The sequence below is a fragment of the Gigantopelta aegis genome, chromosome 9 (assembly GCF_016097555.1).
Source record: "Gigantopelta aegis isolate Gae_Host chromosome 9, Gae_host_genome, whole genome shotgun sequence".
Classification (NCBI taxonomy): domain Eukaryota; kingdom Metazoa; phylum Mollusca; class Gastropoda; order Neomphalida; family Peltospiridae; genus Gigantopelta; species Gigantopelta aegis.
In genome coordinates, this window is record NC_054707.1 from 55828142 (window position 1) to 55970404 (window position 142263).

At 37.1% G+C, this 142263-nt stretch overlaps 6 protein-coding genes across 8 annotated transcripts; 4 read left to right on the forward strand and 2 right to left on the reverse strand.

Moving 5' to 3' along the window:
- Window positions 1–9179: 9179 nt before the first annotated feature.
- Window positions 9180–30635, reverse strand: LOC121380904 (NSFL1 cofactor p47-like). Its single transcript, XM_041509932.1, has 10 exons — window positions 30461–30635; window positions 20123–20244; window positions 19045–19140; window positions 17973–18047; window positions 16983–17124; window positions 15962–16071; window positions 14789–14926; window positions 14137–14253; window positions 11808–11867; window positions 9180–11133 (listed from the first exon to the last, which is right to left on the reverse strand). The coding sequence occupies exons 1-10, from the start codon at window positions 30563–30565 to the stop codon at window positions 11001–11003; spliced, it is 1098 nt and encodes a 365-aa protein (XP_041365866.1). The 5' UTR covers window positions 30566–30635; the 3' UTR covers window positions 9180–11000.
- A 1253-nt stretch (window positions 30636–31888) lies between these two features.
- Window positions 31889–50146, forward strand: LOC121380691 (peroxisomal membrane protein PEX16-like). Its single transcript, XM_041509642.1, has 10 exons — window positions 31889–32043; window positions 35849–35961; window positions 37219–37352; window positions 37798–37927; window positions 42190–42292; window positions 45421–45564; window positions 45908–45980; window positions 46505–46624; window positions 47556–47620; window positions 49296–50146. The coding sequence occupies exons 1-10, from the start codon at window positions 31929–31931 to the stop codon at window positions 49355–49357; spliced, it is 1059 nt and encodes a 352-aa protein (XP_041365576.1). The 5' UTR covers window positions 31889–31928; the 3' UTR covers window positions 49358–50146.
- Window positions 50147–50232: 86 nt separating this feature from the next.
- Window positions 50233–51546, reverse strand: LOC121380692 (ankyrin repeat and SOCS box protein 7-like). The gene has a single exon (XM_041509643.1). The coding sequence runs from the start codon at window positions 51124–51126 to the stop codon at window positions 50326–50328; it is 801 nt and encodes a 266-aa protein (XP_041365577.1). The 5' UTR covers window positions 51127–51546; the 3' UTR covers window positions 50233–50325.
- A 6483-nt stretch (window positions 51547–58029) lies between these two features.
- Window positions 58030–92172, forward strand: LOC121381377 (coiled-coil domain-containing protein 177-like). Of its 3 annotated transcripts, none has more exons than XM_041510664.1 (17): window positions 58030–58154; window positions 64212–64366; window positions 65563–65677; window positions 66292–66402; window positions 66950–67046; window positions 68548–68631; window positions 70988–71483; window positions 72330–72515; window positions 73548–73667; window positions 74285–74338; window positions 84510–84635; window positions 85016–85089; window positions 86402–86509; window positions 87100–87202; window positions 88358–88467; window positions 89199–89307; window positions 90322–92172. In XM_041510664.1, exons 1-17 carry the CDS (start codon window positions 58139–58141, stop codon window positions 90487–90489), a joined length of 2232 nt encoding a protein of 743 aa, XP_041366598.1. In that variant the 5' UTR covers window positions 58030–58138; the 3' UTR covers window positions 90490–92172. The 3 variants fall into 3 exon arrangements, with proteins under 3 accessions (XP_041366598.1, XP_041366600.1, XP_041366599.1); XM_041510665.1 differs by having other exon boundaries at window positions 58047–58303; XM_041510666.1 differs by lacking the exon at window positions 74285–74338.
- Window positions 92173–95785: 3613 nt separating this feature from the next.
- Window positions 95786–116028, forward strand: LOC121382382. The gene is made up of 10 exons (XM_041511969.1): window positions 95786–95874; window positions 102842–102917; window positions 103465–103771; window positions 104797–104903; window positions 106277–106418; window positions 107665–108977; window positions 109864–110049; window positions 110430–110645; window positions 112134–112264; window positions 114821–116028. The coding sequence occupies exons 2-10, from the start codon at window positions 102852–102854 to the stop codon at window positions 115116–115118; spliced, it is 2766 nt and encodes a 921-aa protein (XP_041367903.1). The 5' UTR covers window positions 95786–95874; window positions 102842–102851; the 3' UTR covers window positions 115119–116028.
- A 7268-nt stretch (window positions 116029–123296) lies between these two features.
- LOC121381251 (glycoprotein-N-acetylgalactosamine 3-beta-galactosyltransferase 1-like) lies at window positions 123297–136579 on the forward strand. The gene is made up of 3 exons (XM_041510488.1): window positions 123297–123967; window positions 134790–135481; window positions 136407–136579. The coding sequence occupies exons 1-3, from the start codon at window positions 123736–123738 to the stop codon at window positions 136512–136514; spliced, it is 1032 nt and encodes a 343-aa protein (XP_041366422.1). The 5' UTR covers window positions 123297–123735; the 3' UTR covers window positions 136515–136579.
- The last annotated feature ends 5684 nt before the right edge of the window (window positions 136580–142263 follow it).

Genomic DNA, 142263 nt, shown 5'->3' on the forward strand with positions numbered 1-142263 from the left:
ACTACCCATGTTCACAAAAAGGTGTAAAATTATGTCTACGACTGGCACTTACATGTATGTTTGTCGTAGATTTACATTTACATGTAAAACTAGATTTACAATGTTTTGTGAATATGGGTCCAGGTACTTATAGTCCATTCCATCCTCCTATAAAGATGTTGCTTGTAAATAATTTCAGCTTGGTTTGACGTAAGAAAAACAGTAAATGTGTTTTGTAAATAACAAAAATATACTATTTTTGTGTGCAATTTAGAAAACAATCAGCTCAGAAATAAGTAACTTGTAGTAGTAAATTCCATAGTATGAAAAAAGGTGTTCCCTGTGGGATGGACTACAGGTTCACATCCTGGTACCAGTTCCCACCCAGAGTCTGTTTTAATGGGTCAAAAGGGAGAAGCATTACACTACTACACCAACTTCTGTCTCACTAACAACTTTTAGTCTATTGTCCAGGGCCCCATTCCAAGAAGCGATCTTAAGGTTAGCTTAGGGCTAAGATCGCTTTGTGGAATGGGGCCCTGGGGCCTAATTCACTAAACTCTCGCAACTTTGCGATCTCGCAGTTCAATGCTAAAAGACTTGCAAAGAGGATGCTTTGTTGTCTAGCAGAGCCTAAGAGACCTTTGTGAATTAGGCCTCTGGGCTCCATTCCAAGAAGCGATCTTAGTGCTAAGATCACATGCATAACTACTACATGTAGTACCTTATGCACTTGAGGTGATCTTAGGGCTAAGATCACCTGCATAACTACTAGTACCTTATGCACTTGAGGTGATCTTATGGCTAAGGTTGCTATATGGAATGGAGCCCTGATCAGACAGCCCAGATAGCTGAGGTGTGTCACTTATCCAGAAGAGGGTGTTTGAACCTTAATTGGATACCAAAACGAACATCAATTTAAATGACTTGAAATGATGTTAGTCCTTGGTATATGTAACCAGGATGCAAACTTGGTACTCTGGATCATCATTGTTAAGCCACTACACTATTAGTGAATGGGACCAGTGTATTTACACCAAATGTAAATCCTTTGTATAGACCATCAACAGCAACAAACGGGTATGAAACTATATTAAAAAAAATTAAGTTCATTCTAGTTTAACCTGTTCATGTGTACACACATACACACATACACACACACACACACACACACCATAAAAAGGGAAATAGTTCCTTAATAGCTGTTGAACATTTTGTTGTACAATCATGTAGTACCAGTCTAGTTCAATACATGGATTTTATTTGAGGTACCATGCCGGAGCTGCTAATAGGCCTGTAAGAACAATATTTGAAGTCGGTGGGTGGGGGGCAAGGGGATGGGGGGAGTGGGATGTAAGCTATTTAGAATGGTGCCGGCCTAGCTACTCCACAAAAAAATTATCTTTGGGTAACCACAGAAATGTTTTGGATGCCAACTTCAGTTGTTTTAAAGATTTTATTTTGGTTAAATTTGAGAATTTTATTTAGCACTTAAATATATTATATATATATATATCATTATTTATCCATTCCAGATGTAACCTGCTGGTTTTCAGCTTATAATATAGCTCATTTCCCAGCTTGTTATCATTATGGATTTATAGCTTGTGTTATGTTTTTAGAGCATTTCATAGAAACCTAAAACCATTTGTTTTCATGTGCTTATTATGTGTTCATTACAAATACTATGTGCTCATCAATTCACATATTGTATGTTATATTTAATAAATGGGAAAGTCTTAAATTATTACATTTGTGTCTATATAAACTGTGATAAATGCATTTTCAATTTTTGTTTGCATTCATTAAATGCTATAAGAAGCAAACTATTAAAATACTTTGTTGTTTGATCAGATTAAAACTTGATGTTACTGCCATTCTGGCTCAGTTTCTGCTAGTAGGTGAGATGCAGCTCTGGTAGAGCATTTGCCTGAGGTATGAAGGAAGGAAATGCTTTATTTAACGACACACTCAACACATTTTTATTTACGGTTATATGGTGTCAGACATGGTTAAGGAAGTAGATCAGGGATAGAATATAGCTTTGGTAGAACACTTGCCGCCCGAGGTACAACGAGGGATTGTAGGATCACACCTCCATTAGTAGATCAGGGATAGAATATAGCTTTGGTAGAACACTTGCCGCCCGAGGTACAACAGATTGTAGGATCACACCTCCATTAGTAGATCAGGGATAGAATATAGCTTTGGTAGAACACTTGCCGCCCGAGGTACAACAGATTGTAGGATCACACCTCCATTAGTAGATCAGGGATAGAATATAGCTTTGGTAGAACACTTGCCGCCCGAGGTACAACGGGTTGTAGGATCACACCTCCATTAGTAGATCAGGGATAGAATATAGCTTTGGTAGAACACTTGCCGCCCGAGGTACAACGGGTTGTAGGATCACACCTCCATTAGTAGATCAGGGATAGAATATAGCTTTGGTAGAACACTTGCCGCCCGAGGTACAACAGATTGTAGGATCACACCTCCATTAGTAGATCAGGGATAGAATATAGCTTTGGTAGAACACTTGCCGCCGAGGTACAACAGATTGTAGGATCACACCTCCATTAGTAGATCAGGGATAGAATATAGCTTTGGTAGAACACTTGCCGCCGAGGTACAACGGGTTGTAGGATCACACCTCCATTAGTAGATCAGGGATAGAATATAGCTTTGGTAGAACACTTGCCGCCGAGGTACAACAGATTGTAGGATCACACCTCCATTAGTAGATCAGGGATAGAATATAGCTTTGGTAGAACACTTGCCGCCGAGGTACAACAGATTGTAGGATCACACCTCCATTAGTAGATCAGGGATAGAATATAGCTTTGGTAGAACACTTGCCGCCGAGGTACAACAGATTGTAGGATCACACCTCCATTAGTAGATCAGGGATAGAATATAGCTTTGGTAGAACACTTGCCGCCGAGGTACAACGGGTTGTAGGATCACACCTCCATTAGTAGATCAGGGATAGAATATAGCTTTGGTAGAACACTTGCCGCCGAGGTACAACGGGTTGTAGGATCACACCTCCATTAGTAGATCAGGGATAGAATATAGCTTTGGTAGAACACTTGCCGCCGAGGTACAACAGATTGTAGGATCACACCTCCATTAGTAGATCAGGGATAGAATATAGCTTTGGTAGAACACTTGCCGCCCGAGGTACAACGGGTTGTAGGATCACACCTCCATTAGTAGATCAGGGATAGAATATAGCTTTGGTAGAACACTTGCCGCCGAGGTACAACAGATTGTAGGATCACCTCCATTAGTAGATCAGGGATAGAATATAGCTTTGGTAGAACACTTGCCGCCGAGGTACAACAGATTGTAGGATCACACCTCCATTAGTAGATCAGGGATAGAATATAGCTTTGGTAGAACACTTGCCGCCGAGGTACAACAGATTGTAGGATCACACCTCCATTAGTAGATCAGGGATAGAATATAGCTTTGGTAGAACACTTGCCGCCGAGGTACAACAGATTGTAGGATCACACCTCCATTAGTAGATCAGGGATAGAATATAGCTTTGGTAGAACACTTGCCGCCGAGGTACAACAGATTGTAGGATCACACCTCCATTAGTAGATCAGGGATAGAATATAGCTTTGGTAGAACACTTGCCGCCGAGGTACAACAGATTGTAGGATCACACCTCCATTAGTAGATCAGGGATAGAATATAGCTTTGGTAGAACACTTGCCGCCGAGGTACAACAGATTGTAGGATCACACCTCCATTAGTAGATCAGGGATAGAATATAGCTTTGGTAGAACACTTGCCGCCGAGGTACAACAGATTGTAGGATCACACCTCCATTAGTAGATCAGGGATAGAATATAGCTTTGGTAGAACACTTGCCGCCGAGGTACAACGGGTTGTAGGATCACACCTCCATTAGTAGATCAGGGATAGAATATAGCTTTGGTAGAACACTTGCCGCCGAGGTACAACAGATTGTAGGATCACACCTCCATTAGTAGATCAGGGATAGAATATAGCTTTGGTAGAACACTTGCCGCCCGAGGTACAACAGATTGTAGGATCACACCTCCATTAGTAGATCAGGGATAGAATATAGCTTTGGTAGAACACTTGCCGCCGAGGTACAACAGATTGTAGGATCACACCTCCATTAGTAGATCAGGGATAGAATATAGCTTTGGTAGAACACTTGCCGCCGAGGTACAACAGATTGTAGGATCACACCTCCATTAGTAGATCAGGGATAGAATATAGCTTTGGTAGAACACTTGCCGCCGAGGTACAACAGATTGTAGGATCACACCTCCATTAGTAGATCAGGGATAGAATATAGCTTTGGTAGAACACTTGCCGCCGAGGTACAACAGATTGTAGGATCACACCTCCATTAGTAGATCAGGGATAGAATATAGCTTTGGTAGAACACTTGCCGCCGAGGTACAACAGATTGTAGGATCACACCTCCATTAGTAGATCAGGGATAGAATATAGCTTTGGTAGAACACTTGCCACACCTCCGAGGTACAACGGGTTGTAGGATCACACCTCCATTAGTAGATCAGGGATAGAATATAGCTTTGGTAGAACACTTGCCGCCGAGGTACAACGGGTTGTAGGATCACACCTCCATTAGTAGATCAGGGATAGAATATAGCTTTGGTAGAACACTTGCCGCCGAGGTACAACAGATTGTAGGATCACACCTCCATTAGTAGATCAGGGATAGAATATAGCTTTGGTAGAACACTTGCCGCCGAGGTACAACAGATTGTAGGATCACACCTCCATTAGTAGATCAGGGATAGAATATAGCTTTGGTAGAACACTTGCCGCCGAGGTACAACAGATTGTAGGATCACACCTCCATTAGTAGATCAGGGATAGAATATAGCTTTGGTAGAACACTTGCCGCCGAGGTACAACAGATTGTAGGATCACACCTCCATTAGTAGATCAGGGATAGAATATAGCTTTGGTAGAACACTTGCCGCCGAGGTACAACAGATTGTAGGATCACACCTCCATTAGTAGATCAGGGATAGAATATAGCTTTGGTAGAACACTTGCCGCCGAGGTACAACAGATTGTAGGATCACACCTCCATTAGTAGATCAGGGATAGAATATAGCTTTGGTAGAACACTTGCCGCCCGAGGTACAACAGATTGTAGGATCACACCTCCATTAGTAGATCAGGGATAGAATATAGCTTTGGTAGAACACTTGCCGCCCGAGGTACAACAGATTGTAGGATCACACCTCCATTAGTAGATCAGGGATAGAATATAGCTTTGGTAGAACACTTGCCGCCGAGGTACAACAGATTGTAGGATCACACCTCCATTAGTAGATCAGGGATAGAATATAGCTTTGGTAGAACACTTGCCGCCCGAGGTACAACGGGTTGTAGGATCACACCTCCATTAGTAGATCAGGGATAGAATATAGCTTTGGTAGAACACTTGCCGCCGAGGTACAACAGATTGTAGGATCACACCTCCATTAGTAGATCAGGGATAGAATATAGCTTTGGTAGAACACTTGCCGCCGAGGTACAACAGATTGTAGGATCACACCTCCATTAGTAGATCAGGGATAGAATATAGCTTTGGTAGAACACTTGCCGCCGAGGTACAACAGATTGTAGGATCACACCTCCATTAGTAGATCAGGGATAGAATATAGCTTTGGTAGAACACTTGCCGCCCGAGGTACAACGGGTTGTAGGATCAAGCCTCCGTTAGTAGACCAGGGATGGAATATATCTCTGGTGGAGCACTTGCTGCCCAAGGTACAACGGGTTGCAGGATCAAGCCTCTGTTAGTAGACCAGGGATGGAATATATCTCTGGTAGAACACTTGCTGCCCGAAGTACAATGGTTGTAGGATCAAGCCTCTGTTAGTAGACCAGGGATGGAATATACATGTATCTCTGGTGGAGCACTTGCTGTGCAAGGTACAACAGGTTGCAGGATCAAGCCTCTGTTAGTAGACCAGGGATGGAATATATCTCTGGGGGAGCACTTGCTGTGCAAGGTACAACGGGTTGCAGGATCAAGCCTCTGTTAGTAGACCAGGGATGGAATATATCTCTGGTGGAGCACTTGCTGTGCAAGGTACAATGGGTTGCAGGATCAAGCCTCTATTAGTAGACCAGGGATGGAATATATCTCTGGTGGAGCACTTGCTGTGCTATCTTCTTAAATCAAGGCTAATATTCGTTCCTCGTATTCAGCCTTGATACACGTAGTCAAGATTACTGATATCCACTACTAGTGCCCTCTATTGGAAGAAAATTTGTAACACCGATTATGTCCCTTACACGATGACATCGCTGACCAATCACAGCATCGGTAACATGTGACAATCTTGAAAGCAATATCAAAATTAACTGCCGAACGCTGATGCTGCCATCTTTGTTTACAATAACAAGGGAATCTATAAGGATCGTTGCGATTCGTTGCAATCAGATCTCATCGCATCCAATGAAATTTAAGCATTTTGTGGCACGATTTCTTGACGACATGTATCAGGCTGAATACGAGGAACGAATATTAGCCTTGATTTATGAAGATGTTGCTGTGCAAGGTACAATGTGTTGCAGGATCAAGCCTCTGTTAATAGACCAGGGATGGAATATATCTCTGGTGGAGCACTTGCTGTGCAAGGTACAACGGGTTACAGGATCAAGTCTCTGTTAGTAGACCAGGGATAGAATATATATCTGGTGGAGCACTTGCTGTGCAAGGTACAACAGGTTGTAGGATCAAGCCTCTGCTAGTAGACCATGGATGGAATATATCTGTGAAAGGTTTATATAAAAGACCCGTTGCTGCTTTTCAGTACGAGTAGCCTATGTGGTGGCAGTGTGTTTTCTGCCTTTTTGTCGACCAAGAGTTAAAATGGGATCATATACTGAACTACATGTAGCAATGACTGAATTATTCAAACCAGATCACATATCCAGATCCAAGACTTTACCAAAAGTCTTCAAACCTTTTAGCTGCCTATGATTTGCCTGGGCTAGACCATACTAAAGTGATGAATATTAACTTCTTTTTGCAAGCCCTAGTTCTGGAGCAAAACCTCAAATTTGGGCAGAAAATATAGATATTCGGGCAAAATATGCTAACCAGACCTTTTTACCATATATTTCCATCATTCTACCCTCAAAATTAGTTGTAATCCATGTAAAAAATATTCATTTTCAACCCATTAACATTTCTATGTTGGGGACTGACATCTCTTCCCGACTTATTTGAAGATCCTTGTGATGTGAAAAAGCAACAGAACACAATTTTTCAATTTAACAATATTTAATGTACATACATTAACATTTGTTCCAAGATGTGCCATTCAACAGGAACCAACTGACATAATACAGCATGTTTTGTTTTTGGTTGGAGGCTACATCTGTCATATGTTCATAATATAGTGTGTGCATGATGCAAACAAGTTAATTTTGGTGAATTGTGATCCTCTGCTAAAAATAATAATAATGAAAAAATAAACCGAGCACTGATACACAAACAAGCAAGTTTTGTTTTGTAGAAATGTCTTGGCCGTCTTAATATAACCGGTGAAGTACATGATATTCCCATCAAAAGTAGGTCGCAGTGACCTAAATGTGGCAATGCAACATACTGCCATCCAAAGTTGTACTTGCATGCAAGGTATAATGATCCTATATGAATTAATAAGGAATATAAGACTCATTAAAGTCAGTCGTGTTGACCTAGTTACGGTACACGACACACCACCATCCCAAGTTGATGTTCCTATATGAATTGATAAGGAAGACACGACCTGGTGAGGATTTCCACTAATGTGTGACGTCATAAAAATAAATAATAATAAGATCCCCACCAACCCCTACTCCCAAGGTTAAAAATTGGATGTCTACATACAGCCGACAATCTCCAGGTTCTGATGTAATAAATATTAAGACTTCAAGTCTGAATAAAGTTAATAATACATTTCCCAACATAATTATATAGGAAATTATATTGTCTACAATGCAACATATTCCCTTATTTTTTCCAACCGGCGTCGTGGCAGGCCATCGGTCTACAGGCTGGTAGGTACTGGGTTCGGATCCCAGTCGAGGCATGGGATTTTTAATCTAGATACCGACTCCAAACCCTGAGTGAGTGCTCCGCAAGGCTCAATGGGTAGGTGTAAACCACTTGCACCGACCAGTGATCCATAACTGGTTCAACAAAGGCCATGGTTTGTGCTATCCTGCCTGTGGGAAGTGCAAATAAAAGATCCCTTGCTGCTAATCGGAAGAGTAGCCCATGTAGTGGCGACAGCGGGTTTCCTCTCAAAATCTGTGTGGTGCTTAACCATATATCTGACGCCATATAACCGTAAATAAAATGTGTTGAGTGCGTCGTTAAATAAAACATTTCTTCTTTCTTTCTTATTTTTCCCATCAATATATATATGTTTGGGTTGGTGGGCTGGGGTAAGCACCCCAGCACCATCCTGAATATAGGGGTGGTGGAGCAGGATTTAGCTCAGTTGGTTGAGTGCTCACTTGAGGTGCTTGTGTCGGTGGATCCATTCAACTGACTGGGTTTTTTCTCATTCCAACCAGTGCAGATAAAAGATCCTTTGCTACTAATGGAAAAATGTAGCAGGTTTCTCCTCTAAGACAATGTCAAAATTACCAAACATTTGACATCTAATAGTCGATGATTAATAAATCGGTGCTCATCACTGGTCTACATGCAGGCAAACAAAAAAAAAGAGCACCACAGGACATTATAGAGTAGAAATCACTGAGGTTAATTTTAACTCGATATTTGTAGATACGTCTGCCAGCTTAGAAACTAAATAATGCAGATCAGGTTATACTGCAATGTCTTTAAATTCCAAATATAAATATGTTATCAAGTGGAACTGATATGGGATATATAAATGTCAAAGTTGAGATTCGTCATCCGTCCAGAATTTTAGTTACAATACATAATAACCTAATGCCACCAGACTACAACGTAATAGATACTGACTAGTTAACAAAACAAAATTAGTTTAAGAACACTGTCATAACATTCGGGCTTGTGGAGTTGCATCATTATTTTAAAAATCAATTATCAAGGTTAATAACCTGGACAATATAAACAGCATGGACAACCCAATTCAACATTTCATTCCTTCACCACCAAAACAAAACAACCAACATTCCAAGACCCATAAACATTCTATATTTTTATGAATGTTTCTTTAATATCTACATATGTAATACATTTATGACAAGTTTAATTCTGGAAATCAGTTTTATGTACTGAGATATAAAAGCACTACAATATATGAATGTATTGCGAGCATATTCATATTTAAAGTAAGTGGTTTATCACAATATAAATCTGGACTCACTTGATACAAGTTGACCTATCCTATCCAAGCTTTCATAAGAAAAGACTAATGACATTTGTATATTTAATGTGTAATGTGTCAATATTTTATTGATAGGTATTAACTTGTCTTCAACCTATGTACTACATATAACTAAAATAATATTAAATAAATCGGATTAATAGGCCTACTCACTGAATATTCTGCCACATACATGGGCAAATCTCTACTGATACTTTCATTCTTTGTCCAGTCAAATAAATTAATGTTATAAATAAGGTACAGCAGATGCCAAGTCATTTCAGTCATCTTACAATAATGTGCCCAATATACTGAAATCCAATAAAAACGCACCACCCAATTTTCAGTTCTTATTGCCATCGCATGTGTGGGTTGCTATAAAACACACAATAACCCTAACCCTTGCATACAATATTGGGGCTATTTATATCTTAAATTAATTACAGTAAAGTACGTTTAGAATGAACACGCTTACAACAAACTACCGGTTAGAACGAACCGATTGTTAAGCCCTGTTTTTTTCCTATATAGTATTAATAAATTTTAATGTATATAACGAACTATGTATAGCGAATTAACTGTTAAAATAAACCAATTTGTTTTGTCAAAATTGTGCATTTCAGTGTAAATTAGTGTATATATATAAACAGCGAACAATCTTAATTTTTATCTAATTCATATCTTATTTGTTTATTTGTTTCTATTGGTTATAATAAATGAAATATTAAAGCCCACCAATTCTTGTTTATAGTGCTTAAATTTGAAAAATCCAAAATAGCCAATTTTCTGAATGATAACGGCCAACTTCCGCAAATGTATACAATGAACTACTGCTATAACAAACCTATGTTCCTGGTCCCTTGTAGTTTGTTATAAGAGTACTATACTGTAATCGTATTATTTTTCTTCTCGTATTCTTTTGACAACTATAAATTTGACTGATGTGTTTTGAATGGAGTTCAGTATATTTTCAAGTCCACGAGCCACTATCAAGTTATAACTCAGTCTTTAGCTTGAGAGTCTCATGTCACAGAAATAAAAACTTTGAATTTTACTATGCTTGAAAAGAAATTGGTTTGTCGGTTTTCTGTCAAACCTGAAATGCTATTTAAACTTGGCTGTTATGTCGATGTTCACCCATATTTTAATAACATGCAGTGTCTCAAATAATAGATACTTTTGATTCACAAGTTTCACTAAATATTATTTCACATCTACTGCCTGGTAAATAAAATCAAGTAGACACAGGGATCGAAATTGGCTGAAATTCTTTTCCGACATTTGGTTCAGCAAGCGACAAATTCTGCCAGACCAAATCAAAACTTGGTGGACCAAACATGACCACAGAGTATAGACACAAAACAATTGACGGTCTGATGAGATGGCAGGCAAAAAGATCTCGTGTCCCGGTCAGGACAGCAGTATATGCCTTCCTGAATTTAAGGCATTTAAAAAAAAAAAAAAAAAAAAAATCTGTAAAAAAAATAAAATAATTAAAAACATCACAAATGTTTAGCATGGATCTGCAACACACATGACAAAATATCAGAACTGAGGTAACATTCATAACATGTCCCAGTCATACTTTAAATAACAAGTCACTGTGCTATTGAAGTGTTCCTAGTGGTTGTTTCACTTTAATCTCTGTACAATGACTGCGTTTAAAAGTTTGGCTTCTTCTAGTGTCTGTGAGTTGTCTGTGAGCTCCTTGCTGGGGAATGTCGTCTGCAGAATGAACTCGGCCGTTGCGTACTGTGGACGGGAGCTGAGATTCGTTAAGGTCGAGAAAACCAATTCAAGATAAATCTATCACCATCCATAATATGTAGTTACAGAGAAACCCCTCTAAAATGGTCACCCATAGGTTCTGTTTAGTATTAATGTTTAAAAAGGGATGTGCAAAATGTGTAATTTTGGGTCTAGTTTTCAGAACTTTCACTGTATATAGTCCAGACTTTCATTTTTGATGGACGTAGTGCAATAACTTTCAGGTACCCATATAAATTTAATTTGAGGGGTGCAAAAGAGAACTTGTCTTTAATTGTGAGAAAACCAACTGGCATAGTTTTATTATTTTGAAAAGAAATGAAATTAAACTAAAGAAATTGCATATTATATAGCCTATATCATAGGTGATACATCAATATCACTTGAGACAGTTAATCATCTTCATGGGTGCTATTCCTACACAATTATTTTGTGGAGTGCAATTTTCCTGTTAAAAATATTTTGGGGGGTGATGACAATTTTTCACTTTTAGGATTCTCAAAAACCAAAGTGAGAGTCTAGAAATTCTTATTAATGTCTAAAAATTTCTAATTAAATATCAGTGTTACAGTGCAAATTTGTATTAAAGTCATAACAAAATACAAATTAACATGTAATAATAAATTAGAGAAACAATTTACACTAATTATTCGATACACTCAGAAAGGATACGATGTGATGAAGTTCCTGATATCACTAACTCTGTGTGTGTGATTAAACTTGGCAACCAGCCTGAAACGAAAACACAACACTGAGAATAACATCTGCACAACAATTAGTAATATACAGTAACTGTTATGCAGTAACTATAAACTTTAATAACAATAACTGAATATTTCAAATCTGTTCCCCAAAACACCACCAACTAAGTTCTGGAAACCAAATTCTAATGCTTAGAAAAGTGTTTGGAATTGGTAGGAATGTCATGATCGATCAATCATCAGTTATAAACAGTTGGCACCAACCGATCAACTTTTGATAACACAATCAGCAACCCCTGCAACTGCCCACGGCAATCGGCAATGTAGTGGAGATTGCCATGGAGTTTTTAATTCTCCGCGGCAATCGGCAATGTCGTGGAGATTGCCATGGAGTTTTTAATTCTCCACAGCAATAGGCAATGTCGTGTAGATTGCCATGGAGTTTTTAATTCTCCACGGCAATCGGCAATGTCGTGGAGATTGCCATGGAGTTTTTAATTCTCCACGGCAATCGGCAATGTCGTGGAGATTGCCATGGAGTTTTTAATTCTCCACGGCACATTTTTGCCTTGAACTATATTCAGGGCTTTTACTTTGGCATGGGTTTTTCTGCCGTGGACATTTTCTTAACGGCAGGGGTTGATCGGTTAGAATTATATGACTACAAGAAGGAATTAAATTATAAGGACCATGCACTTATTGTCGTGTTCACTGGAATAAACCTTACAAATAACTAAATGTTCATTCAAAAACCATTTAATGTCCTTTTTCTTTATGTACATATGAAAACAAACAACAATTCCAACCACTTTTACATTAATACCATAATCTAAACTGGAGAAACAAATTTTAAAAAAATACCTGTAGCCAAAATATTAGCCAAATGGAATTACTATTAGCCATATTGAAAATGCTTTAGCCAAAATTGTTTTACCTAGTACTGTATAGAGTATTTATATATGAATCTGAAAATGCATCTTTTTCAGCTAATTGTGTACAAATTGGAAAAAATCTGAATTACAAAACCGTATTACCTGATCAAAATCAAAGACAGCAATGAGGGTAGAGGCAGTTAATATATTACTTTGATTTTTCAGCGGGGGAGGGGGGGGGGGAATGGGGGTGATGCATTATGCTTTTTTTTTAAATATAGAGCTCATTATTTCTTGAAATAGCTATCTTTATGTTACTTGGAATTGCATCTCTTTTTTTTTGTCTTTTTTTTAAAGTAACCCATCAATTCCCCACCCCCAACAATTTCATAATTTGTGGAATGTTGTTGCTGTTGATTTCTGCATCGTGTTAAATGCTTGTGATTTCTGCTTGTAAAATACCTAGGCTACAGTATATTCCATTTATATATATATTTAAAATCCAGTTAACTTATTAAATTTCACCTCACAGTCTTACAAATCTATATCTAACAAATATGATTATTATAAACTAATTTTATTCAATTTACGTGTAACTGCAATTTGCATTTCCCGCGATTGCGATATGCATGCATGCTCTCGACCATGGGTACAAAATTAACAAAGACAAAGAAATAATCAAAACTGCAGTTAGGTATTCATTGATGCCACCAGCCTCGGTGGCGTTGTGGTTAGCCATCAGTCTACAGGCTGGTAGGTACTGGGTTCGGATCCCAGTCGAGGCATGGGTTTTTTAATCCAGATACTCACTCCAAACCCCGAGTGAGTGCTCCGCAAGGCTCAATGGGTAGGTGTAAACCACTTGCACCGACCAGTGATCCATAACTGGTTCAACAAAGGCCATGGTTTGTGCTATCCTGCCTGTGGGAAGCGCAAATAAAAGATTCCTTGCTGCCTGTCGTAAGAGAGTAGCATATGTGGCAACAGCGGGTTTCCTCTCAAAATCTGTGTGGTCCTTAACCATATGTCTGACGCCATATAACTGTAAATAAAATGTGTTGAGTGCATCGTTAAATAAAACATTTCTTTCTTTCAATGATGCCAACAACTACTGTTTTTCTACAAATTTACATCAAGATTTACTCCGTAATTACTTCATATTGTTTAATGTTCGCAATGTCTCTTGACAACGCGAGCCCTGACACCTCCAAAACAAAAGTCTGTTATAGGTGTTACCTTACCACCAGCTACTACAACAGCTTAGAAGTTAAACAAAACAAACAAACTTTTGTTTAAGATTTGATGGACCTGAAATTTCCGCAAAGCGTGATTGACCCTATGACCCATGGCACAGAAGACGAGCACTCTACCACATGCCAGCTCCAAAGTGTGTCAGATTTAACATGTAAAAAACACATATCTGTTTACCTTGTACCATCTGCCAGTCTGATCTGAATACTGGTACTTGGTTTCGAACTGTCCACATCGGGACTGACGTCTTTGGTTGCCGTGGCACTAGGTGTAGACACAACCGTAGGAGCAGGGCTGAAATATAAATGTTGAGGTCAAATTTCAGATATATTAAATAGTCGTACGTACTAAAAAAAGAAAAATATTAGGTGGCTACTCTTGATAAAAATATTTATATATTATCTTAATTCGGCAGACAGCTGATATTTACAAAAAATAATAAATGCAGCAATTCTACATTGCTGTCTGTAAAAATACAGTGGTTGCTTATTGGTTAATTTCATGAATTTTTTTTTTTTAAATATGTATAATTAAAAAAAACCCCACTGGATTTAAAAATCACATCCTTTATAACACTATCATGCCAGTGTAATAATGCCCTGATTTACACACCAAGCACCTCACCAACATGACTTGAGCATGTCATTCCCACCACTCATAAAATACTGATGAAAATATTATGTGAAATGATACCAGTGTTCATCAAATGATTTCTTTCTAAATACAACACTTGCATCAACTTGTCTTTTGCGTCATTTTTGCTATTTCGAAATACTTTTAATCACTGGTATATTTTTAGACACAATCCTATGTAATATGCTACACTGACCTTCCCAGCATATGACCTTCTCCAGAGAAGGCTTTCGTTGAACCTTTGGGTTTGACGTATTGTTCATTGCGATGGTCTTCCATATTGAGATTCACTTCTCTCCCGCGTGCTTGCCGCACCAGTTCTCTCGGAACCTCTCTGTCAAGTGAACATTAGACGTGAAATATAGTTAGGTATGATGATGATTGTCCTGTTATTCTTGATTATAAATTACAAGACAAAAGTAAACTGAAAATAAAATAGCTTTATGCAGTTTCTAAATTGGGGGGTGGGGGGGGGGGGGGGGGTGGGGGTTGTGGTTTTTGTAATGTACAGGTAGAGAGCTCTTGTAAGATGTGATGGGTCATGGGATTCATCTTCCTCAGTGGATCTGTGCATATAAAACATCCATTGCTACTATTTGGTAAGAAGAGCCTATGTAAAAGCTGTGGGTTTCTCCACTCATCATCTGGCGTCCAAGTGTGCTGTAATGCAATGACTCTATGTTAGATATCAAATAGCCATACCAGGCTTTGAATTTGGTGGGTTTTTTTTTTTTTTTAAAGAATTCCACTAGAATCATAAAATCTTTGTAATGTAGATCTTTTTAATAAAGTTAATTACCCTTTCATCTGATAAAACTTCTAACCACCTACCACCATATTTCACACAAAAAAATCCATACGTTGTTAACAAGGAATAAACTGAGACAAAACACAACAAAACAAACACTCAGAGATGACATTAGATGTTTTCAGTCTTAAAAAGTAGGGTGTGGGGAGAAATATGCTGAGCCTCACAGAACGAAGGAAGAAAATGTTCGATTTAATGACGCACTCTCATTTTATTTATGGTTATATGGCATCGGACATATGGCGAAGGACCATACAGATATTAAGGGAGGAAACCCACTGTCGCCACTTCACGGGCTACTGTTTTCAATTAGCAGCAAGGGATCTTTTATAAGCACTGTCATACAGACAGGATAGCACATACCACGGTCTTTGATGTACCAGTTGTGGTGCATTGGCTGGAGTGAGAAACAGCCTAATCGGCCCACCGACGGGGATCAATCCCAAACCGACCGCACATCAAGCGAGTGCTTTACCACTGGGCTACGTCTCACCCCCTCTCAAAGAAAGACAGAGATGTTTTATATGCGTACACTGAACAGTAGTTGACAACAAACCTTACCCTTTTTTTATGGATTCCAGGAACTCCTGGTTGATAGCATCACTGAAGTCCCGGACAGGCCCATCATCAATACTAAACCCATCCTTCCACAATTTAAGCACCATGTCAACCTAAAATATAAAGAACACCAAGCGTGGTGCTTATAAAACTTTTCGAGTTGACTCTAAAAAAGAGAGTCTGAGACAGTAATGTCATGACAACGCTAAATACAAATTGTATACATGTGATGTCATTAGAGATTGAGTGTGGCCTCTGAAAATTGTCAGAACGATAATTTTGTTCTCTTGGCACTCGTGCATGTCCAGATTGTCTTTAACGAACATGTTTTTGCAAAATCCAGAAATGGTTTACACAAACTTCTAATTCTCAGAGGTTTGCGTTACAAACAACATTGCACATCAGAGTATATTCACATTCTTTTATTTTTTATCTTTACATTATGTAGACTGCAATAATCACATCTCATTAATAATTAAAGATTCAATCACTGGTCACCAGCTTAAAATATTACGGGGGTAGGAAGGTGTGTGTGTGTGTGCGTTGGGGGGGGGGGGGGGGGGGGCGGCGGCACGCATATGTATATAAATACATGTATAAATATATAAAAAGCATCACTGCTGCCCCTTGACACCCCCAACCTGCTTCCACCGCCAGTGAATATTGTTTACTAATAATGAAAAACACCAACATCTTTTCAAATGTAAGAAGAAATTCTAGTAGAAGACAAGAAGCAAGACAGGATTTTATTCTTAATGGGCCCAGTTTTACAAAGCAATCTTAGGACTAAGATCACCATAACTGCATAAGATAGCTATGCACTTAAGGTGACCTTAGTGCTAAGATCGCTTCGTAAAATGGGGCCCTGATTACATTGCAACAATATACTGTTTATATACGCTCTGCATCATTTATCAGTGAACGTAAGCAGTTTTCTATTTTATAAGATTTTCAAAACACCCACTATTTAACCAAAGAGTAGCATCCCTCAGTTGAATGGGCTGCTAGTTTATGCTGTAACTACCTGTCTGGGTTGGGAAGGTCCTGACCGTCCGGGGATAACCACAGAATCAGCCTCTGTCTCACCCAACCGGTATCCCGTCCCGACAAATGAACTAGTCGGCTTCTTCTTTGTGTTGGTGTCATCCAGCACTTCTGCACCATGTCTAAAGAAAAATTACGAGATGAACTTTTAATCTATTATCTTAAGTGTTGGGTTTTTCCCTTTTTTCCAGTCCAGGTTGTGGTATACAGTGCTAGCTCTGATTGAGCAGAAAATATTGCCAAATTATCTATTAAAACTTCAAAATTTGCAACAACCAAAAAAAGTTATTAAAAAAAAATATATATCTATCATTACGTGAAATTATTTCCACAACAGTCGGCAATGCTGTTGAGTTTTGAATTCTCCACAGCACTTTTTTTTTCATGAGGACTACATTGATTTTTTTTCTTTCCATGGCACGTTTTTGTAGTAGACATTTTCTTAATTGCAGGGGTAGCCAAAACTTTTTTTTACAAATTGTTTTTAATTTTGCATTTGGCAAAATTGGCAAACACCATTCTCTGAAAGCATTTTTCCCATTCCAACCAGTGCCATATAATTTACACATCAAAGGATGTGGTATGCACTGTCCTGTCAGTGGGAAAGTGCATATAAAACACCTCTTGCTGCTAATGGAAAAATGTAGCAGATTTCCTCAGAATTGTCAAATGTTTGACATCCCGATCATTAATAAATCATTGTGCTCTATTGGTGTTGTTACAAAAAACAAACTTTAAACATTTTTAACTTTCTGGCTGCGGTAAAAAGAAATATTACCAAATGTTTCTTACAACTTATCCTTTCATACCTGTGTTGTTTACAAAACAAAGTTAATACACCTGTTGAAAGATTTTATAATTTCTAACAATTTACTCCTTTGTAACTGTGTTGTTTACTCTATTGTAACTGTGCTGTTTACAGAACACCATTACTAGACCCGCTGAAAGATTATCATTTCTAACAACTTACTCTTTTGCTGACTGAAAGAGACTGTCTACAACTTTGCTGCCTTTTTTTCGTGGTGGACCCAAAATTTGCTGACCACTGCAAAACAAAAACATCCACATTATTTAGAATATTTCTGATTCCTAAACATTCAGTTACATATTATAACAAATTAAGATTATAATCAATGACTGGCTGTTAGGATGTTAGCACAAAAAAAGGAGAAAAAGAATTGAATTTAAATAAGATCACACAAAATATCTCTATCTATACATTGATATATATTGTAGATCCTGAAATTAATGTGATCATAATATTAATGAGAAAAATGTGAGTTTGTTTTATTCGCATTAATAATATGATGCATTTATTTGTATGTTTTGTCTACGTGTCCCACATAGACAAAACAAAGATTAAAATTCTAATATATTTATAAAACACAACTGTCCACAATAGTCCAGCCAGATGCCAGCCATGTGTGAGAATTGCAGGGTCTCTGGCTACTCTATCAAAAGCTGACACAATCCATCGCGTGTGATTTATTGTGAATGGGTTTTAGCATGCTAATCATGAGGCCGACCATTTCTGTGTTCTGATCTCATGAAAAACACTAGGGACTAAACAGGATGTTAACTGATGTGTACACAGACAGGTTAGTGAATTGATCTCATTGAAGACTCTTGTAACTTTGATTTAATCGAAAAGTACAGAGACGTGTGTTGTTAGGAAAGTAATATTTCCAAGGGAGGCCACTCGCATTAATTTCATGTCACATTTTAGTCACTCGCATTAATTTAGGGACGCATTAATTTCATGATCTACAGTAAACAATGACAAGCAATATTATTTCTAACCTAATCACATACTCCGGGCTCACCCTGTCCATTGCCAAATTAGCCAATTGCTACTTTTTATACATAGTGTCCACAACATTAAGTCTTTAGCTAATAAAATGTTCTTTAAATTAACCACTTTTTAACAATTTTCAAGTTATCATTCAACATATGTGAAAACTGGCTAAACTCAAATTTGTTCCAGTGTGAATTCTGGTACTACTCTAATATTACATAAATTAACATGATTATGAATTAATAACCTTCTTTCTGAGCCACCAGCATAAAATGCTTGTCCTTCTTCTTCAGAATCACTATCGTTTGCTTCATCAGATTTTAAACTTCCAATTGTAGCAAACCTAAAACAAACACACAACCACAAGTTAGGTTTCTTACTACAAGCAGATTTAGGAGGGTACCTGACACTAGGGCTTCTAGAATTTTTACAAAATCTACTAGCCATGGGATCAATGATTTAAAAAATGTACCAGCCCTACTTTACTTCAAATAAATACAATTTTACTAACAGTAATAATCGGATATGTCACCTAAATAGAGAGATAGAGCTTAAAAACACTAAGATGGGGGTGGGAGCAGGATATTCATATGTAAATAAAATAGACTTAAATGCAGCATTTGACAACTTTTTTCACTAGACGTCGGGTAAGGCAACAATAGTTATTTACTAGCCCAACACTGAATATCATTAGCCATGGGAGTGGGGCTATTATAATCTAGAAGACCTGCAGTCTACACATAAAATTCTGTCTGTCTGATTTATTTAAAATTGATATAAGTGTGTAAAACAACCATTATGCTAGTCATTTTGGTGTTTACTTAATGTAACTTACAAAAGAAAAATATATAATTTTCTAAACATTATTTATTATTTATGCCCCTTGTTATATAAAAAACACATAATTATTTGTATATTTAATAAAATAATGAACATTTATTACATTTATTAGACAAACCTTAAAACGTTTTGTGTCTGATGCAGTCTGACCTACAGATTAGTAAATTGGGAAGTCTAAATTTGCATTAAAAAGAAAAGAAACATTTACAAGTTAATTAGTTCAGGTTTATAACAAGAATTCTGCAGAATTAAATGTCTCACCTACTATAATATTTTTGGTGCACTGGGATGAACATCCATACATGTAGGTGCAATTATAAACCACGTTTCATTGACCTAGGATTTTATAGTTTACTTCATAAATGCAGGACAACAACAAAAATTATATAATTGTTTGTTAGGTTACAGCAAATAATATATCTTATGGTTGACCTAACAAAAGACAAAAAGTAGAAATTGGTTGAACATTCTGTAACAAGCTTAACCTCGAAGTAGCCGACTGCTGATCTTGTGAGGCCCCATCGGGTGTGGGAATATCGACATCAAGGATATCTCCGGAGTCAGCACCGCCCTCTCCATCATTGTCATAGAAACTAGCCATGGCAAGCTGGAAAGAAAATTATTTATATATAGATCAGTATATTCATAAATGTGTGCAAATGAAATTATCAAACAAATATGAGATTTGCATTAAGTATACTTTTGTACCTGTAGGCTCAAGATCAGTGCTCTACGAGTCAAACTGTTTTACATTATATCAAAAGCTGCAGTTCTTATACATTTCTGTGGGAAAAGCTTATAGATGTACATAAGACTCAGTGCTCAGGCACTGACATAAGCTGAGAAGGATTGTTTATTTTACCAGGAAGTTACAATACGTCAATACAATTTCGTTCAGACAAAATCTTTGAACAAATGGTATGTACATAACACCCTTTCTCACCAATGTTGCCCAATTTAAGAAAATTATTGTCGCCATCGACTAGCCATTCTAAATATTGTTTTAGGATAACAAGTTATCATTTACTAAAAGCTATAAACCAGTACTAACGTCGACAATCAGAAACAGATTGGGTTCTTTAAAAAAACAAATCCCAATTTATCTATCGAAAGGAGTAATTTCGCGAATTTTACGTTGTCGCTTGGACAACATGCAAAATTAATACAGTCGTAACATAATATTTGCAACAGCTATTGCAATACATATGCGTTGCTAAGATTCTGTAATATTCAATAGTATTCATGTGAAAATTTTAAATAAATGTATTTTCACACAAAAAAGTTCTAGTATTTTGAACATTGTCGCCCAAATTCGAGTAATCTACGTTACATTTTCATTTGTTAATTCACTATGCTAATATAACGACGGAAAAACGTGACACATTCATACTTCAGAGCTCTAACATCACCGAATCGATGACAAATACACTTGTTACATTTAATTCAAATTATTGTCTCCATATTGCAAAACAGTGTGTAATTTTGAAGAGTTGTGTTAAGCATGTAATCTACGTGACCGCCTATATCGTACAAATGTATAGCGCCAACCACCCACAGGTTTGTGTACGCAATGCAGTGATACCAAGTAATCTAAATGCACCATATATCTACATGTTACATTATTTTAATGTATTACTGGGAGTGTAGAAGCACTTGAAGTAATTTACGTGATGTAATCAACGTTACCAGTAAATGTTAACATTTTTATTAACATGACAGTTTGCCGTTTAATATGAAAGCTGGTATTTGGATGTACGACTATATTGAATCACACTAAACGTAGTAGTCTCCCTTGCCAAAAACACGTGTTTCCTGTGGAGAAAATATTTGCAAGTGACGAAATTTGAAAGCTGATATTAATCAGATGCATCGCACAAATTGTTCAAGATCTTGGACCAAATAAGGTAAGTCAGTGAATAAATGTAATCTTTCTTAATAATTTAATATATTTATTTTAACACAACCGTACGTTTGTGTGAAATTGTACTATAATGGTTCAACATAGGCTATCGTTTCCGAGTTTGTTCTTTTTTCTATTCATGATTATAACCGATTAGTCGTAAATAACAGACCAAAGACATTACCTTCGAAATTTTGACTTGATGATTTGAAAATAGTGTCAGACATAATTGCAGGCAGACAATTACTTTGAATATTACTAAATATGTGTGCAATGTATAGGTAACGTAGATTACATATATATTCTAAGTGTACTAAAATAATGTAGTCTTGGAATAAAATGTAATTGTTAGTTGACAAAAATCATATTACTAACAGTTGGCCTTAAGAACCAATGTATAGATATTAACTAACTGTTGAATTTGTCAGTGTGTAGTACTTGTTTCAATGGTAACGTAGATTACATATGTTGGTAACGTAGATTACTGTAAAGGACTTTTTTATTTTCAGGATGGGAAAATCAAGGGCAGAGATTCAGAGAGACTATAGACAGAGAAAATTGGAAAAGGAAGGTGACGGTTATCTAAAAAAGGAAAGAGAGAGAGTACAAACGTATTATGTACCTATAACGGAAAGAACAACAAAAGATGCAAGAGAGAGGAGAGAGAAGGTCAGAACATGGGTAACAAAACACAGGAAACGATTAAAGGATGCTGAAAAGAACATTTCTGAAGGTGGTTCTAGTCCGTATATCAATGTGGATGTTATTCAGGAGGACGAGATCTCTTCAAGTACAGACCCAGCAAAGGCCAGACCATCCTTAATTGTTAAACTGCCATTTTCTGATAAAAAGCAGAGGACAAGGAAAAGAATAAGTCGTGCCACAGCCAAATCAAGAAGGCGCATCAATGTTCTTACATCACTTAACAATAACTTGATTAAAAAATATAAATGCGTATTGAAGAGATACGAGAGACTAGTTAAAAAGCAAAAAAATGCATCTGCCATTGTAAGTGTAAATTCCCACCCAAATGAACCAGAAATGCAAACTCCTAAAAAAAGAGTTGTGGCAGAACTTCGTAAACATGGGATGAGTCCAAGGACTGTCCCAAAAAGCATCACCAAGAAGTTGATTTTAGCAAATGTTATTGGTGAAGAAATTAAACAAGCTCGAATATCAAATGGATATAAAGGAAATCAACTGGTTAAAAGGGTTGTATGTGGTGCAATAATAAAGAAATATCGTTTGCAAAATTATCTTGGAAACATGACAGGTTTTAGCCGTAAACGATTTTCAAAACAAAGCAAGGAGTGTAAAAGAATTCCCCATATCACAAGATTACTTCAGCAACGCCAATGCCTTCAGAAAACGTTGACAACTTTTCTGGAAAGAGATGACAATAGTAGAGTGATGCCAGGAAAGAATGACACGAAAACAGTACATAAGGAAAAGAAACAGAAAAGAGTTTTGAATGACAACTGTTCATATCTGTACCTTAAATTTATGTCAGAGAATACAGTGAAGATGTCACTAGCAACCTTCTGCAGGATGCGACCGAAACATATCATCCTAACACAATACATTTCTCGAAACAAATGTCTTTGTCAAAGACACCAAAACATGGCATTATTATTGAAATCTATGAAATCTTCAGGTTGTAATGTGCCTCTCAGTCCTGATGAATATGGACACAAGCTGAAGGATCAATCACCTGTAGATTTTCTGAAAGAACTGAACAGGGAGAAGATTGTTTATGGAAAATGGAAGAAGGTGGATATGCCAGATGGAAGGAAGAGGACAAGAATTGTAGAAGAAGAAATAGAGAAAGAACAATTTAGTAAACTTGTCTCAGAACAATCATGCGAGTTCTTGGCACATGCATCAAGGGTCAAGGACCAATATAAAGCCATTTCAGATCTGAAAAACAATTTGCCGAAAAACCACGTTCTTGTTCAAATGGATTTTGCCGAAAATTATAGCTGTAGCTCTCCAGATGAAGTGCAAAGTGCATACTGGAATAGTGTTGCTGTAACTTTGCATCCCGTGGTTGTCTATTTCAAGACAACTCCTGAAGATGGCCTGAAACACAAAAGCTACGTGTTTACCTCGGATGACTTGGGACACAATATAGGGACAGTGTATGCTATCCTGAAGAAGCTAGTTCCTAATATACAAGCGGATTTCGGGCCAATAGATTGGATACATTACTGGACGGACAGCCCATCCTCTCAGTATAGAAATAAAACAGCATTTTATATTGTCTCAGATCATAAATGCTTGATGGGTGTCCCTGCAACATGGAATTATTTTGAAAGTGGACATGGGAAGGGACCATGCGATGGTGTCGGGGGCACTGCCAAACGCATGGCTGATTTATCAGTAAAGCAAGGCAAAATGAGAATTGAAAGTGCAAGAGAGTTTTACACATGGGGACAGAAGTATCACCATAGTGCTAAGTACATCTTCGTCAGTGCAGAAGAATGTGAAAAAGCTCGTTCAGAAATTACAGAATTCAATAAAATCCTAGTTCCTGTTAAAGGTACACTCCTACTGCATGCTGTGGTGCCTGTCAGTCGTGGAGTTGTAAAAACTCGAGTTGTTTCCTGCTATTGTGCACAATGTTTGGAAGGAAAGTATCATGCTGATTGGACTGTCACAACTGTACATGGTAAACACCAACTGCCTCCACCGGTTAATCCCGAGAAGACAGACCAACTGCCTGCAGATCTTACTCCTGAATGCTCTATTACAGCTGACGTTCCTCCACCCGGTACGTCCTCTGAAAATTCAATTGGAGCCGGTGATCTCTCTGAGGATATGTGGATTGCCTCAATATATAACAACGATTGGCACATTGGATGCGTGAAACAGATTGATGCAGATGATAAAGATTGTCTGGTTACCTTCATGAGACGTGAATCTTCGAGGCTAACCCAAAAACCAACTTTCAAATGGCCTAGTTCCTCGGATGAATTATGGATAAAGTTTGAAGACATCATCTGCGAAATAAATACACCAGAGCCGAAAGGGCGCAGCAAAAGAAGTTTCGAGATCACAGTTGATGAGGCTACGCGAATTTCTGAAGCGTTCAAAATTAGGATGAAAAAAAAATGAAATGAAATGAAATCTACGTTACTGTTGCTTTCTTACAAGCATTACCGTTCAATTAACGTTACATTCAAAGTTAGTTTAGTATTTTGTTCGATATATTGTGCTTCATATTATTTTAATAAGAATCCAATGATACATTGCAGTGCACATTTTAAAAGTTCATATTTCTGATGACAACATTCTACTTTATACCTTTTATGTACAGATTATTAAAAAACCCTAAGTTATTTAACTACTCTGAACATGTGACTACATGACAATAGAAAAAACAAACAAATAACTGAATGGTTTAATTAATGAAATATGTTCATGTTCATTGTTTACTATTCACATTGTGTGTTTTGTAATCTATTTTATTTTTATGTATTTTTTGTAATTTACGTTACATAATTATCAATCAGACTTGGTTACACAATTGGACAATGATCTTTTTGGTCTTTGGCTGTGATTGAGTACTTTTTCTAGCAAATACGATGATACACCAAATGCAGTTTCCAAGTAATCAAGTTTTTTGGCATGAGATACATTAAAGATGTATCATTGTAATTAGTAGTGAACAGACTTTAAAATTATCTTTAACACATAGATAGTTTATGTTACTTGATCAAATGCCTTATTGTGTTTAACTAATCAAAATCTATGAAATAACAATAAACAAGTGGAGTATGTCTGATTATATTGTGAATGACTGGGGATAACAGTTACATCAGATAATACCATTGACTGAGGTCACGTAGCTTACCTATAACAGTTTGTAGTGTTGTCGTAGAAGATGTAGAACTTTGAACTTTTTTAGTTCCGAGTTCTGAAATTTCAGATTTTTACCCTCTCAGTATTGCTCTTTTAATAAAATATGTTTTTATAAACATTCTAATGTTTTCCATTTTCATAATTTTGAGCTGTCAATTTGGGCAATATTGGTGAGAAATGGTGATATATGTTTTTGGCAAATTGTTCTGGACTTCTGCGTTGCTTATTCAATGCCTGCATGTCAAAACTAAAAACCATGTTTTTCATATGTCACCCAGTAATGTCATCTGCTCACTGAGTTTAAAATTATATTTTCTTGATTAGTAGGATTTGATTCTCTTTTTTTGTTAATCTATCTCTACTAATAATTAAATTGGAGATCCATTTTGCATGTAGACCTACATGTAGGTAGAACAAGAATTTTGAGAGTACTGCTAAATTCAAGGGCCATAACTCTGAAAAGTGGGTAAATCACCAGGAAACTTCAACTTGATCTGTAAAGCTATATACAAATGATAAAGCTATATACATTGCAAAAATCCGGGAAAAATTTTTTCACATCGCCTAAGTTCAAGGGCCATAACTGCGTCAAAAAAGGGTAAATTGCCATAAAAGTCAAACTTGATTTGTAACAGTAAGTGATAAACCTATAAACAAGGGCTTCTGAAAAAAAAAGTCTAAAAAAAATGTTCTTCACATTTCCTAAGTTCAAGGGCCATAACTGCGTAAAAAATGGGTAAATCGTCATTAAAGTCAAACTTGATCTGTAACAATACATGATGAAACCATACACAAAATTTCAGCTCAGTATCTCAAAGCCGTATGCAAAAAACATCCGGAAAACATGTGGGAGTCCCCTCCAGCTGGACCGGTAGGGGACTAACAAAAATAGTAAATCTAGAAAATATAACTTCAAACTGAAAGGACGACACTGTTTACATGGAGGTTGGGATTGCAATTGGTTGACAGGCATAAGTCTATATTAGGACCTTTCCCCACAAATTTAGAACAGATACATTCATGTCAAAAAGATGATGGTCAATAGTAGCATATATATATATAACTGGTAGAAGTAGTAACAACATCTCTGGATGTACAATGCTGTCCTGTGTATTGGCGCACCAAAGCATTCAAAGACCATTTTCTATGTGAACACTGTGAAATACTTAATAAAATGTGTTTCTCACCAATGAAACAGTGCATAATCTGAGATACACTACAAATTGTTTTTTGTCTGTAGTAAATAAATATTTAAAAATTGTGCATAAATGCAGACACCCCCTTGTATCCAAACGGACTTGCATGTCTGGTGATTCGGCACAGTAAATGTGGATCGGTGATCCCGCTATTCATAGACTGCCCATGACCTTACTTTGTAACCCATAAACGCTACACTATTGTCCCAGGATTATTTTAGTACTTTTTTGTTTTGTCTTGTTGAAAATATTACTATAAAAATGAAGGATCACACATGACCCATCTCATGATCAGTTTTGGAATCATTTTCTTGAGTGGCACAGTACTGCAGATGCATACATGTTCATTGCACACACGTGGATCTTATTTCGCTTTAATTTTTTTTAACAATGTGACAATTGTCAACTGAAATCAATCTGATTAAAATTGCGTGGACTTTCATGTCCAGGTGACATTTCATCTATAAATAACAATTTAAATATCAACCAATTACACTTCGCCTTTTATAGCGTTATTCAGGATCATACAAATTCTGAAAGTATTGGGCGAGACTATTTATGAAATAGGCGAACTTGTTGGTCTATTTCAACAGTGAAAAAACAGGGGGAAAAGTGCAGTAATAAACTCTGGATTGTATACTAGTATAAACAGATTTTATGGCTGTGCCATCACGGGTTTAATAATTGTATATGTTATATTGTAATTAGTTTCCGGCATACTTCATAATTCACCCGAATCATTTCGTATACCCTTGGTATAATCCAGAATGTTTTCAAATCACTGGCATGATTTTGCAAGTAAACATTGGTCAAATGAAAGGTCAACTGGACATGAGCTCGAATGGACTGCTGTTATATCCACATGTAATAGTGGAGCTAATTTTAATTAGATTGAACTGGAATGACTGTCAATTAAGGTGTAAAACTTTTGTTTTGTCTGCATTTGTCTGTGTTTTCCTTTTCAGTTTAAATAAAAAAAAAAAAAAATTAATTATACCGTTTAATTATTATAATTTTTAAAATGTGGGAAAGGTGTTTTTAGACTGGTTTTAACATTCTTAACATCAATAAGGCTGACCTACTTCGCATTTATATACATGAAAGCAGGTGAATGATTTATTTTGAAATTATGATATAATTATTGTTAATTCTAATCATTTTTAATTGTACCCTTAACAATAAATATGTTGATACTTGATTAACCATTGGAAAAAGGCATTTAACTTCAATTCCTAAGCATCCTTAAGCAAAATACCAAGTACGCCAAATCACCAGACACGCCGATACATCAGACACGGCTGTATATAAAGTAATCAGTTATGACACAGAATTGAATGCAGATTAAAGAGAAATAGAATGGATGACATTCTTCACATGGTCGAATATTGGTTATATCATAATCATAAAAGTAAAACGCTTGTTATTTCCAAAACTGCTTTTCCTTTCTTTAAAATAAAAACCCTCTCCTCCCCCACCCACCCCCTCAAAAAGCACAAAAAAAATTAATAAAAATTTCTGGTAAGAGATTATAAATTGAAGCCTTTGCAGTTCAAGTTGTTTGGAATCTCGATCAGTTGATGTTCATTCATTTTATGAATAGCAACTTTAGACATGACAAGGATTGGGAGGAGGAAATGACGCACTCAACACATTATTTATGGTTATATGAGGTCAGACATATGGTTAAGGACCACACAGGTATTGAGAGAGGTAACCCGCTGTCGCCACTTCATGGGCTACTCTTTTCGATTAGCAGCAAGGGATCTTTTATATGTACTATCCCATAGACAGAATAGCACATACCACGGCCTTTGATGTATCAGTTGTGGTGCACTGGATGGAAGAAGAAACAGCCCATCGATCGATCGGTTGCTAGTCATTTCGTACCTAATTTGGCTGTTTCGTATCCTGGTCATTTCGTACCATTGCAAAAAGTTATTTCGTACCTTGGTCATTTCGTACCATTGCAAAAAGTCATTTCGTACTGTAAGTCATATCATACCATGGCATAACAATTTGTAACAATCACCCTTTTTCATTATGCCAAATTGTAACTTGTCAAAAATGATAAAGATACATGTCAAAATTTTGAAAAGAAGACCTAATAAATAAATATTATTTTGTTGGTCCATTATGTTGTTTTGTTGTTTTTGAAAGTTAGACTAATAATCTGGAGCCATTTCACAAAACATCGAAGTTGGCAGTTAGTAGTAAATACCAAATACGGCTCTTGTCAGGCAAAATGGAAATAACAGTTGACAGGTATTATGGGTATCAATAATGATATGCTGCACAACAATGTGTTCTGAATTTCAAACTGTCCAAATAAAGTTTTAAAAAAACTAAGAAAAACACTGCTTTTATGCTACGGTCGATTCATTTTCTATATACTGGTATGTAATGACGGATCCATGACCCCCCCCCCCCCCCCCCCCCCCCGCCAGTTCGCCCCCAAATAATCTGTCAGTTCGCCCCCACGATATGCCAGTTCGCCCCCAAATCGTTTCCAGCATATATTTTTCAAAACACTTTTACTTTTGTTTTTAAGTTTAACCACGTTTTTTTGAGGGGGCTGGAACAGACTATAGGTAAAAAAAACCATAATGCAATAATATCAATATAAATAAATTTTCTTTATTAAAATAATTGCACCTTTCTTTCCTTTCAGCACTAACTGGAATCTGTCAATTTCTATTTGTTTCGTTTGGTTCCATAATCTATAATTTGGAACGTTAGCGTAGATGGCTCCTCATGGTGATTGCATCTGTTGCAAGTGTCACATTGAAGAGCTTCCTGGCGTGGGCAACAGTGCAAGGGCATGTGATGCAAGATACCGCCATTTTGCAATAAAATTCACTAGTGCTAATGAATTACATTCGCCAGGGATACGGGTTTTATGCCATTTCGCATCGTTAAGAAACTTAATCTCAATTACTCAACTGGCTTGGGTTTGTTTAAATATAACCTAAGTTCATCCTTGTTTTTGAAGGATTAAGTAATTAATGCACTATTACGGTTCACTTGACCGCAGGTGTGTGTGTGTGTTTCAAACTTGTTATAACAATTACAGGTAGAACAAAGGCTACAGTGAATATCAAGATGAGGCCACGTTGTCATTACGAATCAAAGCGACAAACACCTTCAACCGACATCAAAGTACCATGATTATGCCGATATATGTATAGCGCGATAACTTGTGAATACCGTTCCTTCTTCTCTTACGTATTTACTGATTGGGTTTATTTTAAATCCTGCCCACCTCAAACTCACCTCCCCCACGTAAGTTAAATTAAGTTTCACCTTTCATTTTAAGAACGTCTTTAAACCAATTATACTTACCTGATTTAGTTTTTTTATTTGTCTTTGCGAAATCTGTCATAGCTGTTGTTCCTCTTTAAAAAATATCAGTTTCGATTTCCTGTCATATCTAAATATATCTATGCATTTGGGGTGGGGGCGAACTGGCGTAAGACTTGGGGCGAACTGGCATATGGGGCGAACTGACTGGGGCGCGAAACGTCTGGTTCCCTGTAATGACTAGGGTACGAAATGACTGGGGTATGAAATGACCAGGCAGCATGGTACGAAATGGATGGTACGATATGACTAGGGTATGAAGTGACTATGATTCGATCGAGGTATAATATCCGCCCGGTCCCCTCCATTATTATTTTTAGTTAAGGGTTAAGGGTTAAGGGTTAAGGCTTAAGGTTGGGGTTGGGGTTGGGGTTAGGGTTAGGGTTAGGGTTAGGGAAGGGGGGGACCGGGCGGATATTTTTCCTACAAAGGTAACAAAAGGCTACATTATCATTATGACAATTCGTCAATTTGCATTTCCCTTCTAACACTGTAACAGTTTAATTTACCTCTAAATTCCATGATGCAGATTCAAGGTAAAACCTTGCTCTGTCATTGTCTATTCCAGTAACACTAACAAACTCTTGAACAACATTTTCGTTTTGGTCTGCCATTTTCACAAAGTGATAAAGCAATTTCCACTTGTCAAAGATCCCCTCTTTCCACACAGAGTGATTTCCCTTAACCGGAAAATTTCAAAAATGATCGATCTTATTTGAACGCAATGTATTTGTAATTCCAGTAGTATACTCCTTGCTCACGATATCTTGGGTTCCACGATATCGCGACATTAACATTTTATCCGGTTTAGCACGCACAGCGTCCCCTGGTGGCACGTTTATTATTAGAAATGTGATAACACAACACAATGTTTTGCCAGTTAACAAATTTAAAGAAATGTCAAAATTTCGGGTAAGTATTCATAGTTTTACTGTTTGGTCATAAAATAACAGAGATTGTGATTTTACTGACAGCCCCATGCTTATAAATAGCCCCAGTACTTACAATACACGCATACGTTTCTGCTCTCGACTGTCGTCTGGTTGTTGACAATCAAAACGAGGCTGTGTATACACGGTCACAGTGTTACTATCTTTAGAACGCGCGACCTCTAGAAAAGTATGGAAACATCTATGGGCCATGCCTATATTTATTGACAATTTAAACAAAGCACATAACTTTTAATATGTTCAAGTCTTGGTTTTACTCGATAAATATTGATTATATAACTGTTGAATCTTACTAATATAATGAATAATTAAAAAAATTCAACTATAATAACAGTATGAAATATTTTTTTACCATATATTTTACTATTGAAAGCATAAAATGAAATATGTTACTACAAACGAAACGTTTTAAGTTGACTTTTCTTAGTTCTTGTGTTGAAGTTTGTTTACTAGACATTACTACAAATGATGTGTACAAAAAAGAGCCATTTTTGACCCGTGCGGTCCACCGTATTGTAACGTTTGAGATTTACCGCGATATCGTGATAACCTCCCTTTGAACGGAAGCGAGTGCTATAGTGTACTTCCATCAACTTTTTTAATGTTAAAACTGCATTTATTTGTTAACACAATGGCATGGACATGATGCAGATATAGCAAAAATTGAAACCCAAGTATATTTACCTTCATACATGTAAGTACCTTTCTTCATTTCTTCCAAATAGTTAAGTACCGCGATATCGTAGTACCCGTTTACGTTTTTCCACGCCGTCGTACACTCGAATTACAAAAGTGAGGAACTCGAATTTGACCCAAATCTTAACGTAAACTAACGAGAACATCCGATGTTTGTCGAGAAGCTGGAGTACGTTCAGCTAGCTGACGCTTGCGAAACTGGTTTTTACGCTATTCATTAAACCGAATTTCCACACCGGGAACCAGTCAAAATTTTGTTTGCAAACGTTTAGCGAAAAACGGCTGGCTGAACGTAGTATTTTCAAAGAGGAAAACCCCATAACAAGCCAACATGGCTGATACATTAAAAAATGTTTATGAAAAATACAAACAGTCTGTCAGAGATCATCCTGACAAAGTAGGCCAGGTGGAGACGACTGTTCGTTTGTTGTCATATCTTGTTGCAGGTACATTTCCGTGTTGATATTTGCGACCCGTTATTTAGTAACGTCAAACGTGGATCAGATGGACTTCGATCTAACATGACACCCCCCCACCCCCCCCCACCCCCCCAATCACATATCTGACAAATTGCGTAATTATCTTTACAGTGAACACTAGAAGTAGTATAAGACTTCTTACCCTCACCCACGGACGTGTTTTTGTTTTACATCTGAATAAGATAACTATTCCAAATCCTATCTTTGCACTAGATGGAGTCAGAAGTGGAGAAAGGGAATGCTTGTTAACAACACATCGGCAGATTTTTAACTACGGTTTTATGGCTATTCCAACAAATGGTCAGAATAAAGAGAGAAAAGCTGTTGCTGGCACATGCCATCGACGTCCCAAACTGCGTTCATCTAATGACAAAAACACGAATAAGATATTTACGGAAATACTATCCTACATTTTTGAGCTACGATATGTGAAACAAAATAGATTGCAATCAATTAACGTGAAAAATCAACAATGTGGACGTAAAGCAAATGTATTCTAGTAAAGAAAAGTGAAACACCCTCCGGTAAACAGGAAAGAGTGCGACGTTTCTAACTGCGTTCAGGCACATGCATTTGCAAAAAGTGTCGTAGCGTACATGTGCAATTCGTCATTTTCCATTTTTAATGCCACTATATGAACAAAAATATGTGTCTTAACTATGCATAGTTGTCGAACACTTAGTTTAATATGTTTTTAAAAGGAAAAATTCAATTTGTCAGGCGTTGTGGTTCGGTCCGCGTTTTATCAAGACACATCGCTAACACTTGATGTCATTACTGATGGGCATTACGTTTATAAATACCAGTGACTAGTTGAAAAATATAAATTTTTTAACGAATTGATTCTTAATTAACACAATTTATACTCAAAATTATTTACAATTGTTATGAATGGATTGTAAAAACTATTTACTACAACAGAGGCACACAAATGTAGCATACCTTTTGCAGATCGAATATAATAATTGAAAACAAATTCTAACAGGGGTCTGGCGACCAGCCTCAGTGGCGTCGTGGTTAGGCCATCGGTCTACAGGCTGGTAGGTACTGGGTTCGGATCCCAGTCGAGGCATGGGATTTTTAATCCAGATACCGACTCCAGACCCTGAGTGAGTGCTCCGCAAGGCTTAATGGGTAGGTGTAAACAACTCGCACCGACCAGTGATCCATAACTGGTTCAACAAAGGCCATGGTTTGTGCTATCCTGCCTGTGGGAAGCGCAAATAAAAGATCCCTTACTGCCTGTCGTAAAAGAGTAGCCTATGTGGCGACAGCAGGTTTCCTCTAAAAACAGTGTCAGAATGACCATATGTTTGACGTCCAATAGCCGATGATAAGATAAAAAATCAATGTGCTCTAGTGGCGTCGTTAAATAAAAGAAACAAACTTTACTTTTGTTGATCTGGCACGTGTGAGATCATGTGATATGCACCGAATGTTAATTCATCTGTCTCCAGTTTAAGTCGATTTCTATGAGTCATGTGAACCCGATATCGGTAGAATAAACAAAAACGACTTAGTAAAATAAATGGTGTTAGGGGTTTGTAAAGTTTTGTATTTAGATACTTACTTTTCTGAACTTTATTGTTAATGAAAGTGTTCCTGAACTGTGAAGAAAAACCTCTGAAATGAACGACATGCTGATGAAAACAAATCGGATGTTGATTGCGCGAACTGTGCACAAGAAAACAAAGTGAACGGAGTTGGAAGCATAACACAGTTGGGGACGTTGACGATATATATAGACTACTCCTGTTCCCTGGTACTTTGCCGTTCAAGAGCTAGACGGACATTTGGACGGTTATGATCACTCTCTCAGCCAGAGATAACTCTGTAGCAAAAACATGGAACTGGTGCCTACCACCGGGTAGGCAAAAATCTGTACCAGACGTATCTCCCCCAGGTCTGTTCGCCCCCAGTCAGTTCGCACCCAAATAGGATGTCAGTTCGTCCCCACGTGCATAACCAGTTCATCCCCACACAGGTACCAGTTCGCCGATAAAGATACCACTGTGTCGATGTGAATGTGTGGTCTGGACCCATCTGTGTGTGCCAAGCTTCCTCTAGTGCAACTCTATATGTGTAAATGTGCTCTTTTTAATTTTATATATTAATTAAACTGGTGATTATATCATCGGTGCCTGGACTGACTCATGATCCCTCCAAATCGTGGAAAGATAACAATCCCTTTCCTCAAAAAAAAGAAACACACACACACACACACTTTAACATGCCTCTAAAGGAACAATACAATAATTGTTTAAAAGTAACAAATAATTGGGAGTTGGGGGCACACTGACCAAAAGTTTGGGGCAAACTGACAAATAGTTGTGGGCAAACAGGCAAACAGTTAGGGGCGAACTGGTACATTGGGCGAACAGATCAAACTGGGGGCAAACTGACTGGAGGCGAACTGCCTTGGGGGCGAAACATCATTGATCCACTCAACAATTACCCTGTGAACTTGACGTTAAATACCATTACATTGATTATTTTCGAGTTCATCAAAAACAAATATTTCACATACATGTATATTATAACCACTAATATACACACTATAGGAAAAAACCTGACAGCACCCCCTTTCAACAATGTATGGGTTAAATATTATGTAGGGCTCATAAATCATAACTATAGCTTTGTCCATTTTGTTACTCCGTAGGCTAGCCTGTGTTCGCCATGAGTGAAATCAAGGCGAGCTGAAGACCATTCACCTGAAATGGTGCTAGGCGAGCAGTCCATACGGCAATTAGCCTCAAAACCATAGTGTGCTGCAGAACGTTGTGTGAGGGATTCAACTAAAGCACCCAGCATAATGTGTTATTATACTAAACATGCATAAACACCACTAAGGCGTCTGAGGTTTATTTCTCTTTGTTTAGACTTAAGGTACTTGGGAAATTTCTCCAAGACACTTGGGACATTAATATATGGTAAACACTGTCATTGGGGTTATCTTAAGGAACCCAGGACAGTAATGGTCTGCCAGTATTGGTCAGGTGTGTGTGATGTTATCAGAGTGACTGGGTTGAAAGATAGTTGACGGAGAGAGAGAGACAGAGAGAGAATATCTGGCAAGAAAGAAAGACGTTTTGGGGCCAATTCTCCTTTTCATATACATTGTCTATATGTTACTTACGATCATGAATTAAAGAATATAATCGAGATCAAACTTGTGTAGTTTTTGTGTGAGGGTGCTTTATGCACTCGGCCACATTTGTATTTTTAGTTTTCACTAGCAAATGATTATATACATGTATGTGATGGGTGGGTTATTTTTTTGCTTTAAATATGAAATGTGATATACATAACCTGTAGTCATTGTCATAGATAATCGGGGAACTTTTTTTTCTTCACAATCTTGATTAGTGATATTTCTAGTCAATTGAAAATTGATTAGCAACTAATGTTTAATGTTTTAAAATTGGGTAGCGATCTCTGAAACTTGTGCAGTGAATAGCAATGCGATACTGAATAAAATGTTCCCTGATAATGTGTGTGAGTAAATTTTAATGTTCATATAATGATTTAATAGGTGTCGGAAGCAGGGAGCCAATCTCCTCGCAACTCTTATGATTAAATGCATTCCCCCCACCCCCATTTGAAAGCCAAATCAATTTATTACTGGACACTACAGTTGTTGGTAACCTATTTTCATGCTGGGGTGTTGTTAAACATTCATTAATTCATATTCCTATGGATTTTACTGCATTGTTTTTTAAAAATATATATAATTCTGTATATAATATATAATGTTGTATTGTTATTACAGGAAGATTTGGAAATTCCCAAGTGTTATCCGAATTGATGTATACTGCTTCAAACCTGCTAGTTCTTCTCAATGACGCTATACTCAAACAGAAGTCCAAGATTGTACCTAAAGTTGTAAGTTCAGTTAAAGTAAAGATGTGTTCAAAGTCATGCATGTGTTATTCGTCTCATATATTGCTGGTATGATTGTAGTTAATGGCAGTTACAAATAAATGATGGTGTTGAAACGAACATTATATAAGATTAGTGTCACATGTTGTACCAGGGGCTGTTTAACAATTACGTAGTGCACATAGGGAGAGGAGGGAGAGGGATATCATCAGATGCATTACAAAATATGGGAAAGGGAAGGGGTATTTGTAAAGAGTTACAAAACAATTTTCTCATTTTTATTTATAAAGTACACATAGTGATTGCTATTTTGTTCTTTAACATGATTTTCTATGTTGTAATAAAAGTACTAGCATTTATTAATAAACCAAATGTAAATACAAACTGGAATTTTAATAATTTAGTAACATTTTGTGATGGGTGAAGTTTTTCATTCTAGTACTGGTTCCATCTCAGAGTGAGTGCACTGCTATTTTCAATGGGGAGGCCACATATACCGAGTTATATCCACTTTACTCTGTTATGCGTGTGCAAATTGTAGTTAATTCCATAAAATCAAAGCAAGTTCTAACTGTCGTTTTGCTTGGTTATACTAACACAAAGTAATAAATTAATTTTGCAGTGTCTAACATGGATAACTGTTTGTTATATTTTGTTTCATGCAAAATTATAGCCAAATGTAAAGTTTGTTTTGTTTAACAATGCCACTAGAGTACATTGATTTATTAATCATCGGCTATTGGATGTCTAGCAATAGGTAATTTTGACATATAGTCAAAAACCCGCTACATTTTTCAGTTAACAGCAGGGGATCTTTTATATGCAGGATCCCACAGACAGGATAGCACATACAACAGCCTTTGATATACCAGTCATGGTGCACTGACTGGAAAAAAAAATAGCCCAATGGGCCACCAACGGGGATCTATTCCAAACTGACCATGCATCTGTGATTAAGCGAGCACTTTACCACTGGGCTACGTCCTGCCGTTTAAATTATAACGGGTCACGAACACTCCTGAATGTGGCCGAATGCATGGAATGTATATATATTTGTGATATCCTCAAAAAACTCTGTGTTTGTCTTTGAGTTAAATGTTTGTGATGGTGGTGTTTTTTGGTGGGTGTTTTTTTACACCCCCCTGCCAAAAAAAAACAAAAACAACAAAACTCCCGCAAAAAACCCAACCCAGCCCCAAAATCAGTTGGGTTTTTTTGTTAGTTTATTTCTAATTATTATTATTATTTTAAATCTTTCAGCCTGTGTCTCAGGAACGCTTGTGTCAGCTGCTGACTGTACTGGAGTATGTGGAAGTGTTTGTCGAGATCACTGCAATGCGACTGTGGACGCCCCTGGGAAGATGGCTTGTAATCGCAGCCATCCAGATAGCAAAGTATGACTAGTGTTATTCTACTGATAAAAAAAAAAGTCTAGGCACATTGAACATGGATGGTAAAGCGTTCTCTTCATTGGTTAATTGGCCATTGTTATCTGATGCTTATGTCACTCGATACAACATAATTTATTAAACACCCACTGGTGAAAACACCAACATTATTTATGATAACACACACCAATAACACATTGTTATCAATTAAATACACACAACTGGCTGCTCCGAGGTGATGACTGAGTCGTCAGTCATAGCATCCAGTAAAAGAAAGCATCATCAAAATTATAAGTTTCTGCAAGCGCAATGTCTAAATAAATTTTATTTGGAAATGTTATTTAACTTATCTTAGAGCTGCTCTTCAATCCTGTCCCTTCAGTGATATTTATTATGCAATATGTTTGAAAATCAATGCATGTTTTACAGACTACTTCAATGTTTTTCTCAGGGCAGCTCTTCGATTCTTCCTCCTGGTGAAATACAAGTCTGGTATTCAGCCAACTCCACCTATTGCTCCTATTGACAGAGGAAGTCTTAGCATGTCAGGTGCAGAGGAGGAAGATAAAGAAATTTCACAGGTGATGGAGATTCTGTATCTATTTCAGGGCTAGCTCTGGGTGATCAGAAAATTTCGCCAAATTATCCACAAAAAAAGCAAAACTATAGTTATTTTCCAACAAAATATATATTATTACACAATTTGTTTTCGCCAAATTAAAATAAAATTCGCCAGTTGTTCTGAAAATTCGCAATTGGCGACTTTGGCAAGTGGCAGAGCTAGTCTTGTATTTTATTTAAACAGTCAAGCTAAGTTTATGCATTTTATTATTCTTGTGCTTGAGGTTGGAGATGTAAACACACTTGTCATACCGTATATTGCTGGTGTAGTAGCTGACTGTGGATAAGCTGACCCCTTATTTAGTTTGCTCCTCAATACCTGGTACAAAATGGTTGATATGATGTATAAGCCGACAAAACTTTTATGTAGTTGAAATAGGCAAAAATATAGATATATCCGATCGAGATAATGTCGGTCTCGCGCAACAGTCAATTGCAGGAAAAGAAAGAAGTGTTTTATTTAACGACGCACTCAACACATTTTATTTACGGTTATATGGCGTCAGACATATGGTTAAGGACCACACCTATTTTATTTTTTTAGAGGAAACCCGCTGTCGCCACATAGGCTACTCTTTTACGACAGGCAGCAAGGGATCTTTTATTTGCGCTTCCCACAGGCAGGATAGCACAAACCATGGCCTTTGTTGAACCAGTTATGGATCACTGGTCGGTGCAAGTGGTTTACACCTACCCATTGAGCCTTGCGGAGCACTCACCCAGGGTTTGGAGTCGGTATCTGGATTAAAAATCCCATGCCTCGACTGGGATCCGAACCCAGTACCTACCAGCCTGTAGACCGATGTCCTGCCACGACGCCACCGAGGCCGGTCAATTGCAAGAACTAGTTGTGGTGAACCGAATAAAGTACAATGTACAAAAACTATTTAAATAAAAATTTCAAGATGGCTAAAAAAAAGTAAAGGTTTATTTTTAAAAACTCCCTTAATATGGGATAACATTGTTCTATTCTATTATTTCTCGATTGAATCAATCACATGGACATCGCTGGCTGATAAATGTAGTTTCACTTTTATACGGCAGTGTAACTATTATTAAACACCCATGATGGATAATTGCAATGATGAACACTACCTCTTTCACGGTCAGTAAAAATTATAAGTTCTGTCCAATTAAATCTGCAGTTAAGGACAAGATATCAGTGATCATAAAAAGATTTAATGACCATTCCGATCATGTGACACATTTGGTGCCAAATACTTATACTACTTGCCAGTGACTTTTGCCGGAAATTGTGGACACAATAAAAATAAAATAAATTTCATTTCATTTCACTTCACTTCACTTCTTAAGTAAAATATAACTTTTATTGGTATGGGACTTAATAGAAGCTGTTAAAAAATACTGGTTAAATAACGCAAAAGGTTTTGAAGCCTAGACTGACTGACAAGTTTTCATTAGTATTATATTTCTGTACATGCTAATATTTTATTGTATTTTCTTGGACATTTTTTGTTCACTCCATGTATTGGCCAACCCCTCTTCTCATGATAGTATTTACAGACTTGAAAAGTCGGGTAATACACAGTGATATACGGTAGCACTTTTCTCAGCAGAGTGTTCTCTGTTAATAACGCTGGTTAATGGTTAGTGAGAGAGAAGTCTGTATAGTGAACTAACACCTCTGTTATTGACACAGGTTAATGGTTAATGAGAGAGAAGTCTGTGTGGTGAACTAACACCTCTCAGTTAATAACACTGGTTAATGGTTAGTGAGAGAGAAATCGGTGTGGTGGACTAACACCTCTGTTAACACTGGTTAATGGTTAGTGAGAGAGAAGTCGGTGTGGTGGACTGACATCTCTCTGTTAATGGTTAGTGTGAGATAAGACGGTGTGGTGGACTTACACCTGTCTGTTAATGGTTAGTGAGAGAGAAGTCAATGTGGTGGATTGACATCTCTCTGTTAATGGTTAGTGAGAGAAAAGTCTGTGGTGGACTAACACCTCTCTGTTAACTCTGGTTTATGGTTAGTGAGAGAGAAGTCGATGTGGTGGACTGACATCTCTCTGTTAATGGTTAGTGTGAGATAAGTCGGTGTGGTGGACTAACACCTGTCTGTTAATGGTTAGTGAGAGAGAAGTCGATGTGGTAGACTGACATCTCTCTGTTAATGGTTAGTGTGAGAAAAGTCGTTGTGGTGGACTAACACTTGTCTGTTAATGGTTAGTGAGAGAGAAGTCGGTGTGGTGGACTGACATCTCTGTTAATGGTTAGTGTGAGATAAGTCGGTGTGGTGGACTAACATCTCTGTTAATAACACTGGTTAATGGTTAGTGAGAGAAGTTGGTGTGGTGGACTAACACCTATCAGTTAATGGTTAGTGAGAGAGACATCAGTGTGGTGGACTGCCATCTCTCTGTTAATGGTTAGTAGAAAGAAGTTGGTGTGGTGGACTGAGACCTCTGTTAATGGTTAGTGAGAGAGAAGTTAGTGTGGTGGACTAACACCTCTGTTAAAGGTTAGTGAGAGAAGTTGGTGTGGTGAACTAACACCTTTGTTAATAAAACTGGTTAATGGTTAGTGAGAGATACGTCAGTGTGGTGGACTGCCATCTCTCTGTTAATGGTTAGTGAGAGAAGTTGGTGTGGTGGACTGCCATCTCTCTGTTAATGGTTAATGAGAGAGAAGTTGGTGTGATGAACTAACACCCTTCTTTCAATGGTTAGTGAGAGAAGTTGGTATGGTGGACTAACACTTATCTGTTAATGGTTAGTGAGAGAGAAGTCAATGTGGTGGACTGCCATCTCTCTGTTAATGGTTAGTAGAGAGAAGTTGGTGTGGTGGACTGACACCTCTGTTAATGGTTAGTGAGAGAAGTTGGTGTGGTGGACTAACACCTTTGTTAATAAAATTGGTTAATGGTTAGTGAGAGATAAGTCGGTGTGGTGGAGTAACGTCTCTGTTGATACCACTGGTTAATGGTTAGTGAGAGAGAAGTTGGTGTGGTGGACTAAGACCTGTTAATAGTTAGTGAGAAAAGTTGGTGTGATGGACTAACACCTTTGTTAATAAAACTGGTTTATGGTTAGTAAGAGAGAAGTCAGTGTGGTGGACTAACATCTCACTGTTATTGTTAATGGTTAGTGAGAGAGAAGTTGGTGTGGTGGACTAACACATCTGTCAATAACACTGTTTAATGGTTAGTGAAGGAGAAGTCAGTTTGGTGGACCGACACCTCTCTGTTAATGCACGGTCTGTCTGGGATCAATCCCCGCTGGTGGGCCCATTGGGCTATTTCTTATTCCAGCCAGTGCACCACGACTGGTATATCAAAGGCTGTGGTATGTACTACCCTGTCTGGGATGGTGCATATAAAAGAACCCTTGCTGCTAATCGAAAAGAGTAGCCCATGAAGTGGCAACAGCGGGTTTCCTCTCTCCATATCTGTGTGGTCCTTAACCATATGTCCGACACCATATAACCATAAATAAAATGTGTTGAGAGCGTCGTTAAATAAAACATTTCTTTCTTTCTTTCCTCTCTGTTAATAGTTGAAATTTGTTTTGTGTTACATTGGTTAATTAATCATTGGCTGTTGGATGTCAAACATTTGGTAATTCTGACTCGTAGTCATCAGAGGAAACCCGCTACATTTTTCATTTCTTTTAATTTATTTGTGTTAACAGGAAAATATTGTACTATTTAATTCAAGAAAAATTGTATAATTATGTGTTTTTGACCTCAGAGGTGTTGTGGTTGAGCCATCGGACATAAGGCTGGTAGGTACAGAGTTCGCAGCCCAGTAGTTTCCCACCCAGAGCGAGTTTTAACAACTCAATGGGTAGGTGTAAGACCACTATACCCTCTTTCTCTCACTAACCAACTAACAACTAACCCATTGTCCTGGACAGACAGTCCAAATAGCTGAGGTGTGTGACCAGGACAGTGTGCTTGAACCTTAATTGGATATAAGCACGAAAATAAGTTGAAATGAAATGTATATGTGTTGTATGAATTCGGGGGTAAATATAGGACTTTACATTGGTTTAAAACAAGCCTGCTTTGAATTAATGATTTCATATAAATGTATCAGCTTAAGTGAGGATCATCTTGTACGCATAAAATGCAAACCACACGCATGTTCAGAGGGATTTCCCTGACCTAAATACATGTCAGACGTATGAGGCGTGTTATGCAGGAGCTCACATAGTAAAATCTTAAACTCTCTGATGACACAGTTCTGTATATTATCCCGCAGGCTGAAGAAATTATTGCTGGCATTGAACAACACACTGAAACGAAAAGTCCAGTGACGTTTACGCTAAAAAGATCAGGAAAAACTGTGAGGACTATATCCGCAGGTCAGTTATGCTTTCCTCTCCATATAGCCTTGTTTGTGTGATAAGACCAGTAGTGATATACTCAACGAGTTAGATGCAATATTGTGGTTATCATTAATGAAAATTTGCTTTATCCGATTAATAATACTGAATGTGCATATTTAATAATTAATGTGATATTAATCTTAAACAGTTTAAAAAAAATTAAATTGCATGTTGTAAGGAGTTATATAAAAGTTAATTAAATTTATTCTGCTTGGCATAAACTTTACATTAAATATAAATGAAATCATAATATCTAATTTTGAGAACCTGATAAACATTTGGTCATTTAGAAAGCTTACAGCATTGGGAAGAATTACAATTCTCAAAACTTAAATCACATACTTATTAATATCATTACCAAATCCACCAAAATACATTATAGAAGATTTAAATAAAATGTTTTTCAAATTTATTTGGCTAAATAAACCCGAAAAAATTAAGCGAGATATATTAACACAAGATTACAAATATGGTGGTTTAAAAATGCCAAATATACATCATATTATGACCTCTTTAAAATCGTCTTGGATGAGAAGACTTTTTCTAAACAACACAAAATGGGTAAATTTATTTAAGTCAACCACCGGTCTGACTACAAAAGATCTTATTATTCATGAAGATTATTTCATTACATTAAAGCAGAAAAATATCCAAAATAGGTTTTGGAAAGATGTACTTATCAGCTGGCTGTTAATACAGAAAAACCAAAATCTTAAAAATACAGAAGATATACAAGGACTGAATATTTGGTACAATACAAAAATACTAAAAGACAATAAACCATTTGTGTATATTAATTATATAAACAAAGGGATTTTGTTCATAAATGACTTACTTGATGATGAAGGAAACATTTTTGATTATATTACTTTTAAAGGAAGATATAACCTAAAGACAAACTTTTGAAATTACGCATCGCTAGTGAATGCTGTAAAATCTTTCTTACACTCATTACAAAACATTAGCAATACAACATTCACCCCTACAAAAAGACCTATATTACCTTTTAAAATGAAAATTATGCTAAATGAAAATACGAGAAGTAAAGATTTGTACAATATTTTAAATAATAAATATGTAATACCAAAGTCACAAACAAAATATGCATCTAAGGGTTTAACATATGATTGTTGTATGTGGGAAAAGTTTTATGCTCTACCCTTCAAATGTGTAAAAGATACAACCCTGTTATGGTTTCAGTATCGATTGCTCCCATCGGATTTTAGCTACAAATTGTTTCTTACAGATCATACACTATGTAGATTCAAATAAGTGTAGTTTTTGTAAAAATGTCCCTGAAACCTTACAACACTTGTTTTATGATTGTGATGAAATAAAATATATATGGAAGGCATTGGAGGAATGGATATTTGAAAAAATGGACGTTAGAATTTCTCTGAATAAGCATACAGTTATGTTTGGTATGATAAACAGTGATATGAACCAAGTAATTAACTGGCTAATAATCATATAAAACATCACATTTATAGTATGAAAATTCTGAACAACAGTCTTAATTTTAATGTTATAAAAAAGAAATTGCAAAACAAATTTCAAATTGAAAGATATATTTATTTTAAAAATTGTGAGTATCAAAAATTAGACGAACATTGGGGAAAGTGACTTAACCTTTTTAGTGCTGATGGGCCTACATAAAATCCTAAATATTTCTTTTTATAAGGCTGGTAACCTTTTTTTTCTTTATAGTATTTGCTTTAAAAATATAACAGAAAAAAAACAATAAACAAAAACCCCAACAACGTTGTAACTTGTTTGGAAAAAAATAAAAAAAATAAAAAAACAAAACAAAAAAACAACAACTGTTTTCCATACTTCTTTTTGAACCTCGCCTATTTTTACCATACTTCATTCATATTTCTAGGATACCAAGTGATGTTCTTACTACATTAGACACCCACTTAAAGCAGTTATTTAAAACAAAAACAAAAAAACATTTGAGTGTTGACAGACAACCCTTTCCTTTCTATTCTTTCTTTCCCTTTTCCCTTTCTTTTCTCCCCTCTATGCTCGTTTTATCTATCCATTTTGACCCTCAGATCATTAAAAACCCCACCAAATATGGATATGCTTGTGCAATATAGACGACAAATGAAATGAATGTAACTACCATATGTATCTCATATGTATGTATGTGTGTATGTATGTATGTGTGTATATGCCTGTATATGTATGTATATGTGTACACGTATATGTATGTGTGTGTGTGTGTGTGTGTGTGTGTGTGTGTATGCATATATGTATATAGGAAATAAGTTATAATTTTATTATTATTGTACATTTGTAAGATGACGACTCAAGGCACCCCAACCTTGACATTGCCAGTGATCTGGGGTAATAAAGTTTAAAAAAAAAAATATATATATATATATATATATATATATATATATTACTAGATTCATTAGTTTTATACATTAAATTCAGCTATTTCAATTCTGTTATCACGGTTCGAACTTAATGGCAGCACCCACAGCAATTTCTTTCTTTTTTTATCGCTCCACTTGCTGGTTTCTTCTTTTGTTTATTTCATAGTTTTATTTTAGATATTTACTTTAAACATATTCATTACTGCCCATGCAGTTTTGAAATTACCAACAGGTTGAAATGTATTGAGGCCTCGCCCAGCAATTTATAGTACATTAAAGGGACATTTCTGAGTTTGCTGCAATTTTTAAGATGTTGTCGATATCAAATACATAGTTTTGCATAAATTAATGGATGTATATTGAACGTGTTTCGGATCATTTTAATATTTGTACTAGGTTTAATTTCATTAGATTTCTTTCTTTTTTTAATTTTTCGTACATACGAAATTATTTGAAAACAAAATCCAGTTTGGGCTTCTTACAAATAGTAAGAAAACCAGAAACACCTTGAATATACAAGCAGTGTCAGGCACTGATATTCTAAACAAGAAAATTTATTTAATATGCAAGTTTAATCGTAGAAATATTTTATTAGTCAGAAACATCTTACAATGCAACAAACTCAATAATGTCTCTTTAATTGTAAAGTCAATTCAACATTGTATATTGCATTCGGGTTCATATACAGAATACTGGAAGTGTAATTGTCTTGTTTTGAAGCTCCTGCTATGAACATGAGGACGTGGTCCCTGTCAAACCTGCAGACAGGTGTGAAGAACCAAAGACAACAGCTGACTCCCACTGTACTTAACAGACAGAGAGTGTGGGCCGAGAGCATCCACATCGCAAAGCCTCTCATTCACTGTATCCTTCGATTTTTTTTTTATATGTAAAATGGGCCATGAAAAAGATGTTAAAAATTATTTGTAGTGTATCTTGTAATCATAAGAATGTTGTTTTTGTATAAATTTAGTTTAAAATCACTTCATTAGTCTACATAATTTTATTCAATGTGCGACTGTTATATATGAATTGATAAATTCATAACAAAATGTCTTTGGAATTATGCATATTAAAAATATTTTTTTTATTCATTCAAGTGTGATAACTATGTTTGTTCTCCCATTACCATAAGTTTGGTACCTGATGTGATTATGCTGGTGTGCAATTGAGAGAAAAAGGTGGTTACTTCTTAACTTTGTTAAAGTGGCTAGCTTGTATGCTTGTGGCTTCTCATCATGGAAACCTTGGCTTTTATCCTGCGGCTTGGATGTGACGAGGTAACGCGCTGTTAATAGTATATGACAATAGCATGACCTCACGAAGATTTTCAGTATATATATATTTATATATTAGGTTAACAGACTTTAGGGGTATTTAAGACTATGGGGAGGGGTTGTGGGGTGTGATATCTACTCTTTAGATCCAGGCTTAGTGGTGACAGCATTATTGTCCATTTATGGAAAATATATGGCTAGATAACAGTATATATATATATATATATATATTCCAAAATTGGATTTGTTGAATGTTTTCGGTTTTCAACTTTGATCACTCTTTACCAGGAAAAGTAATTAGTAAACTCAATTTTGGTTACAAAAATACTTTAGTAGCAAAATTGGCATTTTCCTAGTGCCGCTTGCTTTTTTGGAGACCGTGGACCATCTGGATAAATCCCTTGGTAAATTATGGTGCAACACTTTTTGTTCTATAGACTCTGATGATAGATAATTTTGTATTGAAGTAAGTGACTTGTAAAGACATAAGTGGCATGTATACAGTTATTTATGTTTTTTGTTTTCAGTCTGTGTATGATGGGAGAACCTGACGACCTGAATGTCAATGAGAAAGCCGAGTTGAGACGTCGGACATTTATGCTTCTCTTCTACCTGTTGCGGTCGCCATTCTATGACAGATACTCACAGTAAGAAACATTTAACAGTCATTTTCTTGAAATTAAAAAAATAATAATTGTATTTTAAATACCTAAAAAAATATATCCACACATACTATATTCTTTTAAAAACTAACCATACATAAATAATAATAAATATGAAAAGTTTATTGACAGATGGAATGTGTGGCTAAATATATTCTTGCGATCAGAACCAATCCTGACTGATCAAAATGTAAATTAATCTCTAGTTTGTTGTGGTGTATGATTGCGTAAGATGTGTTAACTTTTCTGTGATTGTGTGAGCTGGCAGGCATTCATATTGAAAATCGTGAATAAAATATAAATTTAAAAAAAAGAAGTAATCTTATTGTGTTCATTTTAAATTTGTTTGTTCTGATTTAAGGATGCAATTTTATGGACATTTTTATTACTGGTCAACTGTTCTCAGTTGATCAGGGACAATAATTTTCTTTCTGGGACATACCATTCTTTTACATTCTTTTAGTTTTAACAGTAGTTGTTAATATGGGTCAAATAGAAATGTATCATTTGCCATTTCCATCTTCAGAAATCTGTGACTGTTTTTTATTTTTGTACTAAAACTGGCAAAGATGTGTATGTTGCATGGAATGAAAGGTACCGTAGTTTGCAATGTTTAGAATAAAACGTGAGGTTTTTTAAAATTGTAATTGGTGTTAATATTTTGTTAAGAATGGTGTTATCAGATAAAGTGTGCAAAATTAAATTATCAACACACACAGAGAGAGAGAGAGAGAGAGAGAGAGAGAGAGAGAGAGAGAGAGAGAGAGAGAGAGAGAGAGAGAGAGAGAGAGAGAGAGAGAGAGAGAGAGAGAGAGAGAGAGAGAGAGAGAGAGAGAGAGAGAGAGAGAGAGAGAGAGAGAGTTGTAATGGAAAGAATAAATTGTTTATGTAATCAATATATGTTTCTATTTTTCAGAGCCAAGATTATTTTTCTTCTAAAAATCTTTGCAGACAATATTCCTGGCATGTCTCTTTTCATCAGTAAGTAAATAAGTAATAATGATTAAATTAATGTATATTACAATGGCATTGAGTGTAATATATGTAACAAAAAAAACCCACAAATATTATAATTAGGCCTACATATTTTTATGATATAATTAATTCTGTAAATAGACTGCTAAATGGATGTAAAATGGTTCACAAGACATTAATCATTTTAATAGACACAAAAACTAATAGAATTAATTTTAATTAAGTTTGAAAAAAAACCCACTTAAATATCTGCATTTCTTTTGTTGTTCAGTACAGAATACATAACTCGGCAAAGCTGATTATTTTGAACTTGTGACCTGATGTTTGTCCACTAGCCAAAACACTTTTGAAGGATAATATCAGTTCACGTGCATGCAAGATAAACAGTATTGCCAATAGGTTGCTGATCATTTTCCAAATACAGTCAAACTTCAATAACTTGATCTTGAAGGGAACAAGGAAATAGTTTGAGTTTAGGGAGTGCGAGTTTTCGAAATTAATATATAAGAGTTCAAATTTGAAACTGCATTGCAGCTGGTTTATTTAGCTTAATATTGTAAGAAGCGTGCGCTTCGCTGCCTACATCTGAACTTTAAAACTATGCATCCCCAGTTGAAATGCGAATTAATATATCAGTCACCTCACCCCGTCTCATCCCACCCCACTCCAGCTGTTGGCATCTTCGAAGCCTGTCGTACATTCATTTTGCGTATATTGTAAAAGTAAGTAAATAAAATAAAAAGGCTCACCCAGATGAATTTGAAATATATGCTTGGGCATATAGGCTACATGTATTTATTGACTTAAAAAAAAAAACAGAAAAAAAAAAAGACGGCACCTCTACTTTCTTTCCAATGTGGCCACCCACCATCCATTTCTGGGCTCTACGCAAGATGACAAGAAAGCAGAACTTTTTAAAAACCGATCTGGCAAACCCCATATTACCGGGTCCTTCCCCAGATTTCTCAATCTGTGATGTATCAATTTTTAACATCACTAAATGACTGGTAATTGATAAACATTAACTGATACAGAAATAGAAAAGCTAAAGTTTGACACGATTCACGCCTTTGAGAGCAAAAACAAACCGCTAACAATTATTACAAATGCTCTTTGAAGTTAACTAGACTGTGTCCGTAATTAAGTATTACGTAGTGAGGCTCTCCACCACGTACGAACACCGACAACCAAACATAGGATCATTTCATTCCGCTTAGTCGGCGATCTATTATTCTGTAATTATCACCCTAATCCTCGACAGCCAAGACCACCCGAGTCAGGCGCTCTTCACTTGTTTGACATGATTGACAATACATATTCAAATACTATCGGCAACGGCAGTTTGATCAATCCACACGCGTCGAGTTTTAGAGGGGGATACTCCATTAAATCTTTATGGCGGGAACAAAGAATTAGGTCGAGAGATCGAGGTTTTCGAGTTTTCGAAGGTCGTTATTACTAGTTTGTATAGCAACTCGGCCGGGACCGTCGCTTCAGATCGAGATATCGAAGTTTGACTGTATATTATAAACATTATTACCTGTGTATTTCCTGTTTCATAACTTTTGTTTATGTGTAACTAATGTTAACTCATTGAATGGCTACAGATTGCAAATTCAACAGTCATTTGCACCTAGTCATAATTAAATATTTAATAACGCACATATTACATTTCTTGCAGAACCATTCATGGAGTATCTTCCAGCATGGCAGAAGGTGTATTTCTACATTTGGTCAACGTAGCTTGCTGCTGGTTGTGATTCACCTTCATATCCCTATCGGACACTCTAACGGACACTCCAGTGTGCTTTTGTTTATCATTTACATTTACACCAACCAATCATATTGCATGAGGGAACAAAATTATGTTTTCCTATGGAAATTGCACACTAATCGAATCATGTATTAATTATTGATTAGTCCAGTGTTTTTAACATTGGCCTGTACTTAATGTATTCAGAAATAATTGTTTGCCATTTGCTTTAAATTTGTATTTTCTTTTATGTTTTTAATTTTGAGACATCTAAAACAATGTGTGACACCAGATCTCCCCATTAAAAAAAAAATTGAGGGGAGTGATCAACTGCTCCCCCGACTTAGATTATAGGGAGCCATTAAAGATATCAACATATTGAGCATTGATATTTTAATTCTTTTGAGGTACTTTTTTTTTTTTCAATTTACATGCTAAGAGATGCTAAAAATTGCTCTCGTTGAGCTAATACCAGGGGAGTAATAGGGAGCCTGAGTGATTGTTCCCCTTTAACAGTGAGATCTGGTGTGTGTGAGGGGGAGGGAGAGAGTGCGTGTGTGTGAGTAACTGAGACAGAGAGATGGACACTACGGTTATAGAGTTTGCAAGTGAGACCAATAGATGGACATTACTGTCAAAAAAGTTATAAAATTTAAATATTACAAAAATCATAAACATTATACATGTGTAATTTAGTTAAGAATTGTCATTGTGAATATTGTTTGTTTTTTTCACAACTGGCTGCATATGATAATAAAGATATATACTATTACTAACCACTCAATTTGTTGTTATTTCTTTAATGTTACAATTTAGGCAATACTGATGCTTAAGAATATATATATATAACTTTAAGCAATACAAGTCACATTAATAAAAATTTAATTAATATTTGATTATTAAAAGCAAGGCAATATGATCCATCAATGGGTTAAATTATAAGAAGTTCTGGCAATTGTTATAAACTAAGTTCCGATAAAGCAATATAATCCTTCAGTGGTTTCGGTAAAGGCAGCATTTTTAACTTTTCCACAAAGTGAGGTTTGAGAATGTGTCTGAGACAAACACGACACTGCTGCTGCAGGTGTACTGGTCTCACATCGATGTTAAGGTTTCTCTCCACCGTCTGGTAATACTGGGAAATATTGTACATCTGATACGTGCACAGATTTTCAAACCTGGCCCCAGCAAAGATGAGCATTTTGGTCATCTCGAGATCATTCTGGACTAGTGCGAAAATGAGAGGAGTTGTGAGTTGTCCATTGACTAGCCCACTGATATCAACGTCACAGTTGTGCTGTAGGAGGATTTTGATGCAGGCCACGTGACATCGCTGGACCGCATACAGGAGTGGGGTTTTGTGAAGGTGATCTACCATGTCTGGGTTAGCCCCCACCTCCAACAACACAGAAACCATGTCATGTCGACCTCTGATGGCTGCAGCGTGGAGCGCGGTCTGTCGACGTTTCGAGGATTTGTGGTTTACGTCACTCCCGTACTGAATCAACAAGCTCACCGCACCGACATCGGGTGAAAATATTGCTGCCCACAAGAGTGGGCTGATTCCTCCCCATGAATCGTATCGAACGTCTGCTCCATGCTCCAGGAGGAGAGACAAGATACGAACATGTCCTAAACGTGCAGCCCAGCACAATGCTGCATTCAGCTCATTTTGCTGAAATGGATTTTTGAGACACTCGAAAACTTCCTCAACACTGCCAGATTTAACAGCATCCAACAACGAAATTAGATCCTGCATTATAATTATCAACTATTTCATAATCAGCTTAAAATTTGCATGATAGCTTTGTTGATAAATATACATACAGTGATACAGTGATGTATTTAACACATTTATATCACATAACATGTCAGATTTTATGATAAATATTTTAAAAAGTGATGTATTGAAAAATGTATCAGATGGCATAAAAGGAATATTAGTCAACAGTGATATACAAGTTTGTTCTCTTTTCCTGTGAACCTGGTATTGGTAAAAACTGAATATTGGGTAAGAAAAATGTACAAATCTATTTTCTCCTGTTTTGATTGATTAAGATCTGGCCATTTTGTTTAAATAGAAGACGATCTTTGCTTCTCTCTGGCCTATATTTGCACGACTGTCTTCACAATCGGGACTGTATCTCACTTTCAGTTTCTGCAAGTGTATATAATTGCCAGTTATTTCAGAGCACCTCTTTGCAAAAAGGCTTGTCCCTTCTGGAAAACAAAATCAATGGAATTATTGCTACATTTCACAAAATCTGAATAAATACAAATGGTGATATTTTGATACTGTTTCTCTGTGTGTGTATTTAGAAAATCCTTACTGCTAATAGAATAAGTACTGGTGGCGTATGTGACAACAAAGGTTTTCTCAAATACAGTAGGCCTACTTTAGACTATAAGATAAGTAGGTATACTGGTGTTAATTTTGTCATTTACATGAAAATGTAGCAGAAGATTCAATTACTTCAAAATAATGGGTTTTTCCCACATAGTATAGTACGGTATCTTAAAAGCTTGACAGCCTAACAATGAATGGGATTTTTCAACAAAAAATAATATTAACAAATTAAACTGCACATGAATTTGAGAAAAACTGCCTACATTTAACTAGGGTACAGAGCTTTCAGCTTTTTAAAACTTTACCTTTGTTTAAATGAGCATCACATCCAGTCTAAAAGAATGAAAGCTTAGTTTTATTAAAGAGATACTAGTAATCAAAAAATCCTTTTAAGAAAAGTTACCTCAATACATCTCTGAATTTCTGATTTGTCAGTTAAATGTTTGTTTTTATGAAATTCTTCTCGGATTCGTTTGAGGTAAAAATCCTTATTTGTGTATGTTAGACCTCTTCCGTATTTAAGCAGTACACGGTACAGTGCCAGTGGAGACATCTTTTCCACAGTCATTGCTTATTGCTACAGAAAGCTGAAAAGAGAAAATACCCAGTTTTATAATTAAAGACCACTTAAAAACAACGTGTAGGCCTATATGTTAATTTGCAAAATGTTCAGAATCTGTTAAAATACAATTATTTGTGAATTATTGTAGTAATTTGTATGCAGATGTGTAGTAGTGTTCATATAAAGTGCTCCTACTGGCAATAGCTAGTGGGAATTTCCCAATTAGCTCAGTTGCTAGAGCGCTGGATTCTCGTACTGAGTCTGTGGTTTGAATCCCCTCAGTAGAGATTGATGATTACAGATGTATCATGAAACTGTGGATGGAATTGGAAAAACTAAAAATGAGTAAACAAAATAGGATTAGACCACTTCAATTTAAATGTTAATTTAATATAAATACTGGGTACACATATCAAAGGTGGTTGTAACGTGCTATCCTGTCTTGAAAAGTAAAAACCAAAAATAAACCCTTCCTGTCTGTATTCAGAAGAAGCCAGAGTGGAAGCTGTAGGTTTCGTCTCGCAAGCTTTGGCCAAGTATTGTAGTAATCCTAATATTACATTATAGAGAACAGTTCCTCAAAATTAACCTTGAGTGTAGCACAAATTTAAAATGTGCTGAACTTTATTAAAGATAGTCTCAGTCCCCCATCCTCACCTCACCCCCATCTAATAGCACCATTATCTAATCAGGAAATGGTTTATTTAAAGATGCACTCAACACATTTTGTTCACGGTTATATGGCGTCAGACATATGGTTAAGGACCACACAGATATTGAGAGAGGAATCCCACTGTCGCCACTTTATGAGCTACTCTTTTCAATTAGCAGCAAGGGATCTTTTATATGCACCATCCCACAGACAGGGTAGTACATACCAGCCTTTGTTATACCAGTCATGGTGCACTGGCTGGAACGAGAAATAGCACAATGGGCCCACCGACGGGATCGATCCCAGACCGCCTGCATATCGAGCGAGCGCTTCACCACTGGGCTACATCCTGCTTCCTAATCAAAATACAGTTATAAACACGTGAGCAATTCTTGTTATCAACAAATAGTCAAATGCTACCAATAAAACACAGATTTAATAATCATCAGCTATTAGCTGGCAATTTTGACTCGTAGCCTGCTGAGAAAACCCACTATATTTTTGCATTAGCAAGGGATCTTTTATATGCCCTCTCCAATATGCAGGACAGCACATACCACAGCCTTTGATATACCACTGCCTGGGGTTCAATTTTAAAAAATAATAATGCGTCCACCTAGCAGGTTCGATACTGCAAGAGGGCTAGCTGGGTGATCAGAATATTTCGCCAAATTATCTCAAAAATCCAAAACCGCAAATCCATAAAATATCAATTATTACACAAATTATTTTTGCCAAATTAAAATAAAATTTGCCAATTACTCCTAAAATTCGCAATTGGTGCTGTCCTGAAAATTAATTCAAGTAACCCATTTTCTTTTTGCGTAACCCGTTATGTCCATGTAAATAATGTCTTAAATTTAATGCGTGAACGGAAAATAGGTTACCCTAACTTATTTAATTCCAGTTATTTGATCAGCAACTAATGTTTAATGTTTTAAAATTGTGTAGCGATATGTGAAACTTGTGTAGAATTTCTTTTCCCATGGATTGATCTTCTAGTATTCCAAATGTTTAAATAATATAAATATTCTCGAGATGGCACTTTTAACAACATGGGGTGGCACATAGGGCCTCAGATTACAGTTATCTTCCCATTTGGTTGTCGAAAATCCGGAAGTTTCACCGCGCAAGTAGTCTGCTGTTTGACTGTGATTATTTCATGGCAGACAGCTATGAAGTGGCAACTGTTTGACTGAAGTGACAGGGGATAGCATGTAGTTTGTAAACATGTGTAACTTGCTGACATTGAAGACTTGTTTGTGGTAATTCCGGCCCATGCAAAAGTAGTGCTTTTTGTGTAAAATGGGTGTACTCCGGCCTGGTTTAGAGGGTGTGTCTGTTTAAACCAATATGCTGGGAGAAAGAGCTGGACAACAGGGGTTGTCCTTTTCAGGGTATGTGTCCCCCATGCAGGCAAAGGTACATACAAAACTTCACGGGCCTGCTGATATTAATAAAAATGTTATAGCCACTAAGGCTATATAGAAACATATAGCGAAATTAATTGTGGTCTGAGGCCTGATATAGTTCACACATTACACCGGTTAAATGCTTGATTCTGATGAAAGTATTATAACCAGAGAGGTGAAATTACACAGACTGATTGTGAATACCACAAGGAATATGAAAACTAATTTATTTATTTTCTAAATATTTTATTAAATTAAAAAACATTTTTTTTGAATTTATTAAAAATTAAAATTAAAATTTTCAACTTTTAAATTTCAATATCCTCCAAAATAGCATAAAATGACCTCCGATGTTACTACAGGTTGTTGCAATATTTTTTAACAGTTTTGAGCTAATAATTTGGTAAAAAAAAAGCAAAAGTTGGATTTTGTTAGTCAATATTGAGATTTTAATTCTTTTTTACATATTGAATTTTAATGAGTTTCTCAATTATTGCAATTGGACAGAAGATCTAAATATAATGAATATATCACTACTAAATGTAATTAAACACTTTAAATAAATAGTATACAGTTTTTAACAAGATTAAGTACTCTAATAATACATTTCACCTACATTTATGTAAATTACACACTTCAGTCATTTTTCAAAAATGGTCTTTCATCCTTAGAAAATCTAATAGGCTAATATTCTATGCTGTCTGAATGTATTTATTGTGTTCAGTAATCAGATACTGGTATACTTGTCAAGTTTATTGCAGAAAATGTGCCAAAAAGGTTAACATTTGGCTTGTAATACATATGGCAAAATAATCCATAATGCATATTCAGTGGTCATTACTACAAACATCCTTCCAATCAAGAAATACTACACTGAGGTAACCAAGACACTGGCACATGACTACACTTGTTGACAGTTATCACTGGAAACTGAAAAATATGGTGCAAGTATCTCTTGGTAGGATTTATATCAGCATTTTGTGACAAAATCTTCATTTTCAAAGTTGTCGTCAACAAAAAACATATTATGGTGTATACCTAAGTAATATCTGTAGGGCATATTCATATTAATATGCATTTATATGGACTGTTTTGGCTTTTACAAAGTGGCTACATGTCTAATACAGTAAATGAAGTAGATCAAGTAAATACAGCAGGTCAAAATTTAATCTGAGGCCTATCGTGTCTAATTTTCCCTGAAATTAATGTGTAAAAATTTGTTGCAAATGGCCCCAATTTTGTGACTTTCACCATCCCTCTGACACATTTCTAATAATGTATCATGAATTCAGTCACCATATCTTTACTAAGCCTCCACTTATCATATCTAAAATGCAAAATTTTACAGTTTTAGATTTATTTATTTTTCAAAAATTTAAATTTAAGTTTAATATTTCATTAAAAATGAAGTAAAATCTAATGATTGATTTTTTTTCCTTTAAATATTTCAAAATCTTTCCAAGACAACACTGTGCAGATAGAACATATGTAGAAGAAAAAATAGCTGCTCACTGTATGAAGAAATTCCAAAATTTGATAAAGTTATTACATTTTGAAGTTGGTGTCCCTCAAGTTTCCATTGCTAAAATTGGCCATGGCAAGGCACTGTGGTAGGTGTTTTAACACAGCCTCTATATACTCTCAGTTTAAAGGTGACATCCCGATACTTACTGAGCATTGCTTTAATATGTATATCATTGGAATGCATTAGTGTGGGCCAGTTTTTAGGGGGAAAAATGGACTGATAGGCCTCAGATTACAGTTATCTTCCCATTTGGTTGTCGAAAATCCGGAAGTTTCACTGTGCAAGTAGTCTGCTGTTTGACTGTGATTATTTCATGGCAGACAGCTATGAAGTGGCAACTGTTTGACTGAAGTGACAGGGGATAGCATGTAGTTTGTAAACATGTGTAACTTGCTGACATTGAAGACTTGTTTGTGGTAATTCCGGCCCATGCAAAAGTAGTGCTTTTTGTGTAAAATGGGTGTACTCTGGCCTTGTTTGAGAGTGTGTCTGTTTAAACCAATATGCTGGGAGAAAAAGCTGGACAACAGGGGTTGTCCTTTTCAGGGTATGTGTCCCCCATGCAGGCAAAGGTACATACAAAACTTCACGGGCCTGCTGATATTAATAAAAATGTTATAGCCACTAAGGCTATATAGAAACATATAGCGAAATTAATTGTGGTCTGAGGCCATAGCCCAGTGGTAAAGCGCTCACTTGATGTGCAGTTGGTATGGGACTGACCCTTGTCGGTATACCCATTGGCTGATTGGACTATTTAAATACTTGTTCCTGCCAGTGCACTACGACTGGTGTACATCCTGTCTGTGGGAAGGTGCATATAAAACAGCTCTTGCTACTGATGAAAAAAGTGTCCTGTCTTGGACAGAGAGGCCGGCCAAGGCCGGCAACTGTGCCCACGACAGGCGTGCGCTACAACAGCTTGCTCTGAACGTGCACGTAAAACCCTTTGACCTTGACCTTGATGAAAAAAGTTAGCATGTTTCCTCTCTTGGACAATATGTCAAAATTACCAAATATATGACATTCAATGGCCAACTGGCCCAATGATTAACTAATTAATGTGCTCTAGCGATGTCGCAAAATAAAACAACCTTTTTAAACTATAACGATACTGTATTGAATAGTGTATAGTGTCTTTCAACAGAACTAAAACTTTATTCATAACAAAAATAAATGAATTAATTAATGACCTCTTTCCCTGTTATTTCTTTTTTAACGTGAGACTGATCAACATCAAATGCGTACCTGTCGAAAACTTGACTAAAGTGGATTTAGCATATCCAAGGTTACACGTTATCGCCGCCTTATTGTCACGTGATCAAAACATTACCATGTGTTTTCTTTTCCTCAAATGTCCGATTTGTAATTGTTTATGTCTGTGTTTTAAATATACCAAATTACAGTTTTGTTAGGTGAAATACCTGTCCATTCGATGTTCTTTCCAGTATATACATTACGTTGGTAAGAATAACAACACTAAAAATCCTTGTAGATTGCACTTTTTGTTGTTGTTGTGTATTGTAATGTATGGTCACATGACTATAATAATTATGCAATACTACTATCCTGCCAGTAATTATATTCGTCAGTTGTGGAAGGACATGTAAACGGTACCTCAACAATAAAATTATATGATAGTAAATTGTTTTACTCTATATTACATAGACCTAGTACTAGTGTAGTAGAAATATAAGAACAAGAACAAGCATGCTATATATTTGTTTAAATATGGGTTATTGCCCTGTATTTTTATTTTATATATTTATTTAAAAAAATAAATATTTATGCACATTTATTTTTATTTATATTTATGTAATATGTAGGCAAAAGCATTATTTTTATTGGTTTGCTGTGCAGATCTAGACTTCATTAAGCACCCCCACTACCCCACCACCTCCCCCCCACCCTCCCCCCTACACACATATCGTTTCAATTTCATTATTGCAATTCAAACCAGTATTGTAAGTTGATATTCATGAATAAATTAAATTATTATTATTATTATTTTGTTATTTGTAATTTAATGCGGGCGAGGGTGGGGGCACCCGCAGTAAAAGCTATTTTCGGAACTCGTGAATAGATTGGCAACACGGTCGTTTTCATTTTAATGTGGTGTGATACAGTTTTTCATCGTATCAATTTACGAATATTTGTTTTGGTTGTTAAGGCTGATGGAGGGAAGCTTTGAACGATATTTCATCAACGTTTTATTTATTTCGATGATTTTGTACATTATTGCTTTACAGTGTCGATATTGACATAGAAAAGAGATGTCAGAAATACTTGGTATGCTAGTGCTAATTATTAATGCTTCGCATTTGCAATATTTAAAACCGGTTAAACTTGGGCATGTTGATACATGAAATCATGGTGAATGAACACTCAGTTACACTGTCGGTCACTGAACAGATTAGACCAGCATCAATATTAATTAGGTAAAACCAGAAAGCTAGTGCAATTTCCACATGATTTGCCAAAAGTTTTAGAATAAAATATAATCTGTTTGTTTTTATTTAAATGTGTTGTGTAAATCATGCTGAAATATTCCATAAATGTTCATTTTAGTGCATCTGTGTCATTATTATTTTTTTCCCCCTAAAACAAGAAAACCACTAAATATTTTTCCCTATTATTCTTTCACACAGTAATATATATTTTCATTTTGAAAACTATACTACAATGGTCGACGACTGTCATTTTGTGTAACCATGTTTTGGCTTCATATAAAATAAATAAATATAACATATCTAACCATAATTTCACTGAGGCGTGTGCTACAACAGCTTACTCTGAATGTTCATGTTAAACTCACTGACCATAATTTCACTTGAAATCTATATTTTGTAAATAGTACAATTTTTTAATCACAAGATTTTATTCAGAATCATTCAGGTGCAGGGTTTCTGCCAGAGGGTAAAATGGGTATGGTGCCATACCCAAATTTTAATTTTTTAAAGTTAACATTTTAACAAAATTAATGACTCTTAGGCCAAACAAAAAAATAGGTGTGTTTCCGATTGCATCCCCCCCAAAATTAGGGTAGGTAGGTAGGTATTTTTTTTTTTTTTTTTTTACATTTAAATTTAAATTGAATACTATCATAATAATAATATCGTTATTGTTGTCATTGTAGTAGTAGTAGTAGTATTGGTATGCACTGTTTGTGTATTTCCTTAAATTAATGGGACATTTGTATTAATTTCGTTGTTCTTAATTTAAATACTTTATGCAAACATTTGAGATGCATTAATAATAAGACCTCTTGATTTAAGTGAAGACGAGAATTAAGCTGAATTGAGGCTATGTTCGTACATTCGGTTACTTCCGTGACCGACTAAGCTGTTCAGTGGTAGCTAATCAGGGGAAGGAACTCTATTACAAAAGCTTTTCCATAATTTCTCGATGTTTTTCGGAAGGGAATTACATGTGCAAAATGTATCGTATAATAGTACGTAAACAATGTGCAAGGAAGGAAATACTCTTGTTTGGTGATGTTGTCCTCTTTTATTTTTACTTCTTTTTTAAATTTTATTATTATTATTTATTTTTTCAGTTTAAGAAAAACAAACTTAGGGTCGGGGGGGTAAAACTAGGGACGGTCGGTCGACCGGAAACACACCTATTTTTTTGTTTGGCCTTATCATTATTGTATGATTTTCTTAAGCCTAACCCTAAATGTAACCCATTTTCTTTGTGGAGGAGGCCCCCCATAGCCCCTGTTGACTGTGGTTACATTCAATAACATAGCGCTATACCCAAAACTTTCTCTCTGGCAGCAACACTGAGGTGCATTAGTAATGTTCAAATAAAAACATTTCAATAGCAACTTTGCATTGGAATTTTTTCATCATTCTTAAAATGGAAAAGTCAGGAGATGCAAAGTGACATCATTGGAATGCTCATGTCATTCAAATTCAAATTTAATTGTATTATTAAAATGCTTTGCTACATTAAAATAAAAGCTGGTATATTAATCTTGTGTCCCCTGTCAAAATTCTATAACGAGCAGACAACACTGTTTATAGGTTGGTATGTTTTTATTTTTCATAATTCTGGACAAAATATTCAGTTTAAATTTTAAAAGATGAAAGAAATAAGCACCTTTTGTCAAATATAGCATATCAAAAAATTACCATTGGATATGTTACATTTATTGAATACAAAGTCAAAACAAGGGCATGAAAAGTCGTCGACCTTAGACTATAGTACTAACAGGAATGAGCTGATGTGTATGCACAGTGTTTGCATACAAACCTGTTGCCCATAGTAATGTTTACCTTGTCAGATGTAAAGATTTGTAAAAAAAACACACACGCACACACACATTCATATATATATAGCTACCATTAATTTATTACGAATAAAACTCTGCCTACACCAGATGCTGTCTATTCCAAACTTCAGATGCAAATTCAAGAACAAAAGAATGGTTTATGTAGTAATTAGCTCTGTCTACACTGGCACATGATCTTACCTTGACTGCCAGTGGTCACCTTTTAAACAATGACGGCAGTTCCCCACCAGGACACCAAAGAAAGTGTTATGAAATAATTGTGCCTCTGTGAAGGCTTAATAAACAATGAATCACATTTGTTGTACATAACGGGTGTAGGTAGCACGATAAATTAGATTATTATTTCTATGTGTTCATACCCAGGCATCGAAATAAGTCGAGAACGGTCATTCAGGTTACCGGGAGGTTACCACATGTAAGAAAAGTCGAGAACGGTGTTTCGTTCTCAACACAATTTTCAATGTAGTTTCGTTTCCGAACTTAAACCAGGCAATGCATTCCGGACTTTCGCATTTCATTTTCTCGTAAGGAATTGCATCAATGTTCGTGCACACATGTGCAATTGCAAGCAATTATAGTAATTCCATGTTTAAGCAGCGTCCACTAGATGAATTTACTTTCGCTTTTTGTTTTCTCGTACGAAATTCGCTTGTTATCCGCAATACCGGATTTCGTTTCTCGGACCAATGTGGTAACCTATAGGTTACCAGGCTATATTTTGTGGTAACCTGTAAATGGGTTATGAGACACAATGCTTATTTCGATACATGCATTTTATTATCCATATGGTTCAACATAACCGAGTTATTAATAATCATACGAAAGAAAGAAATGTTTTATTTAACGACGCACTCAACACATTTTATTTACGGTTATATGGCGTCCGACATATAGCTAAGGACCACACAGATTTTGAGAGGAAACCCGCTGTCGCCTCTACATACGAAGCACACATGTAATAACAAACTGTAATGACGTAATTGTGGGAAGTGACGTCATAACATGACGTTGCTTCTCCAGTCCTAACTCAGACTGCGCGTGCTGTAACCTTTCACCGTGGTGCAGGGGTGTAACATTCTCTTTGAGAATGGTCAGTACAGCATAAATTGAAGTTTTGAGTAAAAGTCAGTATCTGTCATTTATATTTGTATTTTTGCACAGTTCTTTACACTGTTTTTAATTATATCTTGAATTTTTATATTGATGTTGATCATCACCTTATTTTTTTTGCATTACTATAGTTTGACACCCAATGGCCGATGTGTTTTTCATGCTGGGGTGTCGTTAAACATTCATTCATACATTGAAATATGACGTCATTTTGTCGTCTCCTTCTAGTTGTGGCTGAAACATTTAGAGTTGGGTCTTGTTATTCATAAAGAAAACAACAATAATAATATGGATAATAAAGAAATTATTACACTCGCATGTGAGTCGTACTGATTTTACAAAACTCGTGTCAGAATTCATGTATTACCCTCGCTCTTGCTCGGGCAATACAAAAATCCTGACACTCGTTTCATAAAATCAGTACGACACACAAGCTCGTATAATAATCTCTATGTATCATACCGATCTGCTATTTTGTCAAAACTAGAACTTGCATAAATGCAAATGACTCTTTCATTTTGCATTGTCTTAGGCCTACTGAATTTACAATGGCGGAGTGACCAAAACACCAGACCGAACTTGTGTCCGAGTCCAACCCCAGCAATTGCCCACAGCAATTGGCAGTGCCGTGGAGTTTTTAATTCTCCACTATATTCAGATTTTTTTGTCAGTGGCATGTTTTTTTGTCGTGGACATTTTCTTAATTGCAGGGGTTGATGACCCATCACATTTTGTTTATCTTGATTTTGATTGGTTTCATAGATATCTTTCAGGTTTATACCAATTGCTTAGCCTTGCTTTCACACATGTCTTGCTTTCACAGATGTCAAACGTTTGGTTAAAATGAAGTTTTATTTATGTTAGTATTTTCGGATCACTATATCACAAGAACCGTAACTCTGGATGAACTCTGTCTACACCGACACATTGTCTAAACTGGCATATTTTATTGGTCCCAGGTATATATAGGGATGTGAGAGCTACGCAGAAGCGTGTAAATGAGCTTTTCCATTTCGTCTAAGAAAACAAAAACATGATGTTCAATACTATTGACCACACAAAGTTCATTTGCATGTTTTCACGGTTTCAAGTTTATGATGTGTGCCTTATATTATAAGTTATAACCAGTTTAGATTTGTTAGCATTGAATGTAATTTTTGGCAGTTCCAGGGGTTACAAACAACAATGGACCCTGGCCACAGTGAGCTTTTTTGTTCCAGCCCCTCTCACATCCCTGTGTATGTGTGTGTATATATATATATATCCTATAATTTACCCATGATATCCATGTCATAAACCCATGTGATAATTTACTTTATTAACCCGGTTAATAATGGTATGCAAATCTGCAAGGTCTCTAGGTAATGTGTTGCTGTGGATGGGTCATTTGCTTACAAGTCAACAAGACCTGTGTACCTGAACGTAACATTTTCAAAGATTTGTTTAAAATGCGTGACGTCAAACTAATCTGTGCTAATCGTGATGACATCATATTATCAATGGCGGCGACTTTAGTACTGTGATTTACTTAAAAAGTAATTAGAATGTTATTTTAGAAGTGTTATAGGATAAATAGAATTCACTACTCGTGTTTTTTAGTATGTAAAATATCAACCTCGTCTAGTTAATCGGTATTTGTCGAATAACCGATTAACATAGACGAGGTTGATATTTTCCATATTAAAAAATAGGCGTGACGAATCCTCTCTCTCTCTCTCTCTCTCTCTCTCTCTCTCTCTATATATATATATATATATATATATATATATATATATATATATATAAAAACAGCGAACAAATTATGAAATAAGCTGGCAAATTATCAAACAGTCGAACACGTACAAACGAAACTCCGGCCAATGTAACCTGTGCATTGAGGAAAAGTTCGCCATCCTACAAACAAAAGACAAAAACAATCTCAACAAAAGGACTGAGCTCATCTCAAAATGCCGTCACACCAGTAAGCTCAAACCACGCAACCGCACTACATAAAAATAAAAACCCTGCAATCTTTTCACCAGTGTCAGCTATCTGAAGATCGTCGAAGGGCGTGAAACTCGGAGTAATAGCGTAGGACAAAAGTGCAATATATATTTTATATATATATATATATATATATATATATATATATATATATATATATATATATATATAATATAATCACTTGTTCTTTGTTTAAACAGACATTAGAATGGGTAGGAAGAATCTGTAATTTTTTCTACCTTGTCCCGAAAACCACACTATGCAGTTATTAAAGCGAATTAGGTATGCAATGAAGTGGTATTCAATATGGAAGTAGAATGCAGCATACACATGTAACTAATGATTCATTGTATTGTGCTCAAAAATAATTAGAACCTATTATTTGTTCAAATATAAATTTTATTATTTATTAAAAAAGTGCTCCCTAAACAAGTGTGTTGTTTCATCTACAGGACGCATCTGTTCTCGACTTATTTCGATGTCTGTTATGGTTACACAAACTGGCCTTCATTAATTTTAGACAATATATTTGAATACTTGTATAATTGAACTCATTTTGTGTAGATCATTTGCCACAACCATATAGAGATTGGTATTGTACAAAAATTATTGTTTCATATATATTAAAACTAATGGTGACAAACCATATTGTCTAAAAGTATACCAATCATTTATTATTTTTTCCTATTTGGTGTGCTTTAGTCTAATGTAATCTATATCGTTTTAATGGTAGCTGTCTGTATCACAGTGTAGAACACCTCAGTCGGAGTTTAATGAAACACAATTAGCAAATTAATTCAATAACAAAGAGGATGTTTTGAAAAATATATATAGGTGAACATACATTTACGTGTTTGTTTATACAGAAACAAATCTGGTATTTGGTAGAGATTACTAATTACCAATTATTTGACTTAATTATTTGATCCTTATTTCTGAACACAACTTATTTTCAGACAGCATGGTTAAAGATACGGGTGGCAGTGTTTCTCTTACTCATACTCCGCTGAAGCTGGATCTGTACAACTTTGAGGAACCCCAGTATGAAGGCAGCAAGTTCGTACTGACGAGTCCGCGGTCACTTGAAGCATGTTCACGGCTGGGAATAAAGGTACGTTATTTGTAAACAAGTTGAACAATTTTGACAAGCTTAACAAAATAAGCTGGTGGCTGGTTCATTTCATCAGCCGTTATGATATCTAATTCATCTACTTCTGTTTTTAAATCTGTTAATATTTTAGTTTTTACAATATAGTGGTCTAATTACACTACAAAGTAATTACATTCCATTTTAGGAAAGTGCTCAATGTTGGCACCTAGTACTTCAATCAAGTAGCATACCTGCTTTGGTGGAAATAGTAGTGAAATCAGGAGAGCACTTGCCTCAAGCCTGTGAGTTATAAGATCAACACCCCCTCCCTGATAGAACCATTAATTTTTCCATAATTGGTGGTATGTGTTGTTTTGTCTGTGCATGTAAGATTCCTTAATGTGTTAAAGGAAAAACTGACTGGAGACTACATGTATGTCATAATTTTCAAATTTGTGACAGCGATTAGTTGATAAAGTAATTAATTAATACGTTCTGGTGGTGTCTTTAACTCTTATCCACCCAGCTTTCCAACATGAAATATGTAATTTTGAACCTACATTATTCAACCTCAAATGGTAAAATAACAACTAATTTAACACTATTTTGATGTGTGTCATAGTTTTTTTTTTTTTAAACCCTACGATCATGATCCATATGATGTCGTTGTTTATGACAGTTTATTTTCACTTTCAATCGATGACAAATAATCCATCCATCATCTACTTCAAAGTCTGTGTTATCAGTTATTTTCGGGGAATACATCCTTTACAACTCTTCAGTTTTCATTAAATAATAATGTACAACATGTTTTAAAAGAAATAAATATACAAATAGCAAGAAATCGAACACATGTGCGTGTTATGTCATTAATAACGTTTTACACAAATTTAGACAATTTTTGTTTTCCTTTCGATATTGCGATAACAACTTAAATACGAATGCCAGTCAACAAAATACACTCAACGTGTTCGATTGTCAGTCTACTATGTGCTAGCATTTAGATAACTCCTGTGAATGTTGACAGCTGTGTTTACGAAGACCGGTCGCATCTTGACTGCAGTCGAGAATGGGAGGAAAAGAGTTAAATGAAACAAATGAACTTTTCCTATTTTGAAACATTTCATCTTATATTAGTCTGATGAATTTGCATTTTTATTTTTTTCTCTTGTTTTCTTTGTCACACTGTTGACTATTTTAGCACTGTTCTCTTTCAGCCTGTGGATCTCTTGTACAAACCTTTGGCAGAGTTTCAGGAGGAATTGCTGCCTCAAGATGTTCCTCTGAGAACCATCTATAACATTTACGATGAGCAAGAACAAACCAGACTGAGTCAGTTCAATTTAGTTTGATAATTTTACATTGATGGACTCTTTACTTTACCTTACTGGAAACACAAATCATTCATTTCCTTTTGTTTTTACAATAAGTAAAAGTTCATTTTAAAAATATGTTTATATACCTTTTGCCATTTCAATGTGGTTCTGTGTAGAAAAGAAAAGTATTCAGAATCAACAGAGTAAGAATATAATAAATTTTATTGTAAATACCAGTATATGTATTGGATTGCAGTGATTAATTTTTAGGTGAAACCAGTGATTAATTTTTATACAAGAAATAAACAGAACGAGTCGGTGAGGAAAAGTGGGTGTTTCACAGTTTGAGATGGACCAGGAAGGCATAAAACCCAGTTTAACATTTTAGTCAGTCTGTGTTTATGTTAGACTATTCAAAGTTAATTATTTTGTACCACTTTGTTCCATTGCAATGTCTTTTAGTCATGTTCCCTTGGACAAAGAAGTTGGTTTATAACATTTTAATTGCCAAATTTTTGTCTGCTCATTTGAATTTCATTTTTTTGTTGTGGTAAAATGCTGTTGTCAGTTATCAGCAGTGCTTTCATGTTGAATTAAACATCACTGTTAAAATCAGTATTTGTCTTTTAGGAAATTTGCAGCTGTGCAGGGAAGAAAGAAACAATCTCATTGATAAGGAACTCTCTAAACAACATGGCCACAGTAATAAACCTAGTGTCGTGATCAGTAAGGTTTTGTTAGGTAAAGATAATAATATCTTTTAAACATTTTCATACTTTGTTCATGAAATACAAAACTTAAATATTGTTATGTATCTTAGTCAGTAAATACAAACAACAAAATACATTCCATTTGATATTAATGGGAATTATTACACTTTGCGAATCTTCAGCTAATGAAGAGACTTGCAGATGGCACAGATGACATTTTTACAGCTGTTTTTTGTTGGGGTGACATACTAAGAACAATATGATATGCACTTATGATTAAGTGTGTTTGTAGGTGCAATGATTTCTGGCATTTCCTCTTTGGTTAATGCATGGTTTGTTGTTCTTTTTTAATTTTGATGTGGGTTAGGGGTGGGCTGCAGTAGAATGATTTAAACATTATTTTGTGACTTCGAGCTGCCAAGTATACTCGTATGTCTAGTGAGCAGATACTGCCACTACACATGTACATAAATAGAAATATTTATATGTTGTTGTATTGCAAATAGATAAATATAGATTTCATATGCCTATCTACAGCCTACTAGCATTAGAACATTTCAAACACAATGCCATTGCAGATAATGAAATGGACCAAGGCAGCATGCAGAGAAGGCGGACAGCATGGTCAACATCAGTGGGACACCAGCGCCTCACTAACGATGAAATCAATCAGAGGTTTGTCTCATCTCCTCCAGTCTTGATTACATTGGTGGTGGTGGTGGTGGTGGTGGGGGGGGGGGGGGGGGGTGTTCAACATCAGTGGGTCACCAGCACCTCACTAATGATGAAATCAGTCAGAGGTTTGTCTCATGTCCTCCAGTGTTAATTACATTGGGTGGGGTGTCAACATCATTGGGACACCAGCACCTCACAAATGATGAAATCAATCAGAGGTTTGTCTCACCTCCTCGAATTTTGATTACATTGGGTGGGAGGGGGGGTCAACATCATTGGGTCACCAGCGCCTCACTAACTATGAAATCAGTCAGAGGTTTGTCTCATCTCCTCCGGTCTTAATTACATTAGGTGGGGTGTCAACATCAGTGGGTCACCAGCACCTCACAAATGATAAAATCTTTCAACGGTTGGTCTCATCTCCTCCAATCTTGATTACATTGGGGGGAGGGGAGTGTCAACATTATTGGGACACCAGAAACCTCACAAATTATGAAATTAATCAGCAGTGTGTCTCATCATTGGAACAATAGCGCCTCACTAACGATGAAATCAATCGTAGGTTTGTCTCATCTCCTCCAGTCTTGATTACACTGGGGGAGGAGGGGGTCAACATCAGTGGGACACCAGCATCTTACTAATGATGAAATCAATCAGGTTTGTTTCATCTCCTCCAGTCTAGATTATATTGGGTGGCATGTTCAAACAATCTTTTGTACAAAATATATATACGCCAAAACATTCATGATCAGCTTCATGAATATTAATCAGCTTTCACTAAAAATAGCTTAGACTGATTCTAACAGGAATTAAGCCATTATTTTCACGAAAACCAGTATATTTTACACAACAGTTATTTTTCTTTACACTATTGCTGGTGTATTCAAGTTTCACCCGTTCTGATCTGTTGATAAATAAATTCTAGACTTCTAGAATTTTTATAAAATCTACTAGCCATGGGATCAGTGATTTTATAAATTTACTAGCCACAATTAAAAATTCACTAGCCCTAATTTACTTTAAGTTAATACAACTGTACTAAATAATAGTAATAATCGGATATGTTACCTACAGAGGGAGATAGAGCTTAAAAATAGTAATATTGGGGTGGGGGGTGGGAGCAGGATATTCATATTTACAAAATAAATAACTGCAACATTTGACAATTTTATTTCACTAGCTGTCGGGCATGGCAGTAGTAGTTATTGACTTGCCCAACATTGAATATCACTAGCCATGGGAGTGGGGCTACCATAATCTAGAAGCCCTGGTTTATGATTGCGTCTATAAATGTTCATCTTATTGGTGGTTAAAAAACCTAATATTTATTAAATTAAATTTATTATAATTCTTAATTTAATTGTTTCAAATTGTTTAATTTATCTAAAAACATTTTCATGCATTGATGCATCTTTGAGCGACATCCAAGTTTATGGTAGGCAAGACCATTTAATTCAGTGGAATTCTTACTTTTATTTTTGGCATGTTACTTTCCATTCAGAGCTAAAGAATTGCATGAAGAAAGTTTAAAACTCAAGAGAGAACTACTTTCACGCAAAGAAGAAAGACTGACGAAGGGTGCTGGGTATGTAACTCTGTTAAATATTTAATTATAACTAGGGGCGCCGAGTACTGTTTTCAGTAATGGTAAAATAATAAACATTTTTATGTCAGTATTTAATCCTTATGTAGCTGAAAGTAAAGTTTGTTTTATTTAACGACACCACTAGAGCACATTGATTTTTTAAATTATCATCAGCTATTGGACGTCAAACATACGGTCATTTTGACACTTTTTTAGAGGAAACCTGCTGTCGCCACATAAGCTACTCTTTTATGACAGGCAGCAAGGGATCTTTTATTTGCGCTTCCCACAGGCAGGATAGCACAAACCATGGCCTTTGTTGAACCAGTTATGGATCACTGGTCGGTGCAAGTGGTTTACACCTACCCATTGAGCCTTGCGGAGCACTCACTCAGGGTTTGGAGTCTGTATCTGGATTAAAAATTCCATGCCTCAACTGGGATCCAAACCCAGTACCTACCAGCCTGTAGACCGATGGCTTAACCATGATGCCACCGAGGCTGGTTTATGTAGCTGAATGGTGTGCAGTTATGTTGTGGATGTGATGGTGTGTTGTGTGCCGATGTTAGTATCACATCATGGAAAAGCTCACTCCAGAACATAATTCTAGCACAGATACAAAAAAGATAAACCCCTATTTAAAGTTTTAATGGTTTGATATGACCCAGTTTGGGTAAACTTAACAATCATTGGTTTTAATTTTCTATCTAGTATTATTTTTAATTTCTATGTAGAAAATTGTGCAGTTGAATTTGAAGTTTATTATGTTGATGTAGATGTGTTGATGTCATCTGTTCTTCTTTTCCCCCCCCATTTTTGTGTTACCTGTATTGCTAAAAAGCTGCAATTTTGTTGTGTTCAACATGTGTTGCTAATTATCTTGTATAGATCTGTTTGTTATCATTACAAACATAGTTCAGACCATAGGATTTAAAATTTCATGGGAAACACTTTTCCTGTTCCGTGCCTTGTGATCATGGGAACCCATTGGAAACTATTTAAAAAATATATATATGTATATTATATATATTATTTTCGTTGAATAGTCGTATTCAGTATAATAATAATGGGAGCTGAAATTTGGGTTCCATGATTTTACCCACCTGTAAAGGGAAATATAATTTCCTGAAGGCCTGATATTTTTCTGCCGATGGCAAATATTTCAGTTCTCCAATCAGTTTTACTACCGTATTTGACCGGAAATAAGCCCAGGGGGCCAAGACAACTCATTGTGAGCTTAGCATGGGGTGGGCTTATTCCCAGACAATAAATAATAATTAAAATAAATAACAATACTTAAATGAACTAGGAAGAAAACAAAAAACATTCAGTAGCACATCTATTAATTAGTGTTCCATTTGTTATTAATAAATAATAATTGTTTATTAATTATTTTTTTTTTTTTTTTTTACTAGTATCTAATTATCAGAAACACACCTTCTATGTTACAATTACTTACCAGTGCTGTTTATTTACATCCAAAATTTAATGCTGAGAAGACTTAAAACAACAGCAATTGCATATACACACATTTCTGACACAGGCAGCCAGCTTACACTACAAAGAATTGTCAATCTAAGATCATTGTTCTTAGCCAATCAGAATAAGGTATTTGCTTAATTAGCATTAACTGCGGACCCAGTGTGGTGGTAAAAATAGACATTGGTTTTTAGTTCATACTTGGGCTTGGATACTTCAGAGAAATACTGCAGGCATGAAAGTGAAAACAATGTTACACACTGTTATTGTTAGACTGCTAAATCTCACTGGTGGTAAAATATTGTGTTACATTTGTGTTTAATTATCTGCAGGAGGTATGACCTTATAAATGAACTTTGAGCAAACTTGCAATTTCATGTTATTTATAAGGTGACGAAGTTGGGGGTGGGCTTATTTACGAATGAGGGCCTAATTTCTTAAATGCTATCAAAACGGAGGGGGGCTTATTCAAAGACATGGGCTTATTTCCGGTCAAATACGGTATCTGTGTAATCTGCTGTTAATACTTCTTTTGATTTGATTTTAATTTTAATATGAAAAATAGAATTTTAGTACTCCGTAAGTAAAAAAAATTAACATCAGATCTGCTGTTTACATTAGCATTCTATGCTGAAGTAAACCTGACACATTATTGTGAGAAGATATTTGTATAGACATTTATATTTTACAAATGCTAAGGCAAAGTGTATTTTAGCTGAAACAAACTGCTTTTGCCTCTGCTTTTATTTTTGCTGATGTAATTTTCGGAATTGCAAGAGTCGAAAACTGTTATTTAATTACTGCCATAAAGTTGTCTCATTCTCACCGATTAACAACTTTGACAAAAATAAATATTGTTTAATTCATTTCTGTGTAGAAAGAAGACGTCAAAAGACTTTTCTGGTGCTGGTCGATCTTGTCCCATAGCCTTCAGAAGTCCAACATCAGCACCATCTATGAAAGTCAGAGCTACAGGCCACGAACAGAGAAGACCTGTTTCTTCACAAACTAGAATGTTTCAAAGACCAAGCAAAGAAGACAAAAGATCAGTTTCGTCACAAAGCAGGATCTCGGTGGCATCACGCCAAGAGCAGAAAGGACCTGTTAAGTCACGCACTAGAACTTTGTTGACCTCAAATGGGGAACAGAAAAATCCTCTTTCATCAAGAACAAGAACATTACTGACAGATGAAGAACAAAAAAGACCGTGTTCGTCACGTACCAGAACTCTAGTGATGTTGAGCGATGAAGACCAGAAAAGACCCATTTCATCAAAGACCAGAACGGTTTTAGTGTCAAGACCTGGCAGTGCACCAGTCATAATGGGCAGTAAATCTGTTACCGTCAAAACGAACATGAGCATACCATCAAGGGTGAGAGAAATGTTTATTTAGCAGTGTTCTTTATTTTCATTTAAAAAAATTCAGTTTAGATACAAGATTATCATAATGTACAGGTGTACCAATTAAGAATTGTTTTTAACTGCAATCGTACTTACTCATTTTACAGCATTGTCTCTTAAAGCAGAATACAAATACAACTGCAGGTTTAATAAAATTTCATGTTTTTGCAATGAATATGTATTGTCATTCACCTTCCAACGACAAAGAATTCTTGTCAACGTGCTTTTCTTATACTTGCAAGTGGAAAATGTTAACGGTGACTTGATACATATCTGTGTGACCTAGTTTAACACCCTCTGCCTAACATTCTCATCTTTACAATTTCTCCCTGGATTTCTGTCTGTTTCAACTTAGTTCATTTAGTTTCTCTGATTATGTTGTCTGATCTGTCCACACCATCAGGTAGCTGTCTCATCTTCCACCACAGTGTTGATTTAGTGGTTAAAAAAAAAGAGTATTTATGTTGTACTTTATTTGAAGGAATGGAGCGGGACATAGCCTAGTGGTAAAGCGCTTGCATCGTGCACGATCAATCTAGACTCAGTCCCAGTCAGTGGGCCCCCTAGGGGTATTTCTTGCTCCAGCCAGTGCTCCACAACTGGTGTAACAAAGGTCATCATATGTACTATCCTGTCTGTAGAATGGTGCATATAAAAGATCCCTTGTTGCTAATCAAAAAGAGTAACCACGGAGTGGCTGCATCAGATTTCCTTTAACTACATGTGGATGTGTGTTTGAGACACTATAAAACCACAGTTAAAATGTGATGAGAGTGATGTCTAATATAGCATTTCTGTTTTTCATTCTAATTGGCAGGATATGAAAATAATTCAGTTAATGAAGGACAGGCGTCTTGAGGAAATAGTTTCCAAAAGGATAAGTCGTAACGCCCATTTAGCCTGGGATGAAGAACGCAGAAAAGAACAAGTGCTTAAGGACCAGTCTGAAATGAGGCGGAGGCAGCTGTTAGCAGAAGAAAATAGAAACTGGAACAGAGCTAAGGTACAAACTGTAGAAAATAGAAACTGGAACAAAGCAAAGGTACAAACAGTAGAAAATAGAAACTGGAACAAAGCTAAAGTACAAACTAGAAAATAGAAACTGGAACACAGCTAAGTTACAAACTGTAGAAAATAGAAAAAGGAACACAGCTAATGTACAAACAGTAGAAAATAGAAACTGGAACAAAGCAAAGGTACAAACTGTAGAGAATAGAAACTTGAACAAAGCTAAAGTACAAACTGTAGAAAATAGAAACTGGAACAAAGCAAAGGTACAAACAGTAGAAAATAGAAACTGGAACAAAGCTAAAGTACAAACTAGAAAATAGAAACTGGAACACAGCTAAGTTACAAACTGTAGAAAATAGAAAAAGGAACACAGCTAATGTACAAACAGTAGAAAATAGAAACTGGAACACAGCTAAGTTACAAACTGTAGAAAATAGAAAAAGGAACACAGCTAATGTACAAACAGTAGAAAATAGAAACTGGAACAAAGCAAAGGTACAAACTGTAGAGAATAGAAACTTGAACAAAGCTAAAGTACAAACTGTAGAAAATAGAAACTGGAACACAGCTAATGTACAAACAGTAGAAAATAGAAACTAGAACAAAGCTAAGGTACAAACTATAGGAAATAGAAACTGGAACAGAGATGTGGTACATGCTGTAAAAAATAGAACCAAAACACATTGAAGCTGAGTTAGGGTCTGGTGAGTATGGTATCAGTCGAAAAACAAATGTACTAAATCAGATGTGAAAAAACACACTGTGTCTGTGCTGGCATGACCTGTGCTGGCATGACCTACAGATATGGCAAAAGACAACATAGACCAAGCGCTATATTTTCGCACTGGCACATAGTTAATATATATTGATGACACTAAACAATTACAGACACAGATATTAGAATAAACCATACATGACGTCTTTGTCACATTTGCCAGACCCAGCTTCAGTGTGTTTTGGCCCTTTTGACTGTGTGATATGTAGTTTTATTGTACTCATTCTATGCACATTTTTGTTTGTGCAGCAAAACAGTGATCTGGAGAAGAGACAAGAAGAAGAGGCATTAATGGAGTTAAAGGCACAAGCTATCAAGAACAAGACAGACAAATGGGAAACCTCGTTCTCCAAACAACTCATGGTGAAGGTATCATTTTGTTGGTTTCTTTCTGTTTTCCTCAAAACAAAAAACAAAAATTATAATAATATTTTTTAAAGGATATCACAAAACATAATTATATAGATGACGATAATGAAGTGAATTATGAAGCAGCAGAAATACTTTTTATAAAGGACTTCACAAACATATTTAGATAATGATTTGAAAGGTGAAACACCACTTTTTAAAGGATATTACAAGACATAATTTATATAGATGATGATAATGAGTTGAATGGTAAAACAACACAAAGACTTTTTATAAAGGACATTACAAACATATATAGATTTAAGAAATATGATAATAATGAGAAGTGTGAAACAATACAAAAACTTCTTTTAAAGGACATCACAAGCATAGAATTATATAGATTATGATAATCGCAGCACTTGCTATATTTCCCAATTTCAAGTATGTGGATAGAAAAAGAAGGGAATTTTTCAATAATGCTTAAAACTGCACATTCAAACTTTTGCTATTTGATTATTACTGGGAAGAGAAGAAAACTCAGCATGAGATAAATCGTTCTCTACATATGTTTATCACCCTTTTGAAGTATGAAGTATGTGATTCTTGGTGAAAGCACTAGATTTTGTTTTAAACAGGAAAATAAGCTTGCTGATAAAATAGAGATGGAGAATTTGAGAAAATGTATACAGGTATGTTTTCTGCAGTAAGGGGCTGTGATTTGGCTTTGGTTTGCAAGCTTAAGCAGAGGATTATATAACAGAGTGCAAGTGTGATTACTTCTCACCTAAGCCTAATGCACCTACATCTGCTGCTACCTGCCCAAATAATCTTCACTGCTGAAATAATAGTATAATAATTTATATATTCATTAGGTGCATGCTTTTCCTGATAATTTTAACTGCAACAGTTCCGGATATCTATGTCTTTACTTTACAGGGTATAATCTACCATACATTTTGGGGCCCCATTCCCCTAACGTAAATTCCCAATCCAATACCAAACTTTTTCCCAATTACGACCCAACATTTTCCCAATTAAGGTTCCCAAAGTTGCTCTTATGGTGGTCACTTGGAACTGGTAATCCCACTTGGCGAGCAATTCTTTTGTCTTGTAATTTGGTGTCGTTTCCACAATGCCCAACGATGGTATCAACCCTTTGTTGTTATGCATGGTTGGGTACTGTGTGTCGATGTGCTATTGGCAGAATAGAATTCTGCTTGGGAAGAGGGTACAGTGTTTTGTTTACAAATTTAGCTAATTGTTTATTTGAGGAAAAAAAAATGACATCAAAAAAAAAATTGTTTCGGTTTTCCAATCAATTACGAACAAGTGACGAATAAGACTGACCTGGATATGCAAATTAGGTGTATCCTGTTTTAATACAGTCTGTTGTATCATAGTTTTTAGTAATAATGCCTACATTGTCTGATATATATATATATATACATTTTTGGTAGAAGAATAAAACTCATAATTCATCCATTTGCGTTAACACATATTTGGGATCTATCGCAACACATCCAATCCACTATTTGCTTAGTTCGAACGGACGTAGAAAGTAAAGTATTGGCACCCTGCACTACCATTTGCAGTGCTATTTTAAGCAGACGATCTTATTTTGTAAAAAGGTGTGTACTTATGTTTCGTACTTTTTTTTAAAATATTTTTTTATTATTATTTTTGTTTTTTTAATAATTATTTTTGGTATGGTTTTTGTAATTAAAAAACCCTCGTTACTACAGTAGTTGTAAATTAAGAGAAAAAAAACCCTTTAATTTAAATATGCTACTCACTCCCCATTGAAGTAATGGCCATAACCGATGTCACATCATGTGGTGAACAGCACGTGCGAGTTTGTACACGGTTACAATGTAATAGTTCTGCTGGGAGATTATTAGATTGCGTATTATAGATATTGCAACTTAATAAAGTTGATCTGGTCAAAAATTAACATTTACCTACCAATTTTTTTTTTTTTTTTCCCCCCCCCCCCCCCCCCCATTTCAGGCAGGTCCCGAACATGCCGGGTGCCCCATTTATTTCAAAAACCTCCCTATTTACAATGAACCATGTTCTCCTTGAATGTGGCCAATAAAGATATACATATAAGTGTCAGTGCTTGTTTCACAAATAATATACATTTTAGTTAGTGCATGTTTGTATTTTTGTTTTCTTTACTGTGGTTAGTGTATATGGCTTAAGTGATGTGTATTTACAATATTTAAACCTGGTTTGCGGACCTGGCCCCCAAAGCTTCAAGCCGGGGGGTCCACGTCTATTTTTCTACATATTGTGCAAATTGCCATTTTTTATCATAGTTTATATGTAATGTCAAAGGCATCATTGCACGAGGCAATGACCCCCTTGAAACACCAGTGTCTTAAGAATTTTTCTTTTTTGTTGGGACGCTCTAAGGCGGCAAAAAATTCTATTTCAACCCTTGAATAAACTAATTGTTTGAAAAGTGCCATTTCATTACATGGCTTATCGCCCTCTAATAATTTTCTAGTTGTCCATATTACCCGTATCGCTTTACTCCAAAGAAAAATTCCTAACTGCGATGCATAATCTCCAGGCTTATGTTTTATGCCAAAAATCATGGCGTACGGGTTTAAACGAAATTTATTACCGAGAAGTTTTTTGAAGATTGGTTCAATTTGCTTTATAAATAGTTATGTTTTGTTGCAGTGAAAAAAGGCATGGAGGACTGAGTCCACTCTGTTGCACACAAGGCACTCCTGAGTGGTCGCAATCTTCCAGTCATATATACTCTTCAAAAGAAGAAACGCAAAACCACATTGTCGTAACATTTGGAGAATTGATTTAATTATTGAATGGTGAGTCCGATAATTACCAAATGTTGCAGGATTGTTCACAATTCACTCTAGTCCATTGTGAGTAAGTGATAGGACACACCACCAAGGTCAAGGTCATCTGGAGTCAATACCGGGTGTGGCCTCCGCGTGTGTTGACAACTGCCTGGCACCGCCTGCCCATTGAAGCAACCAGAGTACGGATGACGTCCCGGGGGATGGTGGCCCACTCGGCCTGCAAGGCTGCTGCCAGCTCGGACAGGGTCTGGGGCTGTGGTTGTCGCTGTCGGAGGCGTCGGTCCAACTCGTCCCATAGATGCTCAATTGGGTTCAAATCCGGTGATTTCGATGGCCAAGGAAGGACATTAATGTTGTTGTTCTGTAGGAAAGCCGTTGTGAGACGTGCTGTGTGAGGCCTGGCGTTGTCATGTTGGAACACTGCGTTGGCATTGGCCATAACTGGAACGATGTGTGGCCGGAGGATCTGGTCAATGTAGCCCTGTGCATTCAGGTTGCCCTGCACGTGGACCAGGTCAGTTCTGCCAGTGTGTGAGATGGCTGCCCACACCATGACACTACCCCCGCCGAATCTGTCCACTTCCTGCACGCAGTTTGCCGCATAACGTTCACCACGACGCCTATACACGCGACATCTTCCATCATGACGTCGGAGCAGAAATCGGGACTCGTCACTGAACCACACCTGTCTCCATCGCAGTTGAGGCCATTGTCGATGAATCTGGCACCACTGCAGTCGGAGTCGACGGTGTTGTGGTGTTAAGATGACACCTCGAACTGGACGTCTGGCACGAATTCTTACCCCACGTAGGCGGTTCCGTACGGTCTGGTCGGATATCCTGCGCAAACCTGGTATTGCTGCGGCTGTGGAGGTGGCAGTAGTCAATCGTTCTCGAAGGTGGCGTACCCGGATGTAGCGGTCCTGCCCGGGGGTAGTGACCCGTGGTCGACCGGATCTAGGGAGGTCAGGTGTTGATCCATGTTGCTGGTAACGGTCCCACAGTCTGGAGATGGTGCTTGGGGACACATGGAATGCCCTGGCAACGGCCGTTCTGGATTCGCCTGCGTCTAGTCGGCCGATGGCATTGTTTCTCTGCGGTTCACTGAGACGTGGCATGTCCTGGATTGTCAACTGTCGGCCAGATACAGAGGCCAGGCAAGCGAACACCCTGCACTTTAATACTGTCGGTGTTCATGTTGCACGTGCAGACAACGCACGTGCAGTGGTGACATGGTTTGCACGTGGCTGCGTTTTTGCGAATATTCACATTTTGGAACTTTATTGTACAGTAGCTGCGTTTTATCGAATGTAACCGTGGGAATGTGTTTGGGACATGCAATGACCTTATATTCACAAAGCATGAACCGGTAGGAAACATAAAATCGGAGTTATAACCCATTTGTACCCTTTTGCGTTTCTTTTTTTGAAGAGTATAGATGTTTTCTGACTGCAATTATGTTTCTAATCATTTTATAAATTAAATCATAGTCGGGATTTTCAATGAAACCTGAATTTAATGTTTTCCATATATTTTGCCAGTTTATGGTTTCATTAAAGGCTATATTCCACCTGGTCAATGATGCATCTTTGTAAGTTCTTAATAACATGACTGCGTATATGTCTTTAGTTTTCGCGTCTGTCACGTCTTTTTTCGTGTCACCTACGTTGATACGAAAGATGGCGTCTAAGTCACCATCAAAGGGGTCTTCATTTTGTAGCGTCCATAGTAATGTCTGCAAAAAGTTGTCCCGTAGGTCTTTTAATTGGCGATAAAATACCACGCTAGTTGAGCAACCAGCGAAGTCCAAAAAATCGTTCGTCCCAAATGTCTTTGACTAAATTTAGTCTTTCTCTACGTATACTTGTGTATGTTTTGTTGGATATAAAAGGGTTTTCGTGTAACGGTTCATAAATTATCTGTTGGTAGCTGTTAGTGTCTCTAGTAGTGTCAAGGTCCTTCCATGTTAAGAGTATTTCCCTGTAGATATTCGGCATTGAGATGAAATTAGCTTTTTTATTTATAATTTTACATTTTAGAACATGTCTTTCAATATTTAAGTTTTTGTATTGGCCTAAAAAGTGATCCGCTAAAGATTTCCAGTGGCCATCGCCCTCTAGGCGTAAAAATCTACTTACAAATTTAATTCTTTGTGCTTTAATTTTTAGCCGAATATTTACAACACCCAACCCGCCTAACTCCTTAGGTAGTTGAAGTTACTCTTTTGATATAAAATGTTTTTTGTAACTCCAAATAAAGTCAAAGATAATTTTGTCGATTTGTTTAGCGTATTTTTCCGGAAATTCCAAAACGTTAGATAGGTACCAAATGCCGCTAGTGGCAAGCGAATTTACTGCTACTACTTTACCATGTAAGGTTAATTTACGATTACTCCAAATGTTTAAAATAGTTTTGATTTTTTGAATTTTTGGTTCCCAATTATCTGCTGAAACATCTACGTTACCAAAATAGAAACCTAAAATTTTGATTTTTTCGTTTGTCCATCTTATATCAATAGGCATATCTTTCTCATACCTAAGTCTCCCCATTAGGAAACCAGTGGTTTTCTGAAGGTTGACTTTGGCTCCAGAAGCACGTTCGTATATATTTAAAACTTTAAACAATCGTTTAACTGAGTCTAGGTCTGATAAGGTCGCGTTGCCGTCGTCTGAGTAGCCCACCACTTGCTAACGAAGCCATCAGGTAGATTTATTCCATTAATTTTTGTATCTTCCCGAACAGCTTCCGCCAAAGTTTCTGCTACTAAAATATATAAAACTGTGCTGATCGGGCATCCCTGTCTAATACCCCGAGATAAGTTAAAATAATTTGAAATATGTCCATTGACTTTTACCGCAGATGAAATATCTGTGTAACAAGTCTTAATAATTTTTATGAAATTTGGTCCAAAGTTAAATTGTTTGAGCACTTTAAATAAAAAATCCCACTCTACTCTATCATAAGCTTTAGTTTGGTCTAGAGAAAGAATTAACCCCGGTAAATTTTCACGATTAACGTATTCTATTACTCGGTAGTCCCTTATCAATGTGTCTGCCTTTTACTGAACATTTTTGGTTTGGGTGAATAATTTTTGGTAAGAAATCTCGAATTCTACTGGCCAGAACTTTTGTGATGATTTTGTAGACGCAATTTAGTAACGAAATCGGGCGCCAATTTTTTAGAAGTTGTTTTTCATTGCCTTTCCAAATTAGAACGATTACACCGCGCCTCATGGTGAAAGTTAATTTTTCTTTACTAAAGGCATCATTAATTACTTCTACCAGGTCACTACCAATAAGGCCGAAAAAATTCCGGTAGAATTCTGCAGACAATCCATCACAGCCAGGCGATTTATCATTGGCAAAAGATTTAATAGCTGATGAGACTTCGTCAAGAGTTATTTCCCCTTCACATGCATCTCTGTCTTCATTGTTTAATGTCTTTGTCATTTTGTTTAATAAATAATTTTGTGCCGAAACGTCTGTCTTTCTGAAGTGTATAAAGTTTCATAAAATTTAGTAGTTTCTTTTAAAATTTCTTGTTGTGTGTTAATTAAATTACCGTCTTCAGTTATTAAAGAGTCCATGCATTTGTTATTGGCTTTTTGTTTTTCAAGGTTTACAAAGTACGCTGTGCATCTTTCACCTTGTTCTATTTCGTCGACCTTGGCCCTAATTCTAGCACCCTGTAATTGTATTTGTTCGTAGCTTTTGATTTTATTTTGTACATTTAATAATTCAGAATAATCGTCCAAGTGTCCTAACTCGTCTAGTTGTGTTACGAAAATTTCGTCTTGTTTTAAATTATATATGTACGTCCTTTCAATCCTGCGTTTTTGTTTACAATAGTCCTTGGTCAGAGTTTTTATTTTTACTTTACCCAAATCCCACCATAACAAAAGATCCTCATAATCCCCTTTTTTTGTTTTCCAAGTCTGCCAAAAATCATTTATTAAATTAGCGTAGTTTTTGTCTTTCAGAATGCTATTGTTAAAGGCCCATAGTCCAGGTCCGTTGTTGTTTTTGTCAAAGGTGAAGTCAGCCCAAACAAGCTTGTGATCAGTATATACGCACTGAGTTACACCAGCTTCTTTCAGGCCAGCAATAAACTGCCCTGAGATTAAGATTCGGTCGATGCGAGAGTATATTTTATAAGCTTTACTGTGGTATGTGTAAGAGGTTCTGTTTGGGTATAAAATTCTGTATGCGTCTGTTAGTGCATGTTCGTTTATAATGTTATTTAATTCTTTAACCCCTATAGTGCCCCTAAGCTCCTGCTTCTTAGAGCCTGTCCGGTCGAGCTTTACATTGTCCACACAATTAAAGTCGCCGCAAAGAATGCGGCTAGTCACGGTACGTTGGTCATCTGTCGTAATAAAGTAATTTACACAGCTTGCAATGAACTCAGCCCTTTGGCATGGGTTCACTGGACAATACAGATTAACTACGTTAAATACCTGGCTTTTAAATTGGCAAAGTAAACTTAGAACGTGCCCTTCTGCATCTTTAAGAGAATTAATTACTTTTATTACTAGCCCTGGCCTAACAGGTCGCAGGGTGGGGTGGTGGCCGGGGTAGTCTCCATGGTGACACAAAAAACACACATGAACACAAAATGAACACAAAACACACAACACTAGAACAAGCACGGTTAACATGGGTACACTTAGGAACAACACATTTCCACATGAAAACACAAAAGCACAATTCAACTCCAACGATGAAAACGAACACACAACACAATTCACGAATGATCACAGAAACAGAACAAAACACTGAATAAACACAGAATCAAAACACATATCTTTACCTCTGGTCGCATAGCGAAAAGGATGTCCGGGGACTGGTCCATATCGTTACCGTAGGCTAGGTTAAAGAGCATTGTTCAAAAATCGGAGTCCTTGGTCAGTCCGGGTCAAGTATGGGGGAGAAAATGGGGGGAGTGAAAGCCTCTAAGACCTAGGTCTTGGCAGCTTTCTGTCCCTTCTTCCTGGAGGGGGCCGGGGTGGGGAGCGTGTGGCACGCTTTCTCCGGGGTGCTATCCTCAGATAGGTCCCTCTTTCTATCCTTTTTCTCCTTCTTCTCTCTTTTCTTTCTTTCTTTCCTGCTCTCGTCTGATTCTTCTCCTTCGCTATCTTTCTCTTCTCCCTCAGGGGCAGTCTCCGGGGTGACTCCCGTGTCTATGATTAACGCCTCGTCTGGGTCTCCCACGGCGGGTGGGGGGGAGGTGCTGTCCTCTTGGGCCTGTCCCTCCTGCCCTTCCTGGTCAGTGCCAAGGAGGTTGACCTGACGTTTGGGACAATCCCACTGGTGGTGGCCCAGAAGCCCACACCCAAAACACAACTCAGGCTGGTTGCGGTACCTAATCGTGAACCACTGGTGGTCGCACGCTTTGAGTCGCCCTGGAATGTCCCTTTTTATATCAATCTTTACTGTCCTCTCACCTGTCTTGACTTTGGTGTTTCTCCACGTAGAGAAGTCAGTGCCTACTATGATAGACCTGTATGCTATCATCACCGCATTAAGGTACTGGTTGGTAACCGTGAGGGGAAGTCCGCTCAGTCTCACCCATGTACACCCTGGGAAGCGTGGCGCTACTTGGCAAGCTCTGCCCCTGACAGCTACTCCCGTGAGCTCTAGTTGATCTCGAAGCTCTTTCGAGTCGACATGCAGTTCCCAGGTGTTTTTTCCTTTTGGGATGGCGGCTAAAAGGTGGTCTACAATAGAGCCCAGGGCCCGGCAGATCTCCTCTCCCGTGAGGGGTGGGGTGTATCCTGGGGCGTGGAGGTAAAGAGGGTGATCGTACTCACCACCTTGATCCTCGACTGGAGTCGACGTAGTCTGGGCAGAGTTGTTGTCCTCCGTCATTCTTGTTCGGTTGGAAACAGGAAAAAAAAGGCAAAAACTAGATTTAAGTTAAACAGATTGAAAGATTTACAATTGCCAGGCAAATGAAAATCAGCACTCTGCGGCGGTATTGCCACTGTATGTTACTTTTTTTATTATTTATGATTGAATAATGGGGCCATTCGAGAATTACACAACATGCACTCGGGAGAGGGGTAATTATGGGATGTGTGACAAAACGTCATTGGGGGGTGGGGTGGGGGTGGGGGAAGTGGTGGTTGTTATTGTGCAACGTAATTTTAATTTATAAAGTAATATGCAACCAGTCATGGCTATTTTGTTTTAACATATATGTATTACTAAAGACCCCAAAGTAAAATATGAAAAAAAAATCTCGCAGTCATCATGACATTGAATCGATTGACAGGGACATGAGGGCGGGGAATGTTGACAAGCATTATACAATATATTTGCAGGAGTGGGGGTGGTCTCACGGTCACAAAACATTACACAAAGGAGAGGGGTATTAAAACTGCAAGATATTGCGTTACGTATTGTTAAAGGATTATTGAACATTAGTGTAATGCAGTATTAGACATTTGCTTTTACCCTAATTTTTAACGACCCCTTCCCCCTCCCATAATGAATGTGCAATAACATAAGGGTGACCCGATGTAAATATATTTGAATATTTTATTTGCCGTCCATTAGCTGGTGGTCAAGCCTAAATAAATAATACCAGGTAATAATGCAAACTTTAAAAAATGTCCATAGCTTATGAATGAACACCCCAGCAAATGTCAGCCTAATAGGACTATTTTCATTAACATAGGTTCACTGCAGGACCCATCAAATTAATGTTTTTGTCCAATAAAAAAAATAGCATGGGAGAAAAACATGTTTAAACTGGACTACAATTGTCATATAAAACATTACCATTTTGCATGGTGATATACTCATGACACTGACATCAAGCTCTGACATTTGATACAACTTTGAGATGAACAATGTTTTAGGTGTCAAATAATTATAACTTTGTGTATACACCACTGATTTATTTGCATCAACCATACAAAGGTAAGAAGATTTATCCCTTATGGCATAACCACTTTTAACAATACATCACACCTGTATATATTAAGCAGCATCATACAGTGGTTATTCTCTCCCCCCCACCACCACCACCTCAAACACTCCATCTTTAATAAAGTATTATAATTAAACTTATTGATGTCATTACCTGTAATAAATATTAGGAATACAACTGAAAAAGACATTCAGAAACTTGTTAAAATAAATAAAACAGTTGTTTTTGTATAGTTTTTAATGCTTTATATGATGAAGATATATATAAAATGAGAACACCAATTTGATCAATGTATTGGTACTGATTATTCTTGAAAATCCCCTTTTTTGTATTTGAAATGTTATTTTTTTCCCAATTGACCAAAAAGGGACCCTTAAAAAATGGTCTAGATTATACCCTGCTTTAAACTTGGATTATTTATTTAAATATTTTTTTTTTTTTTTTTATGACCTATCTGTACAGCATGTTTATTAGTATGCATGATATAGCAGCTGAAACTTCAAGCTTTTTCTGCCATTTCCACAAGTAACTGCAAACACTATCTGTTTCATATCTCAAAAATTATAAAAAGTAATGTTAGGAATTATATATATATCTTCTATTTTTTGGGGGTTCTATTTTTGTACAAACCAGAGGACTAAAAGATAACATGTTTGTGCTAGTTAATAATAAATTTGTCTTACAATGCAGTACTAACAATTGTTTTAGAGTGATATTTTAAATTATTTTAGATGGCTCCATACAAATTCTTCAACCATACAATTTTAAAGCTCTATGATACTGCCAGAATGTTGATTTTTTTTTTTTTCATAATAGAAGGCTGCTTATTTAAAGTAGGTGGCTATGTGAAACATCTCCCTAAATGTTATAATTAATCTGTAATGTAGTCAGACATTCTACTGTAAAAGGTAGTGAACATGGAAATTACATCACCAAATGAAACATACTGATAGCCACATTAGTTGGATTCCCAAAAGTGAAATATCTTGACTGCACATGTAACTGCCTTCTTTAGCCAGGCATGCATACTTTCAAAGAATGTTTGCTTCTCTGCATATTGATGCCATTAATTTAGTGGGTTGGGGTTTTTTCTTCAGGAAAGAAATTTGCAGGGTGTAGAAAAAGACGAACAAGAGATGAATACACGCGTCTATGAAAAGATTTTACAAGACCTCAAGACAGCTGCATTGAAAAAGGAAGTAAGACTTCAGATAGAAAGCATGGTATGTACCTATGTCTACCTTGAATCGGTTTTAGGGGTCAAAATTATGGAATATATCATTTAAGCTGATGTATTTTCAGTTAAACACATACATGTATACATCAGAATGCACAACTGCAAAAATAATAGGCATTAAACCATTATTTGTCACGATTTGCATTACAAACCTATATATGAATTGGTCAGTGTGTTTGTTTTCTAATTTATTAATTATATTATAATAATGTTATTTTTTTAATTAAAAAAACCCTGTGAATTAGATACTGTTTTATTTTATGATCATAATGGTATTTTTTTTTTTTTTTTTTTTTTTAAACCTGTCAGTTAGTTACTGTGTTGTTTTCTAGTTTATTATTTTATGATAATGTTTTGTCTTTATAGAAAAAACAAAGAGCCAACAAGCAAGAGCGTGAATCATTTGAGCGAAGGAAGAAATATTATGAACAGTTAATGAGGTTAGTATTGGAGTGTTTCATATTCAACTTTAATGTTAATGTAAAGTTTAAAATATTCATTAAAACATTTTTTAAATAATAACCTCTCAGGGGTGGCAATAATTACTACTCAGGGGCGGCATAGTGTGAAAAATAGTGGTATGGCTCAAGGTTGCCAGATTCTCCTTTCAAATTATCTGTGAAGGACATTTTCACAGATACAACAAATATAGCCCCTCCCTCCCCCCCCCCCCCCCCCCCCCCCCCCCCCCCCCCCCCCCCCCCAAAAAAAAAAAAAAGAGAGAGAGAGAGAAGTTATATGGTCTGCACCGACCATGCCACTCTTCTGGTTAAGTTTCACCTACCATATGTTTTCTGAATATTATACATTCTGGAATATAATACATATCCCTTAAAAAACATATCATTCTATAATAGCTGTCTATTTAGTGAACATGTGAGAGATTCTCAATTATGTCTTACATCGTGCAGTGAAATGCTGGATTCTGGTTTGGAATTCTGAAGTTATCGCCATGTCATACGCCATAAGGGCCATGCGCAAAATATTCAATGTCCTTCAAGCAATGCTATAGCAAGTCGCATGATCACTTCATTTTGAAATAATGATTAAGGACATCTTGAATGCACACTGATGTATTTTGTTGGTGAATTGAGCTGTATCATTTTCTCCACCAAAATTAGCAACAAATTGACAAATTGTCTTATTTGTATGAGAATGATTGATGAACTCGAAATGTTTTCCACATAACAGTTGAATACCTTTCTCCTGTGTTCACCACCATTTTTGTTTAATTTCCCCTAAAATCCAGAAAATCTTTTTATTGTGCATATTATACGTAGCCACAAACGGAAAATTTGGAGGAATGTCTTCTAGCATTGTTAACCATGAACTGATCTTGAAGCACATACAAAGTTTAAATCTATTTTACTGTGCACTTTTTATTTTCAATAAAAAGTGTTATTCCTACTTTTGCATTCACGTAAGCACAGCAAAGTATCTTACAAAATATCTACACTGAATGTTCCAAAATTTATTTGGAAACAAGGATTTACATCGATATTCATCATGTGACAATATTTTTCAATATGTCACAACACAGTTGCAGTCTAGGAAAATCTGACCAATTATGTCACTATTTAATGGTCCAAAAAGGAAGTTAATGCAAAATTTTCACAAATTTTTATAAAACTGTAATAGCTTTTATTTGAAATGAAAGGATATGTAATATCATCTCCTGATATTGATTACAACTTTTTTTTCTGGTTTTAACTTGATTATAAAGTTAATGTTTTAAATGTTTGATCATGACAGGAAAGAAGAAGATATGCTAAGGACATCAGTGGATTCGAAGCACAACAAAGCTGCTTCTAAATTTGAACGCATCTTGAACTCAAAGCTTAACAGCCTTTCACTTATGCAGTAAGTGTTTGTTTAATTTTCTCACATTGAATATGTGTACATGCATTATTTATATGATGTGTGGTAACCTATATAGTAGTTTCCAGGCACCATACTTCTTTTAATGCCTTTTTGAATCTGGATCATGATAGGGCTGTAACATGAATATGTCCGGTTTTAGTTCAGCATGCTTTTCCATTATCTTAGAAGTCTTGTGATTTACATTTTAAGGTAGACATTCTGAGATAAACAAAGGATTATAAGACTCCCCATCTTTTTGTTTAATCAGTGGGCTAATATTGTAGTGCCTTTAGTCTTTTTGACTGGTTCAGTAGGTAGACAATTCTTTCAAATTTAAGTTTAGATTTAATTATTATGAGGACTTCCCCAAAATATGTAAGACATTTTGCATGGCAATTTTTGTTTATTCTTGTGCAATTAATAACTATCAAAGCAACAACAAAAAATAATTTGTATGACTAATATCCAAAACATTTTTAGTAAATGTGACAAATGTTTTTTAGCTATATATTGTTTTTAAAAGATAGATCTGCTTATGATAAACAAAATATTTGTCCTAGCTATTTTACATTGAAAGTATTTATGTTTAGCCAACAGAGAGAGAAGAGACTACAGAAGGCGAGGTTAGCACAGAAAAGAATGGATGACCAGATGGCCGCATGGCGTGAAGGTTTACTGGAACAGAGGAGAAAGGCGAGTGTGTGATCAACCTCAAATGTAAACCTGGGGACTAATTCACTAAACTCTCACCACCTTGCCATCTCACAGTGCAATGCAAACAGACTTCCAAGAATGATGCAATGTTGCTTAAAAGAGTTTTGTGAATTAGTCCCCTAGTTAATGAACAATCTTTGAGTTGCATGTTGACAGTGATGATATAAAGACTATTCTGTGAAATCAAAATATGAATTAATTACTTACTTACTTAATCTAGAGATCGCCACTGCTGCCTGTCTTTTGCCAGCTTCTCCAGCAGCCCCCAGCTCAGACTGCCCTCTCGGATTTCCTTCTCTACTCTCCTCCTCCATGTTTCTTTTGGTCTTCCTCGTTTCCTTTTTCCAGGAGGGTCCATCGGAGTGCCACTCTTGATAGGGCTGTTTGAGGCATTCTGATAACATGGCCAATCCAGCGCCATCTTCGGCACTTGATCTCCGGTACCAGTGACTCGGTGGAGGTTTGTTTATGGAGTTCTTCATTGGTTATGATGTTGGGCCAGAAGATATTCAGAATCCTGCGAAGGCACCGATTTTGAATGAACTCCAAATATGAATTACCCAGAACTATCTTTTAAGTTTACTTTCAAATATCAATATCTTCAGAAGTGTCGACAGTGTGAACAGTCTTTTTAAACTGTACCCATTCAGGACTATAGCCAGACTAAAAAAACTGGGGTAGTGGGGTACAGTAAACAAAAGAATCATGACATACATAGTGACATGTAGTAATATAGGGTACTCTCCAGGGTATCTTTAAAACTAAAAAATACTTTTTATATATTTATATATATAAAGAATAGTAAACGAGTTTCAAGTTATTATCAAATTTATGTCCCAAGTGAAATCATTTTCAGTTGTCATGAGCTTTAGTGAGTGACAAATCAAAATTATTTGGGGTTTTTAAGGGGGAGGGGTGCAACTGCCTGCTGTCTCCACACCACTAATTATTTTTAAAATTATTTTATGCTAAACTAGGTATTAGGTGAATGGTAGTTTAAAACAATCACAATCTTGTACAATGAATTAGGCATTTCCTACCTACCCACATACCCACCCACCCTGATTGCAGTCAGTTTGGGACAGTCTTGTTTCTAATGAAAATATCTGAATATATGATCTAATGTTTACCCAGGCTGAAGAACACGCAGTGGAAACTGTGGTTAGAACCAATGAGATGAAAGCAGAGAGAGCCCATAGAGAACGAGTTGAACGACAAAAGGAACACAAGGCAAACATCAAGAAGTGAGCATTATTACTTTGTCAGTTCATTAGTTAATTTAATGTGGAACATTTATCAGACTCCAGGCTCCGTATTCAAAAACGTACTTATGTCAATGTATGATACTTAACTACATGCTTAAAGTACAATTTTTATTTTTTTAAATTAATGTTTGCCTTTAATAAGTACTAACAATAAGAAACAAGTCAAGACTGGTTAGTCAGGTTACTACATGTAACATGTCAGTAATGTTAACATTTTTAGGTTCCTTTCATGTTGTTGTTTGTTATTTTGTTGTTTTCTTGGGGGGGGGGGGGGGGGGGGGGTGTTGTGTTATTTCTTAATTATTTTATTTGTTAATTTCATTGCTGAACAATTTTAACAGATTTATTTCACTTTGGTACAAGGATTTTTGTAATAATAACTTTAAATTGTACATAGATTTGGGGCAATATTCAATACAATTTAAATTCAATTTATTGCCCAATACCAAACAATCTGGTGTCAGCAAAGAATTATTTAACATCAATAATAACATATATTAATTTATCATACAATTAGAAAACTCAATTTATTTTTGAAATGCATGTGTATTTTTATTTATCATAATTTTTAACGTCACAAAATTAATCATCTTTGTTTTTTTGTTTTTTAGAATTCACATGGTGTTGTTACTTTTAATTTAGTACTTCTTATTATTAAGGATATTATAGATCACACTATATTTTGTCCTAACAATTCTGTTTAACATCAGGGTTCAACAGGAGTTGATGTTATGGCATAAGAATCTGGAAAAATCTGTCAACGCCAAATTAAAGAAAGCCGACTTGATGCAAGAAGAGAAAAATATAGCAGCCATGCAGGTATTGACAACTTTTGATTTCTGTTAACAAAGTTACATTCTTCTGTTCCATGCCAGACTTATTTGTAGTTGTTTTTCTTGGGAGTCTGTATTTATACCATCAGAAGTAACTGGACCGTAGTTATACAGTTATGTCAGACATTTACCTATTACAAACACAGTTACGTATGTAGATCTTTTGATTCTTCTCATTTTGTTTTAATGGCAATAGTGAGGGTTTTTTTTTATGTCTGTCTCTGTCTCTCTCTCTGTCTCTGTCTGTCTGTCTCTCTCTCTCTCTCGTTTTTAAAATGGTTTATTTTTTGGTGGGGAAGAGGGCATTTTTGAAATAGAAAATACAGAGTATTCTAAAAACAAGCTTAGTACTTGTCAAACAGGTATGTTCACATCATCTTCCAAACAGATTTATGTTAATCCATGTATTATCAAAGTATTAAATCCTATAATTTGAAGTAAACATGGTGGCAGGATGTAGCCCTGTGACCGAGTTCCAGCCTGAGGTATGATCAGTCAGTGGATCAATGCATTGTGGAACCTAGTGGGGGGTTTTCCACTTCTAGTCTGAGGTTAATGCTTAGTAGTTAGTAAGAGAGAAGTCAATGTAATGACCTTACCCCATCCCCATATAGATATTGAAACCTATTGTGGGTGAGAGCCTGTACTTAGATGTGAACCTAGTACCTACCAGGCTTAAATTGGAATGGCTTAACCACAAAACTCTGGAGAACAGGCTACAGATTTTTAGAGCTATCTTCATGCTATGATATTGTAAAACCATTAAGCTATGAAGTCACTACGACACATGCCATAGCCTTCACCGGTCTTACGATATCGTAGTGATAGGATAGCTTTGAAAATTTGTATCCAGTTCACAAACTCAGCAAAGTCTGAACCTTTTGTTGTGACAATTAACCAACACCAGTTTTCACATTAGGTTATAAAATATACTTATTGCTGACTTGTATTTTCAATTGTTTGTGCAAACTTGAATTTTTAAAAAATGTTTTTACTACAGACTAGAGCCATCGCACAAGAAAGCCAGCGACTGAGAGACGAGGTGCGGAACCGGTACAACACGGACACCTTTGACAAGAAGGCGTTACAGGCAGACTGCTACGCCAAAATGGGTGGAGGAATATACTCATCAACTAAAAATCTGTCTTCCATCAAGCTCGCAGAGTGAAGATGACAAGAGATGATAACTGTGTCTCGAATCAAGAATCATCTCCCCTTATTATACATTGTAGCATACAAAGTTAACATTGTATCATACAGTTACTTTCATCATACAAAGTTATACTTTGATCATACAGTTATATATATATATATATATATATATATATATATATATATAAATGTATATATGTATATATTTGGTATTGAACAGTTATGCATTGTATCATACAGAATTACTTTCATCACACAATCTAATCATCATTCAGATTGATTATGGCATCAAACATAAATCATGCTGATGGTTCAACATGATCATATAGGGTTGTGACTTTTCAGGGATTTTAAAATCTGATTTTAGCTTGTTTTGTATAAAATAAAATTCATAAAGTAGACTGGATTGGATCCAAAATGTTGAAAACAATTATGTTTAAGTATGATATAGAATTTTCAACATGATTATCACATGCTTCATAATGAGTCATCTGTGAAAGTCACAAGTGAAGTGTGCACATTACTTTGGTTAATAATCCATCAGGTTAGACAAACTCTGTTATTGATGTGTACAAAACTAGTGATAAAGAAACAATGTTTTGAGCCAGGATTGGCTCCAGGTGGTGTCGACAGAAAGCGTAATACTTTCCCGAAGGTTTGGAATTGGTCCAACTCCTGATTAGATTATTAATTGTTTTATATGTCTTAGACCTCATTACATTAGTTTCTAGACGTAGTGTGTCCATAAAATAGCACTGACCATGGGAATCTGAGGTTCACCTTGTACAGACATCTATATCATTTTACCAAATTACAATACGTACACCATTGTGGCTTAAAATGAAAATGCAGTCACAACGTATTTATTGGATGAATACTGATATTATGTTGTGGGGTTGGAGAGGGGGGGTTGGTTTCTTTTTCTTTCTTTCTTTCTTTCGGTGTTATTTTTTAATTTATTAGTCCAGTAAATATTCAACGTGGTTTTAGCTAAATTCTTTATTGGTGAAGTTATGTTGGAAAACGATCAAGTGCATTTATGGTGGTTTTGTTTTCATTTCAGTTCTTGTGTCACTGAATAAGTTATTGTATTTTCTATTTGCCTCACATTCAGAATCATTGTTAAATGTACATCCATCAGTTCCAATTGATAATGTATCCACAAACCTACTTTTAACATTTATTTCTTACACACCAGTTGGTGAGAACATCATACGTTAATTTTTATAACACATGTGTTGTTTAAACATGTACGTGTGTTAACAATTTCAAGACATACGACTGGCTGCTCCTAGGTGATGACCAAGTCACCAGTGCCATACATCCAATAAAAAAGAACACCGTGGAAATAGATTGCACCATGATGTATAGTTAACCTGACAATTATGTGTCTGTGACATGTAAGTTAGCTACAAGTGCAACGGCTGTAAATAACTTTTAGTCAAAAAAGATGTTAAAATCTGGTTTTGGGGGATATGTAAGATTTGGGATAATACATTCGCTTTCACTTGTTAGATACATTTTAAAACAGCTTGTTGTGAGATAAATGGTATCTAACGGCCACTCATGTATTCTATTTTATTGTCATACCAGTAATAGATATTTTATGCTATAGTCTGTGATATTTTCATCTACATGTATTATAATTAGTAATTTAGTTACTTTTCACAATGAAAATAAATGCTGTAGAAATTTGAAATTATAGTTCAGGTTTTTTCTAGCACTTAGTTCCTTGCTTTGAAATAGTAAGTTTTATATCGTGTCACGTGGATTTTATTTTCGGGTATATAAGCACCTTCAAATTTGTCCAGCACTTAATAGCCCATCAATGTCAAATCCTGTCAGGAGATAAGTAAATGGTTATTTTATGTGTTCTAAATTTATTACACATCTTCAGGAGAGCAGGCCCAAAGCCAGCTGGTGTTAGTTTTGGGGGCCCATTCAATTCTGGAGTGTAGCCATTTTAAAAGATTTTCGGCAAATAAAATGTTTTTACATTATTAAAATAGCAATTTACATACATTTTCTTGCTTAGAATATGAATATCTCTATAAGCAATGTATTTATGGAAATCATAATGTTTTGTACTTTTTGTCTAAAATAATTTGGTACATATGAATTTGTTATTTCTTCCATTGGCCAAACAAAATTTGAAATAATTCAGCCAAAGGTCATTCCAAATGTATTTATCTGTATAGTGATTTATATTTCAAACATGTCACAACGACAGGTTGTATGTTTATTTAGAAAACTCAAGACAGTCTCTTTAAGACGCACATAATAGTAGATTTTAAGGGTGATACACACACACACCCCCATGCCAACCTGAGTACATGAGTAAGTTCTTATACTTGTCATCATTCAGATGTGTTTCTTCAAGTACTTACAAAGTTCTAGTATCCATTTAAAATTTAGGCATGCATCAAATGATACCACGAAAACACTGTATTGAACATCTAGAGGAATTAGGACAACCAAGAACACCATGGATGTACAGAAAGGAGTATTCTTAGCGAGAAACTACATTTGAAGTGGAAGTACAATGTTTTCTAGAGGGCTGTATACCTTTAAGTGTGCTTGCATACATAACCAAACCCATCCATCCATCACATGGGTACAGAAACTAATTGAATAGAACACCTGACATGTTCTGTCTAGTTAAAACATCCACCACCACTATTCATTTGCTTTTTGGGTTTTTTAAAAAGTATATGGCTCAGTGGTATGGTTCAAACTCCTCTTACTAACTATTCACCCATTGTGCTGGACCCCAATTCCAAATAGCCATGGTTCACTGGCGTAGCCTTCATGCCTGCCCCCAATCGCACATTTTATATTTGCCTGTCGCCCTATAACACGCCTCGCAGAAAGTGTACGTGTCCCCAAATATAAAATCAGAGATGAGAACCAATACCTAGAAACATAATTTATAACTATGTCACTTTTTCATTTTATTACATTTCCTTGGCTCATATCTTGCTACGCAATAGTGATGTCATAGCGTACGATGTTTTTACGATTTCGTAGCGCTTAGATCGCTTTGAAAATATTGACGTAGCAAGTTAGGTGTGTGCCAAGGAAATGTAATAAAAGGGGAAAACTGACATAGTTGTAAATTATATAATGTTTCTAGGTATCGGTTCTTATTTTTATTTGCAATTTGTTCAGTTAATTTCTTCCACGAAAAACAACATGGTATCATCAGCAACGTCAAAAATATGACCTCTGTGCAAGTCAGCAAATAGTGTCGATCTCTTTAAGTGTTTTAATATGCTGAATAACAACTCAACTGTTTAATGACACCCCAGCACAAATAATACATCAACTATTGAGTGTCATTTCATAGCAATCGATATGATATTCGTAGCAACTGGAGAAATATACTGAAAATATTTTTCATCACAATGGTGCCACTATATAAAAATGCTTGGGCTATTTGGTGTTGATAGTTAAATGACAGACTGGGCCATTATTCACGAAACATTTATGTTGTGTGGACATTACGTGGTCTTTGCTGAACAATTTATAGTTCACGCACCCCCCCCCCCCCCCCAAAAAAAAAAAAAAAAAAAAAAACCCACACAAACAAAACAAACACAAAAACACGCAAAAAAACCCCAACACACACACAAAAATGCAAAAGACAAACAAAAAACAACAACCCAACAACAACCATGAAATAGCGTGATTGTGTGCGTACCCGCTAAAAAGCGCTATCTTCGGGAAATGTTTAACAACAGTTCGTTGGTGTCAGCGTGCGTTTTGTGAATTGTATTGTATTGTATTGTTTATTAGCCAAAAACCTCTGTTTATAGGCGTACACAATGTTTGTACAGTTGAAACATGGTGGCAATAATTATAGCGTTACATAATATAATAATTTGGCAGGAAAAATACAGAGCACAAAAACTTTAATATGGATGGACAGAGTTGGTATTTGTTATTACTAAATATTGTAAAATACAGTGAATAAAGCCTCGGCTGTATTCGTCAAATGTATGTCCACTTGAGAGATCTGATATGGTGTGGTGGATTTATGAGCAAGTAGACAGACGGTTGAGGGAAAACTGGCTATAACTGGTTCCAACTACAGTTCGTCCCATCCTACAGAAATGGGTTTTTTTTTTGTTGTTGGGTTTTTTTGTTTTTGTATTTTTTTTGTAAATAATATCACTTTGGTTTGACATAAAAAGAAAAGTAAATGTGTTTTATAGATAACACATTAAAAAAAAAAAAAAAAAAAAAAAACACATTTAAAAAACAGTCTGTTCAAAAATAAATAACGTGTAGTAAATTCCATAGTATGAAAAAAAGGCGTTCCCTGTGAAAAGGACTAGATTTGTACGAGTATATGTCATCCATTTAGAGTGTATAAAAGGGTTGATTTTGGCTTATTGGCAATATGTTTAAAATTGTCCTTATCATTATTCCCATCTGCTCGGGATCCAATCACTGGCTTTCCAGAGGTTTGAACCATGTTTGAATATAGACACGTAAATTATACAGTTTTGGACTTGGACTTGATGACAATGTCAGAGTTGAGCTGTCGTAAGATGAACAGCTAATACTAGTATCTATATAGCCTGGTTTACAGGCATATTTTGTTCCCCTGGGGCAACTTTACCATATGGTCCAAACATATCCCTAGGGATAAACACATTTTCCCCTGATTGGCAATCACTGGCTTTCCAGAGGTTTGAACCATGTTTGAATATAGACACGTAATGCTTATCCTAGAAGTCAGAAGAACATGCTACTGTATACATGCCTATTATTTGGCTGTATGGAATGAGCTTTCAACGAAACATACTGGGTGTAGGGAATCCACTGTGCTACGTTGATGCGACCTACACAGCCAGTTCTTTCAGGTGGGCACATGCTGCTCTTGGTGGATGCATATGAGTTCAATGTTTTCTTCCTCCGCACCCTCCATCATAGCTGACTATAATCTTATATATACATCGTTTCCCCTGATGGTCGTGCCAGAATCAACATATGTGAGGCGTCAACTAGTAGCTTACTTTTGCACCCCACTTCTGTTTATTATGTATGTGACTAGCCCCAGGACCTGTTTTAATCAGAGAAGTTCCCTTGACACAATAACTCCTGGTAGGGGAGGGTTATAGGGTCGACCCTAACCCACTGCACACCCGCCTGGACTGCTTTAAGTTAAGGAAGCCATGACCGACTCCACTTAGCTACTTCACACGCGTGATTACCGCGAAATACGTAACCACAAGTTGTGCACCCCTTTATTCTTATGTAGGCCAATGAGCAATAACCGGTTGTCAGTCTATAAACGGGTAGAAGACCAGGAAGGTAAAGTCGGGAATTCCCATACAGCCATTATATCATAAGACAAATTTAGAGCTTTCGTCGCATTGCGAACTGATTTTAGCAGGTAATTCGCTTTTCTAAATTAGCATTTACTCACGCGAGTGGGGCTACCATTTTCTAGAAACCCTGTAATATGTATGTATATATGTAATATTTTTGTATGTATATGTACATGTATGTCCCAAATTCAAGTATATTTATTATGAATGTGCATGTAGATATTTAATTCCATTCTTGGATTTATGCACCATTGAATATGGGTGCCAGAAGAACGATTGATATTTCAATTTATTTGGTTTAAATTAAGTTTGGATTCCTTCTGGTTACAGAACCTATCAAACATTCTGGTTTTGGGGGAGTTATATCCCCATGATAATACCTTTGTTTTCTATTGTAGTGTAGTGTGAATGTGTGTGTTTGTATTCACTGCTGTGTTCTATATTTGTCGATGTTTGCAAGGGTGTGGATTAGTTTAATACTTTTTTGTATTCAACACTCCTTCCTTTCCACTTCTATCTGTTCTTCACGTAGTTTTACAAACTTCTATTTATCTTTGTCAAAGGCACATCAAGCTTTATAGCCAATCCTCGAATTTTGCATACAGTAGTAGTATTATCTGGATAGGGAATGGTGCCACATATCAGATTCAGTATAACCAAATTCGAAATATAGATAATTCCTCCTATAAAAGAGTAAATTTAATCATTTAAGATGGCGTGTGTAAAAATAATGACGGTAAACTGTCAGGCACTAGGAGATCCTAAAAAACGTCGACGTACTTAATTACTTAAAATGTAAAAATTATAATATTTATTGTCTGCAAGATACCCACTTCAGAGTAGAACTAGAACCATACATAAAAACATAATGGGGATATAAATGTGTGTTTAATTCTTACGTTGGAAATGCAAGAGGAGTAGCCATTATGTTTAATAATAACTTTGCATACGAAATACACAAAATAGAAAAAGACAATTCGGATAGATATCACTATAGAAGGAGAGAGAATTATTCTTACGACCGTATATGGACCAAATAGAGATAATCCTAATTTTTATGAAAATATTTTAATAATTTAGAAGATTTCCAAACTGATAAATATATAATGTGTGGCGATTTTAATTTAGTACTGAATCAGAATCTAGATACCAAACACTATAAACATATTAATAATCCCAATTCACGTAATACAATTATAGAAACGGCAGAAATTTTAGATTTAAAAAATCTAGCAAATCAAGCCAGACTAGACTTCTTTTTACTTTCAAATAATTTAATACCATACGTGCTAAAAATATTGTGATCGAAAATAGCTACCGATCTGACCATTCTGGTGTTGTTACCCACTTGAAAATAAGTGATGTTGAAAAAGGAAGTGGACTTTGGAAATTTAACAATGCATTGTTAAGAGATAAAGAATATGTAAAAGTTGTTAAAAATACAATTGAAAATGTGAAAACGCAATACGCAGTTTCTGTCTATTTAAGAGAAAGTATAAGTACAATACCCAAATGAAGCGATACAATTCGTAATAAATGACAAACCTTTTATGAAACTTTATTAATGGAAATAAGAGGCAAAACGATTTCATATTCTGCTTACAGAAAAAAGAAACAAAATGAATTAGAAAAACAAATATGTGACGAAATTAAATTATTAGAATGCAACGAAGAAATGACTGATTTAAATATAATAGAAGAAAAAAACTACAACTATAGAAATTAAGAGAAGAAAAATTAAAGGGACATTATATAAGATCAAGAGCGAAATGGGTTGAAGAGGGAGAAAAGCCAACGAGATACTTCTACAATATGGAATCGAGAAATTATTACAGCAAGTTAATATCAAGACTAGACTTAGAAAGTGGTGAAGAAATAACAAATCAGAAACAAATTATTTTAGAAACCCAAACATTTTATATATATATATATATATATATATATATATATATATATATATATATATATATATATATATATATATATAAAACTATTCTTCGCTGAAGTAAGTGAGAGATTACAGATAAATTAAACTGACGAGGAAACAGATGTACTGGAAGGAGAAATAAAATATTCAGAAGTGCTATCATTTTTTAAAAATATGAAAAATTAAAAAAGCCCTGGGTCTGATGGATTCACTGCTGAATTCTTTAAGTTCTTTTGGATTGATTTAGATTATTTTATCATTAGATTATAGTTATATTGTCAAAGAAATGTCTGAAGTCCAAAAGTTGGGTATCATTACCTGTATTCCCAAACCAAATAAACCAAAACAGGTTTTTTTTTAAATTGGAGGCCTTTAACGTTGCTTAACTGTACTCATAAACTTGGTTCAGGCTGTATTACCAATAGAATAAAAATAGTGCTTGATAAAATAATTAGTAAAGACCAAACTGGTTTCAGTAAAAGTAGATATATTGGTGAAATCATTCAGTTAATATATATCATGCACTACACGGACGTCCACGATATACCAGGTCTCTTGCTTTTGGTAGATTTTGAAAAAGCTTTCGACTCTGTATCATGGGCATTTATTGAAAAATCATTACATATTTTTAATTTCAAAATCTCAATTAAAAAACTGGATTAAAACTATTTAATAATTCAATGTCGAGAGTGATTTAAAATGGCTTTCTGCCAGGAACATTTAAATTAGAGGATGTAGACAAGGCGATCCACTTTCTTCGTATATTTTTATTATTTACGCTGAAATTCTAGCTATATTAATAAAAAATAACAAAAACATAAATGGATAACAATTGATGGTGAACACTATTTAATATCCCAATATGCAGAAAATACACTTTGTATACTGGATGGAACTCCTGGATCTCTGTTTAATACTTTAACAATATTAGAATATTATCTGGATTAAAAATAAATTATACAAAATCAAAAGCTACTTGGATAGGCAGTAAAACAAAACTCAAAAGAAGTCACCATTCAAGATGGAAATTGGAATGGAATACACAGAATTTAAGATGCTCGGAATAACGTTTACAGTAAATTTACCATTGATTGTTAAAGCGAATTACCCCCCACAAAAATAATGAAATTAAACTATTGATAAAACTATGGTTAATTAGGAAGTAAACGGTCTTAGGAAGAATAACCGTTTTAAAACACTAATAATACCCAAAGTTACGTATTTACTAACTGCACTGCCAAACCCATCCAAAAAAGTAGTTGACAATTTGAATAGATTATTTCATAAATTCATTTGGCAAAATAAACCCGATAAAATAAAACGAGTCTTATTAGCTCAAGAATTCAAAGATGGTGAATTACAAATGTTAAATATATATAATTTCATGATGGCTTTAAAATCATCATGGCTTAGGAGACTATTTTTAGGTAACCCGAAATGGACTAAACTGTTTGAAGCTACTACTAACTTATCCAATAGAGACCTTGTAATAAATGGAGATTATTATTTGAATATAAAAAGAAAGAAATTAAAAAACATGTTTTAGAGAGATGTTTTATACAGTTGGGAGTTAATTCAACAAAATAAAATTTTGGAAAAAAATAAAGACATTTTAAGCTCAAATATCTGGTATAACAGCAATATAACAATAAATACAAAACCATTCTGTTATAAAATTATTTAGACAAGGGAATAATAATCTTCTTAGTGAAGATGGAAATTTCTTTACATTTGAGAAATATATATATATATATATATATATATATATATATATATATATATATATATATATATATATATATATATATATATATAACGTAAACTTACACTTTTTAGAATATTCATCGCTTATAAACAGCATTAAGACATTTATAAATAAAGCAGACAATGTTAGAAATGGCCACTTTACATTTTTAACTAATCCGGTATTTCCGGTAAAATTTATTATTATACTTAAAAGTCAAAGAAATGTATAAATTATTAAATCACGAAATTATTACACCAACATCACAAATAACATGTAGAAACCAAGGTTTTGCTTTTGACTATTATAAATTGCCTTTTATAAGTGTCAAAGATACAACTTTGATGTCGTTTCAATACTGAATTATAGACCCGATACTGACAACTATCTTTTTTTACATAAAATTAAATACATAGATACTAACGAATGTACGTTCTGGGGAAGTTCACCAGAAACATTAACACATTTAGTTTACTATTGTAATAAAGTGACTAATCTGTGGCATGCTGTTGTAAATTGGATTTTAAACAAAAAAGCAATTCGAATAAAATTAAATAAAACAATTATTTTTTATTTGGACAAATAGGCGATACAAAAGACATATTTATAAACTGGCTGTTAATAAATATTAAATAGTATATATACAAGACAGAAATGGAAAAAAATGAAATAAATATAATAGCTGCTCAAAACGTTTTACAAAATAAATAGAAATAGAAAAATATATTCTTTTTAAAAACCGTAGATATGAAGAGTATAATACAATCTGGGCACCATGGAAACGACTTTTCAGTTCAAGAAAGTAATTTGATGGAAGAAAAGAGTAACAATTATCAAGCGAGCACTTGACGTGAATTTTGACATTATTAATTCACTATAATTACTATAACAGCTTTTCTTTTTAACAGTCCTTTCTAAACATATTTATTTTATGTCCCCATTACATCAACCAGCTTATTTAAATATATTTCTATTATCTAGCCATTTATAATGTGTTATTAATATTACTATCTACATGTACATATGCATTAGTATTAAATATATCATCATCAACATTATTTGTATAAGTATTACTACTTACTATAATCAGCATACTGCCACAATGTGTATGTACTCCTAGTATTTAGCGTGTATAATTTAATTCATCTTCTGTGAGGCGATGATTCAGGGCACCAATAAAATATTAAAAACACACACACACACACACACACACACACACACACACACACACACACACATATATATATATATATATAACTGTTAAAAAATCATTTACTAGGAATTTTTAAAACTAAGGAACAGTTTAAATAGTGTAACACCCGATTAAAAAAAATAAAACTCCAATAACTGGGCACACACACACACACACACACACACACACACACACACACACACACACACACACACACACACACACAGGGAATTCCCATAAACGGATAAATCATGGTTGACTTACAGAGTTTTTCTTATTTATGGATTATCATTGTTAACGGCAAATTGTAAACAACCCTATGTTCGATAAAAAAAAACCCCCAAAAACTGTCGTAAAATATAAGACTTGTCAAAATGCTGTTGATCAGACGTCTGAAGAACTCTTGGGGAATGGCCTGCCACTCTGCCATAAGAAGTTGACCCAGATCATGAAGGTTGGCCGGAGGGGCATGGTTATCCCGAACTCTCCTGCCTAATTCGTCCCAGGCGTGCTCTATTTGGGCCAAGTCAGACGAATATGCTGGCCAATCCATCCTGGCGATACCTTGTTGTCTGAGAAAGTCCGTTACCACCCTGGCGCGGTGGGGTCTGGCATTGTCATCCTGCAGAACTGCCCCGCCGCCAATCTGCTGAAGGCCTGGGAGAACCAACGGCCGGATAATCTCATTCAGATAGCGGATTCCATTCAGATTGCCATCCACCACATAGAGGGGGGTCCTGTGGTGGATAGAGATTCCGCCCCACACCATGACGCTGCCACCACCGAACCGGTGACGTTGTCTAACGTTAACGTCAGCGAAGCGCTCCCCAAGACGTCTGTAGACACGAACCCGACCGTCGTTGAACTGGAGACTAAACCTGGACTCGTCAGTGAACATCACTCGACCCCACTGAACACGTTGCCACCGCAGATGAAGTGTGCACCAGTGACGTCTGGCCGTTCTGTGACGTGGTAGAAGTGGTGGTCGAACAGCCTGGCGACGGCAGCGTAGATTATTGGCTCTCAGACGATTGCGTATGGTTTGATCAGACACTCGAGTTCCAGTCGCCGTCCGCAGATTGTCACGTAATCGGCGTGCAGTGGTTGTGCGTTGACGTAGAGCCATATTGGTGATGTAGCGGTCCTCTCTATTTGTAGTGCTTCGGGGTCTTCCCGAACGTGGACGATTTCGAACAGAATTCGTTGCTTGGTACCGTTGCCACAGTCGGCCAACGACACTCTGACTGACACCAAGTCTCAGAGCAACATTTCTTTGCGTATTGCCATCCTGAAGCCAAGCAATAGCCCTTCCTCGATCTTCGATAGTCAGTTGACGTCGTACCATTGTCGAATTTGGAGTGTGCACCGTATACGAACGCAGGCTCCAATTATACGGAAATTCAGCATTGGGAACATGGAATACACATGCAAAGCGTGCAAATGAAGCGCTTTGTGAAAAAGCAAGTTATGGGCACTTAGCAGACCTTTCGCTTTCGCCCTAATTTACGTGCAAATGTAAGCATGTTTTCGCCATTAGAACTAGTCGACAGTGTCAATGACAGTGGATTTTAATTCATTTATGGGTTGCTTAGACCCACTTTCGTCAAAATGGAACAATACCACGCGTGACATTATGGTCTAGCTAATATAATTGACATTCAGAAAATAATGTCGAAAATATCGTCTGACCCTTAAATTCTTTTGAGTAGTATATACATGTTGTGTACTTAGTATCTAACTGAGTGATATACATGTTATGTACTCATTATTTAATTGCGATATGCATGTTATATACTTGTTATTTAACTGGATGATATGCATGTTATGTGTTTGTTAATTACCTGAGTGATATATATGTTATGTATGTGTGCTCTAGTGGTGTCGTTAAACAAAACAAACTTTAACATGTACTCTTTATTTAATTGGTCGATATACATATTATGTATTCGTTATTTAACTGATTATATAATCATCTAACAGGGTGATATACATGTTATATATTCGTTATTTAACTGGTTATGTAATCATCTAACAGGGTGATATACATGTTATATATTCGTTATTTAACTGGTTATGTAATCATCTAACAGGGTGATATACATGTTATATATTCGTTATTGAACAGGGTAACAATCCTCTTATGTGCTTTGTTATTTCATTTACTTGCAGAAAGAAGAGCATGAAAGAGACATATATAATTTGTTGTGGCATCTTGAGTATCGCAATGACCGTTGCCGTTGCTAAGGTGAAGATGTTAACTTAAAAGAAATACTGGGCCGTACAAAGCCTACAATAACTAGGAGGGTAATAAAACAAATAAATCGGGGCACAGAAATATATACGATCTTCTTCAGGCCATTCTTAACTACTGCTACAAATCAAGTTTGACTTGTATGGCGATTTACCCATTTTTGATAGAGATATGGCCCTTGACCTTTTTACAGATCAAGTTATTTTATTGAGATATCCCCGTCGAACATAAGGCTGGTAGGTACAGGGTTCGCAGCCTGGTATCGGCTCTCACCCAGTGCGAGTTTTAACGACTCAATGGGTAGGTGTAAGACCACTACACCCTCTTCTCTCTCACTAACAATTATATAACAACCAACTCACTATCCTGGACAGACAGTCCAGATAGCTGAGGTATGTGTCCAGGACAGCGTGCTTGAACCTTAATTAGATATAAGCACGAAAATAAGTTGAAATGAAATGGAAGCTAGGAAACTTTGTTGGGTCCGGTAGGGGACTGGTATTGCTTGAACAATGCTCCCAGAATGCTTATTTCATTTTAGCTTGCAGACAACGAAGTGTACCTCAATCTTCCAGTTAAAAATAGATGTTCGAAGGATAAAATACACCGCATGGACGTGGCATCGAGGTTTCTAGTTTGTGGAATATGCGCGAAAGGTAATGAGAGACATATCGACAAGCACACAAAAAGGATCATATGTCGTCCGTGTCACCGTGGTTACTACAACAACGGGACGATGGACATCTGTAAGAAATGCAAGAGGTGTCGGGGAGCAACCAAAATTAAATGTACCCACAAAGATGACACCGTGTGCCAAAGTGACATCAGGAAGCTGAGAAAACAAAAAGGTTAGATTGTCAATTCAGTTATTCACTGGTCGTAGTAAATACACGGTACTTCTTCCTCTTACAATGTTTAAAGGTATTTCTGGCTAAAACATATTTTCTTGGTTAAAATATAAATTTCGGCACATCAGATAGTGTGGACTTTGTTTTCTGGGTGCCTAATAATCTTCAAGTTTGTTCCCAGCCCAAAATTGTGACATTTGTCTTCTTTCTGGTTTTTTTCTTTCTTTTTTTACTTTGTTTTTTTTTGGGGGCAGGGACTAATGAATAGAGTATATTTATATTTATGATTAGTCAAAGATTTCTGAATATTCAAATATCTGACATTTCAGTAGAATGTATTTATAAAACTTGCTCCTAAACTCCTTAAACACCAGGGGAGGCAAGCATGCACAAAAACATTGTAACCTTTAGCCTAAAGTTCACCACATGTATATGGATATTTAAGACTAAAGACAATTTAGGACAGATGCGCCAGCTTTTCTTCTTGTTTTTCATGGGTGGGTGGGGGGGGGGGGGACTTCGAATGTCGGTGAGGTGCAGACAAAAAAAAACCCCCCCCCCCCCCCCCCACACCATATGGGCGATTACGTCTGCCAATCCGTGGGTGTCGGTAGAGTTAAGGAAGGTGGTCGATGCCACTGTTAAGGCTTGCTACATCTCACCCTCATTACAAAATCCTCATTACTCTGGTAAACATGGCCTAGAGCCTGCCCCCCCCCCCCCCCTCTCGCTCTCTCTCTCTCTCTCTCTCTCTCTCTCTCTCTCTCTCTCTCTCTCTCTCTCTCTCTCTCTATATATATATATATATATATATATATATATATACACATACACATACACATACATATATATATATATATATATATATATATATACACGCACACACACAGACAGACACACACACACACACACACACACACACACACACACACACACACAGACAGACACACGCGCATGTACATATACACATTTATTTTGTACTTTGCTCCTTACTAAATAAGTACGTTCTTATTTTCTTATTTCAGGAAAAATGTTAAAACAACAAGGTTTAGTCCCTGCTAAAAAGAAACCAATTAGACAACATAGAAACCTAAAAACAGGAACAATATGTGAGACCAGCTTGTATGGTAAGGTACGTAGGCTACATATTCCAAGATAACTGCAACACCAGCGTCTTGGACTAAATGCACAATCTGACCAAATATGACATTGTATGTATATTTCTTTTTCTCGCATAGCCTATTACAAAATGTGTAAATGAATCACGTGTAATATACTTACCCTCAAAAGAAACGCAAATCATGGTTATATTTAGTTTGTAATAGAACAGGTTTACTCAGAGCCAGTTTAAGGATCCTCGGGGCCTGTAGGTTAAATAACAGCGGTTCTCCTTCCCAGGAGATATATATTTTGAGAGGAAAAATGACCTGGGGAAAATAAATGTACACATCACCGCGGCGCCCCCTGAAGCGCTAGGCCCGTAGCACGTGCTACATGTGCTACTAGGATAAACCGGCTCTGGGTTTTCTTGATTACAAAAAAGAAGTGTTTTATTTAACGACGCACTCAACACATTTTATTTACGGTTATATGGCGTCAGACATATGGTTAAGGACCACACAGATTTTTTTTTTTTTAGAGGAAACCCGCTGTCGCCACATAGGCTACTCTTTTACGACAGGCAGCAAGGGATCTTATATTTGCGCTTCCCACAGGCAGGATAGCACAAACCATGGCCTTTGTTGAACCAGTTATGGATCACTGGTCGGTGCAAGTGGTTTACACCTACCCATTGAGCCTTGCGGAGCACTCACTCAGGGTTTGGAGTCGGTATCTGGATTAACAATCCCATGCCTCGACTGGGATCCGAACCCAGTACCTACCAGCCTGTAGACCGATGGCCTGCCACGACGCCACCGAGGCCGGTACTCCTTGATTACAAATGCTCAAGTTGGGGAAATGTTAAACAGTATCAACATGTAATTCCGGTGAATCTCTTCTTTAAAAGCAAACCATGTGTGTTAATCTCTTCTTAAAAACAAATCATGTGTGTTAATCTCTTCTTTAAAAACAAATCATGTGTGTTAATCTCTTCTTTAAAAACAAATCATGTGTTAATCTCTTCTTTAAAAACAAATCATGTGTGTTAATATCTTCTTTAAAAACAAATCATGTGTGTTAATATCTTCTTTAAAAGCAAATCATGTGTGTTAATCTCTTCTTTAAAAACAAATCATGTGTGTTAATCTCTTCTTTAAAAACAAATCATGTGTGTTAATCTCTTCTTAAAAAAACAAATCATGTGTGTTAATCTCTTCTTTAAAAACAAATCTCTTCTTTAAAAACAAATCATGTGTGTTAATCTCTTCTTTAAAAACAAATCATGTGTGTTAATCTCTTCTTTCAAAACCCCCCCAAAAAACCCACCCATAATTTTTAGTGTTACAGTTGAAAAATATATTCGCCTTCCTTTTGATGTTCAGTATACATTAATATCTATTCCAGATGTGTCACTATGTCGTACCTGAAACCACGTCGTCGTCCACGTTTCGCCCAGTTACCGCTGATCCCGGAGATGAGGAATCCATTGATTTGGAAGAAGACGAACCACCAACCAAACAAACACACAATACATTTGTGATAGTTGGTAGGCATATCTCAAAGTCGCAGACCCTAGTTTTAATTCGTTAAAAAATGGACAGTTTAATTAGTATACAAACCCGTAACACGTTTGAATAAAGTTACTATAGAGTGAAGCAAGAATATGTGACATTGAAGCGTAGAGATACCCTTAAAAATAGACTAGGGCTCGCCTCCATAACCGTTACTTCTCAAAGATACGTACGTTTATAAACATATTTTTAAAATCCATGTCGTGGTATTGGAAACACCAGGCTGACCAGATATTCTTCGAATGTACGGAGATGGATAATCAAAATAACACATTCTAAGTAATGTCCGATTTCATTTAGTATTTAAAACACGTCTCTAACTGAAAAATACGCAGTAAAGTTTAAAAACTATGGCTTGTCACTTTAAGTATTTTACTCGGACTAACGCTGCTTTGGGGTTAGGAAGTACAATAATGCAAATGGATAGGACTATTTTCGGTGAATTGATAATAAATTCCTTGAGCGCTAAAACAGGAATCTAGGGCGCCCAGTGTGCACCCGACAAAAGGCAGATGTCTATGACGCAGACATCCCTAGACTACCATGCATTTATGATCAGTCAATACTGAACCCGATTGCAATATTAAAAATGTATAAATATACATATTCAGTATAGACAGGTCCCAGCCAACGAAAAACTGCAATTTTTTCCTGTCAACGTTTTCTCAGTGGATTCATCATCATGAACCATTGTACTTTGAAATTGGCTTCTGGGCCGCCTAGTAAGAACGTAAGAAACTGCCCTCCCACAAATGTAAAAAAAAAAAAAAAAAAATGTTGTAGGGAAAATCCACTTGTTCCTCAGCTAAGAATTTCGCGCATTCAGAGTTATACCCCGTACCACCCTGTTCCTGTTAGTAATTTAGTTAGTATATATATTTAAAATGTTTGGAAATAATAAAAAAAGTAAAAAATATTTCTTCTGCAAATTGTAAATGAGTAAAGATGTAAATAATTACTCATAGTGAAAAATGGTGTCTGCCCCATGCAGTTTGAAATGATATTTTCTCGACGTTTTAATCTACATGCATAGAATACAGATCTTCATCTAGTAGAGACAGATGATCAAACTAATAAACAAATATAGAGTTTAGTAGAATAAAAATAAATCGAGAAAGTATATTTCAAAATTCTCGAAACAGACGACATTCAGTTAGTTGACGTCTTGATGCGATTCCATGGCTTTTTTTTAATAATCTGACATTGTTCTTTTTATTTCAGTCATTGTAGCGACCTGTTTTGTGATAGCTATATCTGTAGCCGGTCTGATACATTGGTATGTGAAAAAGAGAAAACTCAAAACGAAGAATCTGAAGGACAACCTACTGTCTTCAAGTAGATCCACCAAGTTATCATCAGTAACTGAGTTAAGATTACACGGTTGTAGTTACCACGAGTCTAACACTGGGAGTGAAATCGAAATGGCTTCATCTGTACACACAGCGTTAACACCAGTTGCATGTTCATCAATGAATGCATTCGAATTAAAATCGTATGGTTCTAGGTTTTCCAAGTGCATGCATATGATCGATGAGGATAGATATGTAAGATTTCCAAGATGTTGTTCAGTGGACCTTCACACCAGTCGACGATTACAACGCCATTCCACGTCCTCCTTGACCAGCTTCCGAGCTGTAATATCGTTACAATTAGCCAACCCATCACCATCTGTTTCCTCCAGTGACAGCTGTGTGAACCTTTTCAACAGCAGGGACATGTCACTTTACGACCTTGAATATGATGAGACGGTGCAGAAACGAAGTGACATTCCCATCATTATCAACACCCTAGCAATGCCCAAAATCATCAATGGGGAAATCGGCTCCGAATGCTTTCAAAAATCAACGGACCCAGACAGCCAAAACATATTTAGTAACTACTACAAGGACAAAATGACCCAAACCCGAGTACTTCTTACTCCCAAAAACATCTTCAACGGACAGTGGGATATGTATGGAACTTTCAGTGAGGATGGTGGACGTCTAATGAAAGACAATTCCAGCGCTGAACTAATACTACCTAGAGGCGCGGTAGCTAAAGGTGACAGCGTGGAAATTCACGGTTCAGTATTCACAGACCTGGAACAGATGAAGGAGGCGTTCCAGCTAAAGCAGGACGAATGGATGACGTCTGTCGCCGTGGAGTATTACAAACAAGACGGTTCAAGGCCATTTGAGAAGGACGTGGTAGTACGACTTCAGCACTGTTTGTCGTCGGGTTTCAACCCGTCTTTCTTCAACGTATCGTGGTTCAAGAAGGATGACGACGGACGAATCGTTAAAGAAAAGGTGCCGCTAAAAGACGGACGCGATGACGATCTGGAGCAAGCGACCCCCTGGTTCGAGTTTGGCCCTGGAAGCACAGTCGTGATACACACGAGGCACTTCAGCGGGTTCTGCTGCTCGTACTGTGGACACGAGGGTATTCCTGTCTCGCTGACTGCCATGGTGTTTGGTTCATTTGAAGCAGCTCGTCACGAAGTTAGGGTCCTGCTGTATCTGTGGGATACAAAATGCTTCATAAAAGACTTTAACGTAAGTACCTTAAATGTGAGTGCTAACAACAAAAGGAATATTGTAGTGCGAGGGATTCATCTAGACAACCCAGCATAATGTTTTATTGAACCAAACATGCATAAACACCACTCCGGTGTCAGAGGTTTATTTCTCTTTATTTAGACTTAAGGTACTTGGGGAAATTCCTCCAAGACACTTGTGACATTAATATATGGTAAACACCGTCACTGAAGCTATCTTAAGGAATTCAGGTTTGTCATGGTAATGGTCTGCTAGTATTGGCCAAGCTTGTGTGATCGTATCAATGTGACTGGAATAAAATATAGTTCACTGAGATAGAGAGAGAGAGAGAGAGAGAGAGAGAGAGAGAGAGAGAGAGAGAGAGAGAGAGAGAGAGAGAGAGAGAGAGAGAGAGATATAGAGAGAGTGAGAGTCAGTCATTCAGTCAGTCAGTCAGACAGAGACAGAGAAACATAACAGAGAGGGAATATCTGGCATTAGAGAAAGACATGGTCAACTCTCCAACATATTATATGTGTGTATATATAACCATAATGGATTCAAGAATATGATCTAGAACGAACTTGTGTAGTTTTATGTTAGGGTGCTTTATGCCACATAAGTAAAAATGTCATGATTTACAATTAATGTCTATATGCATTGACCCCTAGTTGACAAGGGAAGGACATTTGGAATCCAGTGGATTTGAATGAATATTTTGTTTTCTACCTACCAATTCACCTTTTCTCTGTAAAGTTCACCAAAGAAAAATGTAGCTCATACTTCGCCCCAATGTTATCAAGACATTGTTCTTAACATACCGAACTTTATTATTATTATTTAATGATTGCACCCAGACCCCACCTGGCTATGAAATATTCAGGGGGTTTTCTTGCAAAAACAGGATTATATGATGAACGACGTCTGCCAGGGGATGACGAGGTTTTCGAAGCAGGAGGTACAGCTGCTGGACGACACGCCAGGACAGAGCCTGTTGATTTGCTCTCTACAGCCATGCGGGGATGGCGCCAGTAGGTGGCAGCACATTCTTAGACCAGACGGGGAAAAGCTTGTTTTCAAAAAGAAACAGGTATTTTAATGCTGTTTTGTTTTGTTCTGTTTATGTTTATGTTTATGTTTATGTTTATTTTTTTATTGTTTGTTTGTTTGTTTGTTTGTTTGTTTGGGTTTTGTTTTTCTTTCTTTCTTTTTGTTTGTTAGTTGTTTTGTTGTTTGGTTGTGGGGTTGTTGTTTTTTTGTTTGCTTGTTGTGGGGTTTTTGGGGAGAGAATTAATGATATTTTTGTCGAAGAAACTGAATTTTCCAAAGAGTAACCTATTTGCTTGGTTTGCATTTCTAGAAAATGTCAAAAATAGTGGGGTTGGGGAATTACATTTTTTATATGTATATATAAAAAAAAACACCTGAATTTTCCAAGCAGTATCTTGTTAGCTTGGTTTGTATTTGTAGATTCGAAAACTGAACAAAATAGTGAAATGCTGTCGAGAGTCAGGACCGCAGCTAATACAGTGGGCACTGAGAGGCGAGGACACCGCAGATGACGTGTTTCAGTGTATAGTCGACATACATCACGTGATTGACGAAGACAGTCACGCATCGGACAACGAAGATGGTCAGACAACTGTGTACATCTCAGACTTAATAAGTCCTTCGTCATCACGTATGGTAAGTGAATGTGTGTGTGTGTGTGTGTGTGTGTGTGTGTGTGTGTGTGTGTGTGTGTCTGTCTGTCGGTCTCTCTTTGTGTGTCTGTGTCTCTGTATGTATGTACCGGCCTAGGTGGCGTCGTGGTTAGGCCATCGGTCTACAGGCTGGTAGGTACTGGGTTCGGATCCCAGTCGAGGCATGGGATTTTTAATCCAGATACCGACTCCAAACCCTGAGCGAGTGCTCCGCAAGGCTCAATGGTACCACTTGCACCGACGATTGATCCATAACTGGTTCAACAAAGGCCATGGTTTGTGCTATCCTGCCTGTGGGAAGCGCAAATAAAAGATCCCTTGCTGCTAATCGGAAAGAGTAGCCCATGTAGTGGCGACAGCGGGTTTCCTCTCAAAATCTGTGTGGTCCTTAACCATATGTCTGACGCCATATAACCGTAAATAAAATGTGTTGAGTGCGTCGTTAAATAAAAAAAAGAAATGTTTTATTTATCTGGTTAAATAAAACATTTCTTCTTCTGTATGTATATATTTGTGTGGTATGTCTCTCTCTGTCCATGTGTGTGTGTGTGTGTGTGTGTACATTTCAGTGCTTCGTCATAACGTGTGTGTGTTTAAAAGAGAGAGAGAGAGAGAGAGAGAGAGAGAGACAGAGAGAGAGAGACAGAGAGACAGAGAGACAGAGTGTGTGTGTGTCTCACTGTATGTGAGAACAGCTGTGATGACAATATCAGGTGTTTGCTAAAGGTTAGTATATATTCTGCCCACCGGTGGCACCCGTCCAAAGGTTAATAAAACTTTTAATTTGCAAGGGATGTTTTTTTAACGAGCCCCCTCGATTTAAAAACGTACGCTTGCATTAAATGACCTGCAAAAAAGGCCAAACAAGATACCTTAAAGTACTTTATTGAGCCAGTTACAAAGGCGTCATATGTCGCTTATCAATGTTTTGGTTTATAACTAAATTATGGCTATGCAGCCATAAATGAGTACATTTCAACCTATTTTCGTGCTTATATCCAATTCAGGTTCAAGCATGCTGTCCTGGGCACACACCTCAGCTGCCCAGGACTGTGGGTTAGTTGGTAACTGTTAGTGGTTAGTGAGAGAGAAGAGGTGGTAGTGGCCTTACACCTACCCATTGAGTCGTTAAAACTCGCTCTAGGTGGGAGCCGCGAACCTTGTACCTACCAGCCTTATGTCCGATGGCTTAACCACGACGCCACCGAGGCCGGCTAAATGAGTACAAATAACTTCGTTAAAATATTTGCAAGACAGCTGCGGTGAGTGTTAGCCTAATAAGAATATATACACGGTATATATTTCAAGGTCCCAGCTCTTGCATTAAAAAAAATTCGACCCCCCCCCCTCCCCCCTCAATAAACTTCGCTTGATCCAGTCTAGACCCCTCCCTGTATAAATCGGCATAAATTACTGCAGACGTGCCTGTAATTTGATATATTATCATTTCCCCAATCATGTTTCGTTTCAGAGTTTGCAAGAAGTTAGTGATGACTTGAGAGAAACTGTAAAGTTACTAGCAGACAAGCTTACTGTGTACCAAACAGAAGAGTTGGGAAGACAGTTTGGAATTGAACACGTGTCTATCAACAGACCCATTGGGTACGTTGTTCGGTAATCAGTAACTGGGAACAAATGTGTAAATGTTTTATGTCTGAGGTTTTGTAACCTGTGGGATCTAGATCAGTCGGTAGCTAGAGTGCACACCTGAGATGCTTGGGTAGAAGGATCGAATCTTCTCAATGGATCCATTGTACGTTTTTGTTTTAAGCCGTTCCATCCAGTACCCCACGACTAGTACATATCAAAGGCCGTAGTATATACTGTCCTGTCTATGGACAAAAATACATATCAAAGATTCCTGGCTAATGTGGCAGGTTTTCTCTGAAGACTTCATGTCACAGTCCCCCACGCGTTCTGTAACCTCACCGTGATGCAGGGGTGTAACATTCTCTTTGAGAATGGCCAATACAGCACAAATTAACATTTTGAGTAAAAGTCAGTATCTATCTGTGATATTTGTATTTTTGCAGTTCTTTACACTGTTTTTATTTAAATCCTAAGTTTATTTGTTTGCTTTACCATAGTTTGACACCAAATAGCCGATGTATTTTTCGTGCTGGGGTGTCGTTAAACATTCATTCATTCATTCATGTCACAGTTACCAAACCAAAGATATACAAATGTATAGCTGCTGATTAATTAATAAATGTGCTCTAGTTGTGTAACTAAACAAAACATCCTTTAACTTGTAACCTGTGTTCTTGAATACAATACATATGTAGCAGTATCAGATTTTTCACATTTCCCAAACACAGAAAGGAAAACAGCTACGGGTGGGTCCAGACAATTTATTCGATATCACACAAAATGAAGACAAGGAAAAACACCCTACAAGAACAATAAAACAGCAATAAATATCACATCATAGAATACATATAGAATTCATGTATATGTCACCAAGTAAAATAATTTACGTATACATATAACATTTATATCACAATTTAAGCAAATGTATATCTTTTAATCATATTCATCTCATCATAAAAATAATGTAAATTGAATTATCCTGCTTTAAATCCTAAGTATTTAATGCCAAATTATAAAAACATTCGATAACATAAAGCAAATACATATAATAAGTACACTTGATGAACATGACAAATACAACTGGTCATATACCACAATTATACATAAAAAACTGATATTTGACAAACATGATACATAAAAACTCATACCAGGTAGATGACACCTGGGTGTAAGATAAACTGGATTCTCCAGCACACAGAAAGAACAGGACAATCTACAATTCAAATACAAGACATATGAAAGAAACTATTGACAATCATATATCGTTAAATACGATGAACTAACACACGTACACATACAAATACACATACACAATTAGCATGACATTCAGATTGTGGGTTTTCTTTAAGCCAGCTATCTTGAACAAATATTTATTCAATGTAATTTAATCTATATACCCAATATAAATACTCATTACTTTATACATTCATAAAGTAATTAAACAATAACTAGCCACAGTACTTTCTAAGGGTGTTAACTAACAGTGCATGTATACAAAACATACATATATTAAATAAAACAAAATACAGACTACCCGGTAACCTTTCAGATAATATCCATTTTCAAATAATACTTGCAGTTCCACCTTTAAAAATGAAATCTGGCCTGACAATATAATCTTAGCAGGAGAAATAAACCTGAACACTTAGAGACAAGTTGTTTTATTCCCTGATGGGCTTGGGAGAGGAGTTTGAGAACAATAGCTAACATGCAAGGCAAGTAACGTGCGTTAGTACAGTGTAAGCTGAAAGAAACGAATACCACAATTACAAGTTACCAGCCTATTGTTTGACATAACCTGGCTAAGGATAAAATAAAACATTAGTTACACAATAAGCTGACAGCAGGCAAGCTGTAAATAAAACATACAAAAGCTGATAGCAGGCAATATCTGCAAAAAACCCATTAAATACAAATCCTAACTAAAACAAATACCACATACTTCCACACATACATACATACATACATACATATATACATACGTACATTTCTCCCATCCCTAGCCATGCAAGACAGGCGTATTCCTTGACGTCAGCCCATGCGGAATAAATCGGTCTTGCATGACCACGTGACTTCTGTAGTTTGAGCTGATATTAACATTGGGTGACGTCACGTAAATGGCAAAATAACGCAAGAAATGCTTTTTATATTTCATAAAAACAAGGAAACCTGCTGTCATAATGAAATTATACTTTCATTTTCGGTTTATACTTTTAGTATAAACCATTTTTGGGTACGATCTTTTCAATGGTTATATTATTTTATTGTAAGATAAAAAATATAAAAAAAGTAGGTTTTTCACGTTTTCCAAAAATGTTTGTTTTTCATCTACTGGATGGGAGAAAAATAACCTCCATTATGTATCCATGTGGGACAGGGCTATTCCACCCTCGGGTACATAATATGATGTCAGAGTCTCGGCAAGCCTCGACCCTGACAACAAATTATTACATTTAGTTACACCACCACTGTCCTTGTTGCCTTGCATATTGCATACAATATATTTTATAAGGTTCCTGTCATTTGCTGTCATGTTGTGTCTTGATCATATTTTGATTTTTTTTCCAGACATAATCCTGACAGTCTATCAACCAAAATAAGTATTTTAAATAAATGTATCACAAAAAATCCAAGAGACTTTGAAAAAAACAATCTACAGCGTGTTCTTGGCGAAATTGGAGTACATGGAATACTCGATGACCCTGGCTATGCATTTCCAGAACTTCCGGTAAAGTCGTATCAGACCGATTCGTACAAAAAACCGATTCAAGTAGCCGAAGATTCTCAGAATACGACTCCAAAGGAGCGTATCAATGGTGATCACGTATGCTGTGAGTCGCCCGAAGAAGACTCGGACGCCATATAACCTTAATTCTAAAGTTTAATGCTACCAAGTGTCACGACGAAGCTGACCAACTCGATGGTTGCGTTGTAATTTTCCCAACTCCTGACTTACGATAGGTGCGCTCAGATTAACAACTAATCAGTTGTAGGAGTTGAATGCAACGATAATCAGAGTTGTAAGAGCGCTTAGACTAGCAACTGGACAGTCGTAGAAGTCGTGAGAGCAGAAAGTTAGCCATCTTTATTGTGGCAGTTGATAGTCTGACCCTAGTGAAATAAAACACATCTTTCTTTTTCAAAGAAGACATGCACTGAATGCAAAGATGTATCAAGGTGGAAACACACTAATCACAACAAAAATGCATGCTCCTTACTCAGTAGCTATCCACTTGTGACACAAAGCGCCACTGGGACGCTCTAAGCCACTTACGTGGACTGTTACCGGGTTCAGGTTAAGCCAGCCATTTGTCGCTAACGCTTGGTAGACTGATTTTTACGCTATCCATTTCAGGAACCAATTAAAATAGTTTGCAAACGTTTAGTAAAAACGGCTGGCAGAACTTAGACCAGTTTGGAGCATGGTCTTTGCTCTGATAGGCACATGTGCAGGAAATTGTGCAGGGGGTGGATGGTCTAGACTGTGGCGAGGTAAGTTTTTAGGGGGTCGGGTCATATTTCACGGGACACTACAGTGGGGAAAAAAGAAAATTCGCTTGGAGCAGGGGTGATTCGACCTCCCAAACCTGTCGCTGTTGAAAAAATGTACATGCACACTCATTTAAGAGACTTCGTTGACTTTGCGTTCTGCGTTTTAGCGACTGATTTCTTGGGATTATTCAGTTTAATTCAAACCATTTATTTATATATTGATCATATAAAATGGCATGCATTGGACAACATAATAAGAACATAAAATGGTTAAATCAGACGTATAGTAATAGTACTGTATTTTTTTTGTTCGTGCTTATATCCAATTAAGGTTCAAGCACGCTGTCCTGGAAACACCTCAGCTATCTGGGATGTTAGTCCAGGACAGTAGGTTAGTTGTTAGTTGGTTAGTGGTTAGTGAGAGAGAAGAGGGTGTAGTGGCCATACACCTACCCATTGAGCCCTTATTAAGAACTCGCTCTGGGCTGCGAACCATGTACCTACCAGCCTGTAGTCCGATGGCTTAACCACTGCGCCACTGAGGTCGGTTAGTACTGTAATCATGGTAATGACTATGGTTCGCAGCCCAGAGCGAGTTCTTAAGGGTTCAATGGATAGGTGTATGGGCAGTTTCACGGGAAAGGTTACACTACTCGTTAACTGGAATAACATTTTCGTAAATTTAAAGCTCTGTTCTGCTGAAATTTGATAGGTACCTGTGTGAATGGAATAGCAACTTACAAACCACATTTTATTGAAATAACTTGATTTTTCATCAAGTAGTGAATATTTATATATCAAAATAACACATTTACGAGTCTCGTTTGCATTTTTTCATTATTCCATCACTATTTTAATAATAATGTAATGTGAAATAGATAATTTTATTTTTATTTATTTGAATACTAGACTACTGGTAAAAAAATTTTTTACCAACCATATCAAACTGGATGTTGTGTTATAAATGTACAGTAATTTAAAGAACTAACCCGGTTTTCCGTTAAAAATATTTTGAAGATGTCCTGTTATGAACTTTGACCTATAAATAATTCAAATAACATTTTACAACAATTATTTTTGTATTACTATAATCACAATAGACACCTACACTTGTGACAAGAACAAAAATCGATGTAACTTTGTTATTTACTTTGAGATATTTATTGTAACATAGAGCCTAAAAAATGTCCCCTAAACATGGGTCAAATAAATATATACAGGCAGGTTACAAAGCTTTAATCATATAGTACATGCATAATAGCCTGCAAAACCTAATTTGTATAATTATTGTGTTTGTGTGAATTGTAGTTCTGTAAATACAAAAATGTTTGCATGTTAAACAAAATGTCCCCTCCTAAACACAATTTTAACATGTATATTTAAGCATCTTTTTGCAAAGTGCTTTTATTACATTATCAATATATCAATATATTTACTTGAATGGATACAAAATACAATTCTATACCAATTTCGTAATATATATGAAGTTTGTTTGATAGATTTTTTGTAAAAGGGTTGTGAGATATGATGCATTATTGAGATAATATATATATTTTTTAAATGCTTATATGTATGATTTAAATTCTTTTAAAATTAACTATTAATTCACTGATGCAGTGGTAATTTTATGTCACAATGTTCAAGTTCCGGAAAGGACATTTTACAACATCTTATCAGCAGATTTGATACTGACATGCCTGGGTGTTGCTATGTACATGTGACTTGTATGAAAGTCTGAGACATTTGTTGACAATCTGCAGGTGTTAATGGGGTTTGACTGAGAGATGTCAGCTTTGTTTATTATTCTGTCACACTTGGAAAGTTGTGCAGTGATCAATTTTGGTTCTTTATTCTGCCATGTGTATATATACAGTCAAACTATGCTAAACATTCACCATACGAAGGACATATATCAACTTGGCCTTTTAACACAGGTGGTTGTTTAATACAGGTGGGTGCTTAATGCAGGTCAGTTCATATTATTACAGAATCTGATGTTTTTTTAAGAATACTGTTTACTATGACGAGGGTTATTACAATAACCAATACACAATCAGGGCTCCTAGAATTGTTATAAAATCCACTAGCCATGGGATCAGTGATTTTTTAATATATACTGATGGAAAGAAATAAAGGATCACACAGATAGCAACAAGAAATAATGACTGCATCAAAAATCAATTGATATTGTTAGAAGTTGACTGGGAACATATAGGCAGCACATTCAACACTACAGACATCCAATCCCACATTACAACTTGGTATGAAATACAGACATTACTATGCTAGTTGTGAATTAAATTTGGTCTGCAATTCGATGTGTTCCCTTATTTCTTTCCATCAGTATTATATATATATATATATATCTGTATGCGTGTGTGTCTCTCTCTCTGTGTGTGTGTGTGTGTGTGTGTGTGTGTTTCGCATGTACAGTCAATACTTGCCAAACTAAGGGACCTAACTCTTCACGATCGTTATAACAGAAAATTCGATATAATGGCAAAATATGTATAGCACCAACATGTCCGTTATAAAGAGTGTTGACTGTATTGTGTCATTATATATATATATATATATATATATATATATATATACTAGTATATATATATACACTAGTATATAAAAGTTCTTTTGTGTGTGTATATGGGGGGGGGGGGGGGGGTTACATTAAATATAGTGAACATTAGTTCTAATCCATTTAGATACAATTATATACACTGTAATAACTTTAGAGAAATAGTGTGTATGTTTATCGGAAAAAAAAAAATATACATCGCAAGTTGTACGGGTTTTACTGCGTGCACATGCGTATATGCATGCGTCTGTTCTGTGTATGTGTGTGTATATGTGTGTGTGTGTGTGTGTGTGGTTTTGTTGTTTTTTGCTTTTGCTTCATAAAACAAATAAATTTAACTTATGTCAGAAAACCTTATTTGAACAGGCTCAAAAAACTATGTTTTATATATTAAGAAATGTAATGAATATTGTTTGTCTATAGAATACCGAATCAAATTGTTCGACTCAGTTGTTGTACCTATTTTGTTGTATGGGTGCGAGATATGGGGTTTTGCCAATCTCGATAATATAGAAAAAAACTTCATATTCAATTTTTAAAATATCTAGCTCCAGTTCGAAAGAATACTCCTATAAATATGTTATATGGTGAATTTGGAAGAAAACCCCTTTACCTGATTGTATTTTGCAGAATGGTTTGTTTTTGGGCTAGACTTTTAACAGGTAGAAGTACAAAATTATCCTTGTGTGTTTACAAACTAATGTTTTATGACTTTATTCAATATGGCACAGAATATAAATGGATTGTACATATGCAAGATATATTTTACAGACTCTGTTATAATAAGCATTTTATATCTGTTCCATGTCTAAAACGAACCATTAAGCTACGACTAGAAGACCAATATACTCAGAACTGGCACAACAGTATTACTGAATCAGGGAAATGTTCTACATACCTGCTTTTTAAAGAGAAAATACAATTTGAAAGTTACTTTAATATACTTAACAGGAAAAATTATACCACTTTTCTCCGATTTCGTATATCTAATCATGTCTTACCAATTGAAAAGAGCAGGTGGTCCAATGTTTCAAAAGAAGATAGAACATGTGCATTATGTAATATAGGTGATATCGGAGATGAATTTCATTATATTTTTATTTGTGATAAATTTAACAAGGAACGAAAAAGATTACTAAAGCCATACTATGTTATTAGATCAAATGTAATTAAATTTAGAGAACTGTTTAACTGTAAACGTGTCAGCATCCTTAAAAAGCTTTGTGAACTTATTGATATTATAAATAACCACTACCTCCTGAAAACCCATTTTAATCTTACTTATTTGTTTGTTATAAACACTTGTCACTTAACGTATGCGTGTATATGTATATATATATATAATGTATATAATGTACTCCTCTGATGCCACCGGATGGTGGCTTTGAGTGAAATAAAGTTCTGTTCTGTTCTGCTAACAATTATGGATATACATGTAAAATTATATACTAAAAGTTTGTTTTATTTAACGACGCCGCTAGAGCACATTGATTTTTTATCTTATCATCGGCTATTGGACGTCAAACATATGGTCATTCTGACACTGTTTTTAGAGGAAACCCGCTGTCGCCACATAGGCTACTCTTTTTACGACAGGCAGCAAGGGATCTTTTATTTGCGCTTCCCACAGGCAGGATAGCACAAACCATGGCCTTTGTTGAACCAGTTATGGATCACTGGTCGGTGCAAGTGGTTTACACCTACCCATTGAGCCTTGCGGAGCACTCACTCAGGGTTTGGAGTCGGTATCTGGATTAAAAATCCCATGCCTCGACTGGGATCCGAACCCAGTACCTACCAGCCTGTAGACCGATGGCCTGCCACGACGCCACCGAGGCCGGTAATTATATACTATATCCTGTATATAATAAATGAATGCTCATGACACCCCTATTGTAATCAACATCCAAGCACAATGCTTAAAAGCCATTATAGGCCTAAATTGCACGTCACATTGTTATTGATTAAATTTATTTCTGATAATTAGTTAAGTCACATATAATAACAATATGACGAGCAATTATATAATGACATTGAAGCATTGTGCTTGGATGTTGATTACGATAGGGGTGTCATGAGCATTCATTTATTAACAACGACGACAAAATGAAACGTATTGTATGTGATACATATACTGAAGGCCAAAAGAAACTTTACCATTTTCAATTTGGAATTTAAGAAAAAATGAATTGTTTTTAAAAAGTAACTCAATCCAAAACACATAGCCCAAACACAACAATAATGTATGCAGAAAATTATACCCGCCCACTGCACGTTTTGGGTGGAACACACAGAAAAGTGAAAAACTCGTGCACTATGAACAACAGCAATTGCACGTGCAATAAGGGTATAAAAACGGTTTAGACGGCATGTCAGACATCCACACAGATAAAAAAAAAAACTACCATAGGAATGCCACGACTGACACCAGAACAACGCGAGAGAGCCCTGGGTATGATACAGATGGGAGCCACTCATGCTCACATCGCCAGAACCTTCGGTTGTTCCCGTGTTACTGTTACAAACTTGATGCAACGCTACAGGCAAACAGGGCAGACATCAGACAGGCCAAGAACAGGCAGACCCAGGGTGACTTCGCCCCGTGATGACCTGTACTTGCGTACCTTGCATCTACGAAATCGCTTCCTGACAGTGACGTCATCAGCAATGAATGCCTTAGGTCACAGGGTTAGTAGACAGACAGTGGCCAGGCGACTCATGATTCATGGAATAAGGGCTTACAGACCATATAGAGGACACTTACTGACACCACAACATCGTCGTTTGAGATTGACATGGGCTAGAACTGTACGACGTTGGCAGCGACGTGATTGGCTGCGGGTTCTTTTCACTGATGAAAGCCGGTTCTGTTTGTTCAGAGTTGATGGAAGACAGCGTGTGTACCGCCGTAGGGGAGAACGAGTGGCGGCTTCTTGCGTTCAGGAGGTTGTGCCATATGGTGGAGGGAGTGTCATGGTGTGGGGAGGTATCTGTGCACAGGAAAGGACACCATTGGTCATCGTTCACGAAAACTTGACAGCTCAACGTTACAGGAATGACATTCTTCGTCCAACTGCAATACCATTTCTCCAACGGCAGCCACGTGGTGTCATTTTTCAGCAAGACAACGCCAGACCTCATACAGCCAGAATCGTACAGAACTTCCTTAGAGCCAACAACGTAAACGTATTGCCGTGGCCTGCACGCTTCCCAGACATGTCCCCCATAGAACACCTCTGGGATGTTTTGGATCGCCGTGTTCGACAACGACCACACCCTCCGGCCAACCAACAGGAACTGATCCAGGCCCTTCAAGAAGAATGGCAACGCGTCCCACGTGACCTCATCAGACGACTGATTTTTTCTATACGTCGGAGAATTATTGCTTGTATTGGGGCAAGGGGTGGTCACACACGCTATTAATCTGACTTGTTATTGGACTTGAGTGATTGTCTGTATGCTTTGCATGTCGTCCATGAAGTTGAAAGCTCGATTTGTGTACACCACCTCGCTTTGGGAAAATGTGACGTCATTATCAGATGCTGAATGACACTCATTTTTAGTTATGTTAATGTTGACATATTGATCTAGTCAATATATTTTACCTCATGCCACTATCTTTTGTTGTTTTTACACCAGAGTGATTTAAAACTATGGTAAAGTTTCTTTTGGCCTTCAGTATATATGTGTATATACATGCATGTATATAAAATATATGGATATACATGAATACAAATTACAAGTTCTTAAACACCCTCACGAACTATTTGATTGGACCCAGGTGTGGTTATATGGGTTAACGTGAAGCGCACAAACCATTTGGCGAACGTTTTCTTGCTCGGCCTGGCTGGCTGAACGCAGACCAGGATTTTATATTGGAGGCACTCACATTAGTGGCGGGTGTTATGTGGCAACAGGACAGTATAAAAGAAGGTTGGTGAAAAACAGGCATGATTGGACATGGAGCATGACTCCCCCCCCCCCCCCTCTCTCTCTCTCATTGCCCATCCCCTTGATTACGCCAGTGTCAAGTGACAGGATTCGAACCTACTGCACCAACTAGCCTACAGTCGTCGGCCTAATCCAAAGCGGACCCAATAACACATTGCTACGTTCGATTCGGGCTATCATCGGCCTATTAAAGGCGCAGACCCTAGTTTCAGCCAGTAAAAATGGACACTAAGTTTAGTTAATCTACAAACCTGTAACACACATTTGGATAAGGTCATAACAGAGAGAAGCTGAAGACTGTGATGTTTAAACAGGGAAATACCGTCTAAAATAACTAGAGCTTGTCTTATTAACCACTACTTCTTAGACGAACGTGCGTTTTTAAAAACTAGGGTGTGTCGCTTTAAATATTTTTTTGAAAGCCCGCTCCAAATTGCGCCAAAATTATCAATGAGTACTTTTATATATTATTATTTTTTTATTATTTTGGATGCGCATATAAATTTTAATAACTCCCCTTTCTTTTGGCGTTAATAATCTAAATTTCTCCCTTAAACTTTCTGTCCCGGGTCATGCCCCTGGTTATCCAGGGTCAGGACCTAGGACAGACATAATCGAAACCTTAGTGGTATATGGGCATGTAAAACTAATTCGAAGTTGAAATCATCGGCTTTAACCGCCTGGCCATCCAACTGTGAATCGCACACAACGAAACCCACATTATCAGTGACTCGTTCGATATATCCAAACACAATGGCTAAAGGTTCATTACATAATTGCCAGAAGAAATAGATTAATTTGGAGACTATTGTCGGTTTGAATCTCTATGCATAGATCAAAGTTTAAACCTGAGTTTATACCTTTACCCGTTTCTTTTATTTCTAGTCTCTTTTCTTTCTAGTCTTTACAAAAACAAAATTTCTTTATTGATTTCCCCCACAAAGCGTGAAGTCCCGCAGCACACTGTGACTTGGGATGTATTGTGCATACAGTGAGTTTAGACGATCGATTTGAACACTCGGAACAGATGTTGTGTTGTGGTTTTCTTCTTACTCGACATTATCGTCACTGGATCTGATGCTGGCAAACATTTTGAATAAGAATTTGAAATGAAAATGATAAGAAATTTGGTGATTTCCTTTCAAAACTGGCGTGTTCTTCAGAATCCGTACTAGCCAAGGTTTTAAGATTCGACGGAAATTTTGTTTCACTAGAACAATTTTCAAACTTACTATAATGGCTGCTGTATGTGTTATTCGAGATAACGACTGGCTAAAATTCTGACATGAAAAGAAAACTTAGTTGTCTTGTTTCAACAGCTCTCTGTTTACTGGTTGGTGTGTTATTTTAAATGAGAACCGGCTAAACTTCGGACATGAAAAGAAAACCTGGTTGCCTTGTTTCAAGCGTTCTACATTTACTGACCGTTGTATTATTTCAAATGAGAACTGGCTAAAATTCGGACATGAAATGGAAACCTGGTTGCCTTGTTTCAGCCATTCTGCATTTACTGGCTGGTGTGGTTTTCGGGGTCAGTATTGGTTTGGTCTTTCTTGCTAACGAGCCTCAAAGTCCAGCGTCCCTGGACGGTGATACACATCGACGTTTGGTCCAGAGTCTGTTTCGGCCTCAAAGCAAAGATACAAAGGTCTTACATCCAGGTGACGACATCTTTGATGGGACAACAAACACAACAGGTAATTTTAGATGGGACAAACTGCCAGATCGGGATGAAATAGAAGGGTGTCGGTGGATTAAAAGAATACCTCATCAAATAACATAGCATATTCAGTAAGTCATACATATCTAAAACATAAATGAAAGAAAAAGGAATACTATTTAAATATGGTAGGTTAGTTGTCTTGAGTTGTACAGAAAATCTATGCATGTGAGAAGATGGGGGAACAAACGGGTGTCATGTCAGACACGTAGCATTAGCAAGCAAGGCGTGTTTTAAACTATATCTGTTTTAATGAGTTCATATTGTAGACTGTCGGCTGGAGTGCAGTGGATCGTAGGATCAATCACCACGGACCCCACTCTGCATTTGCCCCCTATTCCAACCAGTTCCCTACGAGTGGTATATCAAAGGCTGTGGTGTGTGTAAGACCCATTCCTACTAATCGATGAGGTGGCCTGCAGTGGGGTTAATTTCTTACGCGTTAGACCAAATCTTGAAATTAACATACGTTAGGTACCAAAATGTGCTGAAATGTTGTTTAAAAAAACATGCATTTCCTTGTTATACATGACCTAAGTAAAGTCAAGACAAACAGGACAGCTAAGAATTTAATATCAGATTTTTTTTTTTTTTAAATTTGCGTATTAATGGACTATATAAAAAGTATAACGTTACCAAAATAACTCGGAGCGGTATGTATTCAGTGAAAGAAAAGGTGCGATGGGTCCATGGATATCGCCTTCGATGGAATTGTTTTTTCCCCCACCACTCGTACATCAAAGATCTTGATATGTTTTGTTGTGTGTGTGGGACGTAGCCCAGTGGTGAAGCGCTCGTCTGATTTGCGGTACGTCTAGGATATATTCCCGTTCGTGGTGGTCCCATTGGGCAATTTGCCATTCCAGCCAGTGCACCACGACTGGAATATCTGTCCTGCCTGTGGGATGGTGCATATGAAAGATCCCTTGCTACTAATGGGAAGATGTAGCAGGTTTCTTCTCTAAGACTACATGTCAGAATTACCCCAAAATATTTGACATCCAATAGCCGAAGGAAGGAAATGTTTTATTTAATGACGCATTTTTATTTTACGGTTATATGGCGTCAGACATATGGTTAAGAACCACACAGATAATGAAAGAGGAAACCCGCTGTCGCCACTTCATGGGCTACTATTTTCGAATAGCAGCAAGAGATATTTTATATGCACCATCCCACAGACAGAATAGCACATACCACGGCCTTTGATATACCAGTCGTGGTGCACTGGCTGACACGAGAAAGAACCCAGTGGGCCCACCGATGGGAATCGACCCCAGACCGACTCCAATAGCCGATGATTAATAAATGAATGTGTACTAGTTGTGTCGTAAAACAAAACCAACTTTAACTCTTGTTTTTTCGTTGTGTTTATAGGACAGTGCATGTGCAAGATCCCTCGCTACTTCTCCATAGGAGTAGCCCGTGTGGCGACAATTGTCCCCAATCTTTTTCTGTCTGTCTGTCTGTCTCACTACCACACACACTATCCTCTCTCTCTCTCTCTCTCTCTCTCTCTCTCTCTCTCTCTCTCTCTCTCTCTCTCTCTCTCTCTCTCTCTCGCTCTCTCTCTCTGTGTGTGTGTGTGTCTCTGTCTCTCTCTCACTACCACACACACACACTAGTAGTATAGGGGCCTGTATGGGGTCATGACCTACTTTCCCGTGATCACGTGACCTTGGTAGGAGACAATGGCCTTTGTATAGGAGACAATGGGCTTCGTACAGGTGTCTGACCTTGGTAGGAGACAATGGGCTTTTGTGTAGGAAACAATGGCCTTTGTATAGGGGGGTGCAGGTGTATGGCCTCGGTAGGAAACAATGGCCTTTGTATAGGGGGGTGCAGGTGTATGGCCTCGGTAGGAAACAATGGCCTTTGTATAGGGGGGTGCAGGTGTATGGCCTCGGTAGGAAACAATGGCTTTTGTGTAGGAGACAATGACACAATGGTCTTTGTGTAGCAAACAATGACACAATGGCTTTTGTGTAGGAAACAATGGCCTTTGTATAGGGAGGTGCAGGTGTCTGACCTGGGTAGGAAAACAATGGCCTTTGTGTAGGAAACAATGGTCTGGGTGCAGGTGTGCGATCATGGTGTATTCAATTCAATGTATTGCATATTACCAAACAAACTGGTGTCGGCAAACAAATAAAAGCAAAGAAACAACAACAATTAATAATAACAATATGTACAGGCCAAGTGTAAGTCTGACGTTGGTTTTGGCTTCATTGTATAACGTCTATTGTGTTGTTTTTTGTATTCACAGTGGACATACACGTGAATGTTTTTTCACAGTGTTTTATTCTAGACACCCAAAATAATAGCCGTTAAAATATGTCTCGTGGGGAAGGACTGTAGCTGTTTGCCGACTGTTTGGTCTAAAGTGAGGCTTTCATGTCGCCAGACAAAATGCGTGTGTGATGATTTTCATTCATTTGTATTTCTTTAGCACATTGTCGACGTTTTCTTTGTTGTCGTCATTCAGCCATTCATTCATTCGCTTTATAATAGAGGAGTACTTTATCAGACCTCTTCATCGGCCCTCATACAAAGACATTTTATTACGCCTCTCCGAGTGTTTATGAAAACAGGTGAACTGCAAAAGACATACCGACGCGTGCCCGTCTCAAGTAGCAGAATAAATTTGTTATGGTATGCACACTGACCGTGAAAGTTTGTTTGTGTTTAGCGACATCACTAGAGTACATTGATTTATGAATCATCGGTTATTGGATGAAAAACATAATTTTGACAGTTTTAGAGAGGAAACCCGCTACATTTTTTCCATGAGTAGCAAGGGATCTTTTATATACACAATCTCATACCCCTTATGGGGCCAGTATTTCATAATTAAACACAAACTTTTTGTGCGTGCGTGCGTGCGTGCGTGCGTGTGTGTGTGTGTGAAACACTACAGCCCATTCCTATGAAGAAAGAACGCGTGACTGCAACTCAACGCTCCAACCTAACCTATGCTCTTTTAACTACATTTTAAACACGAGAATTTCCCAAGACTACAAGCCTTTAGAGACAACCAGTGTATTATGTCTGGTATATCAAAGGCAGTGGTATGTGCTGTCCTGTACACACAACTCTTGCTACTATAAAGTAGCGGCAGAAATATTCAATCACAAATCTAGTTATAGAGTAGAATACACAAAAAACAAACGCAATGGTTGAGAGAGAGAGAGAGAGAGAGAGAGAGAGAGAGAGAGAGAGAGACAGACCATCAAAACCAGATGGGATTTCTTCAGTGCTCCTTCTGCACCCCCAACGGGTACCATCAATAGAATGATTCCAACTAAACTGACTTGTATATAAGGCTGTGTTTTCTCTCCCAAGGGCTCATTCGTGCTTGAGAACTCGAAGAGAGCAGACGTGTTTGCTGATGATTTTGACATTTTTGTATCTTGTTGCACTCTATCTGGAACGAAGACGATGGCATCGGGATATTCGAGCAGTGTTAGCAGCTGCAGCAGTGACGAAGGCGACGTCTTGATCTGTAAATGTTCAGAAAGACACACGATCAAAAGAGTGACTACCAAACCTGAAGAAAATGACACAGATCAAACGGACGCTGCACGTGAACCCGGTGAAATTGTGGATGAAGACCCCATGGATATCCGTGAACCCGTCGAAATCGTGAACGAAGAACCCATGGATCAGACGGATGCTGCTCGAGAATATAAAACGGATGCTGCTCCCTACGATGATGATGCCTACGACGCCGATGACGAATGGGATGGCCTTTCGAGACATTACTTGTTCTGTCATCGACCCGAAATGAGAGGATTCTATACACGAATGCAGACATTTGGGTGGTGGCCCTTACAGTTACGCCAGAAACCGAGGGAGCTCGCCAAGGCCGGTTTCTTCTACACGGGAGACCATGATGCCGTTGTCTGTTACTGTTGTGGACTACGCGTCTACCGATGGCAGAGAATGGACGATCCAGTGATGGAACATTACAGACTGTCCCCGAGATGTCCCTATGTGAATAACGTGTTCAGACATTAAACACGTATTGCATGAGTGTGATACTTTTCGTTTTGTAAAATAAACTCGTGAATAACACGTTTTGTTTGTTATTAATTTAAGGGTGACCCTGTATGTGTGTGTGTGTGTGTGTGTGTGTGTGTGTGTGTGTGTGTGGACCTGTGACCCTGAGTATGGCCCTGAGTGGCCCTGAGTGTGGCCCTGTGTGAGGCCCTGAGTGTGGTCCCGGGAGTGGCCCTGAGCCGTGCACGAGCTATGCTTTGGGATGGGGGATGGGTCATACGTACCACACAAAGATTAAAAATGCGTGAAATTGTAGAGAGTATAAATAAAAGGGGTAATGGGTAACATCGTCATTTGAGGTAGAACCTTCAGAGAAGCAACATGTCAATCCAGTACAAGTTATATGTACCCGACGTGGATAAGTGGACCCGTTTCTACAAGTTGCAAGCAGAAGGTAAACTTCAACCTCATTTTCCAGTGCAACGTGGTGGGAAAAGTCAGATGATGTACAGTGTAGATCGATGTCTAGAACTGTATGACCCTACATGGAAAAAAGAAAAAGAGGAACAGAACAAGCCCCCGGCACCCAAAGTCGTCATGGTGTCCCCAACACAACAGGTGGTAGAGCAAGCCAAGGCCGAGCAGAAACGGAAACGTGAAGAGAGTGGCGTGGAACAGACACGACGAGAGCAGACTGGGCAAAAACGGCACAAGCATTTCTGAGAAGACTATAAAAGGAGGCATGGCAGTTTCAACATCGCCAGTTCACGTCGAACACTTCAACAGTCAACATCATGAATCAGAATTGGTTTATTCCGGAACATGTCATGAACAAAAGATCGTGTCCCGTATGTCCAAAGACTTTTTCAAAACCATCAAATATGCTACGTCATTGGAATACCTTCCATTCAGCTCAACTCCAGGCTCCTCTGGCTCCTATAGCTCCGGCTCCTAGGGCTCCTCTGGCTCCTCTAGCTCATATAGCTCCTGCTCCGGCTCCGGCTCCTAGGGCTCATATAGCTCCTGCTCCTAGGGCTCCTGCTCCTCTGGCTCCTATAGCTCCTCTGGCTCCTCTAGCTCCGGCTCCTAGGGCTCCTCTAGCTCATATAGCTCCTGCTCCTCTGACTCCTATAGCTCCTCATATGGCTCCTATAGCTTCTGCTCCGCTGCAGCAGCAGCCCCTAAGATTGTTACATCCGTTCACCATGATCGTGTCGGGACCCACGTCGTGTGGAAAAACATTTTTGTTGTACAAACTGCTAAGGGATGGTAAAATCCACCCGCCTCCCCAGCGCATCATCTGGCTCTACAAACGATGGCAACCTCTCTATGATACGATCAAAATGGTTGCTCGAGTAAAATTTGTTCAAGGCATACCCGAGAATTTGGAAAAGGATCATTATTTGGATCCCAGAGTCAGAAATCTCATCGTGTTGGACGACCTGATGTCTACAGCTGGAAAAGACTCTCGTATCACCGATCTGTTCACGGAAGGAAGTCATCACAGAAACCTCTCGGTGATTGCCATCAACCAGAACCTCTATAACAGCAAAGACCCGACACAGAGAAGAAACTGTCATTACCTGGCACTGTTCAACAACCCCATCGACAAGCAGCAAGTCCTAACCTTGGCACAGCAGATGTATCCTGGAAATACTCGTCATTTCATGCAGCGGTTTGAGGAAGCTACCCACAGGCCCTACGGACATCTCTTGGTGGACTTGAAACCGACCACGCCCGAACATTGGCGCCTTCGACCTAATGGTTTAGAGACGGGGCCGTCCGAATGGTATATAAGCACGAGCGTAACGGCGAATGTCTCAGAACAGTTTCAACCACCGTCGGAGAAGGAGCTCTACGAGCAAATCATGCAAAGAAACGCATTCAAGAGAAAACTACCAGGCATACCCGCCTACGAAAGTGACGACGACGAAGAAGAAGATGAGGTAGAGCCCTATCTGAAAAAGGTCAAGAGGATGCAGTCTTGCGATACGTGTGGTCTGGTCTTTAAAGACGGGAGTGACTTGCAGCGACACGTGAAAACGTGCGAGGAGGGAAACGAAGAGCCGTCGTCCGATCTTGAAAACGAAGGCGTACGTCTGATGATCGAGCGTGAATTCGACATCAATCGTGACTATTTCGAAAGCAAGAGGAAACGCTACGAAGAAAAAAACATGTCCCAAGATGCCATCGAAAGAAACATGAAGACATTGCAATGGAAGTTATTTAAAGACACGTACTCTCGCTTTCTGACGTATATGTATTACTTTGACAAAGGCCCCAACACGAGAAAAATTCTACAGTTTGTGAATCCAGACAGAGATCTCAGACCGCAGATTCGTTCTAAATTAAATCAGTATCGTTCTTGGATTGGCGAATATTTGGACGAACTAGACGATGACGATACCGACGATGATGATACTGATGATGAGCACGAAGATGAAGAGAAATGAACACTCATATTATTCACATGTCGCCCTTAAGGCCTCTCGATGTAACCCAGTGTGTGTCCATTGCTTGTGTAGTTGTCTCTAGAGAGACCAGCGATTGTACTTTAGAAATAAAAAAATTTAAAAACCAAACCATTGCGTTTGTTTTTTTGTGTTTTTTACTCCATGACTAGATTTGTGATTGGATATTTCTACCGCTACTTTATAGTAGCAAGAGTTGTGTGCACAGGACATCACATACCACGGCCTTTGATATACCAGACATAATGCACTGGTTGGCTATAGCCTATTTGGCCATCGATGGGGATCGATCCTAGATCGATCACTGTATTTACCCATTTGGTAATTAAAAAGTCCTGTACGAAGGCTAGTACTCTAGAGAAATTTCTGTTTAAAAATGCAGCTATTTCCCTTTGGTTAACACGTACTACTTGTTAAACCCATGGCGGCGCGCGTCCCTCTCTCTCTCTCTCTCTCTCTCTCTCTCTCTCTCTCTCTCTCTCTCTCTCTCTCTCTCTCTCATCTCTGTCTCTCTCTCTCTCTATCTCTCTCTCTCTCTCTCTCTCTCTCTCCTCTCTCTCTCTCTCTCTCTCTCTCTCTCTCTCTGTCTCTCTCTCTGTCTATCTCTCTCTCTCTCTCTCTCTCTCTCTCTCTCTCTCTCTCTCTCTCTCTCTCAACCATTGCGTTTGTTTTTTGTGTATTCTACTCTATAACTAGATTTGTGATTGAATATTTCTGCCGCTACTTTATAGTAGCAAGAGTTGTGTGTACAGGACAGCACATACCACGGCCTTTGATATACCAGACATAATACACTGGTTGTCTCTAAAGGCTTGTAGTCTTGGGAAATTCTCGTGTTTAAAATGTAGTTAAAAGAGCATAGGTTAGGTTGGAGCGTTGAGTTGCAGTCACGCGTTCTTTCTTCATAGGAATGGGCTGTAGTGTTTCACACACACACACACGCACGCACGCACGCACGCACGCACGCACAAAAAGTTTGTGTTTAATTATGAAATACTGGCCCCATAAGGGGTATGAGATTGTGTATATAAAAGATCCCTTGCTACTCATGGAAAAAATGTAGCGGGTTTCCTCTCTAAAACTGTCAAAATTATGTTTTTCATCCAATAACCGATGATTCATAAATCAATGTACTCTAGTGATGTCGCTAAACACAAACAAACTTTCACGGTCAGTGTGCATACCATAACAAATTTATTCTGCTACTTGAGACGGGCACGCGTCGGTATGTCTTTTGCAGTTCACCTGTTTTCATAAACACTCGGAGAGGCGTAATAAAATGTCTTTGTATGAGGGCCGATGAAGAGGTCTGATAAAGTACTCCTCTATTATAAAGCGAATGAATGAATGGCTGAATGACGACAACAAAGAAAACGTCGACAATGTGCTAAAGAAATACAAATGAATGAAAATCATCACACACGCATTTTGTCTGGCGACATGAAAGCCTCACTTTAGACCAAACAGTCAGCAAACAGCTACAGTCCTTCCCCACGAGACATATTTTAACGGCTATTATTTTGGGTGTCTAGAATAAAACACTGTGAAAAAACATTCACGTGTATGTCCACTGTGAATACAAAAAACAACACAATAGACGTTATACAATGAAGCCAAAACCAACGTCAGACTTACACTTGGCCTGTACATATTGTTATTATTAATTGTTGTTGTTTCTTTGCTTTTATTTGTTTGCCGACACCAGTTTGTTTGGTAATATGCAATACATTGAATTGAATACACCATGATCGCACACCTGCACCCAGACCATTGTTTCCTACACAAAGGCCATTGTTTTCCTACCCAGGTCAGACACCTGCACCTCCCTATACAAAGGCCATTGTTTCCTACACAAAAGCCATTGTGTCATTGTTTGCTACACAAAGACCATTGTGTCATTGTCTCCTACACAAAAGCCATTGTTTCCTACCGAGGCCATACACCTGCACCCCCCTATACAAAGGCCATTGTTTCCTACCGAGGCCATACATCTGCACCTCCCTATACAAAGGCCATTGTTTCCTACCGAGGCCATACACCTGCACCCACCCCCCCCCCCTATACAAAGGCCATTGTTTCCTACACAAAAGCCCATTGTCTCCTACCAAGGTCAGACACCTGTACGAAGCCCATTGTCTCCTACACAAAGGCCATTGTCTCCTACCAAGGTCACGTGATCACGGGAAAGTAGGTCATGACCCCATACAGGCCCCTATACTACTCACGCTATCTTTCTTTCTCTCTCTGCCTCTCTCTCTCTCTCTGCCTCTCTCTCTCTCTGTGTGGCTCTGTCTGTCTGTCTCTCTCTCTCTCACACTCACTACCACACACACTATATTTCTCTCTCTTCCTCGCTCTCTACCCCCCCTCTCTCTCTCTCTCTCTCTCTCTCTCTCTCTCTCTCCGTGTGTGTGTGTGTGTCTGTCTCTCTCTTTCCCCAACGTTTCTCTTTGTTCCTTTTTTTTCTATCTTTTCTTTTTGAAATATACGTTTATTATTCCGAGTTGTCTGATCATGTCAGAACTGGAGAGCCTTGGTTTCTTGGCCTTGCAATGGAGTTACTGTATAGAAATTACATATATTTAAAAACACCCAATGCCAATGCAAAATTCAAGTATTAGTACATGTCATCTAATAATAGATTCATACATAGAGACAGAAATAGTATAAATATATACTCTTCAAAAAAAGTAGGGGAACTCTAATAAGAATTTACAATTGCCAAAATTGTAAGGTATATTAGCTGTGGGGAATGGTTATATGATAATAGTGAATTAATTGGGTAAACATTACAACCGGTAGTTCAGTATTACAGTAGGTTTTATGACCACCAAAGATCTTGAAGAACGATTGGGGTCAGAAGTGAAATTTGAAAATTGACGGGTTTTTTATCAGTAGTGGGTGATACCGCCACGATGAGTCAGACATTCATTCAGTCGACGAAGCATACTGCGTATGAGTCTCCCAATGGCTATTTGAGGAAGTCTGTTCCACTCCTCTTGCAGCGCCTGATCAAGTTCCGCTAACGTGGTCGGCGGTCTTTGACGTTGACGCACACGTCTCCCTATCATGTCCAAGACGTGTTCAGTGGGGGAAAGGTCTGGGCTCATTGCTGGCCATGGCATTCGATAGATGTTGTGCTGCTGGAGGTGAGCATTGACGATTCGTGCACGGTGAGCACGGGCATTGTCGTCCTGAAAAACAAAACGTCGACTCACACGCCTAGCAAATGGGACGACAAAGGGTATCAGTATGTTGTCCCGGTAGTACTGCCCAGGGGGTGGGGGTTCTGTCAGACATAGTGATACCACCCCACACCATAACCGATCCACCGCCAAATCTGTTATGAAATCGTATTGTGACGTTAGCGTTCCGTTCATTTCGTCGTCGCCAGACCCGACCACGGCTGTCAAGGAAGTCCAAAGTGAATAGGGACTCCTCTGAAAATATAACACGTGACCAGCGACGAATACCCCAGTTCTGACGCACCCTACACCTTTCATGTATGTGGGCAATGTGACGATTTGTCAAGGTAGGCACAACCCGGGGCCGTCGAGCATGAAGATAGGTTGCATGAAGACGATTTCTAATCGTCTGACCCGTAACTCGGACACCAGTAGCCTGATGAAGGTTTGCAACAATTTGATTTGCCGTTTGAGCTCGATTTCTTAGAGCCTGGTTACGGATGAGTCGATCCTGTACTCCTGTCGTTGCCCTGGGACGACCTGAACGGGGTCGATCGTCAACATTTTGGGTTTGTTGGTACCTGTTCCATAGTCTGCTAATCACGGACTTCGCAACATTCAACGTGTTGGCCACTTCACGCTGACTTCTTCCCGTTTGCAGCATGCCAATAGCCCGTAGACGCTCATCGCGTTGCATACGCCGCATCGCAAATTCAAACCATAAAAATTACTTAAAACAAAACAATAACAACTGTTTGATCAACAGAATGAAAAAGATTGACAGAAATAATGTTCCACAGTGATTAATCGACCTTTCTGGAAATTGTCAAAATCGAGAATGACACCCCACGCACATATACGGGGCAACTGCGTGATGCACGTGCAAACTATGGAATGTGTTTCGGTGTGTTGATAAACAGATCTGAATTTTCTTTACTAGGATGTCTGTGATCAAAACGTATGTTCGGTCTAATAGTTGATATTAACATTAATATTTCAGGTTCCCCTACTTTGTTTTAAGAATATGCATATGCATATATATATCACAAATATAACATAGTATAAAATAAATAAATAAATTTATAAATAAATAAATAATTTCTATCTACATATGAACGATTTGATTTTTTTTTTTTTTTGACAGCTAACACGAAAAAATCAGATTCAAACTGGAGAAACGTGAGTATCGTATGCTGGCTTTTCATCAAGCACGCGCATGCGTTCTTAAAGACGTCCAGGCTCGTGAACAATACTTGGGGGCGGAAGTGCAACAAGATCGTCTTCTTTCTTGAACACTACAATGCAAGCCTCCCAGCTGTCGGTCTGAATAAAGAATTAATCGATGGACGTCTCAACTATAGCTCTTCTATCATAGTTTTAGGCTTCCGCTACATTTTTCAAAAGTATATAAACGATGCTGATTGGTTTATTGGAATAATCGGCAGCCAGTATATCATTATGGAAAATTTACGTCACTTCCTGTCCAAACTGGACCCCAACCATCCAGCTTACTATGGCCACAAATTAGGGTCATCTGCTGGTGGAACAGTTTTTGCAAGTCCTCAGTCGGGAATCGTATTATCAAAAGCAGGTTTGGGTCTTCTGGGAAACGAGGGACACAAAGGATTACAGTGCAATAATTTCCCGTATGGAGAGGGCGAGCAGTTTGCCATGTGCATGAATTGGATAGGTGTGTCGCTGATGGACACTGTTGATGAATCGGGGAAGAGTCGCTTTCTTGTGGCGTCACTGTCCGAACAGTTCCAACCACAATATGAAGCGTTTATTTGTCGCAGCCCTATTTGGAAGGATCTAGAACCGCAAAGCTGTAAACAGGTGAACGACAACATTATTTGTAGCAACAGCAGTAGCCGTAGCAGTGGCGGATCCAGAAAATCCAGGGGGGGGGGGCAGTGACATGAGGTGGAATGCCAAAGGAACTTTGGGGGAGGTTTGGAGGGGGATCGTAAAAAAAATTAAATTAATATATAATAAAATTATAACTGTCGCAAAATTTAGGGGGGGGGCGGGCTCCTGGGCCTCCCCTAGATCCGCTTCTGGGTAGTAGAAGTAGTAGCTATATATGGCAGTAGTAGTGTCGTGGTAGTAGTAACAGCAATAGTTGCAATAGCATTAATAGTAGTTGTAGTAGCAACAGCAGCAGCAGTAGTGTTTTTACGCCTTTGACGACCAAACGGTTCGGACAGTTCATACACAATGCATTTGTTTGGATCAAATGAAAGAAAAGGAATATCTGTTTAAATACACCTTTTTTTAAACTACGGCTATTTGGTGTCTAACATATGGTTATTTCGACACATGGTCTATAGAAAACGAGAAAACACAGTCTGCTCCTACTGTTAAAGCCGTAAAGGATTGTCTATATGCATGTTTCCCAAGACAGGATAGGACATTCCACGGCCTTTGATTACCAGTCGTGGGACATTGGTTGAGATAGATAAAAAATCCATTGTGAATCAAGCGCTCTACCAATGAGTTATATTCCATTCCTATGGATCAAGTATTGTCAAGTAATATTCACCATCATCATCATCATCATCTTCATCACCATCATCACCATCCTCTTCATTATTACCCTGAACATTATTACCATAATCACCACCACCACAATCCTATTCATTATTACCCTGAACATTATCATCATCATCTTCTTCATCATCATCATCATCATCACCATCATGATTAAGATCATCCACATAATTACCATAATTACATTATTTAATATTGTTTTTATTTTCAGCCAGCACAGGCCGTCAGTCGTGAGCTGATCTCATTTTCAGAATATATGCCGTGGTACTATCCAGGATACGAGTATTTCATCTACTCCCTCAAATACGTTCAACCATGACGGACATTAAATGTTCTTTTACCAATAAAATATATACATTTGTGTATACATATACACACTATTGATGCGTATTGCATTACAAACTCATCCATTTTCTTTCATTTCAACTTGGTTTTCGTATATCCAATGAAGGTTCAAGCACGTAGGTCTGGCAACACACCTCGGCTACCTGGGCTCTCTCGGAGTGTTAGTGGTTAGTTGTCAGCGAGTGGAAGGTCTGTGTGGTGGTCTAACACCTCCACATTGAATGAATGAATGAATGTTTAACGACCTCCACATTGAGTCGCTAAAATTCGCTCTGGGTGGGAGCTGGTACCGGGATGCGAACCCAGTACCTACCAGCCCCTGATTTTGATCGCTTACCCCCTTCACCACCGAAGCCTGTTATAAGACACTTCGACTGTAAGTAAGGCCATGGTATGTGCTGTTCTGTCTGTATATATAAGACACGTTGAGGCCCAATATGTGTTCACTGAACCCTCATTCAATTAATGCAACTGATTTAAGGCTCATATAGACTGGATGCGGCGCGCGTGTGCAGTTCCACTGTTGCGTCTGCGTCCTGCGTTTTTAGCATATAAACGACATACGATTATTTCATTGCGGCTGGTCGCATCGCACGCATCGCGTCTAGACGCTCTCATTAAAACTAATTTATTTAGATTTTGATATTAGCTGGACCGCATGCACGCACCGCATCCAGTCTGTGTGAATTATTGAGGTAAATGATCGAACGCCTCCGAAAGAGATAAAATAGTTGGCTTATGACACCTCAGAACGATAGTAAACTATGCTTATTTCAGGCATAGAAATAAGTCGAGAACGGTTTGTTCAGATTACCAGAAGTTTATCACCCAAAATTTGAACGATTGTGTGTTATTCAAATATAAGTTAAAGTTTGCTTTGTTTAACGACATCATTAGAGCACATTGATTTATTAATCATCTGATATTGGATGTCAACTCTTAGGTAATTTTGACATATAGTCTTAGAGAGAAAACCTGCTACATTTTCCCCATTAGTATCAAGAGACCTATGATATGCATCAGCCCACAGACAGGATAGCACATACCACAGCCTTTAACAAATCAGTCGTGGTGTACTGGCTGGATCAGGCAAGTGCTTTACCACTGGGCTACGTCTCGCCCCTTAAACATAAGATGCACTTTCCAGTATCAGTTAAAACAGTGATATGAATGAAGAACAAAGTATCGGTGTATCATTAATTCATTTATACTTATTTTGGTGCTTAAATCCAATTAAGGTTCATGCACGATGTCCTGGACACACACCTCAGCTATCTGGGCTGCCTGTCTAGGACAGAGAGTTAGTGGTTAGTAAGAGAGAAGTCGGTGTAGTGTCCTTACACCTACCCATTGAGTCGTTAAAACTCGATCTTGGTGGGAGCCGGTACTGGTCTGCGAACCCAGTACCTACTAGCCTTATCTCTGATGGCTTAACCACGGCACCACCGAGGCCGGTATCGGTGGGTCTATCCATGATGGGTTTTATAACAGTGATAATGGGTATTGTAAACTTGATAAAAAAGACATTGTGTTGCAACCTTTAAATTATCTGGCCCCGTGCTTAACGTCATGGCAACGCCATTCAAATAGCATTACGTTAAAGTCTGGACTTATTAAAGTCTAGACTTTAAGTTTTATAAGCACGGGCCCAGATCCGTATTTTGCGGTAGCCTGCACATGGGTTATCAGAAACTATTATTTCGACGCCTGGCTATTTGAATATTACGACACTTGGTATTAATATCGACAGAAGAAACCCACCATCTCTACTTAACTTATAATACTGATCTATTTTTGTGTGAACGGTAACCCCCCCCCCCCCCAAAAAAAAAAAAAACCCACCAACAACCCCCAAACAAACAACAACAAAAACAAACAACAACAAACAAACAAAAAACAACAACTAAAAAACCCTCTTTAAAATAATATATAATTAGTGTTTCTAAATTTCACGATTTTTGGCGTCGTAAACCAGGCTATTTTCTTTAAGGGCCTGAAGTGTCAACAGTTTTTGTCAGTTGTAAACTAAAGGCCATCCGTGAGATAATCTATTTTCAATAGATTTGATAGGTCAAGTGTGTTGGTGTGAGCAAACAGGAAATCAGTGTACCTGTTTCAAACGATTACTTGGTTAAACTAAGACTTAAGACGCCCAAGACGAAAATGAAAACAGGCACTGCAGGGGCGGATCCAGAAAATATTTTGCGGGGGGGGGGGGGGGGGGGGGGAGTGAGGATTAACGAAAAAGGGGCAAATTGATCAACTCTTCAAAAGTGTATCCCATTGAATAAAATTGTAAAAGAGAAAAAAAAGGGTACTTAAATATTTTTAGGAGAATAGGTGCCTTGGTCACTTCTCTTGAACCGACCTCTGCACTCCAAGGGCCATAACTAGATTAGGAATATTTAAACAAGGCCATATCCACAACATAGGAACCGTGTACGACAGGAGTTAATTGCACACCAGGAAATGCTTGATTTTTATCACTAAAGTAAGAATTCCTTTCGTTATTACCGTGACATTTTTGAAAATATCTTAATACATAATTAACGAAGCTGTATGAAATTTTATCCTTTAAAAATCAGTGATAGAAATAAGCAGAAATTTTCACTAGTCCACCAGACAAACACATCTCGAAATCGACTTGTCCGACAATATTTTTACTTGTCCAAATAAATAGTTTGTTTTATTCAAGTACAATGACGATGTTTTACCTCACTCACACAAAGGTATCATTTTATTATCGATAATTTTGAAGATGGATTATTAACTAAACAGGGTTTTATTACGTCACTGAAGCTTGTATTTGCCTAATTATAATGCTTACAACCAAATGGTTGCATAATAATGGTGCTCTGAAAGAAATATTAAAAAATAGTGTATTAAAATAGTGTATTAAAATAGTGTATTAAAACAATGCATTAGTCGGTTACTTTTTAAAAATCGACGGGTGCACGTCGTACACTGGGTGGGTATTGAAATCGTACACTAATCAAAACCGGCATGGTGTGCGCGTCATACACTTGATTTTTCAACAACCCATTTTATAAATGCAATATTTCAGTTAATATTAGCGGTTAGAATACAAAAGTTTGTATGCGTAATCTAGATAGACTATGTTTTGTATCCTATTTGTCAAATTAAGTATGTTTTCATATTTTTCAGTATTTATCTAACATTACTGAAAAAAGCGAAACAATCACGATTTCGACAGACGTTTCACCCAAGTATTAACTTATTTTTTTAACATTAAGTAGCTAAACTTTGCATACAATATCTTATATCTTTCTTTTATAGCGTAAAATTTCGAATACATTAGTTTCTTATGTTTTAAGTTATTTGCAAAAACGTAAGGTGATAACGGAAAAAATGGAGCTTATTTAAGCAAAAACATCGTGTGCAGTTAATTCCAGCCGTACACCGTTCTTACGGTGTGATATATGGGATATAATAACTAGGGAGAAGGGCCAGTTTAAAAAAAACGTTAACTGCCTCACTATCCTCCGCTAAGTACGGCATTATTTGAATATTAATTTTTGCATATTAACTAGTCTCGCTACTCTATTCTGTATAACAATCAACTAGTTAAATTACAGTCAGTTTGTTTCTAAAATATTAAAATATTTCCTCTAAAATATTTAACTTTTTTTATTTATAAGAAGTTTTAAATTTACTACTATTCAGTAATTTGCCAAAAGACAATATAAAATATGAGGAGGTGGGGGGGGGGGGGGGGGGATAGGGGAGTGTAGTAATATATTTTTAAAACATTATTAAAATGATTACGTTATCTTTAGTAAATTCTGGGCCGAATGTATGAAACCTGTTTATCTTAAAATAAATCCTCTTTGCAAGTCTTTTAGCATTGAACTGCGAGATCGCAAAGTTGCGAGACTTTAGTGAATTAGGCCCCAGGTGTTTAAGCATTGTAAATGTATGCAGTTACACGTGTGTAAGACACAAACAAGTCGTCCATTGTATATATTTAGCATTTAAAAGAACTAACCGGCCTCGGTGGCGTAGTGGTTAGGCCATCGGTCTACAGGCTGGTAGGTACTGGGTTCGGATCCCAGTCGAGGCATGGGATTTTTAATCCAGATACCGACTCCAAACCCTGAGTGAGTGCTCCGCAAGGCTCAATGGGTAGGTGTAAACCACTTGCACCGACCAGTGATCCATAACTGGTTCAACAAAGGCCATGGTTTGTGCTATCCTGCCTGTGGGAAGCGCAAATAAAATATCCCCTGCTGCCTGTCGTAAATAGAGTAGCCTATGTGGCGACAGCGGGTTTCCTCTATAAAAAAAAGTGTCAGAATGACCATATGTTTGACGTCCAATAGCCGATGATAAGATAAAAAAATCAATGTGCTCTAGTGGTGTCGTTAAATAAAAAACAAACTTTACTTTAAAAGAACTATCCCCAGTTTGCTGCTGTTGAAAAATGTGTGTTACTAACAGAGCCTTTTAACAACTAACATTACACATTAAATAGAGTTTGTTTAGAATATCAGTGTCTGTATATTCAATGTGTTTCTGGTCGGCCTAATGTTTATTGTAGCTCATTCATTTAATTTCATTTCAAATTATTTTTCGTGGTTATATCCAGTTAAGGTTCAAGCACGCTGTCCTGGGAACACAGCTATCTGGACTGTCTGTCCAGGACAGAGGGTTAGTTGTTAGTTGTTAGTCTTAAAACTCACTTTGGATGGGAGCCGGTACCGGGCTGCGAACCCTGTACCTACCAGCCTTATGTCCGATGGCCTAACCACGACACCACCGAGCCGGTACCGGGCTGCGAACCCTGTACCTACCAGCCTTATGTCCGTTGGCCTAACCACGACACCACCGAGGCCGGTACCGGGCTGCGAACCCTGTACCTACCAGCCTTATGTCCGATGGCCTAACCACGACACCACCGAGGCCGGTACCGGGCTGCGAACCCTGTACCTACCAGCCTTATGTCCGATGGCCTAACCACGACACCACCGAGGCCGGTACCGGGCTGTGAACCCTGTACCTACCAGCCTTATGTCCGATGGCCTAACCACGACACCACCGAGGCCGGTACCGCGCTTCGAACCTGGTACCTACCAGCCTTATGTCCGATGGCCTAACCACGACACCACCAAGGCCGGTACCGGGCTGTGAACCCTGTACTTACCAGCCTTATGTCCGATGGCCTAACCACGACACCACCGAGGCCGGTACCGCGCTTCGAACCTGGTACCTACCAGCCTTATGTCCGATGGCCTAACCACGACACCACCGAGGCCGGTACCGGGCTGCGAACCCGGTACCTACCAGCCTTATGTCCTATGGCCTAACCACCGAGGCCAGAATTGTAGCTCAAAGTTTACTTCCTAATATAAATTTGTTCGTACGTATTATCGGCTTCTAGAAACATGTAAGCGATCAGAAACACTTTTTATATACAGACACTGATGTTCTAAACAAGAAAATGTATTTCATATGTAATTTTAGTGATTAAAAATGCTCTTTCTGTCGTAAATGCTGAAAGACAACAAACTGAACTACTTTTCTGGCTTTCCTACTCTAAATAGCAATTTACCATTTATATTTATTATGTCATACAATAATGGTGACATTAAAATTCTTAACCATGTATTAACATTTATTGATAGAGCTCTGTATTTCTAACCGTACACTTCTTGTTCCGGCTATCAATGGGGCAGTAATTTAATTTAAATTATTTCGGGTTTTAA

Bases quoted from the DNA above. Each gene is read 5' to 3' on its own strand.
- LOC121381377 (XM_041510664.1), top strand. The intron at 68,632-70,987 runs GTATGTAACTCT...ATTTCTGTGTAG, and splicing joins AGACTGACGAAGGGTGCTGG to AAAGAAGACGTCAAAAGACT. The intron at 73,668-74,284 runs GTATCATTTTGT...TGTTTTAAACAG, and splicing joins CCAAACAACTCATGGTGAAG to GAAAATAAGCTTGCTGATAA.
- LOC121380904 (XM_041509932.1), bottom strand. From the start codon at position 30,565: ATGGCAGACCAAAACGAAAATGTTGTTCAAGAGTTTGTTAGTGTTACT. The intron at 18,048-19,044 runs GTTATTAATTCA...TTTGTTTTGCAG, and splicing joins GCTGGTGGCTCAGAAAGAAG to TGGTCAGCAAATTTTGGGTC. The intron at 16,072-16,982 runs GTAGTTACAGCA...TTTATATTTTAG, and splicing joins GACCTTCCCAACCCAGACAG to GTTGACATGGTGCTTAAATT.
- LOC121380692 (XM_041509643.1), bottom strand. From the start codon at position 51,126: ATGCAGGATCTAATTTCGTTGTTGGATGCTGTTAAATCTGGCAGTGTT.
- LOC121382382 (XM_041511969.1), top strand. From the start codon at position 102,852: ATGAAAGAGACATATATAATTTGTTGTGGCATCTTGAGTATCGCAATG. The intron at 106,419-107,664 runs GTAGGCATATCT...TTTTTATTTCAG, and splicing joins CAATACATTTGTGATAGTTG to TCATTGTAGCGACCTGTTTT. The intron at 108,978-109,863 runs GTAAGTACCTTA...TTGCAAAAACAG, and splicing joins GCTTCATAAAAGACTTTAAC to GATTATATGATGAACGACGT.
- LOC121380691 (XM_041509642.1), top strand. From the start codon at position 31,929: ATGGCTGATACATTAAAAAATGTTTATGAAAAATACAAACAGTCTGTC. The intron at 32,044-35,848 runs GTACATTTCCGT...TTGTTATTACAG, and splicing joins GTTGTCATATCTTGTTGCAG to GAAGATTTGGAAATTCCCAA. The intron at 35,962-37,218 runs GTAAGTTCAGTT...TAAATCTTTCAG, and splicing joins CCAAGATTGTACCTAAAGTT to CCTGTGTCTCAGGAACGCTT.
- LOC121381251 (XM_041510488.1), top strand. From the start codon at position 123,736: ATGAAATGGAAACCTGGTTGCCTTGTTTCAGCCATTCTGCATTTACTG. The intron at 123,968-134,789 runs GTAATTTTAGAT...TTTTTTTGACAG, and splicing joins TGGGACAACAAACACAACAG to CTAACACGAAAAAATCAGAT. The intron at 135,482-136,406 runs GTGAACGACAAC...TTTTATTTTCAG, and splicing joins AACCGCAAAGCTGTAAACAG to CCAGCACAGGCCGTCAGTCG.